Here is a 144,179-nt window from a genome sequence, read left to right as displayed (position 1 = left end):
ATATTTAACATTAAAATTCCATATGCCTTATATTTATGTATATGTATATTAGTAAATATATAATATCCTCTCAAATTTAAATTGTATGTTGCCTTATATTTATGTATATATATATTATATATATATAATATCCTGCCAAACTCAACATGTATATTGCCTTATATTTATGTATATATAAATATATTAGATATATATATAATGTCCTGTCAAATCCAACATGTATATATTCCTCTTTCTTTATTTTCTTTATTTTTCTTGCTTTTTTCTAATTTATTGTAATTTGCCTTGACCCTTATTAGACCCTCCAGAAAAACGCGGGCCAAAATCCTTAATTATGCGGGCTAAAATCCTTGATTATGCGATAAAAATGCGGGGTTTTTATGTGATTTTATGCGGGAAAATTGCGGGAAGTTGCGTAATATGCGAACAGTTGTGAAATATGCGGGAAGCGGAAAAAAGGTGATTATTCTCCCGCACCCTGTTACTAGGCTACTACTGAATGAAAGGGAGAACTTTTAAAGAGTTGCTATGATAAACAAGCATACTAGAAGCAAGCTACATCACAGAAAGACACACACACACACACACACACACACACACACACACACACACACACACACACACACACACACACACACACACACACACACACACACACACACACACACACACACACACACACACACACACACACACACACACACCCCTCCTCCTCATTCTGTTTTCATTTACTCGTTCGTTATCTGACCAGCTTCAATATTGTAGGCTACTCACCTCGTTTCTTGCAACCCTCGAAAGGGTTTTGGAGGTTGAAGCCTCTGTGAGCGTGAGTTGTTTGGCTTTCTTGTCCGCAGCAGAAACCATTTTTGAATGTTTGAGCGAATCGAAGTGGGTATTCACAGTCGATTTCCTTTTATGCTCCAACACACAGTTGCACGGGGTACAGAGCAGTTTCCCCCCACTTTCGTGCAAGACATTGGGGTACTGCTTTGCCCGCTCTTTAGCTGAAATGTTCGTGGGTAAATGTGATGGATTCGATTTGTTCATCTTGGTGTGTGAATTCCACACCTTCACACGACGGTGTTTGCCTTCTGTGATGCGCGGGCTGATGACGTTGCGTCATCATCATTACTCGTCAAGACGAGTTAACTTTTTTATTTTTTTTCTCAACTTTGTGTGGAAAAATGCGGGGATTATGCGGCCTTTTGATAAATATGCGGACTTTTAAAAATCTGCGGCATTTTGCTGATTATGCGGGAAATTCTGCGATCGCAGAATCGCGTTTTTCTGGAGGGTCTACCTTATGCTGCTGTAACTAAAAAAAAAATCCCAAATTGGGATCAATAAAGTACCATCTTATCTTATCTTAATTGCATGTGGAATGTCACTAACAAATGAGAGCATCATATGGCTTGTTGTCATATTAAATCCTTTATCTCTGTGGTACCCAGGAAGGTCTATGATGCACCGTGCTATGAAGTGGTTACGTATTTCAAAGGTTCTGGATTTGTTTACAAATCTAGAAACTAAATAGAGAGGCGAAGTCCCTCCCGTTCCGGGAGCCTCCATGGGACCCCGGAAGCGGAAAATTATACATTGAAGTTAATGGAGAGAGAAAAGTTACCTTTGATCCCGTTTGAATTGTGCCACGAATGACACATATGATGTTTGTCAATCTTAAACAATCATTTCCATGTAAAAAAAGTCACAGTTTGTCGTAAAACTGTTGAAATATAAGACTATGAAAAATACGCAACTAGAAAGACTACAAATCCCAAATGCATTCTGGGTCGCGTAAGTGATGTCATAGGCGATAATGCTCCAAGACTGGTTGCGACTCGCAAAGCAAAGAGGAAGAAGAAGACTGATTTATTCCCTCCAATAAATATAAGAGATTGCTCCAATAAATTCACTTTTACAAGATGCCTGTGTGCTTTGTACCAGGTTGTAATCACAAAAGAGATCATACCACTTGCTCGTTCTATCGCTTCCCGTCTTATGAAAGGACCAGGAGTCGTTGGACCAAACATATCAGGTAATATACATGTTTTGCATGGAACATAGTCAAGTTAGCTACCTAGCTAGTAGCGAGCATGTTAGTTAGCATTACATTACATTACTTAGCCTTGTTATTTGTATTAGCCTTAACATGAAGTAAACCAAAATGTTAAACAGTAAGAGTAGTCATGATGGTAAGTATTTTGTGAAACATTTGAAGAGTAGCCTATCCCCCCCTCCACCAGGTGCTAAGGGGGCGGGAGGTAGGCTAACGCCACATTAGCATATTTTCTACTTAATGCTATCTGCACAAATGGTTAACATTGAACATTAAAAGATTAGGCAGTTCAGGGAGAGTCGAAGGAAGGAAGGCAGGCAGCTTTGCATGACATTCTTCTGGACGTGTTTCATTGTGATGATAGTGAGAGTGAGTCAATCTGTTTGTTGGAAAGACAGTAGTTGAGTGATTACTGAGAGAAAATTATTAAAAGAGATAATTATTCAGTGTTGTTACTTTAAAGTGTTGTTACTGACCTTTTTCTCTTTTATTTTCTTTACCTCACCTGTAACTGCTGAGACCCTGAAGAACATGCACACTGGACTGACCTGCTCTGGCAACCTGATTTCCACTGTACGTAATAGTATTTGGTTATGGTATATTATTTATATACATCAAAGGCACAATGCACCCCCCAGAGACACACATGTATTGAGTGTGATATGTTGCATTGGTCATGTGAAATCATCTTCACATACTAGAAAACTGTAGGAGCGGCAACTTGTTTTGAAATTGAATTTTTAATATCCGATAATAAAGTTGATCTGTTTTCTTTATTCTTCTCTTTTCCCAGCTCCATCCATCACCATTCTCTGTTCCTGCAGGTCCTGCTTGCTAATCAATATTCATATTTTTTTACACAATTACAAATAAAGTCAATGTATTGGATGACATGAAGTTGTGCTTCATTCTGAGTCAATAATAAATTCATTCTGCCTTCAACTGCAAAATTATTGTGAACTGCACCGACATCCATGTAGCTGCCCCCCAGTAAGATGAAACAAGCAAAGTTGACACTCAACATACAGCTGTGCTCTTAAGTTTACATGAAGAATTTGTGAAATATTGGTAATAACAGGTTTAAAGGATTATTAGTAATTAATTATATAATTGTCTCATTGTAGATGAGCAGACAGGGAGCCAGACGAGAAAAGCAGAATATGCAGCTGCCATTTTCCACATGGAAAAGAGAAAGGGCCAAGTGTATTTGAGTGGACAAAAAAGAAATCCCAAATACGAAAAATAAAATTATACAATTTACAGATATGTATACAAATATATATATATATATATCCTATATACACCATGTATAATGATGGTGTATGATGTAGAAGGAAGTGTGGTAGATAACAAGTAAATATAGAGTTACATACAGATCCATGTTACAGCAAAAGATGGAATAACTAAGAAGCACGCAGTATAATAATAATTACACGCAACAATTAAATAACTGCTCAGCATCTCCACCACAATCCCAATCTGCTGTGTCCTGTTTTCCTCCCCTCTGCATAACACCCCATCACACATACGAAACACAACGCAGAGTTCGAGGGTGTTAAGAGTATGTTTATTTAAATGTCCTCCTCTCTACTGGCCAACACAGGGAGCATATGCTGGGTGTAGAATTGTTCCAGTAGGAGGAGATTTCCATGCCATGCAGGGTCTTTGGGGATGGGGAGGATGATCGCCTCCTTCGTGGTCCACAGTAGCAGAGACTCCGGTCTGTGATGTGCAGCTGTTATATAATATACAATACATTTTTGAAAAACATTTGATCAACAAAATAGGATTTGGTCAGGATCTAGAGTCAGTGTGTAGTTTATTAATTAATCAATGCTCTCTACATTAGGAAAACACATACCAGTGTACCAGAGGGAGTCACACACAGCTGTGCCTAGATAACCAAACAAATTGACAACAGGGATGCAAACTCATCAGGTATGAAAAAGGTGACAAGGATCCGAGCCCCCTGACCCCACAGAATATCGGCTTTAAAATTAGGAATAACAGAGGATTTTATCAGTCAGAACAACTAAAGCAGCAGTGTTAATAACAGAAACGCCATAGAGTCACATCTAATAGAAATATGTAAAAAGCATTTATTTTAATTGTGTAGCAGTCAGTTTATAATTTTGGCAGCACTGTTGAGCATTTTGAAAATGTATTTTCATGCCTCTGTGTAAGGCTTAGTCTTTCTATCTTTATAGCCACTGGTGTAAAGTAACTAAGTTCATAAACTCAACAAGTACTATAATTGGGCACAATTTTGAGATACTTGTACTTTACTTAAGTATTTCAATGTTTTGCTACTTTGTTCTTCTACTCCACTACAGTTCAGAGGTAAATGGTGTACTTTTATTCCACTACATGTATTTAATCCCTTTAGTTACTTTACAGATGTGGATGAATGATGTGAAATATAATCAAGTGTTAAATCAGACTTTAGTTCCACCTGGAGTAAATCCAAAAGCTACCCTGCAGTATACAAAGTCATTCAAACTAGCTGCACCTTTACCAGATTTGATAACACTTTAATGATCAATCATTATAAAACATATCATATCTATTATTCTGAAATGGACCAATCTGCACAATGACTACTTTTACTGTCGCTACTTTCACTATATTTTGATAATAATACTTTTCTACTTTTACTTGAGGAACATTTGGAATGCAGGACTTTTACTGTAATAGAGTATTCCTACACTCTGGTACTTCTACTTTTACTCAAGTACAAGATCTGAGTACTTCTACTTTTACTCAAGTAGCCTACACGATCTGAGTAGGCTACTTCTACTTTTAGTCAAGTACAAGAACTGAGTACTTCTACTTTTAATCAAGTACAAGATATATACTTATACCACCTCTGTTTATAGCCTATGAAAAAAACGATTAGAAAACGAAGTCTAAAGCTAACGTTAGCAGATAGTGACAATGTATGCTAGTTAGCTAGCTCAACGATAATATTGCGACGGGAAAAAAAAACTTTTCAGTGCATATCACGCTCTGCCGCTCCGACAGGGAGCTCTACTCTGAACACCTGAACGGCCCGTTCTAACAGCTGTTCACCAGCGGTCCAGTCTGTGCCACAGTCACTCCGGACGCACAGTTAATATTAACGAACGCACGTAGGTAATGTAGCTGCTGAAGCGCACGTAGGTAGCTGAAGCTAGACCATCATCGCCGAGCAGCAGAGGCTTATTATACATCATGAGCAGAGCCGACAGGCAGGAAGACTCGAGCACACAGCTCGCGCTTCATTATAATATATAAAAAAAGCTTGCGGCCACACATTAATCCGGGTCCCAGACCCCCTCCCATACCCCAAAATATTTTTATTGCAGATCTACATGAATCACACAAACGACCTATTTTGGATTCAAAACGGAGAATTTCGCCGAAAGGTGACAAGTTTGCAACGAGATGTAAAAAGGAGATCACACATATAGTCGATATAAAACTGGCCGCTTCAATCTGAAGAGCAACTAAAACAAAACACGGGAGTGTATCTTGTTCTTGTGAACACTAATGTTATCCACAGCATACACAGACACCACGAAGTTCTTCAGGAGAAAACTAGTTGCTAAAACAAAACACGTTAGTGTACTTTGTTAGCTAGCTGACATTAACCTTAAACATTGCACTCATATTATTCACTGAAACATTGTAAAGCCGGTCCCGCATGCTGGCTCTTACATAACCGCTCCCTTTCGTGTATACAGCTCTCAACATGCCCAGACTTGTAGTGATTTTCACCTCGTTTTATAGTTTTTCGCCTCATTCTGAAAGAAACAGGTGAAATTTACAAACGTGACAGCCATCTTTGTGATGGTGCCGCGTATTGTGCGAGACCAGAGTTCAGTAGTTCACTAGTACTAGTACCAGTAGTTCACTGAGCGGTTTCACACAAAAAAATAGTAACTTCACAGTTTTACGACACATTTTTATTTTTTTGACTTGCAACATGTTCTTTTAATTTGACAAACATCATATGTGTCATTCGTGGCACAATTCAAACGGGATCGAAAGATGACTTTTCTCTCTCCATTGACGTCAATGTATAATTTTCCGCTTCCGGGGTCCCTTGGGTCGGAAGTAGATGGGCGGGACTTCGCCTCTCTATACAAAACTAGGACGATATGAAGATCTCATGTCAAAATATTTGTGATAAATGAGACAGAACTGCACGGGACCTACTGTCTGTGAGATAATTTTATGTTGGTTTGGTTCTTCTGATAAAGGTGTGAATATCTAAATAATATACCACCATATGCTATTGTCATTAGTTGTGTCCCTGTTCTTCAAGCTAAGGCATTGCTAAATAATAATAATAATAATAATAGATTTAATTTGTTAGCGCTTTTACAGGTGCTCAAAGACGCTTTACAGATAATAGTGAAGAAAAAAAGAAAAGAGAAGAAAGGAACAACTCTTGGCTTACAGAGTGGTAACATGAGACCGATTTTTATATATAAAGGATAAATCTATTTTAATTTCATAATTTATTTTAAATATTAACAATATAATAAAATAAATGGAAATATATATATATACCGGTAAATATTTAATATAAATACCTTGTGTGTGTGTGTGTGTGTGTGTGTGTGTATAGCTATTGCTTTATCTGCTTAATGTTATTTTCATATGAAAGTCCATGATTATAAGTATGCAGTATCATAACTATATCTTTGATGTTTATAAAAAACCAAACCATTTGAAAATTGGTTGAAAATTGAGCAAGCTATGGTGATTTAAATAGTAAACCATAATGTTATGAATGAGAGCGCTACCTGTAGCAAGATGGCGGCCATGTGGCAACGTCGGTCTCCATTGGCCAGCAGCGCTGGTGAGTCATCTAGTGTTTATATATATCTATGGCACCTTAAAGTTGTTTGTAATCCGCCAAAAAACCGAGAGAAGAAGAAGAAGAAGAAGGCGAAGAAGGCGAAGAAGAAGAAGAAGAAGAAGAAGAAGAAGAAGAAGAAGAAGAAGCCGACTCGGAGCTGTCCGACTTCAGGCAAACTTTTTGAGACCTCCCCTGGCTGCGATCGGCTATTCTCGTCTACTTTCGAGGCGAGCCGCAACGCGTCTCAAACAAGCCTAATGTGTCCAGTTTGGAGGACGGCGCATATTGGCTTTTTTTTTATCAAAATGTGATTGGAGTTTGTTTTCAACCTTACCACGGTACTTAGGAGACGTACTTTGTGTCTGCACAACGTTTGTTCATGAATTATTGATCCGTGAAATCTGAATCTGCCAATATCGTTCCAACTTTACTCAACTTCATTTTGTATCTATAAAAAGAATCAAAATGACATCATACGTCATGAACCATTTTTGGATTCATCCTAAAGTGTCTTGAGACCGATTCAATACATTTTAAATGTAGCAGGGCTGCCAACACTCATGCATTGAGCGTGAGAGTCGCGCAATTAACCCATATCTCACGCACTGAAGGATTATTTGAATTATTTGAAGGATTAAAGTAACGTGTTATGGCAGGAAAGTTCAATCTGGTATATTCATTTTAATGTCACCTTATATAGAATGTGTGTTAAACTTGTGATTTCTGCATTGAGTGACTTCTGCCTAGCAGATACCAAGGAGAGGCCCACAGGGTCTCTCTGTTAATTATCAATAGTCCTTGCAATCAACAGGGGAATTCCCGGATACATTTTCAGATATAAGGCAGTTAAAGTCTTGTAGAATTAATGTTTATCTCCTACACATCCTGCAGGCCTTGAGACTTGGGTCACCCAGCAGTAAACGAGATAAAGGTCCTTTTGAGCTTATCAATAAAATGTATTCATTCCTAGTAGCTGACTTTGGGGTGAAGGGAAGTTCAGGGAAGCCATTAAGCCACAAGAACAATTAACTTCTGTTAAAGATACATGATACAATGTTTGTGTGTTAAAGATGTTTAGGGGGAATGAGTATGTGTCCTGTCAAAGAGTCCTCTGTCATGACTCCAAATCATTGATTGGGGGATCTGCCTAAGGGCAGAGGGACAGAAACACACACACACACACACACACACACACACACACACACACACACACACACACACACACACACACACACACACACACACACACACACACACACACACACACACACACACACACACACACACACACACACACACACACACATGCGCACAGAAGCAACAGATGGAATCAACAAACTGACTTACTACCTGGGATCCCGCCCAGAAGGGAAACCGACCAATGGAACACTGCCAACTCACTGTCTAGCTCCCTCAGAAGGGAACTCTGTGTATAAATGTTGTGATCATTTTGAAGATCGGCGCTCTTGTTTCTGACTGGCCGTTCCTGAGACGTGTCTCACACGGTGGTAGAACCTGAGCCCGGACTACTCTGCAGAGTGCTTCGTGATTCGGTGATGTATTTGTATGTTTGCACCATTAAAGCAGATTATTGTTTAACCCTTATCCTGGCTGCTTTGAATTTTTCCTTCTTTTGAGAACCCGCTCATATAAGAACGGCGCGGAGCAGAGATTCTGCCCCAACAGCACTCACGCTGTTAAGTGTTGCATACATCAAAGTGTGTCTAAAAGTATCTTAGTAACACAAGAAAAAGAGGAAAAAGCATTGATGTTAACAAAACTGGATTGATCAACTCAAATAGTGTTAAAATCTAAAAGTGCCCTTAAAGAAAATGTATTCAGACTAAAGTATTTTATTTTCAAAAATGTTTAAGGTTTTGCATACATAAATGAAATACATAATTAAAAAAAGCCATAATCTGCCTAGGCCATTAAAAAAAGAAACCGAAGGCTACTATTCAGACAAAAGTATTTTATTTTCAAAAATGTTTAAGGTTTTGCACACTGTTCGAAATGGGGGGGAGCCAGGGGGAGCTTGGCTCCCCAGAAGAGGGAGGGAGCTCCCCTGAAGGCCGACTTTGAGATAAATAGGGGGAGCCCAAAACAATCGTGCATATTTGTGTCACACAGATTAGAAATGTTGAGTTTCTGTAAATAAAAGTTCTTGAAATAAATAATAGTTATTGTTCATTACAGTTTCTGAATATTTGTTTTATATTTGTGAATATTTCTGGGTGTTGCCATCTGTACGTGGCGGCGCTGCATTCTTTACGCTACTTACGTTGCTATGGTTACGGTGGCGATACCGGCGCGGTATTTGAAATGTTCATATTGATATCTTTTTAACAATGGCTTTGTGATAAAAAATATGGCAAAACGAAAACAGCCATGCCTCGCAGCTTTTGGATTCACAAGCAAAGAAGCGAAGGAGTCTAAAAATGACAACGTGAACGGAAAACAACTTTTAGTTGGCCGGTTGTAAGCGGCGTTAGGGTCGAGTTTGACAGCTCCTCACCGAGTTGAGTAAAGTTGGGACGATATTGGCAGATTCAGATTTCACGGATCAATAACTCATGAACAAAACGTTGTTCAGACACAAAGTACGTCTCCTAAGTACCGTGGTAAGGTTGACAACGAACTACAATCGCATTTTGATTAAAAAAAAGCCAATACGTGCTGTCCTCCAAACTGGACACATTACATTGGTCTGGGGCCGTATTCACAAAGCATTTTATCTTACCGCTATAAGTGCTCCTAACTCGCGCTAAAACATTTTACGTAGGATTTTTTTCTTAAAAGTTATTCACAAAGCCGCTGAGACCTACTCATACTAAGGATAAATCACTAAGAGTGACGCGCCGTTGCTATGGATTACGTCGATTCTCGTGCATGAGTTTAGAAGCGGTCAGTACGGTGATTGGTTGTTCAGAGCAGGCGGTCTCGGTGAAACTCATCCGCAACATCCCACAAACGAGCCCACTAAAACAAGGAAATAGCCTAGGCAGTGGTGTAGTCTACGTGATACGCTGGTATATGCCGTATACCCACTAGAAAATGCCAGTGATTTCCGTATACCCTCTTAAAAATGAGCGATGATACGTAACAACATCATTTTGTGACTGCGCTTTCACGCTTTCGCCCCTTCTGTGTTAATACTTTTGGACGTCTGGGGCTTCCGTCGCCTGTGGTCTGTTGCTAGGCAAAAGCAACATACTCTATTCGGCTCTGACAAACCCCACGTTTCTCTAACATTATCAGAATTGGATCCGTCCACCATTCAAGTTTGCGGAGCGCTAAACAGGAAGCAAAAATGAAACGAAAACAGACGACAATATTTCAATGTTTTCCAAAGTTTTCCCCTATTACCACTACAGAAGAAGAGCCAGGTCAGGCGGCTGTCCTAAAGGTGACAGAGAACGAGCCCGGCGCTACCGCAAATGTACCCGGTAAGTGAAATTAGCATGGTTATCATTAACGTAACTGTAGCTAACTAGCTAACTTGCTAGCTAACTTGATCAACGTTAGTGTGGTGGATCAATGGAAGAGAAAGAGAGCGAGATACATACACCCACCCACACTATCCTCTCTGTATTATGTGTGTGTGTGTGTGTGTGTGTGTGTGTGTGTGTGTGTGTGTGTGTGTGTGTGTGTGTGTGTGTGTGTGTGTGTGTGTGTGTGTGTGTGTGTGTGTGTGTGTGTGTGTGTGTGTGTGTGTGTGTGTGTGTGTGTGTGTGTGTGTGTGTGTGTGTGTGTGTGTGTGTGTGTGTGTGTGTGTGTGTGTGTGTGTGTGTGTGTGTGTGTGTGTGCAGCTTTGTACAGAACACAATGTTTATATTATCTCCTTGTTTCGGACACAGATGAGAGCTCCTGGCCAGCCTTGTGGACTGAAAGTCAGGCTATGGAATTTAAGAACAGGCATCCTTGGTTAGAGTGGAGGGACAGAAAGTTAGGTAAATGTCAGCACACATGCAAAGGAAAGCTGATCTAAACAACAGAAATTCATAAAGTCAATGAGTATGCAAATGAGAGTTAATTCATGGTCATGTTAAAAGTGCATTTAAAACATTTGCACCATTACATTACTATATGTTAGTTATCAGTAGTTGTCAAATAATTAGCTATTGAAAACATTTTTCTCCTTTTATCTGCTTTTCATGCATTTGTTAGCCATGATGTAAATATTGTGAGCAGTTTATTAAATACTTTTGAGTAAATCTTGGATCTTTTCTGCAGATGTTATTGGTACAAACTTGTATCATGGTTTTGTTTATTTCCAGGTTGTGCTCTTTGCAGCGCTACAAAATCAACAGGTGTCCTCACAGAACAACGAGTGTCTATGTCTGAGGAGTGGGTGCACTTTAAGATCCAGTCCTCAGATTCAAGCAGATCAACATCTCTGGCCTCTTTGAGAAACAAGATTAGACGACATGAGACGTCCAGAGCACACAAAATAGCCCAGGAGCTCACGGAGAAGGGTGGACAGGATTTAGTGGGAAATTTGGTGAGAGCTGTGTCAGAGACTGTGTTTGCAGAGACAGATTCTGTATTCAGAACAGCATACTATCTTGCGAAGATGAACCGACCTTTTACTGACCATGATAGTCTCGTTGAGCTTCAGGAGAAAAATGGTGCCAACATGGGCACTAGTCTGCACTCAAGGTACAGTTCCACAAAAATTGTAGAACACATAGCAAAAGAGATGCAGAAAAAAATAGTTCACAGTATTGTGACGTCTTCAAGCAAGTTTTCTGTTCTCATTGACGAGGCTACATCTATCAGCCACAAATCTGCAATGATTGTCAACTTGAAAGCCTCAGTGGATGGAGCTACTCCTGAATTTTTGTTCCTGGAGCTGGTTGAGCTGGAGAGCCAAAGGGCAAAGGATATAGAAGAAGCTCTGCTGAACTGTTTGGACACTGCAGGCTTCACTGAAGAGTGGCTTCAAAATAACTGGGTCTCATTTGTTTCTGATGGAGCCAGTGTCATGTTAGGCAAGAACTCTGGTGTGGCAACCAGGCTGACAGCAAGGTACCCTAACCTCTTCACATGGCACTGCATGAACCACCGTTTGGAACTGGCTGTATCTGATGCTGTGGATGAGGTTCAGGCAGTCAACCACTTCAAAGTGTTCCTAGAGAAGATCCACAATCTCTACAGTCAGTCCAATAAAAATTCAAGAGAGCTTCTGGTAGCAGCACAAGAAGTGGGCTCGCAAGTCCTGAAAATTGGCAGAGTTTTAAGTACGCGATGGGTGGCCAGCAGTTTCCGTTCTGTAAAGGCTGTGTGGACATCATATGAAGCACTCAATAGACACTTTGAAAATGCTGCAGGCGACCAAACAAGAAGCAGCAAAGAGAGACAAACTTATAGAGGCCTGGCACGTCGAATGCAAAGCAAGGAATTCCTGTGTGACCTCGGACTCATGTTTGATGCACTGTCTGAACTTGCAAACCTGTCTCAGCAACTCCAGGCCCATTCTGTCACACTCTTGAGAGCAGACCATCTTCTAAAGCGCACCATCAGAGTGCTGGCATCATTCAAAGATACCCAAGGAGAGAAATTAGAGGAGGCACTGACTGCACAAGCGTTGGGACATTTAGGATCTGTTCCCTTGGAGTCAAATGCAAAGCTCACACCAATCAATGCAAAACAATTCCTACAAAGTCTGATCAACAACTTGGAGAAGCGCCTCTCATTTGATGGTGAAATGCTTCATGATCTCAGTGTTCTGGATACAGGCAACTGGCCATCAACCCCTGGCATACGGCATGGTGAGGCACAAGTGAAACGACTCTGTAGGCGGTTCAATCTTGGTGAAGAGCAAGCAGTTAATGGTATGAGACATTTCCTTGAGCACCCAGACAGTGAGCCTGAAAGCTTAAAGCCACTCATACAATGCATGAAGACCATCCCTTGCAGCACTGCTGAGTGTGAAAGGGGCTTCAGTCTCATGAACAATATATGCACAGACAAGAGATCGACACTGTTGTTGTCAAATGTAAGTCATTTGATGATGATCAGCATCAATGGGCCCCCTGTAACACTTTTTGAGCCAAGGAAGTACGTCATAACATGGCTGAGAAGCCATCGCTCTGCCACGCAAGCAAGGAGGCAATGCACACCTCAGATGCCTGAGTACAAACATATCTGGAAAGCTCTGTAGACTACCAGACTATGTCTAGAAGTGTTCCATCCTTTTTTCAGGGCTTGTGGACTAACACAGTGAACCCAGTATGGACATGTTAAGTGCTTTTTCAACCCTCATTTATTGAGGTGAAGCATATTTGTTAATTGGTTTCTTGTTTGAAGCTAATTTCTCTTGTAGCACTTCAAGGATGTTTGCTTGTTCATTTAAGCTGATAGAGTACATAGTTTGACAATGATTTATGGAAGATAATAGGGCTGAACAAGTTTGAATAAATATTTAATGCATTGAAAAATATGTTGAAAATGATTATTGTGTGATATTTGTGCAGATCTATGCGAAACAAAGATGTTTTTTTAAGTGTAGAATATTATGTGATGGTCGGGACATCTGTAGCATGACCATATTTATTGTATATTACTTGAAAATTGCAGTAGGCCATATTGAGATTTTGATGAATATTTCGATTAATTGTTCAACCCTAGAAGATAAGTGGGCTTTTTCCATCATTGTTCATTCTTTTATTTTTTTATTGTTAATGTCACTGGTAGTTCAAAGTCACATAAAAATGTTTTTAATACATTGACATGTTGATAACACAGTCTCAAGACTAGTCTATGCATTAGTGAGTGTGATGGTGTTCATGAAGTGTCGCTCCGCGATGCGTCGCTCTAGGATGGATGAATACAATTATTACAGTATACCCACTACAAAAAAGTAGACTACACCACTGAGCCTAGGCTAGAAATGTATTCCTATCAAATAGTTATGGACAGTGCAGTTAGCAGAATACACGCATGATGACAAGTTTGTGCAGACCACGATAATGACGTTGTATATGCACGTTAAAGAGAGAGAGCAAACAATAAAAATACGTAAATTGCATTAAATCAAGGAGGCAATTAAAAGCACCCCGCAAACTATTATCCAATGAGCATATTTCCAGCACTTAAACACTTTCAATAACAGCCCATACCGCCGTTAAAGCCCCCCTATCATGATGAATGAAAACAATCTGCGTGTTGATGGAATGTACTTTCTTTCTATTGACGAACATGTCTTCATCTTTTGATGGCGCAATTATTTTTATGTGCGTCCCGTCAATAGCACCGACCGCACTGGGCATACCTGCAATTGCCATGAAGTTGGCTTTGATCCTGTGTAGTTGTTGATTGTCCAAAGGAAACCGGGTAAACTGTTGGATGATATGTGGTCTAGAGAGCGCGTTGATTGTTTGGTTTATGGCACGGCTGACTGATGGTTGCGATATTCCTAAATCGTCGGCATTGCAAAGTTGCATTTTCCCTGTTGCTAAATATCGTAGTGTTGCCAAACATTTTATTTCCGGACTAATCGGGTTATTCCTGTTAGTCGGGGATGTTATTGCATCCCGCACTAATTCCACAACAAGTTTGATACCCTCACGATTTTGCCTATATCTCTTGATCAATTCACAGTCTTCCATTGTCTCCAAAACATTTCGTCTCGCAGCCATTTTCAGATTCTTTGTGAATAGGTCTTACTGAGTTAGGAGTCCTCTCGAGGACTTTTAAGCTCTCCTAAACTTAGGTGCTACTTTTAGGCGTAAAATACTTTGTGAATTGCTCTTAGTGAATACAATTAGGAGTCCTAAATTTAAGACTGACACGCCCATTATGTTTAGGAGTTTCTCCTAAATTCGCCAGTTAGGAGCTACTTTTAGCCCTAAGATCCTTTGTGAATACGGCCCTTGGTCTCTATCAGCAGCCGGAGAAGAAACGAGTGCTCAGGGAACGTCTGCAAAGTGCAACTCAGAAAAAAGAGAATACAATAATATTCAATCACTTCACATTTATATAGTATATTTCTACCAAACTCACTACACACATCAATAGTCTCCTGTTGGTCATACTACAGCAGAGAGTTTGGAAGCATGTGCTTTTTTAATAATTTTGGGGAATATTTATTATGTAAAATCTTCAATAAATATGGTATAATCTTCAATATCTTCACTATTATACAGTGGAGTGCTACCAAACTCACTACACACACCAATAGTCTCCTGTTGCTCATACTTCAACAGAGAGTTTGGAAGAATGGGCTTTTGAATAATTTTGGTGAATATTTCTAATGTAAAATCTTCAATAAACATGGCATCATCTTCAATAACGTTACTATTATACAGTATAAATATTCACCACAATTATTCCAAACCATATTCTTCCAAACTCTCTGCTCTAGTATGACCAACAGGAGACTATTGATGTGTGTGGTGAGTTTGGTAGAAATATAATAGTAACGTTATTGAAGATTATACCTGTTATAATACCTCAACCCTCACATCAAAGGATTAGACAACAAAAGCGCTACACAGAGGGTCATTTCACACCTACGTGTGATGACACCTCACCCCTCACATTAAAGGATCCCACCCAAAATAACAATAGCCCTTAATTAAGACTAATCATTTTAAAAACCTTAAATCTAAGTTAGAGAGGACAACTTAAAGTGTAAGGTGACTGTTTTAAACTAATTCCACCACACATATATCTTATTTTATATCTTATTTTACCCTTATAATGTATTTACTTTAAAGAGTCCTCTCCTGCTGATATTCAGGTATGTGTCTGCATATGGTATCTCTGCTTTAAAGAGTCCTTTGTCCAGGTGATTAACGATGCTTCTTTTGTCCCCCCACAGAGTGAAACTCTGCCCTTGCATTGATCTTCAGTAGACAAAGCCTTGTATGTTTGTAAATGAATATTTAAATGTACCCTCACACTGTTGATTCTATGTATTTTAAGTGTTTACAGCTTTTCTTTGTTCTGATCAACTACACTGGATCTGCATACTTTGTCTGAATACAGCAGAAAAAAATGTTTTTTTTTAAAACTTCTCCTTTTTTTGGCATACAGCAAATTCTAATACACCCCCAATACAACCTCACATAACTTCATATTGGGCTTCCTTATAGTTGTGTGAAGTAATTAAACAATAAAAAAAAGACAAGATCGTGGGGGCAATAGGATATTTTAAATTAGTATTACCCTCTTCAAAGAGACTTTCTTATAGTTAATAAAGTAATCACACACTAGTTCACAAGCCCTACAACTAAAAGAGAACATCCTTAGTTATCACCATTCATATAAAACCTAAATAAGATCTTTTTAAATTAATATGAATACCCTCTTTGCAAACAGAGACTTTCTTGTAGTTAACAGTCTCACAGAAACTTAAAAAGAAACATCCTTAGCAAGCACAAATCATTAAAAAAAATCCTAAATCAAATTTAGAGAGGACAATAACGTTTTTAGGTGTCTTATTGAGTGAAAATTAATGGCTGTTTATTTAGTTTGAGCGTATTTCTAACTCCACCCCCACTATCTTCGGGGCTCATATCATGTGACAGGAAGGGGTGGGGAAAGGGGGAGAGGCCGGGGCTGTGAGGGGACGGGGGCTAGACAATCTCACGCACAACTTCAACGAGACTGCATTAATCAACACCTAGATTAACATCACAGGCTTATAACACCCCGGTGTGAAATCACACCTACCTGTTATAACACCTCAACCCTCACATCAAAGGATTAGACAACAAAGGTGCTACACAGGGGGGCATTTCCCACCTACGTGTGATGACACCTCACCCCTCACATCAAAGGAACAAAGGAACAAACACCTCGAACAAAGGGAGGCGGGACTTAGCTCATTAGCATAAGTAGGGAGAGGTGAGACCTGTCACACCACCTGTCACTTTTTTGATTGAAGCGGGATGTGTACTACTACTCACCAGGTAGATGCATTTAACTTCAATATTTAAAAAAAGATCTTCCCGGGGGAACATGCCCTCGGACCCCCCTAGAGGAGGTGAGGACCCCCCCACTTGTAAAATAGGACTTTACCTCTGCTTACACCTATATGCCATTTTATATGCTGTGAGCTGATTATCGAGCCTTCATTGTAAGAGTCGCGGGTACACTGTGTATATGTGCGCATTCCACTGTAGTGCCCGGTACATTAATGGGAAACCCTAGTTTGTACATGTTCAATACATTTGTAACACTGTACACATGAACGCTTCTTTTTTCGGTTCACCATAAAAAAAATCTCAATCCAAGCTGAACTCAAATGTTGGCAGCCCTGAATGTAGTGCTGTCTCCCTCTCATACCTCATTCACACCAACGGTGTTTCAGGGCCGGTTCGGAGCTGGAGCTTGAAAAGCACCGGGTTTTCCTCTTCACACCGCAGCGGAGCAGCCTCTTAGCTCCGGAATCCGGTTCATTTCGAGCACCAAAAAATTGTCCGGCCAGAGCAAAAGCAACACATACATCACGCTTACGTCGAGGCGGGGGCAGGGGCAGGGGCGGGATCAACTCCTGAACAACAACAAAAAGCCGGCGTTTTATCCAGTTTGTACACAACGATGGAGAAACTTAACAAGCAGCAGTGGTCCACTGAAGAGACCAGCTACCTACTGGGAATCTGGTCTTCCGAAGAGGTACAGATGAAGCTAGAGCACAATCGGCCATTGTTGTTGTTGTTGTCTGTGTCACCTGTGAGGGGTTTCTGCGCGGTTTGGCTTTATGAAGCAGGCACGCAAACGGTTACGTCATGACGCAAACGATGACGCAATGACGCAGCACCAGTCGGACTCTGGGCTGTGTGAAAAGAGCCGGAGCTAAACCGAAGAACCGGTTCTGAACCTAAAAAGCTCTAGCACGGAGCTTGAACCGGAGTTGCGTTGGTGTGAATGAGGTACCAGTGGTACTTTGTACTTCTACTCCACCTCAATTCAGAGGTAAATATGGTACTTTTACTCCACTACATGTATTTAATATCTCTAGTTACTTTGCTGATTTGGATTGATAATGTAAAATATAATCAATACTGAAATAAGTTTTAACAGAATATTCCTACCCTTTTTTTATTTCTACTTTTACAAAAGTACACCAACTGAGTTCCTCTTCCACCACTGCTCCCTCCGAACTACTATTTCATTAGGACAAAGCAATAGGTTTTTTTTGCCCTCTTTTTTAATTATTGTATGTTTGGTTGAATACAATATTGCCATAGTAAATTCTTAAACCAAGTATTCTAAATAAACTGTTCTTAATAGTTAATAGCTTACATCTGGTTTTACTTTTTGGGCAGTTTCCATTGTTGAACCTCTTACAGCATCAATAACACATTGAGTCAAATACCAGAACATAATACTCATCTTTGAATTTTCATCATGACGGAAGTTGTCTTTGAGCATACTGTAAGACCTATCATCTCTTGTGGTTTCTGTGTTTAATGACGCTCGCTGGTTCTTTTATATTGGCTTGGAAATTATATGCTTTTAAGTATTTTGGTCTTCTGTTTTTCTTCTGATGTTTCACTTAAAGAGATGACTTACCTTCTCAGAAATGTTAATTACTTATGTTTCATTTCCTGCCTTTACTGATCACACACTATAGAGTTACATGGAGGAAGAGACTCTCGAACGCCCTCCTGTGTTGAGGTGGCAGTGTTGTTTCAAATTAAACTAAGCCTAGACTTTTTTTAAACCGTTCATTTGACAATATTACTATAGACACTACTGTGCAATGTTACAAACTGTATTGAGTACATTTATATTTAATTGTAGAAGAGTCTTTCAACATGCTTGAATGGTGATCTAAATTAAAGTTGTTTTTGTAGGGGCTTTCTTGATAAGATATTGTCCTGTTTCCGAAACCTCTGGTGGTCATAACTGTAACTCGTCCTTATGGTGAAGGCAAGATTTCATCAAAACCAATTTATTATGGATTCAAGTTCTTTACATATATGTATGAACAACAATTATGAAGTTGTTGGCCATTACAATCTTGTATCTCAGTATCCCCCCAACAATGCTCATTAAATAAGTATTTTAAATATGATTTATGATATAAATATATGGACAGTATTGCAAATAAATTAACTGAATACTGAATTATAAACAAACACAGAGATGTAAACTGTTTGTAAAACAATAAGTAAAGTATAACATAACAGTAGAGTGGATAAGAAATGACTATTGATAATCAGAATGGTATTATGTAGACTATAACCATTTTGCTTTGTTGCATGTTATAGGCTATCTTTTAGAGTTATGAACACTCACCGCCATGAATCTTGTAATTCTGATATCTGTTCATGATTCTGCAGGCTGCACCATCAGTCATTGCTGCATTTCATACTAATTGAGTAAGCTGTGAGGAAGGTGACTTAGCAGGAACCTCTTCAGCAGCAGACCGTCTTCAGGGCCTGAAGCTACCAAGGTCAGCCATATCAGGAGAGAGAGCTGCCAATCATCTGCTAAATCCTCGAGGAGGATATTTCCATCTCAAGCTTGTGAGTGGAGACGGGGGAGACCACAGGGCCACAGGGGGGTGTCATTCCTAACAACAGCTCTGTATCATCCAGCCTGACAAAATACTTAGACAATCAATTTCTGCCCTGCAGTGGACAAGAGGCATGTGGGCTGCTAATCAGTTTAAGCTGAGAGGTTTCAATTACTCCAACGTTATGCAGATGTCTAAAGCTGAATGTGTGGTCTAGTAATGATTGTAGCCATTACTTCTGAATGTGCAAGCCTTAGGACCTCATACTTAATCTTGACCATATCTTTATTTTGTTGTTATAAATGTCTCCATTAGATCATATTGAGTAATAGCTGTAAACGTGTTAATTGTGTTGTTGTAGAATCGATGCAAGGCATAATTAAAAATGTTTTATTTCCTGTAGTTTAAAGGTACCTCTCTTTGAGCAATGTATAATTATTTGATTTCCCACTGATTCAATTGATAGAGCAAAAAAAGAGAATGACATCAAGATTCAATGTTAAACAATTCAACGTGCTTTTAATACATTTACTGCAAAAAATCTATGTGCATTGTCGCCCTCTTTTGGATTTGACACATCACTACATCAACAATGAACGGCTTTTCAAGGACAAAGATAAACCCCGCCTCTTTGAATTTGATTGGTTTGGATTAGAATTCTGGCAGGTTCATTGGACACTCAAAATTACGTATAGGGAAGTGTGAAGGACGAAAACGTAGCCGGTGAGAAACGTGGGTTAACTCTTCTACATTTGTAGCTTATGTCGCTGTTATATACCGTTATAAATGTGTTATTAGTTTTATGTCTGCGTTTAGAAACAAGATGAAGTGTTCTGCCTAAATTCACTGCCTTTGAATGCGCTCTGTTGGCAGTTTATAGACCAAGAAGCTAACATTAGCTGCTATGCTATCCACTGTGTCTCAAGAGTCACACAGCTCAGCCAGCTGTCAACACGGGTGAAAAGTTACTGGCTCCAGTTTGAGGTCGTTTCAATGCATCATTATTGGTTATTGTAGGTTGCTGTATTGCTCCGTTAATGGTATTGATGTGCAGTGATGTCCACATTATATTGTAATATTATTGGCCGTTTAATTGTTAGACTACAATGTGTTTTCTATTTGTTGAGTGAAAGAATATTAAGTGTTCTTGATGCACAATATTCTTTGTTCTAATTGTGCATCCCTTCCGTTAAGATGATGTTTCCCATAGCGTCCCTCTCCATGATTAGAGTTAGGGTAATGTTAGGGTCCGGTAAAGCATTTCATAAACACAGTAGTTGAGGATAGGGATATGGTTTTTGGTTCAGATTTAGTCGGTTAACACAACAGTCTATGATATGGACAGGGTAACAGTTTTCATAAAGCATCTGATTTTGTGTTTTTAGGTTGGTCTGTTATAACACCACTAGGTGGTGCACGAGATCTTATAATAAGACACGCTAAAGTTCAACACACATTCAACCTTTAAGCACTGACACCTCAGCTTAAGTCTAGACATTGTTATCAATGCCATTACCTGATAAAGAAGTAATTGGAATTGATCATTTAAAGTATGTAGGCGTTCAGGAAAACCATAATGGACCAGGAAGTGTTCCCCACAAGGTTTTAGCAACGGTGCTTGCTTTCTGGTCTCTGGTAGGAATAGCGACAGCATATTTGGTAAAGTAATCTGTAATGACAAGTATATCTTTTGTGTTTCGACTGTCTGGTTCTAATGATAGAAAATCCATACAGACCAACTCCATTGTTCTAGTGGTCTGGATGTTCACTAATGGAGCAGCCTTTTCCGGCTGGGTCTTCCTTCGAAAACATCGCTCACATGTTTTCACTTTTCTCTCAACATCAGCAGCCATCTTCGGCCAGTAGAATCGTGATCGGGTAAGTTCCAGGGTACGTTCGATTCCTAAATGTCCCATGTTGTCATGGAAATTTTTGAGAACCGTAGTTCTTAGAAATTTGGGAAGTACAAGCTGAAATTGTGTTTCTCTCTCAGATTCACATGTCCGATACAAAAGGCCTGATTTCATTTGAAACCTTTTCCACTCTCTGAGAATCAGACACATTTCAGGGAATTCTGCTGTGTAATTTGCAGGTAAGATGTTGCTGCATTCCACCAAGCTTAGGACCTTACTGATGACAGGGTCTTCTCTCTGAAGTTTTGTAAGGTCAGACTCGCTGTATTTTGGCACTGTAAAGACTCCCTCATTCCACTCATTCTCATCAAAGATAGCAAGACTTTCTTCAGCATTAATGACAAGTGATTATACATAGCCAAAGGAAGTGGAGTGCTCCTGACTGAGTCCAACAATGTGTCTTTGGCAAGTAGCTTTAACAATGTCTGGGGTCAAGAGCTCAAATTCTTTCTTGGATGCCAACAGCTGGGAGGTGAACCTGCCAATCCTTTGGCTTTCCTCTTCTGAAATGGCATCATTTTCCAGTGCACCATGGGGTCGTCTAGGCAGACCATCCGCATCCATATTCTGCTTACCAGCCCGATATTTGATGTCAAAGGTGAATGTGGATAATGCAGCTAGCCAACGGTAGCTTGCAGCATCAAGCTTGGCTGTGGTAAGTAGGTAAGTCAACGGATTGTTGTCTGTAACAACAGTAAAGGAGTTTGCCGTACAGATAGTCGTGAAACTTTACTGTAACTGCCCACTTAAGGGCTAAGAACTCGAGCTTGTGCGCTGGATACCTCGCCTCGCTGCGAGAGAGTCCTCTACTAGGATAAGAAATCGCACGCATTTCTCCGTTCTGCTCTTGATACAAGGCAGCTCCCAATCCTGTTGTGCTGGCAACGGTGTGGAGCACATAGGGACGTTTTGGGTCTGCATAGCCAAGGACAGGGGAAGATGTTAGTTTGTGTACTTTGTCCTCAAAGGCCTGCTGACACTCTTCATTCCAGCGATCACCAAATGATTCTTTCGGGTTGAGGTATTTACCATCACCAACGCTGACTTTGACCCCTTTTCGTCAAGGTAGGTAACCTGCAGTGAGGTCGTTTAAGGGTTTGACTATCTTGGAACAATCTTCAACAAACCTTCGGTAATAACCGGTAAATCCAAGGAAAGATTGGAGTTCTTTTAAGTTCTGCGGTCTCGGCCAAGTTTTTAAGGCTTCAGCCTTTTCAGGATCCGTTTTAACTCCATCGCTGGAAACAATATGCCCCAGATAACGGACGGAATTCTGGAAGAACTTACATTTATCAGGGGAAAGCTTCAAACCATACTCCCTGAGACGGCTGAGTACATGACTGAGCCTTCTCTCATGCTCTTCCAATGTGTCTGAAAAGACAATTATGTCATCCAGGAAAACCAGAACTTCCTTAAGGTTGATGTCACTCATGCACTTCTTCATTAGCCGTTGGAACGTGCTTGGAGCATTGGTGATCCCTTGGGGCATCCGGTTAAACTCCCAGAAACCAAAGGGACACACAAAGGCAGTTTTTTGCTTGTCACTTTCGTTCATCTCGATCTGATAATATCCAGCCTTCAAGTCCATTACTGAGAACCACTTGGAACCTGTGAGAGCAGAAAATGACTCCTCAAGGTTTGGCAATGCGTATGCGTCTTTGATCGTCTGCAGGTTCAGTTTCCTATAGTCAATACATAAACGTATATCACCATTTTTTTTTCTTACCACAACTATTGGTGATGAAAATGGGGATTTTTCACTGCCTCAATCTGCCATCAATCATGTGGATGAATTGGGCGTGCTCTGTTTGAATGTTGTCTCATCCTTCAGTTTGATGTGGTGTTGAACTTTGTTTGTATGGCCAAAGTCAAGATCGTGCTGAGCGAAGACATCAGAAAATGTGCTCAGCTTCTGAGTGACTCTTTCTTTCCACTCCTCAGGAAGATAAGGGCCAAAGGAAAATGCCTCTTTCGTATTTTTGTCTTGTGTTTGATGACTAGAGCAGTCAACATGAGTTTTCTGACTATCTTTTTCAATTGATTGCTGACCCTCCAGGACAGAATCTACAACTGTTAATTCTGCAATAACACAGTTGGTGGGTAGAATTATGTCATGTTCAGTGTCGTTTCTCAAGAGAACAGGTAATTTCTTTGCTCCATGCTTTGGTAAAGAAATGAAAGCACATTCCACAAAAATGCCACCTGGCAAGGTTGAGTTGGATGGTTGCTCTACCAGTGCATACTTTTCTGTGCTGATTGAATCAACACACATGTGACCTTCAAGAAGAACTTTTTGCCTTGCAGGAAGGACTACTTGCTTTCCTCCCTTCAGTTTCACAAAACCAATTTCTCCACTTGTTGCTTGGTTTCTCCTCAGTTGCAGTGTGTGAAGAACCTGTTGGTAGCCATAGCAAGGTGAGGTAAGTGAATGATCTGTACAATACTTTTCATACAGTGGGTCCAAAATGTTGGTGCCAATTAACAATGGAACACCTTGGTTTGACCGCCTATCAAGGACAACTAAAGCCAAGGTTGATATTTCAGGCTCTGATTCAAGAAAGGCTTTAGGAAACTTCAAGTCGATTTCTACATAGCCCAAGTAAGGAACTTGTTGTCCATTAGCTCCTTCTACCTCAAGTATGTCACTTATTGGTTTGACAGGATGCTCAGATAAATGAGCTTGATAAAAGGACTTGGTTACAGTGGTGACCTGTGATCCTGTGTCTAGTAAACAACTACAGTCCACCCCACCCACATTAACTTCGCCTGTACATTTGCTTCCTACTAGACGTTTTGGCAATTTACTGTTCTTTGTGACTCCGTGGTTGTGAATCATTATTTTGCCTGTAGATGGGGAACATGTTGTTTTCTTGGCTTCCATTTGCCCCTCAACAGAAGCCTGTTCTAGTTTAAAGGAGTTGTGGCAGGACGGTCTTGGCTGTCCCAGGCACGCTGCTTCTCTCGAAGTACTGTTTTCTTGGTTTCTACAAGGGGGGGATTTGGCAAGTTACTGCACACGGATAGTATGTGGCCATCCTCACCACATTTGAAGCAATACCATGGCCTCGGCCTCAACCTTGTAGTAACTTGCTGCAGTTGATTTTCTGCTTGTTTGTCTTTATCATTGCATTTCTCTTTTGCACTCACCGTTTTTTTCTTCACAGGCTTCTCTGAACTGCATGGCCTGAGTGTCGCCATCTGAACCTGAAGTTCAGCAATTTGCTTCTTTAAGTCTGTGGTTATGTCTAAGAATACGTCATCAGTTTCTTTTGACACGCTTTCGACATCATCCGTCCAGGGCAAGTTTACAGCTTGCATGTTTGAGAAGGCTTTAGACTTTGTGAAGCCGAAATGTTGTTTCATTCTACTGGCTTTGTTAACCTGTTTATCTTCCTTAGTATGCAGTATGAGAAGAATCTCTGCAAATGGTGGTGGATTACTCTTGCGCTGTTCAAGCTGAAGACTAGTGATCAGTGTGCTGTCCCAACACCCACGGCAGAACTGCTTGAGAAGCTGTTTATCAGAATCGTTTGCCGTGATACCTCCGCTGTTGACCACGTGACTCAATGCTGTATGCAGGCGCTGCAAATAATAGACCCTCCAGAAAAACGCGGGCAAAAATCCTTGATTATAAGGGCTAAAATCCTTGATTATGCGGGCTAAAATCCTTGATTATGCGATTAAACATGCTGGGTTTTTATGTGATTTTATGCGGTGAAATTGCGGGAAGTTGCGAAATATGCGGAAAGTTGCAAAAATATACTAAATATGCGGGGAAAAAGAATAACAATTTTTTTAAATATTGGGCTGTCTTATTTATTCTCTCTCACACACAACCTGCCACTAACGTTAAACCCCTTTACTATTCAATTAAACACATTCAATGTTTATTTATTGTAAAAGCAATTGGGCTATTTTAATCTCACACCCCCCCCCCCCCACACACACACACACACACTTCTCCGCCTCATTCTGTTTTCATTTACTCGTTCGTTATCTGACCAGCTTCAATCTTGTAGGCTACTCATTTAGTTTCTTGTAGCCCTCGAAAGGGTTTTGGAGGTTGATGCCTCGGTGAACGTGAGTTGTTTGGCTTTCTTGTCCGCAGCAGCAGAAAGCATTTTCGAATGTTTGAATGAATCAAAGTGGGTCGTCACCGTCGATTTTCTCTTATGCTCCAACACACAGTTGCATGGGGTGCATAATAGTTTCCCCCCACTTTTTGCCCGGTGTTTAGTAGAAATGTCGATGGCTGCAGTTGCTAATGGAGGAGGCGTTGCAGCAGGAAGTCTGGTGGCAATCTTGCAGTCAATTGGTAAACTGAACAATTTATATATATTTTTTCTCTTAATAAACATCTATCTCCAGCCAGTAAAAATAGTAAATATCTGATTTTAAAAGGTAACTGAAAGGCTCGTATATATTTATGTTCAAATGCCAAAGATAGTGAATGCTCTTGTTAGACATCCCTGTATAAAAAAAGTACTTTCAATTAACAAACTAGAACTTGTGTTGTTCTACAACCGACAGAGGAAGCATTAGGAGCATATTCAAATGTCAGTCCCGGAGGACAATTTGCATCTAAATAGAGAAAATAAGTCATTTTAGACTGCGGAATAAAAGCTTTCCTTTTGGAAAGGCCAGAGCTGTTATGAATCTCAAGTATAATGTACTCTCACTGCTGGTATGTCAGGGGCTACAACTGGAGCTGTGACTGGAGCTGCGACTGTAGTTGCGACAGCGACTGGAGCTGGGGCTGGAGTAGCTGTGACTGGAGCTGGAGAAACTGTTGCATGGATGCTGTCAACCATTTGTCACCAGATCTAATAAAGATTTAGAGCATGGATATGAGACACATTTAATCTTCACCTAATGGAGACACAATGGAGTCATTTTGTGTATCTGTACTGTGATGAATGTCAAATACCAACATTAAACTCTGTATTCCATGGCTTAAATATTTGAGCATCAATCCAGAAGCAATTATATTGTTATGATGAAATTAAAAGTAACATATCCAATTTTCATCTTGTAATCTATTATTTGTATAAGCCAAAAGTGTGTTTTATAATGTGGGAGATGATGCCTGCATAGTGTCATTTGCAGGATGTGAATTAGCTCTAATTAATCTTTGTTTAAAGATTTAACATTATAACTTATCTGAAGGCATTCACATGATGCTTCTGTGCTCTGTGAATAGTTTTATCTTATTGTGCGGGCAATTCTAAAACCAAATAAAATGCATAAAAAATAAAGCAAATATTTATTTTATTTACCATTTCATTGACACAATTTCAATTATTTTACTGGAGTTTATGTAAAAGACTAAAAGTGAACATGGTGCTTTGAGCTGCACGACAGCATACTAACAATGAAAATGCTGTGTGCTGATATTTGGCAGATATATTATTTGCCTTTTTTCCCCTTGCAGCATGCTAACTTTAGCTAATTAGCATTAAGTATAGCTCTGGCTGTTCAGACTGTGATGTAGCAGATTTCATCGCCATTCATATAATAGTAATCATAGTCATAGTAAAACATTTCTCTGAAAACAAAACTGTGAACTTCATGTTGGCCCTTGGCACAGGATCCCTGTTGGGCCCTCTGGCCGCACGATAGGGACCTACAAAGAAAACTAAAAAAGCAAACTAAGAAAAAAAGAATGTCACCCTTAAAGGAGACCTATCATGCTATATTTGAATAATATATTGTAGGGCCATACCTATATAAGGTATATTTATACGTTTTCTTTTTCAAAATACCAAACAGATCATGCATTTTAGCCATGCCTCATTTCGCTCTATGTTGCTCTCCTCCACCCCTGTCTTTGCATTGAGCTGCAGCTGACCACGGGGTCATATATGGGGTGAAGCCTGCGAGCTAGTTCAGGCAGACAACTCGAGCACCAATGATACATTAACACGTGACGCACCTCGTCCCTCTTAAAACCAACCAAACAGATTCTCCTTAACCTGCCGCTCCATTTAAGCTGCCAGATCTGCTGCCTCTGCCTCTGCCTCACTATGCTGCTGCTGCTGCTGCTGCTGCTGCTGCGTTCACATTACTGCTGGTCACCGGCTCTCAGGTCTTCTGGGACAGGTCTGCTTTCTGTCCCCAGAGTAGGAACTAAACATGGCGAAGCAGCATTCAGTTATTATGCTCCAAACATCTGGAACAAACTCCCAGAAACATGCAGGTCCGCTGCAAGTCTTACTACTTTTAAATCCAGGCAGAAGACTTTTCTTTTTGTCGCTAATTGAACTATTAATATCTTACACTGCACTGTAACTTTTATTCATGTATTTTATACCTGTGTTATTTTATATTAGCTTGTTTTATGTTTATTTGATCATCTTTGCTTTTTTAAATGCCATTTTATAACGTGTTTCTGCTGCACTATTTCTAGGTAATTGTTTTTGTAGACAAGTCAGAGCTCAGCTTCATTAGGCAATGTTCAAAACAACAGAAGAAGCCAGAACTCTAGGTGTAGTCATGGACTCTGACTTGCATTTAAATAGTTGCATTAAAACTATTACTAAGTCGGCCTACTATCACTTTAAGAATATATGGATTAAAAGACTAATGTCACAGCAGGATTTGGAAAATGCGTCCATGCTTTTATCTTCGGTAGAGTCGACTACTGTAATGGTGTCTTTATATGTCTCACTATTAAAAAAAATATTAAAAAGCTGCAGCTAATTCAGAACGCTGCTGCTCGAGTCCTCCCTAACACTAAGAAAGTGGATCACATCACTCCAATTCTGAGGTCTTTACACTATAAAAACCTCCTGTCTGTCAAAGAATCAATTAAGAAATACTGCTGCTGGTTTATAAAGCATTGAATGGTTTAGGGCCAAAATACATTTCTGATCTGCTGCTAAATTATGAACCATCCAGAACTCTCAGGTCTTCTGGGACTGGTCAACTTTCTGTCCCCAGAGTCAGAACATGGAGAAGCGGCATTCAGTTATTATGCCATTTTAAAATGTGTTTCTATTGTAATGTCTTTAATTATTTGTAAAGCACTTTGAATTGCCTTGTGTTGAAAGGTGCGATATAAATAATAATAATAATAAAAATAATAATAACACATGTTAAACTATATTAAACAAAACATTTTGTATGAGATGACAAGAGTTCTGTTTAGCCAGTGAAAGTGTTGTCAATTGTACTTTCCTCCTTCATTTGGCAAAGTACACATATTCATCCTGTTCCTTCATGGTTTCTCAGACGAGGGCTGAAGTTACGTATCCAACGGCTGCTCCGACGCCAGCCACACCTGCAGCGGCAGCTGCTGGCAGACCGGCTGCACCTACAGCAAGGATCAAAGGTTTAATATATCAACTATGCAGACACTGAGAACTGGTATTACCATATTATCATTAGTTTAACCAAAAGATGAACATGCAAAACATAAAAGTGACGATCTTTACCTGCTGCCTGCAAAACAGCCACTATACTTCCGGCTGCCACTGCTCCCCCGTTAGCCACTGCCGCTGCTGACATGCCGGTGTCGGTACCAGATGTGTTCGGGGTACCATATGTGTTCGGGGGCCGTCTCTTACCAATGACGTCACGCATTGTACGCATTGTGATTGGCTGTACGGTAATTTACCCTGGGGTGCTCGGGGGCAAATCACATCTACAGATCATGACGAACCGAATTGAATTATTCCTATGCTCCTAGCGTGTGAAAATGTTTGTGAAAAACATGTTAAAAAAACATGAAAACGGAGCAATGGCTGTACGCCATTGGCTGTACGGCAACTCAAGAGGACCATCATACACGGTCAAATTCCGAACATTTAAACATAGCCTACACTTCATTCTTTACTTTGTCCGTTATTATATGTAGAAGATGAACTACCTCTCTGAAAGGTCCCAATGTGTTAATTTAGATGGGCTGTCTTTTGAGTGGTTAAACATCACTAAAGATTTTCTAACTTCTGACTGCTTTGGATATATAATTACACCACAATAAGGTTTTACTATCACAGTGCACTGAGATTTGTGACAAACTGTAAAGCACTTACACATCACTGTACACTGTAAACCAAGGCGGTTGCCATCACTTACTGTACTGAGGCTCAGTCACTGGTACATTTTCATTTACAAAGCCATGTTGGATAAAGTACCATCTTATATCTGCTCCCTGATCTCTCGGCAAATTGAAAGTACTTATTGCCGGAGATCTCATGCTGTGGTTTTATTAAATGTGCCAAGTGCTAGGACTGTCTTAGGGAAGAAAGCTTTTAGATGTGCAGCTCCACTAACTTGGAACAGTCTGCAAAAAGAATGTAAAATTACCAAGCTGGTACCACTACATGTTTTTAAAGCTCGGTTGGATGCTCCACAGTCAGATGCTGTTGGTAGCCTACCTGTACATGTGGATAGATATGTAAATTGTAATCCCTGTATTTTTTGCTGTATGATGTCCTTTTGTTGTTCTGTTGTTTAAGTTTTTATGTCTTCATGTGGAACCTACTGCTGCAGGTCTCCCTTGAAAAATAGATCATTGATCTCAATGGGATTTTACCTGGATAAATAAAGGTTTTGAATTGAATGTCGAGCATTAACTGCAAGTCACTCAAATGCATAAACTGGAGAATAATTATGCTACAAGTGTTACAGAAAACATATCCAAGTGTAACAAACATCCAGTATTAACCTTACTGTTTTTTTACTAACAGTAACCAACTAATAATTTTCATGAAGTGCGTATTTATTCCAAACTCACAATATATATATATATATATATTGTGAGTTTGGAATTGTGAGTTTGGAAAATATTGTGAGAAATATTGTGAAAATAATATTGTGAGTTTGGAAAAACGTTGCAGAGATCAAATGTTTCCTTGTCTGAAAGGAGAAACCTAATTTTAAAACAACATTTTCAGTGTGTGACTTGAAAGATAAGTTCTGATCAATAATAAAACCTAGATATGTGTATGTAGTGACCCTTTCAATGTCAATGTCAGTCCCTTGAACAGTACAAATGTTGGAGAGAAAATAAGTTAACTTTTTGAGATTTGAGAATATCATGAGTTTGGAGTTGTCTGCATTTAATACTAACTTGAGTTGAGATAAATGGGATGGAATAACATCAAAGGCAGACTGGAGGAAATCAAGACTTGCTCTATAGATGAGGATGAACAATAAATAACAGTATCATCTGCATAGAAATAGAAAGCAGCATTTGAAAGATTATTAGAGATTATTTACATACAGTATATGGAGAAATTATTGGTCCTAATATGGAACCTTGGCGCACACCCTTTCAAATCAAATCAATCAAATCAAGTTTTATTTATATTCCACATTTATAAACGATTTTTGGTCGAGCCAAAGTGCTGTACAAATAATAAAAATACCCTACAGTAAAGACATTTTACAGCTAATACAACAGCAGTTTGTTCAGAATATCAGTATGAGAAGAAAACGACACCCTTTGTCCTTAGACCCTCACATCGTACAAGGAAAAACTTCAAGAGAAAACCCACAGTTTAAAGGGAAAAATGGGAGAAACCTTGGGGAGAGCAACAGAGGAGGGATCCCTCTCCCAGGACGGACAGACGTGCAATAGATGCCGTGGGTAAATCGAAGAGATAATACATTTGCAACATAGGTAGACCGTATGTTAGGAAATGCATGCTTCTATAATAATAGGATGAATCCACGAAGATGTCAACAATCCTGTGGGAGCCTTCAGGGAGGCAGCACGACGAGACCCAGGCAGGACCGCAGAGACAGGTTCAGCCACGACCCGAAATCCACGACTTAATCCAGAGCTCAGGATAGAGGATCCAGGATGCGGGACCACAGCAAGAGGATCAGCCTCGACTCAAGATCACATCAAGACACAAAAGAAGAAAAATTTGGCTGGGTTAATCGGAACATGAGAATACACAGATTCAGACAGACAGAAGGAAGAACAAGCACTCCCTTTGGAGTGATTTTTTTTAAATATTGAAGTTAATTGCATCAATCTGGTGCACTTTGAGAGCAAAATGAAGAGATAGGATACCTCTCAACATCCATATGAAACAACTGTAAACAGATTTACTTTGTCTTTATGGATTCGATTGTGGACTTGATTGTGACTCCTGCACATTATCCCTTACTTAATAAATACTTTTTTTGATAATTTATTATATAGAAAAGTATATCATATTGATATATAATATATAATTTATTGATAATATATAATATAATCAAATATAACAATCAAAACGAAATAAGTAGTATTAAGTATTAGGGCTAAGAAAATATTGTACATGTGAAATAGTTGTATGTATTGATTTAAATTGACATGCATACGCTCAGAAAAATAGTCCGTTGTTACTGTTTGAACTAACGTACCAACGGCACTGAACATATTACATATTACCTACCATATTACGTTATATACTTCTTACCTTCGATTTCTCTTGTTCTTCTCCTCATTCGTCTTTGTTTTTCTTCAAGTTTTATTGTATTTCTTCAAGTTTTTATCTTGTTGGTCGAATGCACTTAAGCGTCAGCTAAATACAATGTAATGTAATGATCAAAAAACCCCTCTATACTAGTCTAGACAGCGTGGGTAAATTACCGTACAGCCAATCACAATGCGTGACGTCATTACGTCGTGACGTCACTGGTAAGAGACGGACCCCGAACACATATGGTACCCCGAACACATCTGGTACCGACACCGGCAGCATAGGAACCTGCAACGATGCCGGCGGAGGTGAACCCTACAGCGGCCAGAACAACAGGAGCAGTGACGACAGCTCCAAATGCAGAGGAAACGTTGTTAACGTCGTTAATTTGTTTGGCCACTCCAAAATGAATAGTGAGTCAGAAATAGTAAACATTCCCAAATTGGGCGCAATAAAGAGTATCTAATCTAAAGTGTGTTTAAAATCAGTTGAAAAAGTTTTACCTGCTCCAGCGCCAACTAAAGCTGCATTAACTGAAACATAAGATGAATATCGAAATCAACATTCACATCGGGCTTAATCAATACCTTTGCTAAAGTAACTATCATTATTTTTTTTGTGATTCAAAATACTTAGTAAAAACTCCTTTAAATGCAAAGTGATACTCACACAGCTCCATAACTTGATTTAGTGTGTCGTGTAACAACTGAGCCTTGAGCTGCACCGGGCCTGTCTAGCTTTCATTTACTGAGAAGTAAAACTCTGCTGTATAAGGCTTAGGTTTCTCTTCTTGGGAAATGAAACTTGTGAATTTTGTACGGCAGAGGGCGTCACACATTCCTTGTCGTTAATTAATAAAATAACATTTATTCTCACTGTATTTAGAGCACCAGGAGGAAAACAAAAGACAGGCACCGTTGAGGAATTCTGCAGTTTAGGTCTGCCTGCTTTGTGGATCAAAGGTCTTCACCGTTTATTTACACATCAATAGTTTAATGCAATTAAAAAGGGAGTCTAATTACATTTTATATTTAAGTCGAGGCACACCAAATACACCATTCTTTATGTGACCACCATCGCCTTATTTGTATTATAAGACAATAAGCAATAACGACAATAATTCACTTTGATGTGATACTGACCTCTCACCTGTGGAGGGCGCTTTTTACCAGCAGCAGCAAAGCTTCCTCAGTTAAAAAATCCCTTTATGTTGTGTTTGTGGAAAATACGTTGTTTATGATTACCAGAGGAAGTAACTAAGTACATTTAATCAAGTACTTTACTTAAGTACAACTTTGAGATACTTTTACTTTATTTGAGTATTTCCAACTTATGCTACTTTGTACTATACTCAACAACGATTCAGATGTAGTTACCTAGTTACTTCTCGAGTAAATTCACAAGCTACCCTGCAGTATACAAAGTGACTAAAACTAGGTGCACACTTTAATGCATCAATAATTATAATCAAAAGATATAATATAAATGATTCTGAAATGTCCAATTTACATACTGAGTATTTTTACATTCTGTACTTTAAGTATTTTGATGCTAATACTTTTGTACTTTTATTTGAGTAACATTTTGAATGCAGGGGCCTCATTTACTGTATAAAGGGTGCGTACGATCAAAAGGTGGCGTACGCCAGTTTCTAAGCAATGTTTGCGATTTATAAAAAACAAACTTGACGGGAAAATGTGCGGTCCTCCACGCAAACTCTGACAGATGCGTACGCACTAAGCACAAAAACGGGAGAGACGAGAAACTGTGACACCGTTAGCAGAAGGAAGAATGGAGAGAAATATGTGGAAAAATAATACCATAAATAAAATGTTACCTCTCATTTATCATATATGAAGAATTCATTTGCAAACATTGATTAAAGCCAATCTTAAAATGATTAAACAAAGGCCTGTTTGAGACTCCTCAGCAGGGCCGGCTCTAGACAATTTGCTGCCCTAGGCAAGATTTTAGCTGGCGGCTGGCGCCCCCGCCCCAAGCCAGAGAATCGTACAGTAGAAAAGATAAAGATCAATAGAGTATCCAAGGAATACACAATGGAATGGGGGATGTCCCCGGCACAAACACACTGACTGGGGAAGGTTATGTGTATTTTGTCATTAACTTTTTTCGGACCACTTATTTATTTATTTTGGTGACGATCCGACCTTCATGCTGCTACTCTGGTTGAAACTGCATCCACCAAACAATGTGATTTGTCTCCACCTTCCCAAAATAACCTAAATCTGACACGGTGTGAAATGTCTTTTTTAGCTGTTCTGTCGTCATTTCCTGCGATCTTCTTCATGCAGTCAGTCAAAATGAATATTAATACGGGGCGTTTCTTTGACTATTTATAGACAAATATGGGTTATGTATATATTACGTGAAGCATTTCGAGTTGATTGTGATTTATAAAGGGAAACCGGCGTTGGACGTGCCGCACGCAACAGGTGTTGTCTGGCCTGTGGATGAGTACTGACTTTGGTGATCTCATGAACCACAAGGATGACATTTTACTTCACTTTAATGGCCATTGTTTATATACAATTGGCTCCCTCCTGAGACCCAGAAAGAAAAAGGTTTCAAATTTCCTTTTTTTCCCTTTAGGGTGGTAAACATAATGACTAACAAAAACTAAATTTGTGTGTCCTTTGTAGAGGACATCGGGTGTTAGTTATGCAAAGTATAGTATACAAACAACATTAGAGCACAACAACTCAATGCAACAAATATATATATTTTTTTAAACACTTGTATTCACATGAAAAAAGTGTAACAGTACATTACAGCAATTAAGGCATTTTCATTGTACTCCATTCTTTTTTTAAATTCAAAGCCAATGCTGAAGCATGTATAACCTCAAAGTAATGGACCTTAACCCAATGTGCTCCACAGAGGACAAAAATGAATGGGTGGGTCTCTTGAGGTTAAACTGGCAAACCCCGTTTAGGATCATCCACGGAATTTGTAGGCCAGCCATCCCACTGCTGCTCCAGCACCAGACATAGCTGCAGTAGTGAAAGCTGATAGTCCAGTTACACCTACAGCAAGAAAAAACAAGTGACATAAATGCATGGAGCTACCCTGAAGTTAAGAGTCTTTCAACATATAGTTAATGAACCAGTGGCACTTTTGCCATCACAGTGTATTAGTAAGATAATATTGTAACCCACATAAATACTGTATTTTGTTGAACCCTACACTACATGCAAATGATTCACCCCCCTTTTTTAAATTGTTCAATCTCTACACATTATTAGATTAGATTAGATTCAACTTTATTGTCATTGGACAGAGTACGAAGACAACGAAATGCAGTAAGCATCTATAACCAGAAGTGCAAAACAAGCTGAGTGGTTCATGGTATAATATAGCCTACATCTGGCCCAGGGGGGGATTTAGGATTGTAGAAGATCCGGGGCTTAGCCCAGGAGTTGTTGGGGGGTGCAGGTGTAAAGTGCTATTTTTTTACAAGTGGGGGGTGGACCGAACATCCTTTAGGGGGGTCGTCGCCTCCTTTAGGGCGGTCCGGGGGCATGCTCCCCCGGGAAGATCTTTTTTAAAATATTGAAGTTAAAAGCATCAATCTGGTGCACTTTGAGAGCAACATTAACCCTACCTTAATAATACCTTAAAGCGGACAAAAGGCACTGGAGAACAATTATTCATTAACATCCTTTAATGAAGCAAACTAATACCTTAACTCACTCAAATACAGTCGTTTCTTATTTCGGTGAAACGAATGTGCGTAGAGATTTAAAGGATGCGGATAGTCTCACCTTGATTCTGGCATATTGCTTATGATTTTATAGATCTATTCTCATCCACCATCTTTGTTTGTGACGAAAAAGAGTAGCTGTGTCCCAATTCAGCTTGGGTCCTCCGCGGACTGCGAAATGAGACGGTCTACGGAGCATGTCCTTGTACGTCACCGGCAGTTACCCCTACATTTTGCCGCCCCCGTCACCTAGCAACCGGCTGCAGTCACAAGTGCCGGTAATAATTTCTGACACTAGGCAAAATATTTTCAAACTTTTTTCAAAACTGTTTTCAAAACTGTTCAATATTGAGTCTGATCGAGCTGTTCTTATTTTGGTATTATATAATATGTTTAAATTATTTTCCCGAGGTCGCAACAGGCCCCCGTGAAGAGGGCTTCATTCTCCCCGCGCATCTGGATAAATTGCGCAGTCTGCTCCTTGCTCCCTATCAAAACAAAATTGTTGCAGTAAGATTTGTATAACAAAAGCAGTTAAATAAATAAATCAGCTTTATAATGAATCCCAACAATATGAAAACCAAACAGGGTTTAGAAATATTTTCACTTCATATTATTTTATGTATGTAATATAAAAAAGACATCCCGTATATTTAAATACACAAATTAAATAGGTTTACTTTTCTTTCATGTCGTTTACTATTTGGGTGAGTACATTTAAAAACTAATCCAGCTGAAACGGTTGTAGCCGTTGATGGGACGTTACAAGCCATATATATTTTTTAAAACTCATTCGTCACAGTCACCCGTTGCATCCTGGGATATGGTACACCGCGGAGTGTACATCAGATGTATCCTCTAAATCTGGGGAAAGAAGGCTGCATTTGCGGGCCGCATTCGGAGGATTCTTGTCTTTTTTTAAAATTGGGACAGCCTTCGTTTGGCGGAAGTGACGTATGCGGACTCCGAATGCACACTCTGTACACATACTAACATATAAGGGTATAATTAGTGTGGTTACTCCATGTTTACTAGCTATAATATTAACATTACATCACTCTTTTTCACTTCTTACTCAGTCAACCAGACTGCAGATATCACCATTAGATTGACAAACCTGAAACATCATCAATTTCTTCACTACTGGTGATGACATTGTTGTCAGCTGCTGATACTACTGCTGCTGCTGCAGCTTGTGGCGCCTTTTTCAATGAAAATAACTTTCTAATATCCATAACTTTATAGGCTATTAGCTTTAAACTCGTCAGGCACTAGCAGAGCCATATGGCGCTGGGCACTAGGAAGGATCACTTCTTCTTCAGGGCAGGGAAGGCTACGCAGTACGCAGGCTACTGTCCCGCAGAGGCTGCCTCTCTGGTGGACTCCGCTACTGCACATTACTCCCGAGACGTTTTTAAAAAAAAAAAAAAAAAAAAAAAATTTTTTATTTTTTTTAAGTGAAACATCCGGGGCTTTTCAGAAAAGATCCGGGGCTTGAGCCCAACTAGCCACCCCCTAGCGCCGCCACTTATTCTGGCCGATATAAACTGCAGTACACTATGAACAGTGTAAGGAAGTATGCACATTATAAGCAGCAGTATAGTCAGGGGTGCACACAACTTTCTCAGTGAGGTACTCAGATGAGTACCTGGAGTCAGTGTTTGGTACTCCAACTTCCGGCTCCCCTCAAAGTTCCCATGAAGCCCTCTGTATCGCGAATGTCAGCGGGTGGGGGTGCTAGTGGAGTATGATGAAGCCCTCTGTATGGGGGGGGGGGGGGTAGTAGTAGAGTGCAGAGCTTCGTGACCACAGAGCGTGTGAACGTTGTGATCAGCTGTTTTAGCGCAGTGCTGCTGTACAGGCCGACGTTAACAGCAGCCCTGTCTGTGCACACGGAGACCAACTCCGTCGTCCGATGATCTAACCGCCTTCTGGAAAAGCTTCACATATACATTGGTACGCAAATGCGCTTTGTGACACAAGTGACGGTACGCATTTCAGATTGTTGCCGCGCATGCGTACCTGCGTACCACTTATGTGCACCCCTGAGTATAGTATTTAAATACACTATAGATCAGATAACATTGACAGTATAATACAATATGACATAATTAATATGAATGTACTACAGGCCATGAATGAATGTGAGTTTGATAAAGAAAAATGTTATGTGTGTGTTAATGAAATCATGCTGTTTACCTGCTGCCTGCAAAACAGCCACTGTACTTCCGGCTGCCACTGCGCCCCCATTAGCGATTGCAACCGAAGACATCATGCCGGCAGCATAGGAGCCTGCTGCGATCCCGGCTGAGGTGAACCCTATGCCGACCAGAGCAATAGGAACACCTACCGCACCAACCACTGCAGAAAAACCAGCAGAGACAAGCTCAGTTTAGCACGTCACTGGGTATTAATTTTCCACATTAGAAAGTCAACAATGGTGACATCAGGGTACAAACATGCTCCTGTTGCTGCTCCTACTCCAATTACGACAGCCTTGACTGAAACACAATGTAAAGAATCAGAATCAAACATTTCATCGGGCTTACTCACAGTCTCACACACACATTACCTTGGTTATTTATATTATTATAGCTCTAGTAAAAGGAAACGTACAATTAAACATACTTACTCGCAAACATGTTGTTCTAAACTGACGACAGTGCTGATACTGCGGTCAAGGCAGTTTCTACTTCGGAAAACACAGCCAAGCCAGCCAGCAAATTGTATTGAAGTGCGCGAATATGCATTACGGTAGAGGCCTGGAAAAACTGCCTTCAAAATAAAAGCGCTTACTCGGTCAATAACAAATATACCTACAAAACATACCAAACATATTCATATATACTGGAGCTTAAATTAAGAAATATGTAGGCTACTATATAATGTTATCAATAATTATTTAAAACAAACTACATATAACTACCACATTATAACTGAGTGAATGTAAAACTTTTCAGTTTCAAAAATAAAATACTTTTTAAATCTCATATATGGGCTATCGTCCATCTGTTTTTAGATAAGAATAAAACAAAAACTGTCAATTATCAAAGACTTATTTCACTCCAGGGTGATAGCAGCACACCCCAACTAGTCACTCAGAGAAAATTAGGACAATCTGATCTAGAGTTTCAAAATAAAAGACATTTGAAGTCTCATATGAGCTATCATCCCTTTGTTTTTAAATAAAAATAAAACAAAAACTCCAGTATGAAATACTTATTTCACCTCAGGGTGATAGCAGGACACCCATCTAGTCACTCAGAGAAAATCAGGACAATCTGATGTAGTTTCAGCCTGAAGTGATGAGGGTGTCCTGCTATCACCCTGGAGTGATATTAGTCTTTGATACTGGAGAGTTTTTGTTTTACTCTTATCTAAAAACAGCGGGACAATAGCTTACATATGAGACTTCAATGGTCTTTTATTTTGAAACTCTTCCTCAGATTGTCCTGATATTCTCTGATTGACTAGTTGGGGTGTCCTGCTATCACCCTGGAGGGATATTAGTCTTTGATACTGGAGAGTTTTTATTTTTATTCTTATCTAAAAACAGATGGACGATAGCCCACATATGAGATTTTAAAAGTATTTTATTTGTAAACTCCTTAAGTTTTACATTCACTCAGTTATAATGTGGTAGTTATATGTAGTTTGTTTTAAATAATTATTGATAACATTATATAGTAGCCTACATATTTCTTAATTTAAGCTCCAGTATATATGAATATGTTTGGTATGTTTTGTAGGTATATTTGTTATTGACCGAGTAAGCGCTTTTATTTTGAAGGCAGTTTTTCCAGGCCTCTACCGTAATGCATATTCGCGCACTTCAATACAATTTGCTGGCTGGCTTGGCTGTGTTTTCCGAAGTAGAAACTGCCTTGACCGCAGTATCAGCACTGTCGTCAGTTTAGAACAACATGTTTGCGAGTAAGTATGTTTAATTGTACGTTTCCTTTTACTAGAGCTATAATAATATAAATAACCAAGGTAATGTGTGTGTGAGACTGTGAGTAAGCCCGATGAAATGTTTGATTCTGATTCTTTACATTGTGTTTCAGTCAAGGCTGTCGTAATTGGAGTAGGAGCAGCAACAGGAGCATGTTTGTACCCTGATGTCACCATTGTTGACTTTCTAATGTGGAAAATTAATACCCAGTGACGTGCTAAACTGAGCTTGTCTCTGCTGGTTTTTCTGCAGTGGTTGGTGCGGTAGGTGTTCCTATTGCTCTGGTCGGCATAGGGTTCACCTCAGCCGGGATCGCAGCAGGCTCCTATGCTGCCGGCATGATGTCTTCGGTTGCAATCGCTAATGGGGGCGCAGTGGCAGCCGGAAGTACAGTGGCTGTTTTGCAGGCAGCAGGTAAACAGCATGATTTCATTAACACACACATAACATTTTTCTTTATCAAACTCACATTCATTCATGGCCTGTAGTACATTCATATTAATTATGTCATATTGTATTATACTGTCAATGTTATCTGATCTATAGTGTATTTAAATACTATACTCAGGGGTGCACATAAGTGGTACGCAGGTACGCATGCGCGGCAACAATCTGAAATGCGTACCGTCACTTGTGTCACAAAGCGCATTTGCGTACCAATGTATATGTGAAGCTTTTCCAGAAGGCGGTTAGATCATCGGACGACGGAGTTGGTCTCCGTGTGCACAGACAGGGCTGCTGTTAACGTCGGCCTGTACAGCAGCACTGCGCTAAAACAGCTGATCACAACGTTCACACGCTCTGTGGTCACGAAGCTCTGCACTCTACTACTACCCCCCCCCCCCCATACAGAGGGCTTCATCATACTCCACTAGCACCCCCACCCGCTGACATTCGCGATACAGAGGGCTTCATGGGAACTTTGAGGGGAGCCGGAAGTTGGAGTACCAAACACTGACTCCAGGTACTCATCTGAGTACCTCACTGAGAAAGTTGTGTGCACCCCTGACTATACTGCTGCTTATAATGTGCATACTTCCTTACACTGTTCATAGTGTACTGCAGTTTATATCGGCCAGAATAAGTGGCGGCGCTAGGGGGTGGCTAGTTGGGCTCAAGCCCCGGATCTTTTCTGAAAAGCCCCGGATGTTTCACTTAAAAAAAATAAAAAAAATTTTTTTTTTTTTTTTTTTTTTAAAAACGTCTCGGGAGTAATGTGCAGTAGCGGAGTCCACCAGAGAGGCAGCCTCTGCGGGACAGTAGCCTGCGTACTGCGTAGCCTTCCCTGCCCTGAAGAAGAAGTGATCCTTCCTAGTGCCCAGCGCCATATGGCTCTGCTAGTGCCTGACGAGTTTAAAGCTAATAGCCTATAAAGTTATGGATATTAGAAAGTTATTTTCATTGAAAAAGGCGCCACAAGCTGCAGCAGCAGCAGTAGTATCAGCAGCTGACAACAATGTCATCACCAGTAGTGAAGAAATTGATGATGTTTCAGGTTTGTCAATCTAATGGTGATATCTGCAGTCTGGTTGACTGAGTAAGAAGTGAAAAAGAGTGATGTAATGTTAATATTATAGCTAGTAAACATGGAGTAACCACACTAATTATACCCTTATATGTTAGTATGTGTACAGAGTGTGCATTCGGAGTCCGCATACGTCACTTCCGCCAAACGAAGGCTGTCCCAATTTTAAAAAAAGACAAGAATCCTCCGAATGCGGCCCGCAAATGCAGCCTTCTTTCCCCAGATTTAGAGGATACATCTGATGTACACTCCGCGGTGTACCATATCCCAGGATGCAACGGGTGACTGTGACGAATGAGTTTTAAAAAATATATATGGCTTGTAACGTCCCATCAACGGCTACAACCGTTTCAGCTGGATTAGTTTTTAAATGTACTCACCCAAATAGTAAACGACATGAAAGAAAAGTAAACCTATTTAATTTGTGTATTTAAATATACGGGATGTCTTTTTTATATTACATACATAAAATAATATGAAGTGAAAATATTTCTAAACCCTGTTTGGTTTTCATATTGTTGGGATTCATTATAAAGCTGATTTATTTATTTAACTGCTTTTGTTATACAAATCTTACTGCAACAATTTTGTTTTGATAGGGAGCAAGGAGCAGACTGCGCAATTTATCCAGATGCGCGGGGAGAATGAAGCCCTCTTCACGGGGGCCTGTTGCGACCTCGGGAAAATAATTTAAACATATTATATAATACCAAAATAAGAACAGCTCGATCAGACTCAATATTGAACAGTTTTGAAAACAGTTTTGAAAAAAGTTTGAAAATATTTTGCCTAGTGTCAGAAATTATTACCGGCACTTGTGACTGCAGCCGGTTGCTAGGTGACGGGGGCGGCAAAATGTAGGGGTAACTGCCGGTGACGTACAAGGACATGCTCCGTAGACCGTCTCATTTCGCAGTCCGCGGAGGACCCAAGCTGAATTGGGACACAGCTACTCTTTTTCGTCACAAACAAAGATGGTGGATGAGAATAGATCTATAAAATCATAAGCAATATGCCAGAATCAAGGTGAGACTATCCGCATCCTTTAAATCTCTACGCACATTCGTTTCACCGAAATAAGAAACGACTGTATTTGAGTGAGTTAAGGTATTAGTTTGCTTCATTAAAGGATGTTAATGAATAATTGTTCTCCAGTGCCTTTTGTCCGCTTTAAGGTATTATTAAGGTAGGGTTAATGTTGCTCTCAAAGTGCACCAGATTGATGCTTTTAACTTCAATATTTTAAAAAAGATCTTCCCGGGGGAGCATGCCCCCGGACCGCCCTAAAGGAGGCGACGACCCCCCTAAAGGATGTTCGGTCCACCCCCCACTTGTAAAAAAATAGCACTTTACACCTGCACCCCCCAACAACTCCTGGGCTAAGCCCCGGATCTTCTACAATCCTAAATCCCCCCCTGGGCCAGATGTAGGCTATATTATACCATGAACCACTCAGCTTGTTTTGCACTTCTGGTTATAGATGCTTACTGCATTTCGTTGTCTTCGTACTCTGTCCAATGACAATAAAGTTGAATCTAATCTAATCTAATAATGTGTAGAGATTGAACAATTTAAAAAAGGGGGGTGAATCATTTGCATGTAGTGTAGGGTTCAACAAAATACAGTATTTATGTGGGTTACAATATTATCTTACTAATACACTGTGATGGCAAAAGTGCCACTGGTTCATTAACTATATGTTGAAAGACTCTTAACTTCAGGGTAGCTCCATGCATTTATGTCACTTGTTTTTTCTTGCTGTAGGTGTAACTGGACTATCAGCTTTCACTACTGCAGCTATGTCTGGTGCTGGAGCAGCAGTGGGATGGCTGGCCTACAAATTCCGTGGATGATCCTAAACGGGGTTTGCCAGTTTAACCTCAAGAGACCCACCCATTCATTTTTGTCCTCTGTGGAGCACATTGGGTTAAGGTCCATTACTTTGAGGTTATACATGCTTCAGCATTGGCTTTGAATTTAAAAAAAGAATGGAGTACAATGAAAATGCCTTAATTGCTGTAATGTACTGTTACACTTTTTTCATGTGAATACAAGTGTTTAAAAAAATATATATATTTGTTGCATTGAGTTGTTGTGCTCTAATGTTGTTTGTATACTATACTTTGCATAACTAACACCCGATGTCCTCTACAAAGGACACACAAATTTAGTTTTTGTTAGTCATTATGTTTACCACCCTAAAGGGAAAAAAAGGAAATTTGAAACCTTTTTCTTTCTGGGTCTCAGGAGGGAGCCAATTGTATATAAACAATGGCCATTAAAGTGAAGTAAAATGTCATCCTTGTGGTTCATGAGATCACCAAAGTCAGTACTCATCCACAGGCCAGACAACACCTGTTGCGTGCGGCACGTCCAACGCCGGTTTCCCTTTATAAATCACAATCAACTCGAAATGCTTCACGTAATATATACATAACCCATATTTGTCTATAAATAGTCAAAGAAACGCCCCGTATTAATATTCATTTTGACTGACTGCATGAAGAAGATCGCAGGAAATGACGACAGAACAGCTAAAAAAGACATTTCACACCGTGTCAGATTTAGGTTATTTTGGGAAGGTGGAGACAAATCACATTGTTTGGTGGATGCAGTTTCAACCAGAGTAGCAGCATGAAGGTCGGATCGTCACCAAAATAAATAAATAAGTGGTCCGAAAAAAGTTAATGACAAAATACACATAACCTTCCCCAGTCAGTGTGTTTGTGCCGGGGACATCCCCCATTCCATTGTGTATTCCTTGGATACTCTATTGATCTTTATCTTTTCTACTGTACGATTCTCTGGCTTGGGGCGGGGGCGCCAGCCGCCAGCTAAAATCTTGCCTAGGGCAGCAAATTGTCTAGAGCCGGCCCTGCTGAGGAGTCTCAAACAGGCCTTTGTTTAATCATTTTAAGATTGGCTTTAATCAATGTTTGCAAATGAATTCTTCATATATGATAAATGAGAGGTAACATTTTATTTATGGTATTATTTTTCCACATATTTCTCTCCATTCTTCCTTCTGCTAACGGTGTCACAGTTTCTCGTCTCTCCCGTTTTTGTGCTTAGTGCGTACGCATCTGTCAGAGTTTGCGTGGAGGACCGCACATTTTCCCGTCAAGTTTGTTTTTTATAAATCGCAAACATTGCTTAGAAACTGGCGTACGCCACCTTTTGATCGTACGCACCCTTTATACAGTAAATGAGGCCCCTGCATTCAAAATGTTACTCAAATAAAAGTACAAAAGTATTAGCATCAAAATACTTAAAGTACAGAATGTAAAAATACTCAGTATGTAAATTGGACATTTCAGAATCATTTATATTATATCTTTTGATTATAATTATTGATGCATTAAAGTGTGCACCTAGTTTTAGTCACTTTGTATACTGCAGGGTAGCTTGTGAATTTACTCGAGAAGTAACTAGGTAACTACATCTGAATCGTTGTTGAGTATAGTACAGAGTAGCATAAGTTGGAAATACTCAAATAAAGTAAAAGTATCTCAAAGTTGTACTTAAGTAAAGTACTTGATTAAATGTACTTAGTTACTTCCTCTGGTAATCATAAACAACGTATTTTCCACAAACACAACATAAAGGGATTTTTTAACTGAGGAAGCTTTGCTGCTGCTGGTAAAAAGCGCCCTCCACAGGTGAGAGGTCAGTATCACATCAAAGTGAATTATTGTCGTTATTGCTTATTGTCTTATAATACAAATAAGGCGATGGTGGTCACATAAAGAATGGTGTATTTGGTGTGCCTCGACTTAAATATAAAATGTAATTAGACTCCCTTTTTAATTGCATTAAACTATTGATGTGTAAATAAACGGTGAAGACCTTTGATCCACAAAGCAGGCAGACCTAAACTGCAGAATTCCTCAACGGTGCCTGTCTTTTGTTTTCCTCCTGGTGCTCTAAATACAGTGAGAATAAATGTTATTTTATTAATTAACGACAAGGAATGTGTGACGCCCTCTGCCGTACAAAATTCACAAGTTTCATTTCCCAAGAAGAGAAACCTAAGCCTTATACAGCAGAGTTTTACTTCTCAGTAAATGAAAGCTAGACAGGCCCGGTGCAGCTCAAGGCTCAGTTGTTACACGACACACTAAATCAAGTTATGGAGCTGTGTGAGTATCACTTTGCATTTAAAGGAGTTTTTACTAAGTATTTTGAATCACAAAAAAAATAATGATAGTTACTTTAGCAAAGGTATTGATTAAGCCCGATGTGAATGTTGATTTCGATATTCATCTTATGTTTCAGTTAATGCAGCTTTAGTTGGCGCTGGAGCAGGTAAAACTTTTTCAACTGATTTTAAACACACTTTAGATTAGATACTCTTTATTGCGCCCAATTTGGGAATGTTTACTATTTCTGACTCACTATTCATTTTGGAGTGGCCAAACAAATTAACGACGTTAACAACGTTTCCTCTGCATTTGGAGCTGTCGTCACTGCTCCTGTTGTTCTGGCCGCTGTAGGGTTCACCTCCGCCGGCATCGTTGCAGGTTCCTATGCTGCCGGTGTCGGTACCAGATGTGTTCGGGGTACCATATGTGTTCGGGGTCCGTCTCTTACCAGTGACGTCACGACGTAATGACGTCACGCATTGTGATTGGCTGTACGGTAATTTACCCACGCTGTCTAGACTAGTATAGAGGGGTTTTTTGATCATTACATTACATTGTATTTAGCTGACGCTTAAGTGCATTCGACCAACAAGATAAAAACTTGAAGAAATACAATAAAACTTGAAGAAAAACAAAGACGAATGAGGAGAAGAACAAGAGAAATCGAAGGTAAGAAGTATATAACGTAATATGGTAGGTAATATGTAATATGTTCAGTGCCGTTGGTACGTTAGTTCAAACAGTAACAACGGACTATTTTTCTGAGCGTATGCATGTCAATTTAAATCAATACATACAACTATTTCACATGTACAATATTTTCTTAGCCCTAATACTTAATACTACTTATTTCGTTTTGATTGTTATATATATATATATTGTTATTATATAGTACATATTTCTTAATTTAAGCTCCAGTATGAATATGTTTGGTATGTTTTTTAGGTATATTTGTTATTGACCGAGTAAGCGCTTTTATTTTGAAGGCAGTTTTCCAGGCTTCTACCGTAATGCATTGGATATTCGCGCACCGCAATACAACGTGCTTGACTGTGTTTTCCGAAGTGGAGGCTGGCTTAATGCAGTGTGCTGACCCGGGTACTTCTTCTCAGTTTTTGGAAACGAAACCTAAATAATTGTGAAGACCAGATGGCACCAGAGAGTCAATTTGCTGTATAAAGAGAAGTTATAACCGTGGTTTAAGTTTTTTTTAATTGCAAAGATACGACATGTCATTGAATAAAAGAAAATTCAACTTAAGTCATTAAAATGTCTTGAATTTTTTTTTTCATCCATACCTTTTTCTTTTCTTTTTAAAAATATGTATGGATTTATTTTTAACAAGATTCAAGTCACCCTATGTCATGCTATGTTTTGAGTGTTATCATCATATTCATTGTGATGCCTTATGATTGTTCTGCATGTCTAACACATTCCTTCCATCCATCTTCTCCCGCTTATCCGTGGTCGGGTATCGGAGGTAGCAGTTCCAGCAGTGAGCCCCAAACTTTCTTTTCCCTGGCCACATCAACCAGCTCTGACTGGGGGATCCCAAGGCGCTCCCAGGCCAGCGAAGAGATATAATCCCTCCACCTGGTCCTAGGTCTACCCCTTGGTCTCTTCCCAGCTGGACGTGCCTGGAACACCTCCCTAGGGAGGCGCCAAGGTGGCATCCTAACTAGGTGCCCGAACCACCTCAACTGGCTCATTTCGACGCGAAGGAGGAGCGGTTAAACTCCAAGTCCCTCCCGGATGACCGAGCTTCTCACCTTATCCCTAAGGGAGACACCAGCCACCCTTCGGAGGAAACCCATCTCGGCCGCTTGTACCCGCATTCACATCCCAACGCTTTTCATTTCAGTGGCATTTTATTATTTTAACATGTTGACAACCAGCTATTCTTCAATTAAATAAATAATGTATTTAAATGAATGCAACATTGACTCTTTTTAATCAAAACAGATCATATGTGAGATAAAAGTCACATATTTTGACATAATTAAAACACAGAGGTGGGAAGTAGTGGAGTACAAATAGTTTGTTACTGTACTTAAGTACATTTTTCTGGTATCAGTACTTTACTCCACTACTTATTTTTCTGACGACTTTTTACTTTTACTTCTTACATTTTTAACACAAATACCTATACTTTCTACTTCTTACATTTTCAAAACAGGTTTGTTACTTGTTTTAATCTGCATTTGGTGGCGTGATCATTATTATTAGAGTCAATGCGTGTCTATTGATTTTAACACGATCAGTGTATCCATCATTTCCTGGTCTTCTATTTGTTTGGTTTTCAAAGGCAATCCTGTCATCACTGGCTGTCTCTATCATTCTACACACACACACACACACACGCACACACACACACACACACACACACACACACACACACACACACACACACACACACACACACACACACACACACACACACACACACACACACACACACACACACACACACACACACACACACACACACACACATCATGTATACATCACTTCAGGGGACATTACATTGACTTACATGCATTTCCTGGAGACTTATCCTGACCTTAACCATAACCAACACATGCCTAACCCTAACCCTTACCCTTAACCTTACCCTTACCCTGACCCTAATCCTAACCAAGTCTTCACCCTACACTTAATGATTCCCCTCAAGGGGACCTCCAATTGTCCCCATAAGGGAAGCGAGTCCCCACACGTGACTGTGTAAACAGATTTATGTCCCCACAAGTATAACAATGCTAGGCCACACACACACACACACACACACACACACACACACACACACACACACACACACACACACACACACACACACACACACACACACACACACACACACACACACACAAACACAATTATTGAGTTGGGTTGTTCATTAATTGATCCCACAATTATAAATAAAGTTCACCATATAACTCACTTAAATTCAGTTTTTTTTAAAGCATTACCATAATAATTGTTGTGGTGTTTCCAAGGAAGAGGTAGTCACCCTAGAATCTACAATGTAGGAGATTATTTCCCCACTTTGTTTTTCTTTGCATGTGTTCTAAATGGTTGTTGTTCAGTGTTGAAACATTCATTAGCTAACAATGACATCATTAGAATTTGAAATAGAAGATCTTTAATGTTCTATTAATATAAAGTGAGGTCTAGTTACAAGTAGGCTACTCTATGAAACAGCTGGTAGTTATGAGTAATAAAGTACATTTCGAAGCCCATACCTTTTTACTTTTATTTGAGTAAAGAAGTTTAGTCAATAGGCTAGGACTTCTACTTTTACCAGAGTATTTTTAAACAGGAGTATCTGTACTTCTACTTGAGGAGGTGTGTACTTTTGCCATCTCTTTTAAAACATTGTAGTTGCCTGAGAGAAGACGGCATATTTATAATACATTTTATTGAGTGAAATAAAGGTTTTACTAAGTTTAAGAGTTAACGCAGTCACACCGTGGATGTATAATAGAGTAACACAGTGGGCCTGATCACATGGTAGGTTCTGCGCATGCGCGTACTGTTCCGGGCAGATTGAGACAAGATGCCCACTGCCATCACCCCCGTTTAGTGGTTCTTATTATACATCAATGGTGTAGTGCAGGAGAGCTACAGACCGCAGACAGCACACACACTACTCGTTCATCTGCATGTTAGTCTGACTCAAGAGGCTCGATGTCTGTGGCAAACGCGAAACACACTGTCCTGAATCCGGTAAGGGGATTATTGTTGTTATTATTATTCTTATTAATATTGTCCACACCAGGCAGCCCTAATGCCATCATGCACTGGTCAATAGAGCCTTATGTAGACTAATATATAAACTGTGCAGCAGCTGTGTGTAAACGGCCTGCACACTGGACGTAAACTGATCGGAGATATCTGACGGCTAATGCTAACTATCACAGTGGCTCCGCTCTATTAAGCAGTATGTGCTAAGTGCAGTTATCCAGCGATGTAACGCCAATTCTCCACCTCAGGTGATCCCATACACGGGGCCCATACCTGGAGGCCTGCACCCTGGGGAGATCATCATCATCCAGGGCACTGTGCCCCCAGAGGCTGACAGGTAAGGTGTAATTCAATAAGAAAAACACAGAGAAGTGCCACCTTCATGGATATGTCTGAGATGTGTTAAGTCGAAGCAAGTGATTTTAAATTAATCTGGAAAAATATTTTATTCAGTGGTCCTCATACTTTTTTAAACCATAGCACATAACTCTTTTCATGGCACCCCACAAACCATAAACACTGTCAAATGTAAATTGAATTCAAGTCCTCAAACAAATACAACCTTTGTATCTTCAATATTAACTCACTTGTTGATTCTCAATCACATCAACAAAAAAAAACCACATCAATTGTGTGCAGTTTTGCAGATAGATAAGTACACACTTGGTTACATGTTTAATGTTAATGTGTGCTTGTTTTTTAGTCAGTGAAAAATAATGTAGTATAAAAGATTGTAATGAAAAAATCTAGCGGCTTTTTTTATTTCATTTATTGTGATAACTAATGATATAGGCTAAGGGTTAAGTTTAGCTGACATGACACCTGTATAGGTCAGAGGTCAAGTTAGGCTATAGAATGGCGTAGTCATAGTTTGGATATTTTGAGGTGGGATTTTATATGGAATTTAACTATAGTCCGAGCACAGCAGATGGCGGTCTGCACAACCCATGTTTTGAGAAACAGACACAAGCAGATAAGAAATGTGCTGCATTACAAACTAAGGGGCAGGGGTGTCCAATCTAATTCAAAAAGCATAAGGGAATATGCCCCACACCAGAAATGTGTGCTTTTCTTCTATGGTACTTCTTCTATTATACATATATCACAGTGCTAATAATGTGTTAATAAGCCCACTTTTCAAATACATTCAGTCAGTTAAAGTTGGAAACATTTTCTAACAGATTTTAGTTGATAAATAAGAACTTATTAACATAAAAAACTTGAAATAGACCCTTCAGATTTCCCCTTATTATAAGCAATCTGATCTTTTTTCTTTTTATAAATGAATGAGCTGACAACAAAATAAACGAAACACTATGGAAAGCTGTGATGTCGGCAGTTTTTTTCTCTAAAAAGCATATTTAAGTATCAAGCATAATTGACATACATTTGATTGATTTTTGAGGCAATATAGAGTTGTGGTCAAAAGTTTACATACACTTGTAAAGAACATGTATTTCATGACAGTCTTGACTTTTCAATAATTTCTACAACTCTTATTTTTCTGTGATAGAGTGATTGGAGCACATACTACTTTGTCACAAAACAAAAATCATGAAGTTTGGTTCTTTTATGAATTTATAATGGTCTTCTGGAAATGTGATCAAATCTGCTGGGTCAAACATATACATACAGCAATGATACAAATTGGTAACATGTCCCTTGGCCATTTTCACCTCAATTAGACGCTTTTGGTAGCCATCTACAAGCTCCTGGCAAGCTTCTGGTTGAATCTTTGACCACTCCTCTTGACAGAATTGGTGCATTTCACTTGTTAGCAGTAGTTTTTGTTGACTGTTTTACAGAATGTCTAAGTCCCTAAAGTACATTTGTAGGTAAAAAAGCTTTTGACAGTGGCTTTTAAACCTTACCTGCCGTTGTTGATAAAGTCCAGACTGCCTTACACTGACATGAGGTGGACTTGTAGGCCCCGGCTAATAACCCAGCCTCGCTGTGCACTCTGCAGGTTTCAGGTGGACCTGTCGAGCGGCTGCAGCACCAAGCCGCGCTCTGATGTAGCCCTACACTTCAGCCCCCGCTTCATAGGCCCGCCCTGTGTGGTGTGTAACTCCCTGCTGCGGGAGAGCTGGGGCAAAGAGGAAACGCTCCATCAGTTGCCCTACAAACGCGGAGCCCCCTTCGAGACCATCATCCTGGTGCACAAAGACGCCTTCAAGGCCAGTGAACCCACGCTAATAAGGATGGAGGCATCGATAAACCTGTGTAGTACCTATACATTTGGGCAATTTGATTATTAGAAAAATAGGGTACTAAAATACCTGTTTTCTCCCATAGGTGGCAGTAAATGGCACTCACCTGCTGGAGTACAAGCACAAAATCCCCCTGAACAGGGTCGACACATTTTCTATTTCTGGGAATGTGAGGGTTCACGCTATTGGCTACATCCCAAACTCAGTGAGTGTATTCTGCTCTCTGTTTGCTTAATTTTGTCCTCACAAGCTGGTCAGATGTGTGTCTTTCAAAAATACATCTGATTAATGATTTCCAAAGACTTCTAAATCGTTTCTCTTCTTTCTCACAGGCAATATTTTCCGAATCAGGTGACTTGGTAAGTTCTTTCCGCTCATGAAACCTCCATGTGCTCAGTATCTTGTGATGCCATGAACACTGGATGACATTTCCTAAATGATTATTTTGTTTGTGCACTGTATACTGTTCATTTTAGTATGTAGCCCTCAGACCTTTAAAGGAAAGTCCTGGTTTATTAAACTTATTTTTTAGATATGGACGCCCGCCCACATTGCTACACCAAGTTCAGTGTGCTAGGAATAAAAGCGAGCCCTCAGGGAGTGCGACACGTTGTACACAAATGATCTAAACCCCTTTATTTGGAAGAAGTAAAAGTAAAGCGTTTTTTTGTTGTTGGTGATAATCTGACTACTTGTGTTTCTTTCCTAGATCTAAGATATTAATTTGAGTACAATTTTATTATAATAAGTAGGAAGGATGGCAACAACTCTGAAAATAACCACAAAAGTGTAAGGAATTGGAAATATTGCCCCTTTCTCCCTAAACATAATACAGTATGATGCTCAACTGAATGTCTTTTGGTTTTGGACAGATGTTCTGACGACTAAGGCAATTGAAGAGGTCACCTGAAATGGGGGACACATATATATTCATAGTGAAAAACGCTGAGAAAATAATCTGCAGATTAATCGATAATGAAAATAACTGCATACATTTTTTTATCAACTGTAATGTAATTTATTTCAGAGCCTCCCTTACAAAGGCAGCATCCTGAAAGGACTGAGCCCCGGGCAGCACATCACCATCAAAGGCCAGGTCAGCATGTACCCTCACAGGTAAAGTCATACAGGCAATCTGATGCATGTCTCACTATTCACTAATATGTTCACACTACTAAGGCACATTTCAGGTAACAAACACATACATACAAAATAAAGAAATAAAAAGATTTACCTTTGATCCACCGTTTCTCCCAGTTTCACAGTGAACCTCCGCAGCAGCCGGACGGAGAACATCGCTCTGCATCTGAACCCTCGCATGAAGTCGGGTGCATTCATCAGGAACTCGTATCTGAGTGAGTCCTGGGGTCAGGAGGAGCGGGAGCTGCCATACTTCCCCTTCTTGTCAGGGGAATACTTTGAGGTATGAACCAGGGTTATTATATAAAAAAAAGAAAGAATAAATCAGTGAAAAATATGGAAAATCTAAAACCAAATTGCCCGGTTTTAAAAATGGGATTAAATATAGGGGGACATATTTTCTTCACAGTAAAATAAAACTTTAGTTGACTACTCAATCAAAACATTTAAACATTATAGCTTTTCCTACACAAACATGTATTTCGGATGTATATTAAGCTTATGTTACAAAACTAAAAACCTAAACGTACTGATAAAATAACTAAAGTTAGACTGGAATTGAACAGTCTAAACTATTATTACCTTGGGGGTAAACTGCCTACAACTCATACAGTTTAATTGTATTTGGCTTCTGTATTGGACGTCAGACCCGGCGCCAGAACAAATCTACAGGGAGGGCATATGATTTTCATGGGAGGGCACACAAAACCGGAATATGCCGTGGCCAGTATCAGCGCCAGAGATTTTCTTTTGGGGGTGCTGTGGGGTAGCTTGACGTTTCATAGAGGGTGCTCAAACATGTAGGGTTTCCCATTAATGTACCGGGCGCTTACAGTGGAATGATCGACTGCAACAATCCCCACGCACACACACACACACACACACAGTGTACCCGCGACTGTTACAACGAAGGCTTGATAATCAGCTCACGGCATATAGGTTTAAGCAGGGGTAAAGCGCTATTTTGTTGTGGGGGGTGGACCTAACCTCCTCTAGGGGGGTCCGGGGGGGATGATTTTTTTTTAAATATTGAAGTTAAAAGCATCAATCTGGTGCACTCAACATTAAGAGATCTATGGATACATCTCTCAACACCCATATGAAACAGAACTGTAAGCAGATTTACTATTTCTTTATGCATATTTTACAAATCACTCCCCTTTTAAACTCTATTCTTGTTTTACTGTCATATAGTATTTCATACTTGTTTTTCATGTATTACTCTTATATTACTATCTGACATCACATACATCGTAGCATTAAAGTTCACAGTTTATTTATAATTAAACAAATTAAAATAATTTGGGGTCAGGAATGTAAAATGGGAGGGCCCTCCCACGGCGCCAGGTCTGTTGGACGTTAACGCAAACAGAAGTCTATCAGTGATAATTTCTCACTATGTCTGTGTGCTCTGTAATAACGCCTCAGTGTTTGGTTTGGTCAGATTCTCATCCTCTGTCAGCCTCACCAGTTCAAGCTGGCAGTGAACGGCTCACACTTGTTTGAGTTCAGACATCGGGTGCAGGACCTGGGCAGCATCGACCAGCTGGAGATCATGGGCGACCTGGAGCTCGATGATGTGAAACTGTGGTGACTCCGACTCGGGACTCTAGACTCACTCTGAAGCCAGCGTTACGGACACCATTCTGGTTATCAATGCTAAATTAGCTTAGCCACAATGACCCATACAATGTGGCTGGAAACTGCAAACCCTGGTCTGATTCACGTCGGGAAAGTCTTGCAGCAACCACAGGTCACTGGTTTTAAGCTAGTCTAGCATTTTTAGGTGACCAAGGACCATAAAGACAGGCCCTGCCATGGAGTATTGATGGTCCATGTTTCCAGCCCTGGCTAGACGTCTGATGCATGAGAGTTAGCTGTGCTGGAGCGTCGGCCTGAGCCATGACTGTTTACAGCTACAAGTTAGGTTTGCCTTGGTTCATTTCTTATACCGTCTCTAGTGCATCTCTGCTGTGATAGTGCACTGTATATCTAAAACAGGAAATATGTGAATGTTTATAAGCACTTGGCTTCAAATGCTAAGACTGTCAGCAAAAACAAAACATGAATAAAATGGAAGTGCTCCATTCTTCTGGAGCCAGGCCCAATAAAAACGGATTTATTGTACACAAAAGCTTTGTAACAATTCTCATTACCTTTTTAAAAAAAAATGTTAAATAGTTTTCATTAGTATTTTCTTTTTTAATTTAATAGGACATGCCTACTCAGGGCATTGTTTATTTTCTAATTCAGTCTGCTATAAAGGTTTTAATCTTCAGGACTTGTGATAGGGTCCCATGCACTGGAAATTTAAATCAATTTAACATGTCAATGGTGTAGCAGAACTCAAGCACAGAACAGTACAGGGTCCGTTATAATATAACTATTTCAATAACCAAACAAATGTCCATCGCAATCTTTATGCAAGCTGTAGAATAAAGTAGAATCTGTGTCCATCTCTCCGTCACTGCTCAACTCAGTGCTACAATGAGCAATGTTTAAAAAACTGTATATTTTATTTCCAATGTCAATGTTTTTTTGCATTGTCTGTTGTAATTGTTGTAAAATATGTATGAATAATAACCCCTATGTATCATAAATTATTTATCAACGAATAAATGTGTTACTATTACCATTTGTATCCACTGTTTAAAGTCTAAATGGTTCGAGTTAAAACTCCTTTTATGAATATGACTGGCCCCTAGGGAACGCAACAGGCTGTAAACACAACACTAAGATTCTTTTCACATTGACAGACCCTGCATCATTCGGCTTCAATCACATGCACTCACGTGACCACCGTACTTTCTTGAGCCAGGTGCACGAGATAAAGATGCAAATGCGGGAAACACTCAGACAGTGAAACCAAGCAACCTACTAATCTTAAATAAAAAAATATAGGAACTTCTATTCTTGCAGATGAATACGATTTCAATATCTATTTTGTAGAGTGTTAAGGCTTTGATATATTTGAAGGAGCTTTTCTCTCCTCACTTTTTGACTTTAATCAGCCACCTGTTGCATTTAAAACTAGTTGGCTGAGGGGAGACAGGAAGTTAAGTTACAGGCTGGGAAAAAAGAGCTGAAAGGGAGGTGTTCACATAACTGTTGATCAACTTTTTAAAGTTTACATGAATATTGATTATTACTGCTTAAAGTTCCATTCGTCTGAATGTAAGGGTCTGCACTTGATGACTGACATGTCTGATAGTTATGTAAAATGTTGCTTAATGTTAAAAATAACTAGACTTTTAACTGCAGTACTTGTACTTAACCACAAGGTGGTGGAAGATAAATAATTAAGTATTGATTAACTGACTTTAACTATCCAAGCACCTTCACCAACCACTGCCATTTACTGAGCTCTTGATTGAGTCCTTGTTTTCATCTTAATCTTTCTTTAAAGGATGGAGACATTGAAGACTTCAGTCAGAAAAAAAGGAGACAAAAGTCTAAAAAAAACATTGTTTTAAAATAATAAATGTTTAGCAGTATTCATCCAACAAGCTTGTGTTTTAATCTTTCTCATTGACACCTTATGACCAGAGGCATTGGTCACAAGATTCACTTTAGAGGAATTGTTAGGATCACATTCACACACATTATACCTTCTAAACCTTAATATCAATGCATTCACATCTGATAAAAAGTTGGTGTTTTATTAATGTCCACAGGAAATATAATTTGTAAGATTTGTAATAACCATGGTACAGTACAACAGTCTCTTTTTTTAACATAGAAAAAGCAGGATGATATGCAACATGATGACATCAACCATTGCACTGCTGAGAAAAAAGGCAAAATACACTGTCCATCAGCAACAGGCAAATAGGTTAGAGTCAGTATTACAACAACAAAAAATGTCACAAAAACGTGATGCATTGACAGATATTCATAATTTTGACCAAAAATGTCATGTACTGTTCTTTTTTTGCTCAACGTGGCTCACAGACATACGCCGCTTTGAAGAAGGAACACCCCCGTCCAGTTTCCAGGAGCTGATGGAATATGCTTCCCTTTTAGTAAAAAAAAAAAAAGCATTTTTCTGTCACAGGTCACCAGAGCCACATTTGAAAACATCTCTCCATGTTTCATCGGAGAGCTTTGGCAAGACACTGGTTTCACTTCAGTTAAATTCCACAGTTTCTAGCAGCTGAATTTAAACCACAGCCTTTCTCCGTTATCAAGTCCCGCTGAGGAGAGAAAGGAAAAATAGTGAGAGAGCAGGTCCAGATGTGGCACAGTAGAATTTCATGGTTCTGAGGAGTTAGGAGGAGTTAGGAGGGGGGGGGGGGGGGGGGGGTAACATCCCGGTGTCAGACAGAGCTGAGTTTCACCAATCCTCTCACAGAGTCCTCGTGCAGTGAGTCCTGGCTGGCTGGGTTGTAGAAGCCGGCCTGCATAGTGTGGCTGTGACCCATGGGGCTGCCGCAGGGAAGAGGGGGCGAGGGCACCTCCTCGGGGGTGAGGAAGTGGTGGTGGGCCATTGGCTCCTGCAGGGTGTGGCCGTGGTTGTGTGCGTGGCTGTGTCCGTGGATTGGTAATATGTCTGAGGCCTCGTGGCAGCTGAGGCTGGGGGTGGACGTCGGAGGAGTGGGCTGGCCGAGTGGGAGCGAGGTGCACGGGCCGCCCAGGTTGAGGGAGGTGCGGCCGGGTAGAGGGCCCCCGTTTTCCGTCGAGGCCGTCAGCATGACTGGATCGCTGCTCTGCTGTAGGAGAGGGGTGGCGGCAGCCTGCAAAACAAATTTGGTGTTCTGAATGCACTGGTCTTGGTCACACTGAGAGGAAGCAGTGAGCAGAGCAGAGTACAGGAGGGGATGTGAAGTCAGAGAGACATGCAGGAGGTGAAAGACAGAAATAGAAAAGGAATAACAGAGCAGGCGGTGTTGGAAATTAGATGGATGAGGCAAGAAGAAATGACACACCGGAGGGACAGCAGAGGAGGGGGGAGGTGATTGGATAAGAGAGAGAGAGAGAAAATAAAAGTTGTAAGTAGCCTGGTTAGAATACGGAGCAATACTAAGAACCTGCAACAACTCGTGCATCTGTGCCGGTTAAAAAACAGGGTAAAAAACACTGGACAATGAAGTCAGAGCCTCATGACCTATCGCTCTCCACCGCCTTGCTTTAGTGGAAATTGCACGTCTAAAACTGGAGCAGAGTAACTGGGTTAGGACGCGGCCAATCATCAATACCACACATTAGCCGAGGGGAGAATCGCTTCAACCCTGTAAGTCATTTATCCCTGCATGCCATACAAGCCAGACAATTCATCATTTCTTTAACGCCTCCTTTCCTCACACGCCATTCCCAAAGTCTGACTGACAAGACATGTCAAGCACAAACATCGGCCCTGGACCTCTCACCTTTCTGTCTCAATCTCTGTGGCCTAAGAGCAGATTGCAGCTGTGATTTAAACAGAAGTTGAGCTACCTTTGACAGTAGAGGAGATGTTATTTTAAGTGTTATCAATCCTATTATCAGCTACACGTATCAACTGCTCTTGACTTATCGCTTTTACGAGCTTGGCCTCCATCCCGGTTGATGATCAGGCTAATTTGAGCGAGAGTTATTGGACTGAGATGACACGGAAACCTCGCTCAAAGCCACGTTAGCGCAGAGCTACATCATCAGTGTGGAAACAGCGCGTGGTCCCTTTTTTTTCTACTTTCAGGCCCACTCGTGTTTTATAAACAGTCAAAGCTGCTCTGACTCAGCACTGTGTGACACACACACACACACACACACACACACACACACACACACACACACACACACACACACACACACACACACACACACACACACACACACACACACACACACACACACACACACACACACACACACACACACACACACACACACACACACACACACACACACACACACACACACACACACACACACACACACACACACACACACACACACACACACACACACACAAACCTTGGATAGCAGATAGCAAGTGAAGCAGCTCAGGACGTGTTTTGGTATGCTTTCACACATGGTGGTGATGACACAACAAGGATAAGAGAGCTCTTTTTATCCTATATGTTAGAACTGGATTTGATGACAGAACTGTGCATAGGTGGGGACATGTCAAAAATATAATATGGAAGAATCACCTTTTTCCAACTTAATGTAGAGGCTCTGATATCTTTATGTGTGGGAGGGGCGCCTTTGCATTTTTTTTTACAATTTTCTCTCTCACACAACATAATTAATAAAAATGATATGTTGTAGTACTTTTTTCCAGTCAGTTTGTCCAATGTTTCAAACTTAATGAGGCGTTTGTGAAAGGATCAATTACAGTTTTATTGAATATTTGTCATATCATGAGGAAAATGATCCCAACCTTGAAACAAATAAAGGATAACTGTCCCCAAAAGGACACCATTTATGTTCCATGTTTGAACACGTCTCGAGATGGGAGATTGCGGCCGTCTGTGTTCTACCTAACAACACATTGTGTTCTGTGACTGATGACATATTGTCCATGTGGCTGGCACTTAATTGGTGCATTTGTATTATTTCATCTTTGGTAAACTGACAAATACAAAACGTATCAAACTCCTATGGGAACAAATAAACCAAGTTTGGTACCCGCATTAATTCAGCTGACAGCAGAGGTGAAACTGAAATTGAGACTGTGGGTTGTCAGTCCCCAGGCAGTCACAGAGAAAGAAGAAAAGGAAGGAAGACAAGGCTAAATATAGAGATATTTACAAGGCCAAAGCAGTTTGTGTAGCATGAGTTTAAAAGTCGAGTTCACCTAAATTATTGCAGCACCAGTGTTGGGTGTTAAGGCCCTGACACACCAGGCCGAAATCGGCGTTTTCGTTAGTAGGACGACGAAGCGTGCCCTGTCGCCCAAACTCAAAACGGAGTTACAGTAATGTATTACTTTTTGCTGTAACGCAGTAATGTAAACGCATTACTGATGACATTTGGGTAACATAATAACTGTTACAATAGCTCACTAATGTACGTTACAACAAATTTTACCCCGAAATTAAGTGCCGTTTAAAAAAAAAAAAAAAAAAAAGGTATTCACCAGCATCGCGGGACATTACGACACCAGAGAAAAATTGTGCGGGTAGATTAGTAAGACTGGTGTTTACGTAAGAGATCATGTGCAGCGAGGCGGTCGGCAGTTGTTATGCTATACCACATTGCCCTTCACTGGATATATAATGAGCTGCACTAAACTACACTTTAGCATTTAAAATACCTAGCCGTTATTTTGCTGAAAGTAACTCAAAAGTAATATAAAAGTAGTGTAACTCATTACATTTCAGAGACAGTAATATTGTAATGTAACTTATTACTTTAAAAAGATAGTAATAAGTCATATGTATTGTATTACATTTTGGAAGTAACTTGCCCAACACTGTGCCGCACACATTTTCTCACAAGCTTTCATTCAGATCTACCAATGCAGATTTAGGCAGGTTTATTTCAAATAGAAAATATTTCTGACATATTTGAAATATTACACTTGCAAAATAAACTCCTCTTTCCTAAAGCAATATTCTTGTAACTCCTAATTACCTCCTGTAACCCAAGATGCAACAGAAATGACCATTTCCTTTTAATCAGTCAAATAATCCTTGTGTCTAAAGAATACTGTTCTATAAAAATACATAATTTATGTTTGACAGGCACAAGTCAACAATATAATAGGTAGGGCTGGGAATCCGTATTGATATTTTCTTATAAAAAAGGGACTTACCAAAATCACCCAGAAGCATTGAAACACTCACCCAATCACTGCACGCATTCTTCAACTTAACGCAACGTGTGATTGGCCTAATACCACCGCAGCTACAGCCCATTGAGTCTTTGGTATGTTAAAGTTAAGCGTGCTATACACACACTCCATGAACATTCACACACTTTTATTGCAGTTTGAATGATTTCACTAAATCAGCAGGCTCTCTAAAATCTACTTGATGCCACAATATAATGCTGCCCTGAAATGAGCAGCTGGTTTTTCAAGAGAGATATTTCATAGCAATAAAGTGAGTAGCATCAATAGTCAGTCCTTATGTGTTACAAGTAGCATTTTAAAGGCTTAACAAATGGATATTAAGGAAACAGCTGTATCAGGGAGCAGATAAATGGCCAGCAGCCGGCACAATAGGACCACTCTGGCTGCTCATCCGCTAGAAAAAGCAGAAGGCAGCTATTTCTGAATGTGCTAACGTAAGGGAACGTCCCTATGGTTTTCAGCCCATTACAGGTAGTCCGCACGTGGCTCAGGACCTGGGGACGGATGACAGTTGAGTATGGATGAGAACAACGAGATGACTGTGGGCACCCGTGAGAGAAGTTTTAGTACCCGTGTGTGTATAAGCTTAAATCTAGCATGTAATGTGTGCGGCAAACCGCTGAGCTGAACAAAGGTAGACTTGTTGCTCCTCTTCAGGCACCAGAGGGAAACTGGTCAGTGAGGTCACAGCAATGTCCTCTTCACGACAATGGCTATTCTCTCTGACACCGCACACGACAGTTTCACAGGACATGTCTGTTTACTCACTGTGGTGAGATTGTGAGTTTGTACAAAATGGTCTGATGCATTAAACACGATGTCCCTCAGATTCTTGCTCATTGTTTTGTGGGCCTGTACAAAGACTTGATATGGAAAGCCTTAATCTTACAAGCAGTATTCTGACTGATAAACTGTAAGACAGGGTAGGGGCTGAAATCAGGGAGAGTTCAATCATCAAACACACACCCCCTTCGCTAAAACTGCTGACCTAATTTTACAGACGACATGGAGCGTGCAAAATTGAAAACATAACTGGCACACTCTTTTGCAATTGCATCACTTTCAATCTGGATGGGTGAGAATGACTATCTGTGTTTGCTTTCCCGGTCTGGATAGAGAAAGAAAAAGGTGCTGCGTTTCTGATTCTGCGGCTTGTTGAGGTTTAAGTGAGGCCGTTTTTTGTAATGTAAAACATCATTTGGCCTTTAGCCTCTTTGCCTAGGCCACGTTATCAAGGCCAGGCCTTAAACCAATAGCCAATGTTTACCAGGACGATCAGATACTTAATGAAATGAGCCATTGTGTCCGTACTGTACTTTGAATTCCTCAAACTGACTCTTGGGCTTAGTTCACGGGCCTCAATTTGTTAGAGTTGATTTTCTGCTGTTGGAAAATTAACAAAGACAACAGCTGGAGATCCACCAAGCCACTAAGGACTACTAAAAGTGTTTCTTAGCTATTCAACTCCTCGGCACATCTGTTGCTCCTCTGTTGTATTTTCGACAAATAAAAGTAAAGGTAGCAGTCTTCTTCGATTCGGTGACCCATGTGTTTTCGCCAAATCAACCAGAACTGAAATCTTCAGGGTTATTGCTAAACTAAAATGTTAATAAGTCTGAAATCAAAGTTTCCAATCACTTTAATAAACAACTTTTCTATTCCTTAAACTTCATCCAGCAAGTGACCCGCCCACCTCTGCTCTCTAAACACAACTATGAACCTCCGACTCGTAATAACTCAGTCTTTTTACTTTTATACCGTACCTTATAGTAATATCTTAGAGATCAGAGTCAGGTCAGTGTCTTACCATGTGGCTCTGCTGAGACTGGGTGGCGCCATACATGGTGATGCCATTGGTTGGTGGTGCCAGCTGCGGCATGCCTGATTGGATAAAGCCCCGTCTGTCAATGAGGCTAGTGAGAGAGAAACAAAGAGGGGAGAAAGGTGTGGTTAAACACAGTAGAGCACTGTCACCACTGTAACAGACGAAACAGTATGACAATGACTGACTGCAGGCTCAGGTCCACTCAGTGTTAGGTGAGAAGGTTAGGAGGAGTGCTTGTGTGTCAGTGGTACCACATGGAACATAGCATGCGAGTGGATGTGTGTTGTACTGTTGTGTGCAAGCCTCTGCAAAATCTAATAGTCCACTTACATAGACACACATAAGATGAGCACTAGGTAATAAATCACAGAGGTCCTGCAGTGGAGCGAATAGTGTTTGTCCCGTCATTAAAGCTGCAGAACTCTGACACAGCTGGTTAGAGAAAGACTTGCTGGACCCTTGCTTTGCAGATGTGTGTGTTCATGGGCCAAATGTATGTGATAATACTGGCAATTTATCAGCCGGATAAAGGTTGATGTGACACAGTGCAGTCTCTTCCTCACCCATACACACAGAGCCCGCTGAGGTGTTAACCAGTGCACGCACACAGGGTAATCATTTAACAGGAAATGTGTTGACAGTGAGTTCCAGTGGGACTGAGCTGGGTTCTGGTGAAAATGCTCTGCTGGAATCACAGAGACAAACTCAGGGAACCTACAGCAGCGGTTTGTGTTGCTGGTGATGAATACTGGAACATCTGCAAATGCGGCTTAGAGGAATTGAGACTCAAAACATGTGGGCTGGGTGCATTAGAAAACATGAGTCAAGGTCTCAGCAGGGAATCAAACGCAAGAGGCTTTTGTCTCTGTGCACGTTTGTGTGTGCGAGAGGCGGAATTCCCTGCATACTCCGAAGCTTAGGTGAAACATTCCTTTCTTAGTGGCGGACCCAGCTGTGCAGTGCCTCTGGCTGGCCACACACACACACACACACACACACACACACAAAATGTTGCCAAAAGGCTCCATCACTGCTCTTCTTATACTTCAGATATATATATATATGCGTTTGTTCAAGAAGATACTGTATGTACGCTAAACTATATGTGACCTGCTCCATCGAAATCAGTCGCATTGACCCAAAGACACATTTTGAGTTGTATACACTGTTGGAAAGAGGAGATTCATAGCTTTCTAATGATATCAGGATTGCTTTTGTATTCCTGATATCAAGCAAAATGTCACATTATATAATGACTGTTACAGAGTCATCATTTTGAGAGAAAGGCCTTCAAAGTATCCTCTTCTCTGGAATCCATCGATCTGATTGATTATAAGCGGCGCAAACGATCAAAACACTACGGAGGGAAGATATTTCCGCTTCAAAAATGTATTTATCGTGTGATTTTGGAAATAGAAATGTCATATTCTGAAAACCAAGACTTTGTTTATTTAAAATAAAAATAAAACACCCGAACGCAAATTTACGCAAATCCACATTTATTTTTTAAATGAGCTGTTGCGACTTCCGACTGATTTCGATAGAGCGGGTCACATATATTATGTGTTTCTCTAATTTCCCATTTGTACGTGTGCAAAGCAAAGTTAAAGGCCACAAGTTCCAAAGGCCTTGAGATGTTTGTAACGTCTTGACAGGGTCACTGCGAGTGTTCTGCGAAGTGGGTACAGTGGACAGTAAAGATAAGAGCAGATAGGAGGTATCTCTGTCCAGTAGGTAAGCAGGAAGATGTGTCTAACTAGGATGACATAAAAGAAAGAGCAGTTTCTCTTGCAAGAATCAAAAAACACTGTTTCATACATGAGTAATGAGAAATGCTGTAGTGAAAGAAGCTGGGAGGGAATGTGCGAATGTTTACTGACATTTCCAATCACATGGACATGAGAATGTAGCTGTGACAGTTGGCCTGTCTTTTTGACAAATCACATGAACAGCAGCAGTGTGAAATTGAATATATCAAGCCAACTTTGATCTTTGATTTGAAATGGGCTTGAAATCCTTTCCACTGTTGCTGTATCTTAGTGGCTATGAATAGAGAAAAAGGCTGCAGGCAGGCTCGTTTCAAAGTAGCTCGGCACATCAAAAAGGTGCTTTGACTAACAGATCTAATTTTGCCTTTCGACAAAACACAAAATGAAAATGGGTGGTGGCGATGAGAGGTATAACAGGTGCTGTGACCTATCACACATGAAGGTAAAAAGGAATTAATGGGTTTTCTTAGAGCTGTGAATGAAAGGGCATATACGTCATCATATTGGCATCTGGGAAGGCATAGATCAACTCTTAAAAACTCATTCACACGTCTCATACCTTGGTGGCAAGGGTCCACACAGCGCTGCACAGCAGTTGGTGAATATGTTGCCATGGCTGTAGGGGTTATAGTTATCCTTCCCTCTTTTAGAAGACCATGAACCTTTTATCTGGAAGACACCACACAACATAGATAAATATCTCATGAGTCACTTGAAGGAATCAAATCAAGACCCTATTGTGTCTAGTCTTTAAACTGTTTATGCCCATAATGGGGTCAAACTCATGACCTCCAAGATATTATCACCGTTATTTAACCAGCCCCCGTAATACAACTCTGTCTCTCAGGTGACTTTAGTATCTGTTTAGCAATGTTCCCCTTTTTATTCTGCTTATATAACACAATATTTGTTCGGGAAAAGCTATGAAATGCAGCTTTAAGAATACTTTGAGAACAACAATGCTAATTCTAGGAAAAGTAATTTATAGTGGACTGTAAATGGAATACATATTTCAAATGAATACCTTTAACCCAAAAAGAAACCTGCAACAACAACATAGCAATGCTTCATGCTTCACTTGGGTCTAACTGGAGGGGATGTATTTGTCTTACTCACATCTTCATTTGTGGTCTGGTTGGAGCTGATCAGGTAGGTATGGAAGCCTGAGAGGCCCACTATGGACCAGACAGAGAAGAAGCACACCACCACCTCCAGCACAGTGAAACAATTCAGTCAAGGAACGATCGTGCCACTAAATGTCAGAATGGATTAAATAAAGACTGCGGCAGACAATGTGAAAGCCCATAAACACATTAGACCCATATGGAGCCAACATGGACAGCTAGCATATTGACCTACAGCCTCGGGGCTGTCCCCCTCTCGCCAACAGTTCCTAGTTACCAGTTCATTTGACTGGGACTGCAGAACACTGCTCATTTTCTCTGCTCCGAATAAAGCGCACAAACTAGATGAATGCTTCTGCCTTTATGAGGAAAAAGGAAATGGCTCTTTAGTACATCGTAGGACACACTCTCTCTACAAATACCCAGTCACTAAAATAAATCCTAATAATTCCCTGTGGTCATATTATAAAGTCAGTATAATATAACATACTCAAAGACCATCCGTAAGTATGTAAAATGGCGCTGTAAAAATCTACTAAATCTCCTTTCTCTCCACCTTTTCTCGCTCTTAATCCTCCCCTTCACAATCTCTTCCTCCTTAGCAAGGACAAAACATGTCATCATTCACCGAGTACAAAGGACGGTGACGATACCATCGACTGCAAGTCCACTTTATTAAAGTCCTGTAGGACGCAGGCTGTTATCAGCTTGGCCTCGCACACATTTCTCTGCCAGAGGAACAGCTATCTCACTCAGCCATAGAGAGAAGAGCAGAGAGAGAGAGAGAGAGAAAGTGGCATAGCTCTGTGCTCTCCACTTGATTTGTGGCTTGGAAGTAGTGTTGAGTATCATTTATTTTTCCATCATTTCTGATTATCAAACTTGCTTTTTAGTTCCTGTATTTAATCCTGATTCAGAATCAAAAGAGTTCAGAAATCCCTTTGCATTCAGTCATTAACAGTCAAATGGTGTTGGTTAAAAGGAAAAGTGAATTTCCCTTTCAGCTCTGGATTGTGTGTTGGGAAGGGGTTAATACATTTGGAGTCTGGCATTAGGTGACTGCTTTCAACCTTCAGCTGTAAATCCAGGCATTACAAATCGTAGGTCAAATGATGTGAAGCCAAACTTGACTGCAATGTCAAAATAAAGCATTTGAATTGCTTGGATTTACCACAGTCCACATTATGCCGTGCTGAGACAATAAGCTGATTTACAGGGCATTTGTAACAGCTGTAGCTTAAAGCGTCTCGCACACACTTGGCACCTATCACTCTGACAGACCCGCCCTCATATCAAATCACTCTCACGACATCTCAGTGGAGGGAGAGGGGGCACGTTAGAGTCAGAGGAAATCAAAGACCCACCGCATCAATAGACAAAGACAGAGTGAGGATCTGCCTTGCGAGCTGTGTTACCCTGATGGAACATGACTAATCAGACAAACACCCGTTATGTAAGTACTATAACTGCAAAAGATGGCAGGAGCGGTTAATGGGAATGCTTTGAAAAGGCACGTTATGCAAATTAATTCTGACCTACTGAATGACCTGTAAAGGCCCTCACTGGGCACTTAATTCTAGCCACTGTGGAAAGAGAGGATATCATGGACAGACAGCAGCTAAAATCAGACAATCACACTTGACACACAAATATTCCAGCGTAAATGCCAAAAGGCCAAGTGAAAGGATATCTAGCAGGACTATCTTTGAGTGCTTTGAGAAACCCGCTTCGATGGGAGCCTGTGAAGAGAGAGAGAGAGAGAGACAGAGTTTACATTAGACCACTACAATGTATTTAGCCATTACACACACACACACCTGCTAACACTACAGACTGTTGCGGGAATAAGTCAACAATTCAGTAAATGAGTCAGTATGCTGTTTTATCTCAACTACAATGATAAATAACCCCTTTATTAATTTTGAAGAAAAAGACAATCACTAGCTAGTGGCCAATGAGACTACAGAGGCTGTTGGGGACATCAAACATCACGACACCAAACACAGTAAACCTCATCTACTTAGTTGTGGTCACGTGATATAATGCGACCCACGGTGTAGTTCGTTTAGAGCGGCCCGCCAACTTTTGATTTCTGGTGTGAAGATGAAGGAGGAGGCAGGGGACAAAGCAAAAATTAAGTGAAGGCCTATTATAGCATGTGGCTGTAGGATTTACCTTCACTTCAACACAACTTGTCTGTCTGTCTGTCTGTCTGTCTGTCTGTCTGTCTACTGTAATCTTACAACAAGAACTGATTATGTAGTCACTGTGATATGTGCTACTTGGTCTGAGCCCCAATGGGAAAAACATATAAAAATAAACAATTGAAATTGCTGCAATGTAGTTTTAGCCAAATCTGACAGCACTAACTGACTGAACACAGCATGGTTACAATCAAAGACGCACTAAAAGAAGACTAATCAGCAGTCCAACATTGATCCAATGACTATCATTTATAATACACAAGCGCACACACACACCAACACGATGGGGAGCCCAACAGTCCACCGCCTGCTCCCAGCTGGAAAGATGGTAACAAGCCAAGAGCTGCAGCTTTTCACAACGCCCACTTACAACCTGCTGGCTTGTAACACACCCAGAGCAGAGCCAGGAGGAGTGTGTGTGTCTGTACCAGCACATATCCTGTACGCCTTACCCTCAGATAACTTACGCAAAATGATGTGTGTGATGACGAAGGAGAAGATGAAGATGGTGAGGAAGGAGAGCGAGAGGATGAACATGTAGAAGAAACGGTAGTTCCTCCTTCCCACGCAGTTCCCCACCCAGGGACAGTGGTGGTCAAAACGCTCTGCATGGACGGAGAGAGACACACAGACGGAGGGTAAGAAACGTTTATTTTGGATTCAAGAACACACACATACAAGTCTTTCCCTTTTTACAAAGAACTGTCAACAGTGACATTTGTCCAGTCTGAAGACTTTGTCATGTACATGCACTGGAGTCAGAGCCCTGCCACAAACCGGTTTTACATATGGCTTACAAATCTGGGTTATCCATAAAACCTAAATACCTAATTAATAAAACCAGGATTCTCATTAGGGAGACATTTAAAAAAAAATAATATAGAAACAGGTTTACTTCAGTGCATGTAAACACAAACGATGAGTACGGACCTCTGAGAAATCAGGGTCCCTCTGGGTCTTGGCACAAAAATATACACATTCTTCACATAGTTGATATAAATAGCCAGTTTTCACAAACTAATAAAAGTCACAGGCCAAACATGACTGTGTATGGCTGAAAACTCTGCAAGGTTACGTAGGTAAAGGAGCACTTGTCTTCGGTAAGACCTACATTTAGAAATAGCAAAAATGAAGTAAAAAAAGGTCAAATAAAAGTGTTGTTCAGACTGCCTTCAATAAAGATCAGGCAGACAGGGAGGGATACGTTGACACTGATGCGCTGTCAGCCCCCTTGGTACAGACTGTGCAGCTGAACAGGCTGGTATTGTTTTGAACAGAGGAGCCTCTTCATCTGAATGTATCCCAGTTGTTTAGGTAAATAAATGAATGTTTGGAATTTAGAAATACTTGCTGCAAAGTACCTGAAAAACGTATTTGAATACAGCCTGAAGTGCATTAAGTAAATGTAATCTGAAATGCTTTCAGGTGATAATAAATGGTATTTCAATCAAAGAAACAGAGCTCCAGCACACTTATCTTTCACTGATTGTAAAAGCGTAGAGGGCTTATTGTGAGCGCTGTTATTCAATCAGTCCACAATCCTATCTCTGACAGTGACATCCTATCTCTGACAGTGACGACTAGCTGTGCAAGGCGGTAGCTACTTAACTAATTAATTAAGACTCATTATTTGTTTAGTGAAGTGAAATTACCTGCTTTTGTCTTCATTAATCAAAGCCTGGTAGAGGTGTGACTGTGAGACTCAGCCTTCAGCCCAACAGGATGAAAGGGGACAAAACTAACTCTGGTCAAATGGGATTATCACGGCCTGCAGCTATGGTGATACATATTAAGTGACCAACCCTCCGAGGAGATGTTCTTCTGTATGTGTTTATAATAATTAATGCATTTAGTGCTCAAAGCCCTTTATATTACATATTTCATATATCAGATATGTAATACATCAATACTGTGGACAATACCCACGGGAGCAATTGAGGGGGGTCAGGGCGGGATGGAGCTGGTGTTCCCCTGATCTGATGATGAGCGCACTATGCCACTACCCTGCTTATCTCCATGTGTCAATGATAGGATTTCTAAAGAATAAGTCCATGATTTTCAAGAAATATAAGATTAAAACAACTCTAAAAAATGACAGAAGCAGGTTTGTTCTAAGTTTCATTTTTAACAATGCTAAGAAAGACAACCAATGGATAACAGGTGTGGCAGCTGAAGGCTTATTAGCATCATCCCATCGGTGATGGCTTCAAAGCAAAACCAAAAGCTTGCACAACAACTCTAAAAGTTTCATAAGGATCTAATATATTCTTAATTATGGGCCAATTTTCTTTTGTTGTATTTTATTGTTTGCTTAAATAGCACTATATTTCCCCAAGAGTGCCATTAAATCTTCATCTAATGTCTTTAATTAGGCAAATCAGGGGCAAAAGCAGCAGCAGACAGACCTTAAATCCCTCTAAAAATCAATCACTAAAATCCCAACCCTCTGCCCACACAACCACTAATATTTATCAACAACTGGAATTCAAAACCCTAACAGTGAGACCATGTAAGACATTAATACAGTATATACTGTGAGGAGAAACTAAGAGGAGGGCAAAGCGAAGATGTGTGTGTCATAATTCTACACTCTTATAAGCTTCTTCTAGCACTCCCACGGGGATAACCCTTTTAAAAGAGGAAGAGCCTCCACCATATTCGTATGCTGCACTTCCACAAGGGAGGCCCTATCCATCCTGCCTGCTAACTTATGTAAGAGCTTGATAGGCCCCTGGCATGTGGCCCCTGGGGTAGACACAGAGAGACACACAAGTAAAAGGGACAGGGGATGCACTCGTACCACTTTTTCACTGCCAATGTGAGCCACATGTCCAGGTAAAGAGCAAGTGTCAAGTTCTTTTGTTGCTACTGATTATCACAAAGTTAAAATAAAAACATGAATAGGATTTCCCTTGCTTTACAGTCTTTGGAAAGGGCCAGAACACTTTGAGAGCTGAGGGGATAAAAGTCTTACTAAAAGAGACAATAGTCCAACTATGTGTGTCTATTTCTCCTTCTTCATTTCCCTCCCATCTGTGGTTCTCAACTTCCATAACCCAAAAAACTATTTATACCTCATCTCCAAGGATTTTGGATTCATTTTATCCCACCGTTCAGTATCCATGATTGTTCTGAAAAAGTCTAAAAAGATAGTTGCTGTAATTATACCGGCTTATACGTGTCACTCGTTTATTTTACTCTGTTTTAATGTTTTAATGCAGGATGTCTTGAGTTTGAATACGATTTAAATTAAAAAGTCAGCTCTACCAGTTTCCTCTTGGAATCTAACAACCCACCTCAAATGTGCACAACAACTCTTTGTTTGTAAAATGACTGCCCTCCCATCTTTTTGTTCAGCTGCCAATCTGTCTTCCTTCCTGCCAGCGTGCCTCTGCTGCCTCTGATTACCACCTCTGCATCTTGTTTCCTGTGTTTCCTACTTCCTCATCATCTTATTCTCCCTGGCTTTCTGTCAGCCCCACTTCTGACAGGAGAACAGACATTCAGAGAAGGAGAACAAAACCCCTGATGAGAAAGATACAGACCTGTGTGTCTGTATCTTTTCATACATTGCCGAGCTATGCTCTTCACGTTGTCTCCAGAGATGGGGCATGTGGTTGTGAAGAGCAGCAAAACTCAGCTATTATGTTGCCGTTTTCTTTCTGTTGTTGTCTTTGTAACTATTCCCTCCCTCTCCTCAGTTTGGATGAGGATGCCTCCAAGCATGTGTGCTGTATATTCCCGGTGGATTTGCATCATAAACTAAACATTTGTCTTGCCTTGTGTTCTCATCTCAGTTTTTGTTAAATCGGGTTAAGCGCGATATTTCCGACTTGTCTGAATTGTGTGGATTTTAAATGTATGTTTATGTGCATTAACTGGATATAACTATGGCTTGGTGATTGTCTGCTTCTTGGCTGGTGTATGCCAGGGCTGGAATCAATGATTTGGGAAAACACATCTTTACTTTTCCCCCTGTCTCTAACCAACAGTGCTGCTATTGGCCGTGGAAGAAGAAGTAGGCTACTCAAAACTTGTTTTTCTAAGTAGATACAGTACAAAGTACGTTCCTCTGAAGAAGCAGAACCCTGTAGTAAAGCCTCGTTTAGTATATTGTAATAATGGTAAAATGGTCTGCACTTGTTCTAGTAAGTTCTCTAAACAAATGCAGTACAAATGCAGTGACGGAAAGGGTGCCAAGCATCTCAGCCAAGCATGCAAGCTGCAGCCAGTGAATATCACTTTCACTCACCCACACAGTTGTCACAGAGGCTGCAGTGAGAGGCACGTGGTGGTCTGAAGATTTTGCAGGTGAAGCAATACTTCAGCTTGATTGTCTGGCCGTTGATTACCACCTCCTTCGTCCTGGGAGGAGGCCTGTAGCCCGTACTGCCATTAGCCACATCTTGGGAAGAGCAAAGAGGGAGAAAAACAAGAGAATCTTAGGAATAAAACAAATGACTGTACAGTGTCTCACTCTAGCCACTTACTTCAGTATAGTACTCTGCATGTGACATTGATGATGCCGGTGTGTTATGAATATGCCAAGTTCATGTTGACTGTTGGCGTTAAAGACTTAAATGCAATAAAATATAGTAGGATAGGTGTCAGTATGAAATCCAACATGGACACCACACGAAGAAAATAACCCAATCTTACAGGTGATAAGCTAGAAAATAAAGTAGTAGTATAAAGTTAGGGCTACGTTTGAAAAACCTACTGGAAATAATTAAATGCTGAATGACTGAAAATGGATTTAAACCATAAACAATGTTATAGTTGGAGATATGTGACGCTGTTAATTGATGTTACACTTGCCTGTACTACTGTCAAACCGCGCGCTGCTGCCCGGCTATCTCGTATCATTAACACTTGTTTAATGTTTAATCATGAAAGCTGTGTTATCCATGAGCCTATGTCAAACACTACGGAGGAGCTTAGCTTATGGTTTCACTCCACATGTAAAGCTGCTATGGACACTGTGGCTCCATTAAAAACAAGGCAACCCAAAACTAAATCCGAGCCTTGGCTAAATGCCACAACTCGAGCTGCCCGACGTGAATGCCGTAGAGCTGAAAAAATATGGAATAAGGACAAACTACAAGTCCCGCCCTACCTCTCTGAGCTGTTACACAGCTACACGCCGCACTCACAAGTCAGCTGATCAGTTGCTCCTGAGGGTGCCAAAAACAAAGTCTAAGCGCAGAGGGGACCGTGCTTTCTCTGCTGCCGCCCCTAAACTGTGGAACGACCTGCCCTTGCTAATCAGACAGGCTCCCACACTGTCTGTTTTTAAATCTCGTCCTAAAACCCACCTTTTCTCCTTAGCATTCGTAAACAAGTAGATTGTTGCTTTTATATGCTTTCAGTGGTCTATTGTTTTTATTATATGGCTGTTTTTTTAATCGTTACGTTTATTCTGGTTTGTTTTGTGTCTTTTATTTTTAAATGTATTTATTTTATGTTTTGTGAGTTGAGCTGTGTGATTTTATATTTGATATATCTCTGTACAACACTTTGGTCTGGAGGTTTTAAAGTGCTTTATAAATAAAGTTGGATTGGATTGGATAGTTCATAATGCTTTTACTCTTTATTAGGCGTAGCAATGCTCAGCTACCCCTTCATTTCATACTGCATGGATAATGCAGCCCAAACAGTCAAGAGCAGCACACTAAAAGGCCACGAGCTACTAATGGCTAGCAATTTACATTTGTAATGTAATGCAGTCTCGCTAGAATAAATGTCTGCCTACAAAACTCTAAAAAATAACAATCTATAAAGAATTCCATGCTTGAATCATTATTTATTTAGCATAATCAAATGGTATTTGTAAAATCAGCCACTTGAGGAACGATAAAAAGGTGTGGATAAATAAAGGTCTTTATGGATTTTACTGTCGAGGTGCAGTGGGTTCAGGTTGTCTGCTTTAATTTGTCTCGAGACTCATGAATCTCAACCAGGCTTTGGTGAAACAAGATCTTTACTGATCTGCAATTATCTTTAGCTCTGATAAAAGCCACATGTCATGATAACAGTAGCACTGACAACCCACACGGCTCATTATATTTAATTGGCACCACCATTGTAGCTCTTTTGTAGGAGCTATACGAATACAGTGTCAAACGTGCTAACCGGAACCAACCCTTTGTGCCGCAGATAAAACACTACCTCTTCTTTTCTGAATCACAGTCAGCTGCTACAGGGACTTGTAGTTCAGGTAGTCTAGAATTCAACCTGCACTTAACACCACAATCCTCAGACTGTCATACACAAAGAGAAAATGGTTGTTAAGCCCTCTGAATGGCTCTTGGTGGAGTAAGACAGCAGTGATGACAGGCTTAATGGTAAGGATGAGAGCAATGATAGTGATTTGGAAAAAAGGTAGAAGCTGCATCCTGTTATGTCAGCCTGCTTTGAGCACTCTCACGCACCCTGACAGTAGGACAAAGTGTGTGTAGGAAGATCATTTACACAGAAGCCTGTAGCATTGCTAACAGAGTGGTATATGTTTGATAGTGGGGAGGGGGGTGTATAGGGCCTGAGAGGCTTGTGTGGGTGTTTGACATTTCTAAAGGGGAGCAGAGGAAATGCAGTTCTGCTGCATTGGATTTGTCTCTAATGTGGTCCATGCCTACAGAGCACTCTCCCTTCTTCTCTCCGGCAGTGGCTCAGTCAGTAGGGGCTTGGACTGTGAGCCGTAGGTTTGCCGGTTCAAGTCCCCGACCAGACTTAAATATGGAGTGTGGACTGCTACTTGGAGAGGTCCCAGTTCACCTCCTGGGCCCTGCCGTGGTGCCCTTGAGCAAGTCACCGGACAACCCCAACTCCCATTGCTCCCCGGGCGTTGACAATAGCTGCACACTGCTCCTAGTACTAGACTCCTGGTACTAGGGTGGGTACACATTTCACTGTGTGACAACTAAAGAGGTGTTTCATCCCTCCGATTCTATTCTATAAACTCTCTGTATCTGTATCCTCTCTGCAGGCTCCACTGAGGGAGACAACACATGAGGTGTACACATTTCAAAGCAGATTCCAACTAACAAAGTGTTAAAATACTAGGAAAAAGTTCCATTGTTTTTGGTATTGAGAGAGAAGTAAAACATCTTGGTATATTAACTTCTATCAGCTGAAATAAAAGGGCCATAACATTGAACTGTAGGTTCCTTCTCAAGCAATATAGAATTAAAAAGTATTCCAACAAATATGTTAAATTAACAGTAATTGGAAGCTATATTATCCATTTGAGAGTCAAATCAACAGGAAGTCAAAAATAATTGCTGCAAAAACAAAATGCCATTGCTAGTTACATCTATATCAAACACTCAGTACACTGGTTCAAGATGCCTGCACTAAAGTAGTGTGTGAGTGGGGGGTGTCAAAGTAGTTTTACTGCTGAACAAAACCGTTAATTCACTGCCATCCAAAGATTAGCCTTACATCAGTGTCTAGTGGGAGATCTCTCAGAGAGATAGACCTACCCAAAGAGCTTCAAGCTTCAAGAAAATAAGGCCAGGAAGTAAACTAGGAGGTGATGTAATGGATACAGACTAGGGATGGGAATTTGAAGGCAAATGTATATTCAAATATTAAACCCCCAAAAAACCGGTTAACCGATTAACCAAAATGTACATATCCTATAAAAAAAATGTTTTGGTGGGAAATGTTTGCAGAATGCAGATATTCAATACCTGAATAATTTTTGAATATTCGATTAATCATTCCCATCCTTAGTACAGACAGACTCGGTACTAAGGCTGTCACAAGAAGGGATTCTTCTGTGCTAGGTCGCTGCCAGCCAACGTTAGGTTAGGGACGCACCCCATTTTATCCCTGATAATTGTGCACTGCAAACAGCAAATCGGTGTTGAAATCAATTAAAGCTTGTTAACCTCAGCTGATACGGTCCATAGAGATGCATCATGGTGTGTTAAAGCTCTATACTGTAAACATTATAATTGGGTGAAGGTATTTGTGCAATATACATATACATGCCGTTAATAACTGTGCAATATATACCCGGCTGCTATATCCTCAGAACAGGATGTGTATTTTGTAAAAAATTGTGTAACTTTTTTAAAATTATAATTTTGTTATCTTTAATACTTTTTTATGCAAGCTTCTTAGATAACATTAAGCTGTCTTTGGCTCTTTTCTGTTGTAACACATTTCCCCTCTGTGGGGCTAATAAAGGTATTCCGATTCATGTAAATGGGATTTATTGTTGTCGTTTCTTTTAACCATGGTATCGATCGAGAATAATGACCTTTTACTGCTACTGGTATTGACTAATACTTTTCTGGTATCAGGACACCCTACTCAATGCCCACTAACACCCTCATGCAAAAAGCTATACAAGGATTACATGTCAGCTAACCTGTGGTAGGTGTTACACGTTCAGAAATAAATACTAAAAAATAAAATAACTGATATCTTGCTTGTATGTGGAGGAGTGAAACTGCACATTCACAGATAGTAGAAAATATGATGATAGGTGACATACAGAATAACTGACCTCCACCCGCCTGCTAAGATGTAGGACTAAAACCAGAGAGACACAAGCTAGTTCTGTTCAGACGAGCAACAATATCAATACAGCTGACTAGACAAAAACAGTTTGAACACAATATGAGAAAGTCTAACATTTAAAAACGTATCTACTCAAATATCATACAGGATTTTAAATAGAAAGACCATCTTTTTCTAAACACCAAAAGAGTGTGGTTCAGCATCAAACAGTATCTGATGCTGGTGTTAGGGTTTCTCAAACACTGAGATGGAACATATGGCCTTGTGAAGTCTCTTGAAAGCCACAGTAGAAAGTTAAAGGTGAGTTTTCTAAACCTAACCATTCTCAACATGATGGGCCACAAAATGTGTTTAATCTGATAACCAAACCAGTTGTATACTTTAGTTTGCATATGGAATTTGCATATTAATGAAAAGCCAAAAGCCAAGTCAAAAGCAGAGCAAGAAAAACCCCCTGCAATCAATTTATCCAAAATATCAGATTTACACGTGGCTTTTAGAGTAGTGCTTTTTATTCACCTTAATAAATAACAGAAAAATAATGTCTAAAACGTGCTCCAAAAAATAACCAACGGCTTTTATTTCAGGGTGTTTTGCAGAGTGTGAATGCTGGGTTAACTGCTGCAATTAAATGGTCAATATATCACTAGCTGTCGGCTCCATTTCTTTCACCTGTGCTTCTTATCTCATAGTCTTGCTTAGTGTGGTTCTAATCTCTAAAGTGAGAGTAATATTAATTGTATGTAAGCCATGAAGGACAACCTTTAACCCACTCCAAATTGTATTCATGTCATTCTAACTTCTAAGGATTATCTGATGGTGAAATGGATGCTAATCATTGGTCAACTTGATATGCATATTTTTCAAGGGATTATTTAGTCTAACACAAGAGTATCATTCAAAATTGCATATACATACATCGTTCCACAATAGGTTATATCTCTTCACCGACAAATGTATGTGGATGGTAATTGTCCTTTTGAGTGCATTGCCCTGCTAGTGTATAGACTATAGAGTAAGGCATGAGGGGAAGTGGTAAAGAACTGTGTGGGAAAAGTGGTTACAGCTCAAAACAACCACTAGTTTTTCTGATATTGTTTTATTTACATGTGAAGTAAATCAGATCAGTTTTTTATAAATGCACTATGCTGTGTTTTGAGCAGGTAATTGACTTCATCAAGCGATAGAAAACATCCTTAACTGGATTTTATTAACCTTCAACAAGTGTTGTTTTTAGTGGATTTATCTGAACAGAACACTTTGGCTCAGGAAATACACTGAAGAGGAGTTTCCTATCTGACCTTGCTCTGAAACAAGCCAAGAAAAGTAACACCTGGCACGCAGTGGAGTGAATCCTTTTCAAGTTAAAGCTATTCAAACACGACTCATCGAGAAGTGTCACAGAAAAAGGTTGAATGGTCAGCCTTGAACATATACTTCCGAGGATTTTTAAAAAATATACGTTTGTTGGAAGCCATTTGAATAGTGCCAGTGATTTTTCAGAGGAACATAAGATTTCTGATTGGTTTCTCTGAAAACCTGGTATTTGGAGCATCATTTAGATTTTAGAATGTGGCCAGAGCACAAAACAGCAGCATTAGTGTGGGCCAACCAAACAATTCTACGACTACTGGGGCTGTTTCTGTGAGCTTTGCCAATAACCTCAACACAGTGTTATGTATGAGGCGTACCCAACAGCCACCACTGACCTTGAGGGCAGATAAAAAGATCAAAACTCAAAACAAAGTGAAATGAACACATAGCTGAACTGCACACTTTGGCAGCTGTAAGGACATATTACTCACACAAAGCTTATCCAGACATCTTTCATAAAATATATAACACGACACCATTTTCTTTTGTGCTCCTTTGTTTGAAAAAAACTGAGCACATGAAATTAAAATGCTCAACATCTCTCCGCTGTACGCAATCTTTGGTTAATGGTCACCCACTTCAGATGTTGTCACTGCGAGCTGAACTGACAAAGGCCTTGGCAAAGACCATGAGGGATGGGTTCAATAGTCTGGATCAGTGAGGTGGGTCTGTCTGAGTGAAGGATGACAGGTGAGGGCATGGTCAGGTATTGGACGAGCCCAGAATATGTCAGCAGAGAGCACAGAAGCACAAAACAGCTGATGCAAAGGCAAATGGACAAATTCAAAGAAAATGATGACTAAAAGGCATTTCTCGTCATGTGGTAGTCTTTACTGTGACCTTATCTGATCCTGTGTAGTGTTAGCTTTCCTGCACAGTGTCATTGAAGTGCATTAAACTAAAAGGTGTTTGTTTGGGATTAAGAAAGATGGCTTAATGCAGGCATAATGGATAAGGCAAGAGAGTGAATAATCAGCATATTGGGTCAACCCAGGCCAATGTAATTACTCCACAACATGTTTGTTTTCATCGTCTCCAATAAAATAGATCTAGAGTGACTATTCTTGTACATCCAGCAGCTCTGTCAACCACTCTATTTGCCTCCATCTTTTTCCTGTCCATGTCACTGTAAGCCTGGGGAAAACCTAAGAGTGAGGGAGGACTGATAGGAAAGATAAGAAAGAGACTTATTTTGCCCAAGGCACCCCAAAGAGTGGGAAATGACTCTTTACAGCACACATGATTGGTAGGTGTAGGAGAGGCTTCACGTTGTATAAAGTGTGGATAAACATACGACTATGTTACACAACTCTGTCCTGGATGTTTGGGGGGCTGGCAAGCAGATGTTAAAGGTCACATGTCCACTGATCATAATACCATTGTTGAGGTATACTAAAATAGAAAAATACTGTGCAATTTTCCAAACTCACATTGGTTTCGCATACAGCATCTCTGTAAAGTATGTGTATTCAGCAGTATTCACTTTCTCCACTAAACGGCTCGCTGCAGCTCCTCCTCCCCCCCTCCGTGATTTCCTTGTTTAGCGATACACAGCCAAACACAGCCAAACACAGCCAAACTCAACCTGAACATTCACAAAGTCACAGCCGAAATAAAAACAATAAGTGTGGCTTGATATTGAGTAAGAAAAAGGTTTATAGGTTGATAAACGCCGTGAGAATGGGTCTGCAGAGAGAATTTCGAGCGATCCCAACTGTCTGTTATCAGCCTGCAGCAGGGAGCAGAAATCAGCAGAGCTGCATGCACTGATTGTGTGTGTGGATTGGTCAATTTGGACCAATCAGCGGGGGCTTAACGTAACGGCTCCGCGGACGTAACATAATGGCTCCACGGATTGGCCCATTTAGTTCCGGGTACGTGCTTTCGTAAGCACGTACCCGGAAGAATCAAATGGATGATGACGTCATGATGACGTTTCACCAACGAGGCGTTTTGGGGAGGTATTTTCTGTTTTAGAGTTTTACTCGCGACAGGGTGTACTTTGAGGGTTTTGACTCTGCACACCGTTTACATGCAGAAAAACCTTCATAACACAAAAGGGGACGGGTAATAACCGGAAAAGCATGACATGTGACCTTTAAATGATGAAAGCTTCACTTCAGTACGGAAGCCCAAGATAAAAAAGTTATCCATTAATGAACACAAGCCACACCTGGCACATTTACTTGCACGTTGAAATTAAAGCATTAAAGCAACATTATGTACATTTGATACGTTAAAAAAAAATGGTGCCTTGTCTGTGAGTCACTTTGGATCAGGGGAATGCTTGCAGGTGTTGGCGACTTGGCGTCTGTCGTGCCAGAACCAGAGCCAGTTGAGAGGGAAACAGACCCAGGTTCAGCGGCCTCTTCAGTCTAGTAAGTAAATCCACTGGCTTGCCATCGCTTCTGCTTTTTTCCACATGCTTGATGTTTGGCTAGTTTTAATTATTCAATAGTAATGTCCGCTAAACTATTCGAGCCTTGCAGACATGCCACCTTTGTCAGTCAAAAATAAGAGGATAAGCTGAGGTCCATATACAATCTATTCACAAATGTAAAAGTTGAGATGTCAAGTGGCTTAGTTTTAGAGCCTCTTTCAACTGACTGCACACCTATTTCCTAATCAGCCAATTGAATAACAATGAAGTCAAATATGAATGTGACCTAGGGGAGACTGAGGGGAGACGAGGGAGAAAGAGGGTCACGGCAGGGATTTCAGTACCAGCGTGATTTATGACTGGACTGTCATTCAAAGCAAGGTATTAATTCATTATTTACTGCAACAAGGCCAACTTCTCAGCACTATGTCAAACAGACATGCGGTATATCGTCTTAGCAAGGGCAAAAGGGGCTGTCAGTCGAGTTAAAGGGACTGCACCTCTGATATTCACCAGCACTGTGCAAAACCACATCTTTGCATTCTGGCTATTATATTTAAGTGTTTTAAATGTCTAGGTTTGGAGGCCAAAAGGATGTAAGAATCAATACAATCGAGTGGACTGCACCATCTTTGACCATAAATTCAAATTGGTGAAATCTTTTTGATGTTTAGTGGCATTTTACAGAACAATGGTCAGCATTTAGGTTATACAAACGCCAAGGAAATAAGAAGCCACCCCTTACGTCTTGTGATGTTGAAGACATCAACTCCTAATAACAGTTAACGTTTATGTATTCATGATTGAGGCTCACATTTTCCTCCAGGCACAGAAAGCTTCAACAAACCAACAAGGTGCTAAACTCCGACAAGCATGTTTACAGCGTCCTATGGCCACAGGGAGAGGAAGCTGAAGCTAATGTGATTAGGATAGACCTAATTTTAATGGCTTGCGCTCGTCTCTCTGTTGATGGCAGTGTATTAGAGTTTGGCATCTCAAATAAGATTCTGGCAAGCACACTGACAAAAGCAGTCCAAACAAAAGATTTCACAACAAACTATAAAACACATCATTAAAACAGGATGCAACTCAAATGATGATGCAGGTTTAATGATTTGCTTTGTCAATTAAAGGATAAGGTATAGGAACACTTTTATAACAAAAAGACAAATAAATGTCTGAGATTTGCCAATACTTGGTCAAACCTTAATATGTTGACTATGCAACTTGGTATGAAAAAAATCACATTTAATTTCCCCATATTGCTCTAATGACAGCGTCGCCACTAGAACTTTTAAAGAGTCTAAAAAGTGTATAATCCAAACACAATGCGTATATCTGATGGCAATAGCAACAGCGTGTCTGGCTTTTACAGCTTCCACAAGCCAAAACAAAAGCAGTGGGTCGCACTCCCAGCCCCAAGGGAAAAAAACGACTACCATTCTGCACATACCTGGGTAAATCCTGTGCTATACTTCGCCTACAGAAGCTTCAGGTTTGGGGAACATACACAAAAATATATACAGAAAAAATTAATTACAAGTCCCCACCTTCAACCACTCCATATTGACAGCTCCTTCAGTCAGGAAATGCCTTAATGTCATTGCACCCTCTGATGTGCACATTCTTCCTGCAGCAGCTTGAGCTCTAAGCCTCCAAAATCTCTTCCCTCTGCTGGCAGCTTTGGAAAAACCAAGTGGCTGCCTTGACATTCAAAAGCCATCTTGGACCATATTAGGTGGAAGGAAACAGGCAGCTCGGACCATCTCTCACTCCGATTAATGCTTAAGAGAGCATTTTGGATTTGGCGTGTGCGGTAGCTGAATTGATGCCAGCCTGTCTAATCCTGACATATTGGGCATCAAAATGCAGCACACTGAAGAGAAATCAACCCTCGTCTCCATCTCAAGCAGAGATAAACAACAAGCTGTGCTAGCTTTCCTGAACCCACACCCTTTTCCCCAGTCCTTTTTAGGTGCAAACAGTATTTCTGCAGCATTAGGATTGGCAAGCTACTGAGAAAGATACATACCATACTATGTTTTATATGATGCAAACATGCCGTATTTGATATTGTTTACAGTAGGCTGTGCTTGAGATCACCCACTCTAACCTCATTTCCACAGAGATTTGGCAGACTATAGAGCTATCTGTTTAAAATGATGAGTTACCTCATTCACACCAACGGTGTTTCAGGGCCGGTTCAGAACTGGAGCTTGAAAAGCACTGGGTTTTCCTCTTCACACCGCAGCGGAGCAGCCTCTTAGCTCCGGAATCCGGTTAATTTCGGGCACCAAAAAAATTGTCCGGCCAGAGCAAAAGCACCACATACATCAACTCCTGAACAACAACAAAAAGCCAGCGTTTTATCCAGTTTATAAACAACGATGGAGAAACTTAACAAGCAGCAGTGGTCCACTGAAGAGACCAGCTACCTACTGGGAATCTGGTCTTCCGAAGAGGTACAGAGGAAGCTGGAGCACAATCGGCCATTGTTATTGTTGTCGGTGTCAGCTGTGAGGGGTTTCCTCACGGTTTGGCTTAATGAAGCAGGCACGCAAACGGTTACGTCATGACGCAAACGATGACGCAATGAAGCAGCACCAGTCGGACTCTGGGCAGTGTGAAAAGAGCCGGAGCTAAACCGAAGAACCGGTTCTGAACCTGAAAAGCTCTAGCACGGAGCTTGAACCAGAGTTGCGTTGGTGTGAATGAGGTAAGTGGAGGCTTAGCTATCAGCTTTTACTCCTAAAGTGAAGGGAGCACGAGAGACCTTGATGTACAGATATCATGTCCCCTGATGTTTAGTCAACAGATCAATAGGAGCAGTGTTGAACTTGAGCCTTGTAGTACTTGAAAACATCATCATGTATTTATGAGGCTAATGGTGAAATGCAAAACATCTTAGTCTACTGGTGGCTCAAGTATTTAAGGAACCTGAAGAGCCTTCACCTCAGCCTCAAACTTGTTTTAATTCAAAGGGCAACACAAATACAGAGAAAACATATGCAGAAGAGGCATAGAAAATAAACAAAGACTGAAGTGGTAAAGAGCCATAACATTATTGCAGCACTGACATGTGAAAAAACTACTGATGCTCACTAAGTCTGTCAGCTGCTCCCTTGAAACATCTGAAGTGAAAAGGAAGGTTTCAGTCGAATGAGAAAGAAAATGCGGGAGTGAGTCCTGACAGTTAAGCAGAGACACTACTTTAAAAAGACTGACAGAAAGAAAAAGAGTAATAAGCAACTTTAGGAATAAAACATGTCTACATACTTTTCGAAAATGCAGTAACAATTACCAGTAGCCTAATTCTGATATTCCTAAGGACACAAACCATCTGAAGTATTTATGTTTGTGTGTGTATAAAACGATCACGCCATTACAAGCCAAGCTCTTTCAAATGGAAGATAATGGGAACTGTAATGGCACCGACAATAAAGCAGTCTATTAGTCTACTGGCAGCCATGGGGTGGCTTTGGATGTTTCAGGGAAAGGCAACAAATACTTTAGGGCATCGCAACTAAAGGCCATTCTCCAATTTAATTGTTTCTATCTGTATTTCCGTCTGAATGCGTGGGTTAGTGGGTCCCTGGGTACCATTGCAAAGCTGTGTCGAGGCCCTGCAAACACACATGGCCGCCATTAAACAAGGGAGACAAATGTTACAATAAAGAACCAACTAATTCCCCTTAGTGAAATCTTTTCTAGCATTTCACCACCCGTGAACACACAGATTTGGCTTCAGGCAACCAACAACAACAAGACAACAGTGTGTGTCTGTGAACAATAGATCCTGGTCGAGAAACAGTCGATTGCTGTGCATGGAAACGCAGAGCACCGAAGCCAATTGGGAGGAAGTGATGGCAGAGAGGGTGGCAGAATGTGGTATTTAGGTCAACATTGTTTATGTCTCCAGCTCTTAATTTGTTTATCCTCTGAAAAAAAGATGCTTGCCAATATAGCATGGTACGTTTGCACAGTGCCGTTTCGGCCCACTGCTCTGAGCTCTCTGTACTTTACCTTCCCTCCAAAAGCTTTTAAGTCTCCTAATGAGATTAATTAAGACAGTCCGGAGTTTGTTTAATGAGGCCCCGATGGCCTGAAGCACGGAAAGGAACATCGCAGAGAAATAGAAGCTTCACTTTCCAAAATAAAGAACAAAACTTTAAAGGAGGGTTTATAAAGTTAAGCCTTTGAGTAAATTGATGATAATCCATTAAGCTACAGGGCAGCAGGGCACTTCTGAAGACTGATGAATCAAGTTACTAAACTGACATCATCTCCAGGGCCAGTTCCGGTCGAATGTGCCCTTCATTGTCTCCTTACCTCCTCTGGAAGAGGCTTTATGTAGCGTACTATACTCTCACCAGAGTATTGCACTTGTAGCATCCTCTATTATGGCTGGTAGTTGCTTGTATGCAGTGACCTCATACACATTTTGAGGTACATTTGTTTTCACTGCTTTCATATCGTGGTCCTGAACTTTTGCTATGATTAATTCAGTAGCAAGAACTTCAATTCAATAGCTCCAGATTTAAAATTCAAAAAGACTTCACAACTAAATTATAATACTTTACAGACTACTCTGATGCTGAAGGCAACACATCTCCATTCTCTTCTCTCCATAATATGTGTGATTAGAGTAAAAAGAAAAAAGTCTTGAATGTCCATCGGAGAACTTCTAATTCGTAATGGTTCACTAGTTACACAATCGCATTGGTAATAAATCAATCAGCTGAACGGAGGCTGCATCCAGATACTGGGTTTCTTGCATTGAGGCTTTTCACTTAAAATAGATTATTGAATTATCTTTTTATGGCGTAATTCATTTAAAGAGGCAGCTATGAATCCTATGAACAGAGTAAATCAGCTGACTCAGTGCTGTGATGCTGGTAATTCAGTTACACCATATCAAGTGGTTTCTAATGTACCAACACTTTTACCTTTTAGATCACAAATGAGATTCCGAAGTGATCCGGACAAAAACTACGAGTCAGGAAATACATCATGTGGACCCTTGAAGAAGGTGGGGGGTATAACCTAAATGCAGGGTTCTAGTTAGTGTTAATTTCGTTGACTAAAACTATGACGAAATATGTTCGTCAACGACCTTTTTTTCCATTACGAAAACGAGACGATGACGAGACGGCACCAACGGCAGTAAACAATAACTGTAACGAAATCATCATGCAATATCGTTGACAAAAAGTGACGAGACGAAAATGTAGTTTACTAAATAAAAACTATGCCAAAATCTTTCTTTACTTTCGTTGACGAAAATTTAGGAGATGAAATATGATCAAAGATAACGTTACATCTCTGATAGTCAGTTTTTCTCCCAGCAGTTCCATTTCCGGTGCTGCGGCAGGGCAGCAGCTGTGTGTCTGTGCTGCGCGCGGCAGTACATTTGAATTACAACGGGCAGCGGCACACTGTGAACTGTCAGGAAGACTCGGGTCTAACTCATGGTCTAACTAAACTTATTCAACAGAATGTAAAATGGTAATAACAGGGCTTGGGAGCAGTGGTCGCCGAATACCCCCCCCCCGTCAGCGCGAGTAAGTGACGAGTTGTGTACAGACTCGACGGGTAATAATGGATTATGACGTTACGATCCTGTCCGTCAAAATGACTGACAACGAAAAAGTCTAAAGCCACCACTGCCTGGAAGAAAGAAACAATGTGATATTTGGGCCCATTTTCATTAAAATGAGGCGGAGGAAAAAAGTGAATGCATTGTTTTATCAGAAGGAAAGCAATGTGGCCATAACACAGCTGATAAAAACACCATAAACCTGACCAGATACTCTCTGCAAAGCTGCATTCTTAAATCATTCAACCTGTGTTTTTCATCAAATAAGGACAAGATATAATCTTATTGTGAAATAAGTTTGACTAAAATGACAAATTATTGGTTTTGGCTAGACTAGTTTGACTGAAATGTTCTATATAATCTGATGACTAAAAAAGACTAAGACATTGACAAAAAGTAGACTAAAATATTTAGTTTTCTTAGATTAAAATAAGACTAAAATGCTCAGACTTTTAGTCGAATAAAACCTGACTATATAAAAACAGGAAGAAGGTGACTAAATATGACTAAAAAGGAAATTTAACACAGGACTAAGACTAAATAAAAAAATAGCAGACGAAATTAACACTAGTTCTAGTCAAATCAGTGGAAGATGTATTCCCATTATCTGGATACACAATAAAACTCCAGACATGAGCCTGATGGTCTGGCTGTCTTTATTGCAGGTGTAAAGGCAAACACAAGCTCCTGTAGATTTGTATAATCCATGGAGGCTTATTCAAACACAAATACAGAATCTAAGATAAAAAAGTAACTGCAGGTTTGGACAGGGAGGAAGAGACTGGAGATACAACAGTTGGTAAAGAATAAATATGGATGATCAGAGAGTAGAGTTATAGAGAGAAGATAGGAGAACAGGAAAATGCTGATGCAAAGAACTTAAACATCCACAATGGGTTTTCAGGCCCATTTTTTTTATATATATATATATATATATATATATATACACACACACCATTTAAAATATAAAATATTTAAATTTAGAGTCTTACCTATTTGCCTCTCCAAGTCAGCTGCTTCGTCCGGGGTGGCCCTGGGCAGGACCCCTGGGTCACTGAAGCTGGTTCTGAGAAGTGTCCCCAACACAAACATAAACAGCACACCTCCTATGACTGGGATGACTGGGGTCAGCTCCAGCGCCAGGAACGGACAACTGGAAGCACAGGAAGAAGAGCAGAGAGAAAGAAAATGAGCAAATAGTAGACACAGGGTTCTGTCTGCGCAGTAATGCTTAGCTAAGTCATAAAATCCTGAAATAGCAGGGTCTCAGGAAGATTACTGGACCAAAATCAGCTGATGGTCCCAGTGGCAAGAATATTTGCTCTTCTTAACATCATATGTGTTCACAAGGAGCCTGTACAAAACAGTGACCTGAACTCTACAGGCCTTGAAGTTCAGGAAGTGTTAAAACCAGCGACTTGTTGCTTAATTCACGGCAAGTGGATATACAGATGGGCACACGCATAAATCCCCGTGTTGTAATCTGCTCTATTGAGACAATTTAGTTTAGGCTAATCCCATTAAATGTCCAACGATGTAGGTGGTTATTACAGCAATCACATTCAGTCCCACAGAGGCGGGGCACAGGCTGCCGCAGCCCATTTCATTTGTTAGTCTCCGCCTGGTCTATTGGATCGGGCCTTTGGTCAGCAAAGAGGAGCCATTCCTCACAAGAGAAGCTAAACGAACATGCGGTTACCACATGTTCTCAGAGACGGTGTGAAGGAATGCTAAATCGTACTGCGAGTTGAGCCAAGGTACACAACAGTGTTTACATAAAGGCTGTTGTTCATACACTAAATTCTTAAAATATTGAGCACATGCAGAACATACTTGTTTTATCACAATTCTTAGTATAAATTGTTTCTATTGTTGTTTCCGAGAAAAAACACCTTTTCATGGCAGATAGGTGGTTAGGAAAGAAAGTTGGAGCTGGTTGGTGGGATCGGTATAAACGCTCTGCATAAGTCTGCACTGCATGATTGACTGCCATTTAAAAATCAATGCGGGGAAAAGGATGATACATATCATAAACAAACTGACGACTCTCAAAGTGACACTGATAGCTATAATAAGCGACTGCGGTGCACCATTGTGGTTACAGAGATTTTTCCAATATATTAGGCATGGCGGCCAACCTAAAGTGACTTAAATAAGTTCCAGTTCCTTGCCAGCAACCTGCTTATTAAAGTGAAAGGGGTTAGTCCAGAAATTATAAATAAAACTGTCTCAGGTTCACTAACAGTGGGCTGACTTTTATGTCATTTGTTCAACCCCATTTTCTAAATAATGTTACTGTCCTGCCACATTTAAACTTTGTACAACCCCTTCTAAAAATGTATGAAGCAGTATGAGTTTTTACACCATTTACCACACCCTTTCACTATCGCACTATCTAACCCGCCTCAGATGGCAACACCTTGGGAGGGCAGTTACATCCGCTGATCTATGCCAACAGCAGTTATTCTGATAAACCAAGCCAGACTTTATTTAGGCTTGCCATGTTGGATTCCATCAATGATAAGGAGAAGGTTGTAAAACGCACCTAGAGCATGTGCTCAGATTTGCTGATCTCTGCTAATTGGTGTTTCAGCATCATATGCTCACGCTGCCTGCCGCTACCTGAACTGCTGGAGATGATAAAGGACAAGGTCAGCCAACATACGAGATCCAAGCAAAGACCACCAGAAGTTTCTCACTTCATAAACATGATGGGCTGGCATTGCACTATATTGTTAGGTGATTTCAAGATACAGCTAGGTCTAGGATAAGTAAGCCAGTTCACTTTTTTAATACAAAATGAAAAAATTGAGACAGACGTACAGAGTACTTGTGCCGTTGAGGAGTGTTTATGCTGTGACAAACAAACCCCCTATAACTCATGCTATTATCCCATCTAAGTGGACTCTGGCCAGTCCTGCTGCTTCTCACATCTGGAGTGAGACTGAGCTAAGCAAACAGCGCTGGGTAGTCTGGGACATCAGCAGGGAGCTGCAGGCAGGACAAGACTGTGCGACACAAACATTTCTCCAGTCAAAAGCTGGCCTGGAGGTTTACAAGGTCATTGTGCTGGACACCGACTGTGTCAATGTACAATATACACAACGAATGTCAGACACTTGCTAACAGGGCAACCATTTTACAGCCCTCTGTGAGTTAGTGATTCTCAGTCTTCTGACCCAGGCTGGGAGGAGACACATTATCCAGAACTGTGTCCTGATTTTAATCTGATACAGGGTACATTTAAATCTCTGTCTGTGGTTGTGCTACAGACTATCCTTCTGCTTATAATCTTCCAAATCTGGCTGTCATTGTAGAGATAAAAAAGCAGCTCTGCGGCTCCTGCAGATCACAATACTTTGACTGCAAACACTGTATGTCCAATTTGCACGTATTCCTTTGCTTCCAAGTCCATACCTCACGGCCGACATGATTATCAGGTAAGGGTATATTATGTCATACTATAACTCTTCATATCACTGTTGCAACTGAAATGTTTCAGGTAGTGTTAGACAAACAACACACATAAGGCTTTAGTGTTTCATAACAGATTTGTTCAAAACTGCTCAAAAAGCTAAATGAGCAGCACGCGATGGCTGTATACCTGCAAAGAGCGAGTCAAACCAAAATAACAAACTGTACCTTCTTGCTTTACTGCAAAAGGGAGAAACATATGTTTTCCGAACGACCACTTTACTTCGGCTGTCATAAAGTGAACAAATAACTAGAGAATGGCAGCAGATTTCTGGCCATGTAGGAAGTGCTGAGAGGACAATTCTTAAGAAATGCTGAAAAGAGATGACGACTACGGGCTTGCAGGGAAATAACTCAGTTCTTTGTTTCCTGTCTGGGCTGTTAAGTGCATGAAAAATAAATCCTCATCATTATATAGTAAACATCCTACACTGCTGCCAGTTGAACACACAATCCACATTGAAGTCCAGGACATTTTATGAAAATGATGGACCGTTGGAGTTTCTGATTGTCAAAATATCTGAATATCATACATACATTTGAATTGAACCAATCAAAGTTTAGAGCATAAGGGTTTAGTATGCTGCTTGGCGCTGTCTTTCTGCATCTGCCACACAATATCTATTCATCCGTCCTTTCAATCTGTCCTCTATTTTGTCTGATTGGTCACACATCACAAAAATGAATCCACCAATTAGAGGTGCTGATGGTAAATCACTGCCGTTGTAAAAGGCTTGGCAGGACTTGAGTGAGGGTGCTGCATTTGTTACAATTAACCCAATGCCAAGATTTCAAGAATTTCTAAGAAACCAATGAGGACATCAAGCATTTATATACCCAAATAATGCAAAGGGTTATTTCGAGCTACATATCCGTGGAAGAGCGCGAATTAGCTGCATGTTCCCGCTTTCTGGAAGGAAACTATAACGGGAAGATTTGTGCTCTCTTCCGTGAAAACATTGTATTTCAAAACGTGTCATCTGGCAAGTGGTGATGGAGATGACTGAGAGAGCAGCAAAAAACGCTGCTTCCGTCCTCAAAGCCTCGTGTCAATGTGTCGGACCTCACGAACATAATGGAAAGGCAGTCATGTGTGACAGAAAGTGACAGATTAAACACTGAAGCTATTAAAGAGGGACGACAGACGAAAACCTCTTCTAGATATGAATCAATAGAGATGAATGACACACTGCAGGTGTAGGGAACATCATGCCTTGTTTAAGATCCCACTAAAGACAGGAATCGATTTTGATCATTCACCAAACATGAATGGAGGTGACAACAAGCAATCCCAGCATCCCTTTTTGCTTTTAGGAGACGAGCGGATATGGACAAGGAACTGGACAGTACCAAAGGTAAGTCGTTATTTTCCTTTTAGTGACTAAATCTTATGTTTAACTGGGGCTCTAGGGGCTTTGTTGCTATGGAGACGGACAGTATCTAATGTCAGACATGATACATTTCGAAAAAGGGAATGTGGTTGCCCTGGAAACAGCTACACGACTGCTGCTGAAGCCTCCAAGAAGAGAAAATAAGACGATGAACAAGATCGACACAGCATGCTGTCAGTCTTTATAATCATTTGAAATGTCTCAACAAACAATTTGGTTGGAGAGAGTGGAGGCTGAATTTGAATTTTAGGATTAACTCCGAAATGGTGGCATCGTCATGCAGAAGGTATCAGAGTTGAGGAGTGGTGCAGGAGTCTTACTGAGGTCTATTGGTCTTAGGTTAACAGTTCTTTGTTTTCAGGAAAGTAACTGTGGGTTAGGAATTATATAAAGCAAGTGTAAACACATTTATAAGGCAATACTAAATCCCTGCAGCTAATTGTGAACCAAAATAGCCTTGTTTGTAAAGAAAGCTGAAGATGTGAACTATGATAGTCGGTTTGGAAAAAGTCCATTTTCTGAACATTGACTGTAAGCCAAGGTCTTAAGCGATTGAGAGCTTAGTTCATAATTAATCAATAAAAAAAGGGTTAGGGAAACACAAATAAGCCTGATGCACAGAAAAGTAAGCAGATCAAATGATATAATGCACTACTACTTGGTGTTGAGTCCCATGGTTCCCATAGTTTTCAGTGTAAAATGTGAATAAGAGATTTTCATAATTAAAAAAATACAGCTTTTTTAAAACATATTATATACAAACTAATTTAGTCATTAAACCAAGGATATATTGTCTCCATTAGGATTTAATACAATTGCTTTAAAGGCTCATCAAATTGGCCAGGTCATCATGTACCCTTCAATAAACATATTTAGTTTTCCGTTCATTCATTTTTAATGATGTCGGATGCAGATAAGAGCGTGTACTTACGTTAACACACTAGTACTTTAATGTATCTTTCAGCATGACTCTTAATGTAAGCATGAATATTTAATAATAATGCACCACGGTTCCTTGTACAATTTACAGCCTTAATTTTATTATAATCTCTTTCACGTCCAATCTAAAATGGTGTTGCAACTGAAATATCCATAGTCAAATCTGGACTTGTGAATCAGATTCAAATTGATTAAGGAAATACGTTACAATGCCCAGCACAGCTAAGCCGAAAGTCCATTTTTACCATAATATGTGATGTTTAAAAAGTAAGATCCAGGCATAATCCAATAAAAACAATATATCAAATAAATTGTTATAGATGAACATGGAGTCTCTGCTCTAAAGAGCCATTTGCCATTTTACTTAAACCAAAGGTTAAAGATTCAACAAATACAGGTGGGCATCCCCTCAGCCAATGTCCATTAAAATGTTGTTTCACTCGGAGCAGGAAGCATTTAAATGAACAAACAGGAAATGGAGGAGGCATGGCAAAGTCAATCAATGTTCAGCATGGACATATTTAAATAAGGCCAATATGCATAAACCAACAAATATGACGGAGACATGTTTTATGACACAAATGTCAATCTAACATCAAATCTGCTAGTCCTGGCACCCTGCTTAATGATGGTACAGTAGATAGTTTTCCCTTTGTGTGGAACATACTCAGCATATCTACAGATTATTAAAGGTAAACCTCAAAGGGTCTTCCGAGATTTCCCTACTCATTAGCCTCACAAAGGGTGCACTAATCTCAACAATAATCCAATCCAGATTATGGTTATCACATTTCCCACTAAATCCTCTCATGATGCCGAGCAGTTTTTCAAAACTCAGCTGGGAGGTAAGCTCGGGGGACTTTCATCTCCGCTTGATGCCGCCATGAAGCTCACTGCGCTGTTTACTGTCCTTTCAGAGTCACCTGGGATAAACTGCAGCCTCCCTTTCACTTTGTTCCTCAGCCATACAGCGTGGAAGGCAATCAATATGCTGTGATTTGCAGAAAACGGTCTGTCACACATAGATCAACCATCCTCCAACATACACAGCATCTGGGCCCGCAATTCTCCTCGGTACTTGTTTGAGAAGAGATCTGGATTACCAAGAGATATAACTCAACAGTGCTGCAGAAGCATTCAAATACGTGAACGTGTTTAAAAAGTGCTTAACATTGAGATAAAAATGCATTTGAAGCACTTGGCTTTGTGGCCTTTCACTCTAAAGCCTCATTACTCATCTTGGCTGCATGGATACAAGGCTTTGTCAGCTTTGCCTTTTATTACATTTTGATTGCTTTGGATGGCAAGCAAGGGCAGAACATGAACCTCCGCTCAGCTGTAGGGCAAGTCATTTGTCAATGAAACAACTGAACATGACATGCTTTTGCAAACGGTTACACATTTTGCCCAGACGACTTCATGCAATAAAGATTTCCAACCACCTTTCAAACAGCTGTCACTAGTGCATTTGAGAATCCTCTTCCAACATGTGCCATACCCCCAGTTAGTCCCAGCACAGGGAGTGGATGAGCGAGCACAGGGCAGCTGTGTGACAGACCAGGGGCTGCTGGGTCGAGTGAAGGCTCGGAGCTAGTCAGGGAGAGGAATCGCAATACTAAAAGCAAAGCAGCTGGGCATGATTTCTGGTTTCAATGAGCCTAGGTGACAGATCTGCCATTTGATTCTACAGCAAAACAGACAGCGGCAATAACGTCTGTAGCAAAATGTCCTGGGAGGAATTACATTAGCATCCAAAACATATTTGCTTCAAAATGACCTAGATCTGGCTGGCTGATTTATGTGATTAAAGAGTCAAGTATGGTTAGTCATTGTTATGGTGAAAAAGGAGTATATTAAACAAAAAGATCAGAGCATTTCGTGTTTTTATGTTGTGGTTTCTTTGACTCATTGAAGTGTATCGAGTGGGAATAAATCAGGAATGGCACACTACTCTAAATTCTCACTTGACAGCTCGATTTGAGAGGAATGTTTCTCTTGTCTTGGGTAACCGCGTCTACCATGGGTGTGACTGTTCAAATGATGTGGACAAAGACTCTTTCGCAATAGTTCGCCTTGTGACTCTCCAAAAGCTGACTTATTATGTTGCCCCAGCATGTAGAAAACACAGTTACAATTCTTCCGTGGAACTGTGCATCACTAAAATTGGACAACAAAGAAAGAGTCACCACTTCAAAGGTTTCACCGCATAAAATATGTAATAAGAGGACAGCAGAAATATGGCATGCTTTCTCGCGGGTGTTGAGTTATACTATGAGTGAAGCAGAAATACAAAAAGAGGGTTTTCTTTCCATTTAACAGAAATGACTAAAGACGACCGCTAAATAAATGAAACCTTCGCCTACATTATGAGTGTTCTTAAGTGGAAACTTTATTAAAGCTGTGGGGGAATAAATTGTTCATTTATATACCTTAAACTCATCTGATCTGTCAGGATTACCTGCTGCTGCAAAATACTTAAAGAAAAGATCAGACAGCATTTTGTGGAATGATCATCATGGTAGTTGTTGAACTGGCACAAATACACGTTTACCTTTATTTAGAAAGGTACCTTATTGTGTCGATTTAAACGAGCTGGTGAAATTGAGATCCTCAGTTTTTGGTAATGTTTAAATGTCTTGGCTTTTAGTTGATCTTAATCATGTATTCAGGAGGTTTTTATAGAATGCATACATTCAGTTATTATCTCTTTCCTTTCAGAATAATAACTAATTCCCATCTGCTTTTGTCCTAGTCAGGTGCAAAAAGGGAGTGAGCAGAGAGCACCCAACACATTCAGTCATTAAAGTACATATTCATCAAAGCAGTAGGTACAGAGTGAACACTAGAAGTGAATTACTCGTCAGACATCTCTAGAAATATCCATTTTAAGTAGGTCTGTCCCGAATGCCATTTTTCGGGCTCCGGATATTCGGTAGTAATCAGTAATTCGGATATTCGAAAAATACGAATAACGAAATTGAAACCCGAATAGTACTCCAACAAACGAATATTCGGGTACAGCCCTAATGTTAAGTGGATTCTAGTTTGCAAAGTGGGAACCTGTCAGTCTTCTTTAAGAGTTAAAGTATTTGATGACTATGACGACGGGATCTCTCCAGCAGCCAGTCTGCCAGTTCCAGTTTTCCTGAAATGAGTCAGGCTTTCTTCTAATCAATCCTCAGACAGCCAGAACAAGTGGGTTTCACAGCTTCTAATAAATCAGTTTTAATTCAAGTATTCTTTGCAGTTGCTTTTAAAAGCTTTAGGATTTAACTGAAAACCTTTTTTGTGGAAAATGTGTGAGTATTTTAAAAACCTTGATGCGAGTAAAAAATGTTTATACAATTATTTACCAGCAGATGTATTATTTTTGAAAATAAACGTGGATGGATGCTGAGCAATGTTGTTGTGATCTGTGCAGAGGAAGACTTTAACCCTGAATTAAGCCTTTCAGGCACCATACACTACAAGGCAGCTTTACAAAAAGGACATAAATAAGATGTGGCTAAACATGCAGAGTTAATCAAAGCTTATTCTTGTTACACTGAGACAGTGTATGTGCTGCCCTGATCTCCTGACAAGACTTTAATGTTTGTGTTTTTTTAATCAAATGATATGAGCAACAGGTCTTCAGGGTAACAATGACACTTAAAAGTACTTTTCCTGTTGTGTGACAGACAGTAAAGTCAAATGTGACAAAGAAAATAAGCAAACCTTGACATTTAAGAGGCTGTTCAACTGTAATTGAGAAAAAGTTATAATTTCTCTCTGCTCAAATGTTTGGTTCTTGAAATCACATCAAACAACGCAGCATATCAGAAGACCACACTGTTCAAACATCTGGCTGAACTTTCACAAGACATAAGGGAGACCAGGCAACATGTGCAACAACAGCACGCATGGACGTCTGCAGGGATCCAGCATCAGAATAATAAACAGGGCTAAGTCTGCCGGCCACTAACAGAGTTTATTGTGCATGTCTGAGCACCTCTCAGACAGACCAAGAAAACAATCTCAAGGAAACATGGAGATGTAGAAACGACATCTCTGTGCCCGTCTCCATCCCCAAATACTGGCCATCTGTTGACTCCTGCTGCACAGATTAGAGCGCCACCTCTAAAACCGCTATGGAACAGAGTTCATCACACCACAGCCTAATTTGAAATACCATAATAAGATGTAAAGGCAATTCAACAGCTGTACTCTACTACGCTGACAACTGGAGGGTAAGAAAAACACATCTAATCGAAATGCAGTTAATGGCAACAGAAGCTAATGTGCAGGTCTGCTGACTATCGCCCTGTCTGATAAATGTCTCCTTTCAGCTGATGGGAGTATAGAGGGGTGGGGGGGGAGAGGAGAGCCAGGAGGACTCGGTCAGCCTCAGGGCACGGACAGTTGAACAGGGAGGACAGGGCTAAGCTGAAAAGTGGCTTTGTGTCCTCTGTAGTCTCAACAAACAGTGCAGTGGGCCCAGCTCAGTTGACGGGACAAAGTGTCGGATATTCATCTGGGAGGCAGGAGGTATCACCAGGAAGCATCTGGCATCCTCCGTGTGGGTGCTGGGGAACATCCAGGTTCAAATAGACACTGCAGTACATTTCCCACTATTACAATGTGTCAACTGTTTAATAGCAAAGTGAGTTGGAAGATTTAGCCTGAGATGCACTCTGTCCTGCTGTCTCCCCTTTGGTCATGGGTTATGTCTGTATCTGTGCTGAGTTGACGATGTATTGAAAGATGAAGTGGTCCAGAGGTCACTGCTGATAGACATGTAGCAGTGTGTCTGTGGAGAATGTCACACAAACTGGTGCTGGTTTGGAATAAGACATAAGGAATCTCTAAGTGTGCTTTTGACAGACTAACAATCCAAAGGATATTTAATTCACAAGGGAAAAAAGCAAAAGTTCTTCATATCGGAGGATCTGAAACCAAAGAATGCTTCTTGTTTAAGTAGAAACAATGCTGATTATCAATATTATTGGGATTCTTTTTCCGTCATTGAATGGATTGATTGCCAGATATTGTTTTAGCAATAACTAATCAAGCTTGAGAAATAAAAAATCAAATCATGGCATCACGAGTGACTTAAAATGTGTGGTTATCCTCGGAGAGAAGTAAAAAATAGGGCCTTGTTTAAAAATAATACAGGAATTAACATATAAGGAACCGACTCCAAATGTACATTTTCAATCCTTCATTTATTCAATGGGATTACCTTATTGAAGGTTTTTTTTTTTTCTTTCCAGTATTTTTTGATGTTCACATGGATGATTACTCGGATGACATTGCAAGTCTTTAGTCAGGATGATTGTGATATGAAATGTACATATCACCCCCTCCCCTCCCTAATGAGGGCACTGTGTTTTTGCACACAATCACAATAAGGAATGCTTTTGTTTACAAAAAAGTGCTTCTGTGCGTACTATTTGATTTACTCCTGGATCATTAAGTATTGGCTATCTTTACAGTCCAGATACTGAACAGCAGCCATCAACCACAGCACATATTTTGCCTGTTAAGCTTTCCCTGGCTCTGAAGCACTTTAGCCTGATAAAGACTGTCGATTGAGCAACAAATCTCATGATGGAGCAGGATTCTTATCCAGTATAGATGGGGTTTCTTAAGATGATAGATGACACAGAGTGATTAGTCAGGATTAATGAGCAGAGACAACACTCTCTCTCTCATGGTGCGGCTCATGTCAGTCTCTACACGGTGCACCTCACAGTGGGCCAATCTGGGACATCCTGAGTGAGGTGGAGATAAAGGGCATGAAGAGACAGTGTGGTGAAGAACATTCTGTCTGTTGATTACAGGAAGTTTTACCAGTGAGGAAAAGACAGAGGGCTCCTCTGGGGATGGTGGCGCTGTGATTAGCGGAGTGCAAACGGCACACGTCGACAGACTGACACTGTGTGTTTACTCCATATGTCACAGGTGACTGATTTGATATCGATGAGAAACAAAAAGTGTAGAGTGACCCTCTTCTAAATTACCATGTTGTCACTATAAAGATCAAATTACCCAACAATATACTTTAATTCCTGGACATCCAAATTATCTTCAGTAAAGCAGCCCAGCAACTTCTCAAAATCTGGCTCGGGGACAAAGTTAATGCAGCCAACGGTGGTCGTAAGACAAGAATTTCTACTAACCAGACTAACTGCACGGCCAGCATGCCAAGACAACAATGATATGTTGGGGATGGGAAGAAAAATCTAACGATGAAAGAATCATGATTCTTATCTTATCAGATGCTGAATTGATATACAACTTCCAAAAAGTATTTGGTAGACAGTAACCCTAACGCCAAGTCAAAGTTGTGTCAAGCATTATTTGATCATTTGTTCAGATCTAACCCAAAATACCAGTAACAGTGCTATGTTGTGTACAATGATTTTTTTTAAATGTTTGCATGAATAAATCTGACTTTTTGTCTTAGGTTTGCCTTTTTGCGTTAACATTATATCAATAAGTTGTACTTATTTAAAAATAACAATTCTATACTTCTACTCACCAAACATTCTTTCTATGAAAACAGCTGAATGGAGTAAATCTTTAAAAAAAAAAAAAGCACTCCTTGGAGTTGAATCATGAATCGATTTCAGATATAATTGTGATATTTACAAAGATTTGCCAATTCTTAAAACAGAGACGTCTCTGCCTAATCCCCAACCAGTTTGTTCTGGCATCTCCCTGAGCCCTGGGGAGATCATGGGAAATAAACCCGCTCCAGAGTGATGTGAATGACATAACTGACCCAAACTTTTTCCTCTGACAGCTGAGCCCGTGAAATGAAATCCCTAATCCACAATGTCAATGTGCACATGTAAGTAGCAGATGGGAGCACAGGATGTCTGAACATATTCTTCAACAATACTTACTCAAAAGTGAAGAAAAGTCCACAAGTCACTATAATGAGTACAAGGGTGAGGTAGAACACCCCTGTCTGCTTGGCCATCATAAGCCTCCCATTGCAGTAAAACTTATTCCGACCTGGGAAAGACTCCCACTTCCTCCTCTTTGGGGTCTTTTTCTTGTATGGGGTCTCCATTGGCGTGGAGTTCCGAGTGCTTATTTGGCTGTACTCGCACTCTCTCATGGACTCAGACACCCCGAGATGCATCAATTGCTGATTCAAATCTCCACAGCTGAATAAATCCCGGGGCAGATGTGCCTCTGTGGAGAAAATAAACCAGTTCAGTGTACATGCTAAGGTCACAAATGATCAGACAGAGGCCTGGGGTGAATGGGGGTGGATAAAGTGACAATTCCCACTTCCTGTTTGTAATCATAACTTGCCAACATCTATAGCAGTGTGTGGCTGACACCACATCTGATTTGTAAGACCCATTTAACCTCAAGTGATGTGTAGAAGTGTTTAAAGTATTCAGATCATTTGCTTAAGTAAAAGTAATATTGTCTTAAAATACTACATTACAAATAAAAGTCCTGATTCGAAATGTCAAGTATAAGCATCAAAATGTACTTAAAGCACAAAAATAACTCGTTTTGCAGAATGGAACTTATTATGGTTGTTATTTTGATCTTGTTTTTTTTTAACATGTAAGTTAATTTGAGTGTTGTGGTTGGTCAATGTGGACCACTGTGAAGATAAGTAGTACAGTACTTCATTATACCATATCAGCATATCATGTGTTTTTTTATGTAAAGTAAGCAGTAACTGTAAGTGTTACTCGGTCGGTACAGCAAGTTTAGCTAATGTAACGTTAGCTTACTTAGCAATAACTTCACATGCCGCTCCCTCATAACTTAGCTTAAAGCGCCCTGTTAGCAGGCAACATGTTAGCATTTCATAGCAAATCAATCTAAAGTGTTGCTATGCTAACACAGCTAGCAAGTTAATGAAATGACTGGTTATGCTGGCACCAACTTTACAATTAAAAGCTAGCTTGTTGGCCAAACACTCCGCCGACATAACTAAACCCCCCCCCCACTTGTTTAAATCGACTCTCCCACCTTAAGAGTGGCTAAAATGAAATGTTTAATGTGCTTTTCCACATGACACTACACACCGCGGCTTCACATCGTCTCTCTGCCCACTGAAGCCGCAGCTGAAGCGCTGCTCACCGAAGGAAAGTACCGCTGGTCGTCGTGCTGGGTGTTGTCACGTAGCTACTCCTTTCGTTATCCAGGTTTGTTGCGAGGCGAGAACAAGATGAAGAACGACATCTTTAGAAGTTTAAGGATAAAGAAGGAGTCAAAGATTGAGAGCTACGTTTAATAAAAAAAAAAAAGGGAAAATCCAGAGAAAGACGGCTCGGCGGGGTGCTCTCAGACGAGCATCCTGAGCGAGTCTTTGCGCACAGCACGAAGCGACCTCACAGCCATATGTCCCTGTGTCTCACAGCGACACACGGCAAAAAATCACCGGAAATATTCACCATTCAGCTGCGTTTTCGGAGGGAAAGTTAAAGCGTTGCCCAAGAAGCATGGAGGCAGAACAGTCAGTCGTTTACATTGTGTCGCTCTCCCCACAGTGCTGCCTCCCTCGCACACAACAAACACCAACATGGAGCAGCGCCTCGCAGCCTGCTCCTCCCCCTTCAAGCGAGGCTGTACTCACTGCTGAGGAGGTGCAGGGACGACGGGCTGATAAAGGGGTTCCCAAACCCTGGTCCAGGACCTCCGGGCGTCCGTGAGGGGGTCCCTACTAGCAGGGGCGTGTCCAGGGAGAGGTCAGGGGGGACCTCAGGGTGAACTGTAGACAGAGCGCCAGTGTGATGTACTGCACTTATTCAAGTTAACAGAGCTTTTTTATTCTTTTTAAAAGTGTAGGACTGCTTGTTTTGTTAGCTGACATTTCAGGCTGACATGCTCCCTCTTAAACAAGAGTTAATATAAATGTTATTTATTTAATCACTGTCAATACATCTTGTGAAAAGACAACAAAGATAGATCATTGAAATAGACAGTTGACTGGAAATGGCTAGATGCACACAGGGGAGGCCGTGGTCTCAGTGCCCCAATTCCTAGGCCACAAGGTCGCCTACCTTAGTACACCTGTTTGAGTAACCTCGAACCTACAGTGCCCAGCTGTGAGCTGTGAAAATAAAGAAATGATATACCCCAGTGGCAAACTAATGTACTGTACTGCAGGACTAAAAGGATTCTCCCATGGACAACTATTTCATTTCATTTCATTTCAAACCTTTATTTAATCAGATTGGTCCCATTGAGGTCATAGATCTCTTTTTCAAGGGAGACCTGCAGCATATAGGTTCCAGATGAAACATAAAACAATAAAAGGACATCACACATTATATTTACAGGATACATTTATATAGTTATAGACATTTACAAGTACCCATAGTATCAACGAGCATTTCATTTAGCCTAGCTTTAAAAACATGCAGAGGAATGAGATTGCTCAGTTTCAATTCTTGCTGAAGATTGTTCCAAGCAAGTAGAACTGTGCACATAAAAGCTGTCTTACCTAAGACAGTCCTTGCTCTTGGCACATCTAACAATACTACATCATGCGATCTCAGACAATAGCTGCTTGCAACTCTCTGTGTTATCAGAGAGCAGATATAATACGGGAGTTTACCCAACAAAGCTTTATAAATAAACATGTACCAATGACTGAGCCGCCGTACAGTAAGTGATGGCAAACCTGCCTTGGCATAAAGGGTACAGTGATGTTTAAGTGCTTTACAATTTGTGACAAATCTCAGTGCGCTGTGATAGGCGGCATCTAACTTGTTCAGGTAATAGGCAGGTGCATTCATATAGATCAAATCACCATAGTCCAGCACAGATAAAAAGGTCACAGTGACTAGCCTTTTCCTGGCGAGAAACAGGACTTGTTTCTGAAAAAGAAACCTAGTCTAACCCTCAGCTTTTTAAGCAGGTTATTGACATGAAGTTTAAAAGAGAGACAATCATCATGCCAGATACCAAGGTATTTATAACAGGTAACCACTTCAAGTACTTGTCCTTGCATAGTAACAATATCTAAAACAGGCTCTGGTGTCTTTTTAGCTTTTGAAAATAGCATTACCTTGGTTTTATCAACATTTAAAAGATGCTTAAGCTCAGCGAGCTGAGTCTGAATAATGTTAAAAACAGCCTGTAATTTAACACCAGCCTCCTTAATGGAGGGACCTGCACAGTACATCCCGGTATCGTCCGCATAAAAATGTAAAGTAGCTTCGTTCACATTTTCACCTAAACTGTTGATATATATGGAGAATAAAAGTGGACCTAAAACAGAACCTTGAGGAACACCATTAGCAATGTTTAACCACTCAGAAGACAGCCCATCACAGTGAACACATTGGGACCTTTCAGAGAGGTAGTTCATAAACCACCCCACTGCAAGGCTGGATATGCCAATACTGAGTAGCCTCTGCTTTAAGATGCGATGATCGACGGTATCAAACGCTTTGGACAGGTCAATAAATAGAGCTGCACAACTCTGCTTATTATCTAAAATACTCGCCACATCATTCACCGCTTTCATTGTGGCAGTGTTGATGCAATGTTGCTTTCTGAAGCCTGACTGATTTTTAGACAGGATATTATTTTGACATAAGAACTCCTTTACTTGTTCACTCACTAGGCGTTCGAGCACCTTCGCCAGAACTGACAATTTAGAGATCGGCCTATAGTTATTTAAAATAGTTGCCTCCCCTCCTTTTAGCAAAGGCAAGACATAAGCTGACTTCCATATTTCTGGATTGGTGTTTGAGCTGAGGGAGAGGTTAAAAAGAGTAGTGAGAGGAGGAGCAATCAAATCTGCAGCTATCTTTAAAAAGAAAGGTTCTACGTTGTCCGGGCCGGCCGGTTTCTTAGGATCTAACTTGGTTAATGCTTCATGAACAACATTAACAGTAAAAGGAGTAAAACTGAAAGGGTTTTCCAGACCACATTGTTCAGATTCACAGATTGGGGTGTTCACAGAAGCAGAGTTAGAAACAGAATCAAACATAGAACCGCAGGACACAAAATGCTCATTAAAGCAATTTAACATAGTGGCCCCGTCCGATATAGTGCCAGATGCTGTGGTAAGGCAAGGAGGTAGCTCATTACGGATCTCACCGGTGGATATCGATTTTATGGCTTTCCAAAATTTCCTAGGATTATTTAGGCTTTCTGTGGTAACTGACAAATAGTACTTCGACTTAGCACTTTTGACATGTGAAGTGAAGCTATTTCTTAGCTGCCTAAAACGCAGCCATTCTACCTCTGAGCCTGATTGCCTAGCCTTTGCCCAGGCCTTGTTTCTCTCATGAAGGAGACTAGACAGTTCAGCAGAAAACCAAGGATTGTCTCGTCCCTTTACTCTAAATTTACACAGGGGTGCATGTATATCAATGATCTCCATAAAACCAAGATAAAAATAAGACCATGCAGTTTCTACATCAGCACACAGATCGATTCTTCCCCAATCAAACCCAAACAGATCTTGAACAAAACCCTGCTCCACAAAATGTTTTATGTCTCTCTAAATGATAATACGAGGTTTAACCTTTTGGACCTTAGCGTCCCTAATTGTGGCTACAGCACAGTGGCCACTCACACCATTCGCAAATACTCCCACAGATGAGTATTTATGGGGAACATTAGTTAAAATTAGATCAACTGGGGAGGATTTATTAGGGGACTTAATGTTAGGGCGAGTAGGACTGTCAACAATCTGAGTAACATTCAAAGAGATACAAAGGTTTTTAAAATCCTCTGATACTGCAGTTAACCAGTCCCAGTTAAAATCTCCAAGCACTATTTCCTTGTAGTCTAGCTGCAATAAAAGATTTGCTAGCGAAGACAAGGAGTCCTTGACAGCTGAGGGGGGTCTGTAACAGCCCACCCACCACCATGACCTGTTGCCCCTTTGCCACTTATATATTTAAGGCTAAAAATTAGAATTGCTTACTGATAGATTTGGAAACTAATGTGGATACACTGAACTTATTCTTAACATAAATGGCAACGCCACCACCTTTATTAGGCCGGTCGGAACGATACACATTATAACCATTTAAGGCAATGTCAGAGGCCAGAAGAAGAAACAGTCCTGAAGAACCATCAACGCAGGAAAACAAAAAAGAGAAACATATTTTGTCGAGCAGATTGTCTGTGACAAGGCAACCGGTAATTGTTTGTGTAACACAGGGCCGTATTCATGGAGTCAACATTGGGGGGGACCAAAAATTCAATAAAAATTGGAATACTAATTTCCTCCCATTCTAAAGGAAAATACATAAAAAAATCACGAACACATTGGATACTTTAAAACCTGTTAAACCCCATGCCCCTGCCCGTGGGGGCAAAACACAACAATGGTCACGAAACTGTGTCTCAGGCATGGATGTAGGAAGCATCCTCAATGTGGGTGGGACAATTTGACGGGGGGTGTGGGTGGGCGGGGGACCTAACCTCCTCTAGGGGGGTCCGGGGGCATGTTCCCCCGGGAAGATTTTTTTTTAAATGTTGAAGTTAAAAGCATCAATCTGGTGCACTTTGAGAGCAACATTAGGGACTAAATCTATGGATACATCTCATCAACACCCATGTGAAACAGAACTGAACAGATTTACTTTTTCTTTTTGCATATTTTACAAATCACTCCCTTTTTAAACTGTAGTATGAGTTGGAATGATTTCATACCTGTTATTCTGTTATTTTCTTATTTTGTATAACTATAATGAACATATAAAGGTGTGCCTTGGAAATACTTGTTTTGCATCAATCTTGATACAGGGTACTTATTATATGTTATAGTTTGGATTATAGTTTTACTATCCCATCATTCAAGGGTGGTTTTCACAATAAGTAATGGTTTATTTTTTGCACGGACACTATCATTTAATTTTTTTTACTATGTTCAATCTGAATTTACTTTAAAAACATCTATATTTATTCTGATTTTTTCTACATCCAACGCACAGGTTTATCATTGCTTTGAGAAAAAAGATTATTAATTTAACCATTTTTAGAAGTGAAGATATAGTAAATTGTTCTGGGAATGTCATTTTCAAACCTGAGACCTGAAAAACAGGCTTGGGGCTTCACTGGTTAAAATGTTTTACCATAATGTCTAATTGTGCATTGTATTACATCGCCCTATTTTATCTAGTTTAGCTTTTCTTGTTTTGTTGTTTGTAATGGCAGAGATTAGGGATGAATAAAGTACAACTATAACCATAATCACATTAAAGCATTTCAATCCATAGAAAGGTCTGTGCCACACAATTTCAGTAGAAACAGGAACATTTTATTGCCCTTTTGTTTTACAGCCACGACTCGCACTAGCTGCTTGCCGCTCATTCAAAATCAAAAAGACCCCCAACTTCCTCCCAGGCACCCGCCCAAAAAGCCCAACCCTCAAGTAAAGGACCCAAAAGCCTTTTTGCGCTTATCGTTGGCACTGATAAAAGACTGGCATATTCCTTCAAGGTCCAGTCTGTCCAGTTTCTTCTGGTGCACATGACATGGCCACATTATTCAGCCTCGTTTGACTCATCGATGATCTAAGCCATGTCTTAAGCCTCCTCAGGGCACTAAAACTCCTCTCAGTCTCTGCAGAAGAGGCAGGGACGACCAACAGAAGCCTTACTAAAGCTTCCACCTGACCGAAGAGACCTATCACCTCTGGCACCATTTCCCGAATAATGCTAGCAACATCTGAGCTTGTTTCATAGGTGTAATTAGCCCCAAACATGACCAGCTGCACCTGCAGTAGTCTTGAATTCAATTCAGGATACTCTTCTACCACCTTGTCCATGTCTCCGTGTAGCAGCACATTTTCAAGCTACTGCAGCTTGTGGAATCCAGCTTGTTCAAACCTCTCTATGAATTGAGTATTCACTGTGTCCAAGGCATTGTAGAATTGGACTCTGTACAAGGACTGGGCATCGGGAGGGATATGGGCTGCAGCCTGACCGGTGTAACGCTTTGTAGGTTTGCGGACATGAGGGATCTGAATTGGTTTGTATGTCCAACTTTGTTGCCACAGCAGTTGCTTTCGAGAACAATACATCAAAATGCTCCTCCGTTCGTTTGACCTGCATGCTTGTTTTGACATGGTCTACAGCCTCCAACATGCCTGAAACGGTCTGTTTCCTAAGCTGCAGGGAGGTGTTCAGGCACTCCAAATCCCCAATCAGGTCTTCAGCCATTAAAAGGCCGAGCACAGTGTTCCCTTTAAGAAATGTTCCATGAAGACCATTGGCGTTGGCTGAAGTTTCAGGTGAGCTGCATGATGCAATTTTTTCAAGGGCCATCAGCACTGACTCATACTGCTTGAGAACTGAGCGGATGGCAGGGGTACGTACAGTCCACCTGGTGGGACAGAGAGGCTTCAATGAGGTGAAAGTTGAACCATGCTCTGATTTTGCAATATTCTGGAAAATCAACTTGAACCTCCCAGATTGATTAAAGAAGCCCCCCAATTCATGGACAAGACCCATTGCATCTCTTACTAGTGGAGAGGCTCCACAGGCAGCCTGCGTAATTAAGTTCACGCAGTGGGGACCACAGTGACAATACACAGCCAGCGGTTGTTCTTTCCTTAAAATGGCTTGTACTCCCTGCAATCGTCCAGCCATGTTTGCGGCACCATCATAAGTTTGTCCTCGGAGTCGAGACAGAGGAAGCTGTAGGCGCGTCATCACATCACATGCCATCTTGGCTATATTTTGCCCTGTTGTCGATGACACTTGGTAGATTCCCAGTAATTCTTCCTTTGGTTGTAGATCTGCATCTACAGAGCGCACACATATTGACTCCTGCTCAACTCCTGATATATCTTGGGTGCCATCAATGATAATTGCGAACTGGACCACTGGCATTGATGTTATTTCCGACACAATTTCTTTGATGATTGTATTGGCCATCACCTTCAACAGTTCGTTCTGCAATTCCGGACTGGTGAAATCGAGGGGACCTTTTAGCCAGGAGGTCAGCTCTGCATCGCCCGTTGCCTTGTACTTTAGAAGCTGGCTTAAATTCCCACTCTCCTTCTGATCGCCTCGAAAAGCCAGACCTTGCCGCGCCAAGTACCTCACACCCTCAACAATCTTCATCAGATTTCTTCTTGCTTGTTGCTGCCGTCTTTCAAGCTCACGTGAAAGTTGCACATTAACAGGCTCTGGCTCCTGAATCCTAGTCATCACAGCTAATTTGTGACACTGGCTGTGTTTATGCACACTAAATTTCTCCAGTGCCTTCTTCCAATTGTTAAAACCAGTCTTGACAAACGCTGAATCTGCTTTTGACGCAAGCTTAGACTTTTGTGCTGCAAAGTATTTAGCACAATAGAAACAGAGGACCCCTTTTACAGAGGGGCTGTAATGGAGCCATGTATGATCTTCAAACCACTTCTCCTGAAAGTAGAGTATTCTATTTGATAGGGTTTGACTGGGTATGACTTTGACATTTGGATGATTTGGGCAAAGTCCAAGCTCCTCCCCTTCCTTTCCTGTACATGTACCTTCATTTTCGCCGGCCTGGCTGCTCTCTCTCTAATTGTCAAACTCACTCTCCCTGCTTGATGGTATTATCTGAAATACATATGAGGATGATCTCATCTTAAATTAACATTAACATTAGACTGCTATGTTGTCATTATTCTGTCTTAACCATCAATATAGCTCCTTTCTGGCTTACCTCCATGTCACCAGCGCACACTCTCCCTGTCTGGTCGCCATGCTCACATTCTCTCTCTCCCTCTCTCTCTTTACTCTGAACACACCAGAGTGAACATGGGAGAAATATCAGTAAACTATTGACTAGAAAGACTGTTGATACACATTATACATATGGGGGGACACAGGAGTCTGTACATTAACATTAGACTTCTATGTTGTCATTATTCTGTCTTAACCATCAATATAGCTCCTTTCTGGCTTACCTCCATGTCACCAGCGCACACTCTTCCTGTCCGGTCGCCATGCTCACATTCTCTCTCTCCCTCTCTCTCTTTACTCTGAACACACCAGAGTGAACATGGAAGAAATATTATCAGTAAACAAGCTATCTGACTGGTAACAATACTCACTTTCTCACTGCTCTTAACTTGAGGCTGCCCAAAAAACTGTCTAATGTCACTGCCACCCTTCCTCTTGCTCATGCTTACAGCTTGACCTCGGCGATCTGCAGTTGCTGATGTGATTAATACGGGTCAGCAGCGCTGGATATAAGATAATTAAACATGTTTATTAGCAATTCTGAGCATTCTAAACCCAGCACAAGCTATGATGCACACTGCAAACCTCCTGCGTGTGAGTATCTTTTAAATGCTTCTGACGATTATGAAATACTATTTCATAATAATTGTAGAGTATTCATTATTTAATTAATTCTGGCACCTTTGGTATTCCATAGGTGTCACACATCACAGTTTTAAATCTTTCCACACCCTACAAATTACAAAATAAAATAGAAATAATCCACATGAATAAATATCTATTGGATTACATCCAAAACGACACCGTCATTTTCCACATAGCTGACACTAGCCCGCCAAACCCTGGCTAACAACTGAAACCAGCTAGCCCACAGCTAGTTAGCTACTATTCCTGAAAAGTTCGGTTTTAAAGTCAGAACTACAAGTTACTTACACAAAGAAGCTAAACCGGAGGGTTCATTAACATTACCATTACGAAATAAAAATAATATAGATTACTTTAGGGCTAACTAGAAAAGATACCAGAACTGATGGAGGGCAAATTAAAACATGACTGACCTGCTTGGAGCATCAAGCTAACTGAAGGTGGACTCAGACGTGCAACAGCGAAATACACCCCCGGGTACAAAATAAGCAACCAATTTACATTTGAAAAGAAATATCATTTTGGTGAAGTTCACAATAACAGAACATATAGATTTTCAAGTATACAAATAACCAAAATAAAGAAGTCATAGAATAGCAATATTATTTTAATAAAAAAATTAATAATAAAAAAATTAAAACTTTTTTTTTTTGTGCTATTTATTGGGGGGAACATTTTGAGTGTATCTGAATATTGGGGGGGATGTGTCCCCAATGTATATGGTGAATACGGCCCTGGTGTAACACATCCGAACCTTTGCAGGGGATGCCCACTGCGGGTGGTTTGATTGATTAATTGAAAAGTTTATTAACAGCTTGTATATTGGGTACAGTACAGTACAGCTCAAAACATACAATTGTTAAGGGGATGCAGACCAGAGAAAGACTTTCGTCTTGTTTACATCAGGGTCCCCCATTTCCAATTCATCATATCATTTAAGACATACAAGACATATTTGACATACAGATGGCTTATTTACAATTTACATACAGGTGTTTTTTTACATACAGATGGCTTACTTACAAATTTCATTTTAGATTTCGTTCTAATACATCCTAACCGGACATTTAAGACATACCAAGTCTACAGATAGAGTATACATAGATGGGGGGGGAAGCTGTCCATTGTACGACAGGTTGAGATTTGTACCATTACCGGAGCCAGTTTTGCAATGCTCTCCCCCGAAGGTGCTCTTTAAGAGAGGTTTTGAAGGTAAGTATAGTTGTACTTTCCTTTACAGTAGTGGGAAGAGCGTTCCACCTTGATGTGGCATAATTGCGAAACGTGTATTCCCCTTTTTTTGTGCCAAATCTGGGTTTTACATGATTTGTGGAGCTCCCTCTGGTGTTATGATCATGATATTCCTTGACCTTTGGGAAGAATTTTGACATGTACATGGGTACCATAGAGGTGTATTGGATCTTGTAGACCAGGCCCATTGCAAGTAGCTGTACTCTGTCGTCTACTCTAAGCCATCCTAGGTTGTCAAAGTGGGCAGAGGTGAGGTGGGTTCTAGATGAAAGGTCAAGCAGTAGTCTGACCAGTTTATTTTGTGATGTTTGAAGTTTTATTTTTAGCGCCTTGGAGGTGCTATGGTACCATGACGTGCAAGCATAGTCATAGTACCCTTGAATGAGTGCTCCTGCCAGAGTTTTCAGGGTGTTTTTGTTTACCAGAGAGGAGATCCGGTATAGGAATCTAGTTCTTTGATTGACTTTTTTTATTACATTGGATGCCATTTTGTCACAGGAGAGGTTTGCCTCAAGAATAGATCCTAGGTATGTAATTTCCTTCTTACTTGTGACAATAATGTCACCCACTGCAACTGAGACGTCGTCGGATTTGCTGAGATTATGTTTCGAACCGAAGAGAATGGACTCTGTTTTACCCAGGTGTAATGATAATTTATTATCGGCGAGCCAGGTGCAGATTCTGCCGAGCTCGGAGCTGAGGGTTTTTTCAACCTGCAATCTGCTCCTGTCAGAGACCAGCAGGGCTGAGTCGTCCGCGAACAGGAACAAGTTGCAGTCACATGTCATTTGCATAAATTAGGAACAGTAACGGACCTAATATTCTTCCTTGTGGAACACCACAGCTCACTGGGAGGGGGGGGGGACAGAGTACCGTTTACCTCCACCATCTGTTCTCTCCCCTCCAGGTAGGATTGCATCCAGCTCACCGATAGTTTATCAAAACCAATTGCTTTTAGCTTGTCAATCAGAATGGGGTGATTGACAGTGTCGAAAGCCTTTTGCAGGTCCAGCATCACCATGCCGCAGTATTTGCCCTCGTCCACCTCTTGTTTGATGTGGTCGTTTAAATAAAGAAGGCATGTGTCAGTGGAGTGGGATGTTCTAAAGCCAGATTGAAATTCATAGATTAGTTTCTTGTCCGCGAGGTACTTTTCGACCTGTTCATATACTATTTTTTCCATGACTTTCGAGATGGAGGTAAGTATAGAAACAGGGCGGTAGTTGCCTGGGTCCAATTTGCTGCCCTTTTTGTGCAGGGGGGTTACTCTTGCAATTTTGAAGTCTTTGGGTATTTTTCCCTGTTTTATGGAGAGGTTAATTATGTGAGCTATGACTGGTGAGCAGAACAGACCTGAATCCATTAGACTTCTCAGAATGACTAGAGATCTTCTCATAGTCCAAAACAGTTAACAGGCACAGCAGAATCCCGATATGGGCCATTTCCCCAGACCAGCACACAGTATCCCCGATGTTCCTGGAGCAAATCAGCACAGCAGCAAAGGACAGGCGAAAGCAGCAGCGTGGAAGCGCTCCGGTCCTTCCGTGATATCCCCGGGGTGAAAGCAGGCCTCTGCAACAGCAGAACCAGGACAGGTGGAAAGCAGGCCCCAGCCGTGGTAAAATCCTCCTCCGCACAGCAGAGCACGCCCGGTGGAAGCAGGCCAAGCCCGAAGCGTGGATCCACTCCGTCTTTCCGCGACGACACCGGGGTAAAAACCTCTCCAGTACAGCCGTACTCTACAGGTGGGAGCAGGCCTCCGTAGATCACAGATCGCAGGCAGTAACAGGTGGAGCCGCTCCTTCTCTACGCGACGAGCAGCCCTCCGTAGATCGCAGATCGCGGGCAGCAACAGGTGGAGCCGCTCCGTCTCTTCGCGACGTTTCCGGGGGAAAGCACAGCCGTACTCGACAGGTGGGAGTAGGCCTCCGCAGATTGCAGACAACTAAAACTACTACTATTATATCTGTAAACATGTTGACAGCACACCTGAAAGTGCAAACAAGTTTTATTAATATTCCTTGTGTTATGGTATGTTATTTTATTAGTGCGGAACATAGGTGCGGAACTGCCCTTGAAAAGGGTGTCCCCAAACACATAAAGTTGGGTCATGATTATAATACGAGGATTAGTCAGAGCTGTGAAAATAAATATAATATGTTTACAGTAAATAAACAATGTGTTTGCTACAATTATCTCTAACCACCCCCCAGATAAAAACAACAACATATATTTGAATGCAGTGTTATTTCAGACTGGAATATGAATATGAGATTTGGTAAAGGTTGGATGCCCCTTTATTGACCTGTGTATTGTTTCCTAGAACTTCCTAGAACAGGAAGCACATCCTTCACATGATTTAACATTATTCAGGGGTACAATAAAATGACTGTATACTTACAGAACAAATATTACCATTGACCGTAAATTCTTCAATAAATGTGGGCACGATTATTCATATGAACCTTGTTTCAACTCAAAACAGGGTAATGATGTCCCCACATCTACACCTCCCTGATGATGCAATTTCCTGTTCAGCCTGCATTACTACAAGTGATTTCATCAACACACACACACACACACACACACACACACACACACACACACACACACACACACACACACACACACACACACACACACACACACACACACACACACACACACACACACCTCCTCATGTTAGCTCTGAAGTTACCCGAGCAGTTTGGCTCATTCCCTCCCACAGTTAACAATTAATATAAGCTCTTCCACTTTCATTACCGTGTAAAGTGAGAGAGCTTAACTGTTCTTATGAAGGGCTGTGTAGGCCAAAATTCAAACTCACCTCACCCACACATTATTGAAATCCTCTCATATTCACTACTGAACACCTCACACACACACAACTGAAAATTAACCTCGCACACACACTATTGAAATACTTTCACATTCACTAGTGAACACCTCGCATACACAACTGAAAATTAAACCTCACACATGCAACTATAAATTAACCCCACGAGAAGAGAGAGGGTGATGGAAGAGTGAATGTGATCAAGAGAAGAGAGAGGGCGATCAAGAGAAGAGAGAGGACGATCAAGAGAAGAGAGAGGGCGATCAACAGAAGAGAGAGAGTGCGAGCAAGACAAGAGAGAGAGAAGAGAGAGAGGGCGATCAAGAGAAGAGAAGGCGATAGAAGATTGAGAGGGCGATCAAGAGAAGTGAGAAGGCGATCAAGAGAAGAGAGAGAGTAATGTAACCTCCTAATGTAATGTATAACTCCTATGAATATGTTCAAAAAGTGCTCAAACTTCACGTGTGCTAACAGTCCAGCCGTGAAGACATCTACGGGAAAGTTTTGAGATTTCTTCGAATGCCGTTGCCATGGCAACACAATGCTCACCATGAAACATGGTTTACTCATAACTTCGGGGAAAATGCTCCAAACGGCACAAAACTTCACAGGTTTGGTAACGATGCAGCCATCAACGCATCTAAATGCATTATGGGATGTCATCAAATGCCGTTGGCATGGCGACAGATCATTCGCCATCAAGTTAGTTCAAAAGTTTGCAGTTCAAATATTGCTGCTGCTTTTCCAAGCCTTTTTACTTTATTTTCTTCTTTCATCACACATTCACAGTCATTCATGTATCATTTCAATCTAAATTCTTCACTTTCTTCTTACACATTACATTTCAGCATAGCAATTCAGCATCAGCTTTTCAGCATAAAGCATTCCCACTAGCAATTTCTTCAGGAATTGCATTCTCTAATTCAGAAGTGATCCTTGATGTGGTTTAAACAGGATGGCGTTTTATCACAGCAGAATTTAACTTTATCTCCGGTAGAATTCTGCTCAGGCATTAGCTCCGCCACCTCTTCTTTATTTTTTTTCAAGCTAAGGACCCAAGATCCGCGTTTCTCTAACAGGGCTTCAAGAGAGGGGTTTGAGCAGTATGAGGAATGGCTAGAAGGTGAACTGTTTGGTATTTTGAAAAAACAACTTCACAGACATGTTTTGTATAGTTATGGACCTACAATATATGTTTCAAATATAGCATGATAGGTCCACTTTAATGCCTGCATTTAAGGACGAAAAATAGCATAGTCAATGCTTTAGGGACAAGGAAATAATTTGTTTAAATATTAAATATGACATTATGTGTGCTTCTGTGACAATTAAGCTTATTCATTGCATTACATTTGTTAAAGATGTTTGTCTTTTGCCCTTACGTGTGTGTTAGAAATGAATGTGAATATGGCATAGGACAAATATTTAAATTGACTGTCTCATGAAAAACGATTCCAAAATTACAGTAAAATAAAAAGGACCCCAACAAGACAATAATACACAATCCCACTGATAAGATACAGTAAGGGCTGTGATATCCAGCACTTTTTTTAAGGATAACAAAAAGATTATTACATGACGTTTGCATGTTAAAAAGTCTGTGACCAACACATTGTTACTTACATATAGAGTTGCAAGAAAAAGTATGTGAACCCTTTGGAACTACCTGGATTTCTGCATAAATTGGTCATAAAATGTGTTCTGATCTTCATCTAAGTCACAACAATAGACAAGCACAGTCTGCTTAAGCTAAAACCACACAAACAATTATATGTGTTTATGTTTTTATTGAACACACCATGTAAACATTCACAGTGCAGGGTGGAAAAAGTATGTGAACCCTTGGATTTAATAACTGGTTGACCCTCCTTTGGCAGCAATAACCTCAACCAAACGTTTCCTATAGTTGCATATCAGACCTGCACAACGGTCAGGAGGAATTTTGGACCATTCCTCTTTACAAAACTGTTTCAGTTCAGCAATATTCTTGGGATGTCTGGTGTGAATCACTCTCTTGAGGTCATGCCACAACATCTCAATTGGGTTGAGGTCAGGACTCTGACTGGGCCACTCCAGAAGGCGTATTTTCTTCTGTTGAAGCCATTCTGTTGTTGATTTACTTCTGTGCTTTGGGTCGTTGTCCTGTTGCATCACCCATCTTCTGTTGAGCTTCAATTGGTGGAAAGATGGCCTAAAGTTCTCCAGCAAAATGTCTTGATAAACTTGAGAATTCATTTTTCCGTCGCTGATGGCAATCTGTCCAGGCCCTGAGGAAGCAAAGCAGCCCCAAACCATGATGCTCCCTCCACCATACATCCCAGTTGGGATGAGGTTTTGATGTTGGTGTGCTGTGCCTTTTTTTCTCCACACATAGCGTTGTGTGTTCCTTCCAAACAACTCAACTTTGGTTTCATCTGTCCACAGAATATTTTGCCAGTAGTGCTGTGGAACATCCAGGTGCTCTTTTGCAAACTTCAAACGTGCAACAATGTTTTTTCTGGACGACAGTGGCTTCCTCCATTTTATGACCAACTTATGCAGAGATCCAGGTAATTCCAAAGGGTTCACATACTTTTTCTTGCAACTGTATATATCTGTTTGTTTAAAGTTTCCAGGTGATGCAGACAGACCAGAGGATGCTGAACACGAGAGACAGACCGAGATTCCTGACATCAGTGAACTTCAGCATGGAGTGAAATGTACAAAGATTCCTTTCATACTGTACAAAGAATCGAGAAACGTTCTGGTTTAAATAGATAAAGTAACAACTGTAATACACTGATATACATTACATGCCAATAAACATGACTAAATACTGACATCAGGGAAGTTGACTGTTCCTTCCTTGCAAAAAGTTACATTTCGATTTGACCAAGGAACATGTTTTTTGTCAGCTTTCACATTTCAATGTATTTAAGGCAATTATTTTTTTACATTGTGAGAATTGCTAGCATTTGTCTCTACATATTATTGTAAATGACGTGGTAAAAGTGGTTCTTGCAGTGAGACAACCGAACAGCATGATTCTACATTTACACTAAGTTCTGATAACAGTTGAATATTATTTAATAACATATATTTTAATGTTGATAAACTGCAGACTGTTCATTCATAATCTAATTATCTTTGTGATGAATTTAAAAAACATATATATTATTTCTACAGCCGCTTAATAAACAAACAAAACTCTTTCATAAATAACACACTTGCTCTGCAATAATGTCGTATGTTTGATGTTTATTGTCATTTCTGTTAGGAAAGGACATGCCTGAAGGACACAACTGCCTCACCGTTTTCTCAGAGGGGCCAGAAAATAATGAAAAGCTGAAATGACATTAAAGACCAATACAGGATATTCACTAAGAAACTACACTTTTATTGTGAACATAAAGATCCGCACACTGAATAGTGTGTATTCAAACAGGACTATCATATGTTTGTGACAGCTGTGCCCAGTATGGGCTCACAGATGCAGTTAGCTGGTTTCTTCATCAGGCCTGGTCCTCCTCCCAGGGAAAGACCACTCCATCTCAGTCCTCTCCAGCCAAACCAACAGACAGGACATCCTTCACACTGAGGTTTCTCCCAAAGTCTCTGCAGCTCTCTGGACACCACGCTTTCTCAATAGAGAACCGCAGTGACGCGTCCTATAACCCGGAAGCAAGTTAGCATTTTTACCACGTCCGGTTCCTTCGACACAAATTTAAGAGACAGATCACGTTTTGTTCTACGACATTAAATACATCAGCAGTGACCCCGCTGGTGATTTAAGAGTTTACGTGTCTGAAAACGATGGTTGTTAATATGTGGCTAGGTAGGACTACAGAAGTTGTCCAGGCCGTTTTACGTCATTACACCGAACACGTAAAACACTCCCGCTAAGTTTGTTTGCCCTGTTCTGCTTGAAAGCAAGTACCTGCCTCCTGCAAACTGTTCAAACAAACGCTTCAACTTGTACCATTTAGAATCAGTATGTATGAATATGGATCTTAAGTTGGCGTTACGTTGAAGCCGCGACACTGCTGTAGTTCGTTTTTAGCATAATGTTAGCATTTTGCTTATGGCGACTAGATTTATGATTCGAAAATTATAAAAGTAGGGTAGACATGTGAATATTATCCGGCTGAACAAAACGTGATCCGTCTCTTAAAGAGCCTGTGACAGCATCCCAATAACTGTTGTGCAATGAAATATTGGGCTACTAGTCATCTCGAACCGTCAGTTTAAAAAAGAAGGTGCGATACCGTTCCGATAAATATCAATAATTTCGAACATCGCGGGGAAATTCCTTCGACTCATTTTGAAGTTTTGGGGGAAGCCGGAAGTGACGTCAATGCGGGAACGCTTCACTGTGCGGCGAGAGAACCAAACACGGACAAAGTTTGTTGTCATGCGTAGAAATGGTGAATTACTGAGTGTAGGCACGTTAATAACGTTTTAATGAAGTTGACTACAGTATATTCATATTTGTCAGTGCTTTCATGTGAATTCGGCGAACATAAACATAAATGATCGTGGTGAAAATGATGATTAAATTAGGATTACAAATCGGTAGTGAGAGCTGCTGAATTTCCTCCCCAGTTGGATGTGATATAAAAACAAATCAATTATTTTTGTAGTTGTAAACTCAAGTGGATGAAACTACATTTATTAGTGCTTTCATCTCAATTCGGCGAACATATGATACATTAAATGATCGTGAGGATGATGATTTAAAAATCGAGCCGGTCTGCATTTCCTGATGAGAAAACAAACCGATGCTTTTTGTAGTTGTAGTACACCAACGTGGATTAAACGTGTGGTTTTTTTACCACAATGTTGGGGAAATGAATGGACAAAATGCAAGGATTATTATTATTATTATTATTATTATTCCCACTCCGATCGGGACACTAGGTCCACCGTTTCCCCGCAGCGAGGCTCCCCCCGTTGACAGTTTATGTGGGCTGGGCTGGGTGCAGTGGCGGACTGGCCATCGGGACGAATCCCGATGGGCCGGTACCGAAGTGGGCCGGTCGGATAAGTCACTAGCACATCCCCCACTCGTCCCGTTGACAATTTACTAGCGGTACCGAAGTGGGCCGGTCGAGAGTCCCGGGATGATCTTTAGTCCCAGTCCACCACCGGCTACATGACCGTATTATCGCCCATATTGACGCACCTAATTCCTAAACTTCTAACAGATACAACATAAACCGATCCTTCAGCCTCATATGAGCTCTCAGACACGTTCAAAATTAAGCTGTCATCGCTGTCTGAGCTTGCTGCTGTGTGCGCCATCGTGCGTTTACATGCAGATGCTGGGATCCTGAACGGTGCAGCTGGAGCGCTGTGCCCGCCATGACGTCACACATAATTTGGTGGGACTTGAAGAATCCCCAAGAAGATCCGGAAAATGGTCAACATTGAAGGGCAAATTAATGGTTATCAAAGTACAAATATCCAAAATCAGTTCAGTAACGGTTTTCAAGGGGACAATATTTACTCAAATTGATGGGTTTGGATGATGGGCGAAACTCGTGTCACAGGCTCTTTAAATGTGTGTCAACCACAGACCTTATTTCGAGCTATTTTCCAAAATCCTATGGAGAAATTGCATTGCGTTTTTGACGAAGGAACCGGAAGGAGTTTACTTCCGGGTTTTAGGACGCGTCACTGCGGCGAAGTCCTTCCCCTTCCAGTGGACCTCCATGGGAACTTATTTCGGAAAAATTATGTATTGAAGTCAATGGAGAGAGAAAGATTATCTTTCGATCCCGTTTGAATTGTGCCACAAATTACACATGTGATGTTTGTCAATTTAAAAGATAATTTTGCAAGTAAAAAAAAAAGAAATGTGTCGTAAAACTGTGAAGTAACACATTTGTTTGTGTGAAACACTCAATGAACTACATCTCTGGTCTCCCACAACAACACACGTCACCAAGATGGACGTCACTACTGTCTTGTCAACAAAACGATTGACTACCCTCACTATCACCAATATGAAACACGTCCTGAAGAATGTCATGCAAAGCTGCCTGCCTGCCTTCCTTTGATTCTCTCTGAACTGCCTGGTCTTTTTAATGTCAACCATTTGTGCAGATAGCATGAAGTACAAAAGATTGGCGATCGCCGATGCTAGTGTTAGCATTAACATTTCTCCCCCAGGCTTAAATTGTGTATTATAGAATGATCACACCGGTGACAGTACTCTTCAAAGAGTACACGAAATATGACTACTACTCTTACTGTTTAACATGTTGGGTTACTTGATGTTACTTCATATTAAGGCTAATAAAAAGTACAAGGCTGTAATGCTAACTAAAGTGCTAGCTACTAGCTAGGTAGCTAACTTGATCCAGCCACTCCTGGTCCTTTCATCCGACGGGAAGCGAAAGAACGAGCAAGACCCATTGCTGATATGATAACAACCTGCTACTAAGCACACAGGCATCTTGTTAAAGTTATCTTAGCCATATAGACAGATTATATCTATATGGCGCTGATCTTAGCTATCTCTTTGTGGTGGAAATCACTTACACGACTCTGGAATTTGTAGTCTTTCTAGTTGCGTATTTTTCATAGTCTTATATTTCAACAGTTTTACGACAAACTGTGACTTTTTTGACATGGAAATTATTATTTAAGATTGAAAAACATCATATGTGTAATTCGTGGCACAATTCAAACGGGATCGAAGATAAGTTCTGTCTCCATTAACTTACATTATTTTTCCGAAATAAGGTCCCATCAGCGCCGTATAGACTGATCTATCTATCTATATGATCTATCTATATGGCGCTGGGTCCCATGGGGTGGAAGTAGATGGGCGTGACTTTGCCATCACGCCCATCTCTCTTAATAGGCTTGTTTGAGACGCGTTGCGGCTCGCCTCGAAAGTAGACGAGAATAGCCGATCGCAGCCGGGGGAGGTCTCAAAAAGCTCGCCTGAAGTCGCACAGCTCCGAGTTGGCTTCTTCTTCTTCTTCTTCTTCTTCTTCTACTTCTTCTTCTTCTCTCGGTTTTTTGGCGGATTGCAAACCACTTTAAGGTGCATACCGCCACCTCCGGAGTCGGCTTGACTCGGTTTGCATTTATAAAGAATGCACACATGTGTTTTGTTAAGCTTGGGTGCACATGAATCGCGTATGAACAATAAGTAAATCAGACTCGGTATTCTCTTCAGCATGTCTCCGGTAAGTTTATTCACAGACTGACAACAGTCAACATAGTGACGTCACATTAGGACGTACCTTCATACAAGAACAGAATAATAGTGCGACTGCTACCGTAGTACACAGACTAAGGGCGTCATCAAATAATAATACTTAACACCCCCACTCGCTCTTAGCTTACTGGGTTACCTGAGAACAAAACAAAATAAGGCTTCTTTTTCTTTTACCTTAACTATGTTAACTCTTTGCCCTTCTAGGTGCCAAACATATCCTGAGCAAACCTCTTTAGCTTTATTTTGGTGGCTGGTTTTGTCATCACATCAGCGATCATTTGCTCAGTAGGACAGTATTCCAAAATTACCTTTCCACTATTTACAGTCTCCCTTATGAAATGGTACTTAATATCAATGTGCTTGCACCTTTGCCTGTTTACTGGGTTTCTGGCTAGTGCTATAGTACCTTGGTTGTCTTCGTACACCTTTGTTTGTGCATATTTGTATTTGTCTATACCTCTGAGTAATTGTTCTAAGTAGATGTATTCCTGTATGGCTGATGCTAAGGCCATGTACTCTGCCTCGCAGGTAGATAGTGCAACCGTAGGTTGTTTCCTTGCCTTCCATGAGATCAAGGAGCTTCCTTCACTGAGACTGGCACAATATCCTGATGTACTACGTCTGTCTGTTACGTCTGATGCCCAGTCAGCATCACTGTACACTCTCAGACCTAGTCTATCTGTGTCATTTCTCTTAAAGCATAACCCCTGTTCTGCTGTACCTTTAAGGTATCTGAACACATGTTTTACTGTGTTCCAGTGCTCTTCAGTTGGTTCAGCAAAGTGCTGAGATAGTTTACTGACCACAAAACATATATCTGGTCGAGTGCATGTGGACAAGTAGATTAAACTTCCTACTGCCTCCCTGTACTTTCTTGGCTCTTTAATGTTTTCAGCGTCTGCTGTGTATTCTAGTTTTGGCTCACATGGTGTGTCTCTGGACTTGCAATCCTGCATTTCAAATCTCTCCAGTATTTTGCTCACATATCTCTTTTGAGACATTTTGACTTGACCTTCTGTTTGCTCAAAATCTATACCTAAGAAATATTTCAACTTTCCCAGGTTTTTCATTTTGAACCTTTCAGTGAGCATCCCCTTTACACTTTCCAATACACCCTCGTTGCTGGCTGCTATAATGAGATCGTCAACCCATATTATTAGGATTACCTTTTCGCTGTGCTTTTCTCTTGTATACACACAGTGATCAGCGGGGTTTTGTACAAAACCATTTTCAGTCAAACATGTATGTAACATAGCATTCCAGTTTCTGCCTGACTGCTTTAAACCATAGAGAGATTTGTGCAACTTGCATACTAACTCTTCACCTGTTTTTGACTGTTTCTCATAACCTTCTGGTTGTGTCATATATATTTCACAATCAATGGGTGCATGTAAATAGGCTGTTTTAACATCCATTTGGTGTAAGATTAAGTTCTCCTGTGCTGCCTTTTGCATGAGTACTCTTACACTTGTCATATCAGCTGTGGGTGAGAATGTCTCATCATAGTCGATTCCTGGTTTCTGACTGTAGCCTTTAGCTACAAATCGCGCCTTGTACTTGTCTGACCCATCAATGTCACTCTTGAGTGCGTAGACCCATCTACCCCCCACTGCCCGTTTGCCTGGTGGCAATTGGGTGAGGTTGAAGGTCTCGTTCTCCTCCAGTGATCTCATCTCCTCGTTCATGGCATTTTTCCACTGCCTTGATTTGGGTGACGCTATGGCGTCCTGGAAGGTTTGAGGAATGTCGCATACTGCTCTGTAACAAAAATCCATGCATGTTTGAAGTTTGTCCTCCGTATCGTCAGTCTCAAACTCCTGTAGGTGAGCTGGTCTCCTCCTGGTTCTGGGTGGGTTTTTTCTGTTTGGAGTCTCGGTGACTTTACCCGGCTGTGTACGTTCAGTCTGTTCAGGTAAAGTCCCAGAAGCACCACTTTGAGTATCTTGACCTGGCACATTTCCCACATCACATTCATCAACAACATTTTCATCGCTGTCCTTGACCCTGGGATGTACATCACTATCACCATATTCATTGTATGACTCTGGTGTTTGTGTTTCCTTTTCTTTATCCCCCTTTGTTGTGAATTTTACCAATCTGTGCTTTTGGACCCTCTCTGTGTCTGGATAATACACCAGGTAAGCTGGGCTATGTTTATCATAGCCTATGAAAACACCTTGCTCACACCTAGGGTCGAGCTTTCCCTTCTCTTGTTTGTAAGCAAAACACACTGACCCAAATTTCTGAAGTTTGGATATATTTGGTTCTTTGCCTGTGAACAGCTCGTATGGCGTTTTCTTTGTGCGCCTACTGTAACACCTGTTCCTTACATAAGCTGCTGTCTGTATGGCGTAGTTCCATAGTTTATTTGGTAACTTGCTTTCTATCAGTAAGCATCTGCCCATATCATAGAGAATTCGCCAACCTCTCTCTGCTGTACCATTTTGGTGGGGTGAATAGGGTGCAGACGTCTCGTGTCTAATCCTATTTTTGGTTAACAGTGCCTGGAAGTCTCGGCTTGTAAACTCAGTGCCGTTATCTGAACGGATACACTTAACTTCTCCGTAAGGTGCTATGTCTGCTAAGAACCTTTCTGTGGCCTGCACTGTATCACTCTTGGACCTTAGAAAATACACAAAAATAGTACCAGAGTAGTCGTCTGTAAAAGACTGTGTATATCTGTGCCCTTCTATGCTTGGTGTTGACATGGGACCGGCTAAGTCTGTGTGGACTAGTTCTAAGGGCATCTTAGCCTTTTTGTCTGGCTCCCTATTTCTCGTTTGGGTGAACTTGCCCTGTGTACACACTTCACACAACTGAGCTGGTTTGACTGCACTTCCTCTTATCTCCATGCCTTTCACTACACCTTGTAAATTTTGTACATCTTCGTAATTGCAATGACCCAAAATTTCATGCCAAGTTTGCATGTCGTGACACCCTTTACATTGGTCAACATTCCCCTCAACAGTTGGTAAGTAATACAAATTTACACTTTCATGGATGTCAAACCTGCTGCCGTCTTTGGTAACCATGTGACTGTCCCCTTTCTTGAAGGTGATTGTCGTCCCTCCGTTTGTTGCTCTTGCCACCGAAAAGATGTCATGTGGGTATGAGGGCATGTACAGTGCATCCCGTAGCTGTGCTCTGTGTTGTCGTCCGGCGTCGTCTAATAGACATATCACCGCCGTTCCTCTTCTCTGTGCTGTTCCATTGCACTTGGTCCCGTCAGCTAACTCCACTGAATGAGACTCGGGCTGGAATGAATCGTCGAAGCTTTTAAACTTTCCGATGTCGTTCACGATGTGGGATGTCGCTCCTGCGTCCACCATGATGCCTTTCATCTTCACGTTGTCTGGTGGTTTCCCGCTCTTTGTGTGCTTGGCCTTGAAGAGATGGTCTTGGTCGCCATTCTGTTCCTCTGCGACTTTTCTGGCACCATCTTCTCCCCCCTTGTTCTTACAGAGTGATTCATCGTGTGTATTCCTTTTGCAGTAACCGCACCACACTTTTCGAAAACATTTTCTTGATATGTGTCCTTTTATTCCACACTTGTAGCATGTCACATTGGCATCTTCATCTCTTCTGTTGCTAGCGTGCGTCTTGGTGCCTCGGCCTTGCCTTGCACATGTTTTCATCACATTATCTGTGGATTCTGCTGTGTTCATTTTCTCCGACTCTTCATAGACCCTTAATCTTCTTCTAAAGTCTGTGAACGTAACGTTATCTTCGTTCTGTGTTACATGGACGGCGAATGGCTTGAAGGAGTCTGGTAACCCATTTAGTATCATGGCTATGGTCAGTCCATCACTCATGGTCTCGCCTGCATCTCTCAGGGCTGTAATCACGTTCTCTGCCCTTATCATGTAGTCGGTAACACTCTCGTTGTCTGCCATGTGCAGCCTCGTTAACGACGTGTATAAGTTTATTATCCTCGGCTTGCTTTTCCCTGAATAATGTTCTTTCAGTATTTTCAGAGCCTTCCTGCCGTCATCTGCGGCCTCATGTCTTATTAGCGACAGGCTCTTATCATCTATCAGCCTTATTAGCTCAGCATAGCAATCAGCATTCTTCCTTCTATCTGCATCTAGCTGTTCTTGATCAGCACCGGTGGGCTCATGTAAGATAGTCTCTTTTAGCCTCAGAGTATGTAAGCAGCCTAGGAATCTTGTTTCCCAAAGGTCATACTTATCTTCACATCCTTTGAATAAGAGCTGCGGTGCCAGGAGACCTGTTGCTCTGCTTGCCATTTTTGCGCGCCAACTTTACCGCGAGGGCTACTAGCTTGCTAATATACTTCACTTGCTAAGCTAGCTTGTTAGCTTAATTGGCTAACGCGTAATACGTCGCGTAACACTTCTTCCGATAATCTAACTCACTTATCTCCAAGTCGGTTTGTGTCCAACTCTGCCTGGGCCCATAACCTGTTAAGCTTGGGTGCACATGAATCGCGTATGAACAATAAGTAAATCAGACTCGGTATTCTCTTCAGCATGTCTCCGGTAAGTTTATTCACAGACTGACAACAGTCAACGTAGTGACGTCACATTAGGACGTACCTTCATACAAGAACAGAATAATAGTGCGACTGCTACCGTAGTACACAGACTAAGGGCGTCATCAAATAATAATACTTAACATGTTTAATCGTTAATGTCAGATATGTACTAAGTAAATACATTTCAAGATTAGATTCAACTTTATTGTTATTGCACATATTACAGGTACTGAGACAACGAAATGCAGTTTAGCTTCCAACCAGGAGTGCAACCAGCAGTAAAGTGAAAAGTAATGTACACAATCTACAGGATAAAATATAGAATGAATTGAATGATGAATAAACAGTGAGGGGCAGTGTTGGGACTAACGCGTTACAAAGTAACGCGTTACTGTAATGCCGTTATTTTTGGCAGTAACTAGTACTCTAACGCGTTATTTTTTAAATTCAGTAACTCAGTTACCGTTACTACATGGTGCGTTACTCCATTATTTTTTTTATATAGTCTCGGCTCCCAGACGTTGGTGACCGGCGCCAACAGCGAGGCGAACAGAGATGAGAACTGTACTTAAGTACAGTACTTGAGTAAATGTACTTAGATACTTCCTGTGTCAGGGCGTGTTTGTGTTTAGTTAGCCTACTAACAATACTATCATGGCGACGGCGGAGCACAAGTCGAGTTTCTCCGCATGGAGATGTGCTCACTATTTTACTTTTCTCGAGCATAAAGAAAAGAATGTGTTAGTTAAGTGTAAGTTGTGTCTTGGCGGGTCAAAGATCCTATCCACTGCTCAAAACAGCAATTCCAATCCGTTCAAACATCTGCAAAAACAACATGCTGGGACGAAGCTATTGACCACAGACCCAGAGCCATCCGACGCCACCCCACCTCCACCTCCACCCAAGCAACAGCGGCTGGATTTCAACCGAGGGACTGCTAGTCAGGTGAAAGTGGATAAAGCCATTGCACGGTATGTTGTTGAACACGTGCAGGCTATTTCTACAGTGGAGTCACCCGCTTTCAGGGAGCTAGTAAGCATGATACCATGTCCGGGCGGCACACGGCATATGGGACGCAAAACGTTTTCCAACTACCTGGAGAAAGAATATACCAAAATGGATAGCAAGCTAAAGAAAACATTTGAGGGGCTGGAATACATCTCGACCACCGCAGAAATTTGGTCTGTCCACAACAGAAGCTTCCTCTGGATAACATCTCACTGGATAAACCCAAACACTTTACAACGCCAGAAAGCTGCGTTGGCCTGTAAAAGGATAAAGGGTAGGCACACTTACGATCTTATTGCTAGTGAGATTGACCACATTCACTCTTTGTATGGAGTGTCATCAAAAGTTACCTCCACGGTTACTGATGACGGCTCTAACTTTGTGAAAGCCTTTGCCATGTATCAACCGGAATCGCTCTCTGACGACGATAAATTGGCACTTTGAAACATATCTTTGTTTTTGTATAGACCACATTGCTTAGCAGAGTTCAGTGATGCAAATGCATGTCAAGTTGATCAACAGATTGTATTATTCTCCAATGCAATAACAGTACTTAAATGAAGGCTATAAAGGCATTAATGGGAGGTTTTTCTTTTTGGGAGCCCTTTTTTAAAGTAACTAAAACGTTAGTTTGGGTGTAAGTAATCATTAAAGTAACTGAGTTACTTTTGAAATGAAGTAACTAGTAATGTAACTAGTTACTGGTTTTCAGTAACTAGCACAACACTGGTGAGGGGTATGAATACACTAGATATACACAGCAGCCTGTGAGCAGTATGAACAGTGTGTATGAATATGCTAAGATATATAAAGTATGAAAACGGTAAGCAGTGCAAGTATAGTATAACATATATAGATATTAATTTCATGATGATAAACATTGTGGAACAATGATGAAAAATGTGAATGGAAGTGGCGACGTAAAACTGACACAAAACAACAACAAACTTTTGCCGAGCCAATGGAGAGCTTCATCAGCAGCACGGGGTAAAAATCACCAATGAGCGCTCAGCTCGAGATACCAGCGAGTCGTTTCCCATCAAGCATTTCGCCTCCGCAGCCCGTGGAGAGGAACTGTGGCGCCTCGCCGCGCCTCGCTCTCAAGGCTGAGGGCGTCTTTGTCCCGCGAGATTTCAACGTCTCATGTGAGCGAGCCTCCAGAGCAAGTCGAACAAAATGACTAACCATCATGCAACGCACGAGCAAGACGTTGATCAAAATTGCGCAGGTCTGCGCAGGTCTCGCTTGTCTCAAACAAGCCTACTGTATAGAGAGGCGAAGTCCCTCAACTTCCGGTGGGACTCATGGGTTCTTATTTCGGAAAAAGTTTGTATTGAAGTCAATGGAGAGAGAAAGATTATCTTTCGATCCCGTTTGAATTGTGCCACGAATTACACATATGATGTTTGTCAATCTTAAATAATAATTTCCATGTCAAAAAAGGCGATAAAACTGTTGAAATATAAGATTATGAAAAATATGCAACTGGAAAGACTACAAATCCCAGAATCCCGGTCCCGCATGCTAGCTCTTACGGAACCGACTATTACGCCCAGATCTAGGGGAACCCAGGCGCAACACAAAGTTGCACTCCCCACTTTTTCCACTCCCAAGAACATGGATGCCAAGACAGAGAAAGCGTTTGGTAAATGTAATTACCCAAAATATACACAGACAGGAGTAATAAAACCACGAAACAAAGAAACCTTTTAACACAAAAATCTTACCTACCGAATGAGAAAAATAAACGTACAGGCTTCTTACCTACTCTAACATTAAACAGGAGAAAACAAATTAATCAAAGAAAAAGGGTTTTGCACTCCTGACTAAAAAAAAACAGCGTGCCTGCAAAGACAGGTAAAGTGGCTTACTTTCTTAAGTCTCCCCGCAAAAAGAGAATGACAAGGTACACGGTCAAAGTGCGAACACAGCACAACAGGACAGATACAAATTGTGACATCACTTACGCGACTCTGGGATTTGTAGTCTTTCTAGTTGCGTATTTTTCATAGTCTTATATTTCAACAGTTTTACGACAAACTGTGACATTTTTTACATGGAAATTATTATTTAAGATTGACAAAAATCATATGTGTAATTCGTGGCACAATTCAAACTCCATTGACTTAGACTTAGATCACTGGACGACAGAGTCGGTTTCCGTGTGCACAGACAGGGCTGCTGTTAACGTCGGTCTGTACAGCTCACTGCGCGCTAAAACAGCTGATCACAACGTTCAGACGCTCTATGGTCACGAAGCTCTGCACTCCACTACCACCCCCCGTTGACATTTGCGATACAGAGGGCTTCATACTCCACTAGAGTGCGGAAAACTTAAAGGTGGGGTCATTTGAAAATACACAGCCGGAAAAAATCTGCCACTTCCTTACCGCTAGATTCCAACGGGTCCGTCTTCGGGCGCGTTGCGGCTGCGCCGCGGCGTCCGCAAGGCCCGCGGCCATACTTGTCAACCCTCCCGATTTCATTGCCCTCTCCTGGTTTCCTCCCCGGGTCATATTTCTCCCGCATTTCTCCCGATTTCTGACAAAATCAGATTTACACACGACTGTTTCCACTCGGACTTTAATACAGCTACACCATTGTTTGGTTTCCATGGTAACACGTCTCTTTAGTAGGGCGCGCAACTCAAACTCTGAGAGAGTGAGGCAGATATTCACAGAAAACAGAACAAGAATCGACAACTACTCTACTCTCTGCTCACTCCTTTCTGTAAAATACAGGTCCAGCCCACACATATGCTCCATCAAGGACGGTGCTACAGGCCGCAAGGCAGTGCACTTACAACTACAATAAGCATGTTAATGTTAATCAAACAGCTCCGGCGATACACTAGCACCCCCCGCCCCCCCCAATTTTGCATTTTGAAATGCTCCCGATTTCTGAGGTCTAAAGGTTGGCAAGTATGCCTGCGGCCACTCTAGTCAATCGGTGCTATTCCACCAGACGTGCCGCGTTACGGCTCAGAAGCGTCCCAGAAGCATCTCGCCGATGGGCTCCTCTAGAAATATGATTGAAGTCTATTTTTCTACGCGACGCAGCCGTAAGGTAATGTCGGGCAGACAGGAAGTGGAACGTTCAGAGCATACATAGCATATAATATATCCTACACACACACACAAACTAATTTTTGCAGACCCTATGATAGGGTCCCTATCCCTCCGTAGTCTTTCAAGTAGAAATGCCAGCGTTCTCTTCCGGTTTACAGGCACTGTGTCAATTATATATATAGAATAATTATCATGATGAATGCATTTTTTTACCACTAAAATACAGCAACACATATTTGATTCATGTCGTTTATAACTGGGATATTAAAATTATTATTAACTTTGTCTGTACATAGTCTGTCCAGGAAATATGTCAAAATCAACAAAAACTGCGAGCCGGCAGGCAAGATGCTCGGCTTCTGAAATGCTTCTGAAACGCAACCGGTAGGGTATGACGCCGGAGGAGGCCAGACCAAAACCGTGGAGCAGCCGTAACACGCCGCAGACGGACCCGGTGGAATCTCGGGGTTACAGAGCCCCTCCTCCAACACACACGAACGCGCACATGGCCAATGAGGGCACGAGATAAGTTTGTGCACAGATGGAAGGCTGACAGGCAGGTAGGCCATCCAGTTATTTTAGCCGGGCCGGCTAAAATGATTGGTCGTGCTTTTTACAGTACTGCTTCCACAGATGCATTTTTTTAATGGATTTTTTGTCAAAGCACTTAAGATATGCATTGCTATCAGGATGTTAAGAGCATTCCATGGAATATAACAAAAAGTGTATCTCGAGCCGGTTTCTCAAACTTACCTACCCCACCTTTAAATTAATTAATTAATTTCAAATGTGAAATGTTACCAATATACTCACGGACCACTAGGAGGCGCTCACGGACCACCAGTGGTCCGCGGACCACACTTTGAGAAGCACTGAAAGGTAGCAGCCTTGACAGGCCACTAGATGTTGCTGTTGCGCAGCAAATTGTTGTTTTTTGTCCATTGTGGGACACAGCAATTCGGCCTACTTGTGCTAAAATCAGAGTAATTATTTAGAATTTTGAATATCCTGGGTAAATAACATTGTTGTTTTATGGTAGAGGTGGATAAACATTTAAAACCAAGCTTTTAAAAAATAAGCATTAGACCTTTTAAATACAAAATATATGGTATAATGTGTTGGGGACCTAAATGGCACAGAATGCTAGGAATTACATTTTTATGTTTTGTCTGTTAATTTGGATGTTTTATTGGTTAGCATGTAAATGTAGCATTTACATTCACTCCATAAAAGGTGTTTCAGAAGAGCTGCCATTGGAATAAATAAATCACCGCTCAGCGTCTCCACTACAATCCGATCTACTGTGTCCTGTTTTCCTCCTCTCTGCATAACATCCCATCACCCATAATAAACACAACGCAGAGTCCCAGGGTGTTCAGAGAGTCTACAGGACATTTGGGTTACATGAACAAGAACACCTCCATAGACCAGACCTTCTCAGTTTGTAGACTGCTCCAGCCAACGGCTGCGGTGCTGTTTCTCTATAAATCAATGCTGAATTGGACCTTCTGTTTCATTCTTTTTCTTTATTGGCGACTTCCAAACAGAGTAGACGAGAATTATCGCCACCTACTGTATCACTGCAGCATTGTTCTTTGTTACTTCCGTTTCATTACAATGACTTCCGTTTCATTACAATGACTTCCGTTACAGCAATAATCTCCCTCACACACACAGGTGAAACACATGCACATTCCCTACTGAGAACCTTTCAGTAACATGTTTTCAGTTGTGAGAGTTTGAGGTTAATTTTCAGTAGTGTGTGTGCGAGGTGTTCAGTAGTGAATGTGAGAGTTTTCAGTAGTGTGTGTGCAAGGCCAGATGTTTTCAGTAGTGTTTGTGTGAGGTGTTCAGTAGTGAGGGTGAGAGTATTTCAGTAGTGTGTGTGCAAGGCCAGATGTTTTCAGTAGTGTGTGTGCGAGGTTAGTTTGAATTTTGGCCTACACGGCCCCTCATAGATCTAGCATTCAGGGATATTGAGCATCTCTGATAAAACAATGCAACACCCTCACACAATCTTGTACACAAACTACTGCACTGTACCCAGAGCTGACTGACAATGTTTATAATGAAGTGGTGAGGTTTGGTGCTGGGAGTTGTCCCCCATTAAAGCTTGTGTCGTGCGTCTGCAAACTGGCTGAGAGCATGACTGGCTGCCACTGCCGCCGGGCGTGTGAAGCTATCAAGTGGCACATGTTTTGCTTAATCTGTTGGAAAGCTGTGGATGTTTTGAATGGCTGCTAATGACCTGTAAGCCCTCCAGACTAATTCCTTAAATGTGGGGCTCATTAAGCGATGCAATGACATATGGCTGAAGCTGTGTTTGTGTTGGAAAGTAAGTGGACGCGATTGGGCCTTTGAGCCCCTATCCAAGAACAACACAGGCCTGAATCAAATTCTGCCAAGGCCTCATCCAGGCAAAACTGTTTGGATTAGAAACCTGGACAGCATGAAGGCACATGCACATCAAAGCTTCATCAATACTCTTTAGCCACAATTATTGCACGTGGCTTGAACTGGTAAGCACACACACAGTTCACACCACACATAAAACACTTCCTCTGAAAGGTTAGAGCACTGTCTTTTGTCTTCACCTGATGCTCATTCATCTACCTACGTTAGCGGTGAGAAGCGGCAGGGCTGGGCACCCAGGCCCGGCGGTTGCCAATGACAGGCCTGGCTTCCACTCTGCCACCACATCCATCCTGTCTGAGCTCGATGACTCAGCTTCTCAGAGGCCCAGGAGTGTGGGAGGTATTCTCCTGCGCTTGGCTGCCTACGTGAAAGCAAACCCACTTATCAATCTCTAAATGGAAATTGGAAACGCTCAAAGGTGTGTGAGCTATGTTTCAGTTTGTGATCTGCAGGTGCATACATGTACAGCCTTAGTTAAGATGCCAAGACATTCCCTTTCTTTTTCCACAGAAACTTTTACTGAAAAAAATCGATCAAGCTGTTAATCAGTTCATGCTGCTGTCATTCGTTTTGAGGTGTCAGTAAGGTTTGAATAAGATGAATGTGAGTGATTGTCATTCTCTGCAGCAAAGCGACAATCATTATTTGAGACCCAACCAGTTCTTTGCCCATGTTGTCAACGACAGGAATGCTATTATTAAATGCAGCTTAAAATAGGACTTGATATTATGCCCACATTTCCCATGGCAAAGGAAAGGAGGGAGAAAGGCGTGAAATTCCAATTAAAGAAGAAGGAAGAATTCTGAGCACTTCATTTAAAGACAAGAAGAGAAAGTAGAAGAGTATCTGGTGCTATCACTCTCAGTATGATCCACAGTTAACTTCACCTGTGATGAGTTACAGTAGAAGATAATACAACCAGGTGTTAGCAGAAGTGTCTTCATTCAACTATTCTTCTTTAAATTGAGGCTGTAAAATGTACTCAAGTCATAGGGAGATTATGTCTGCTCTTGAAAGATTTCTATTTCATGCCTAACCCTAACCCTTTAATAAACGGAATTAAAGACGTGCAGAAATGTACACACAAACTGGTCCCTGGATACAGCAACACAAAGCTGTAACACATGGGGCAAGATGTATCCTACTTTTCTATTAAGAACCATAACCAAAGCTGGGAGGAGAAGCGAGAATCATTCCTTATGAACCCTAGGAGTTTTTCCTAAAACAATATTTCTATATGTCAGAAAAGCAATAGGTGTACAACAATACAATTCATGACGGCTGAATTCCATTTAGCTTTCATTCATGCTGATTAAAGACAGCTGTGTTCTATTGCAGTGTCATGACAGTGTGACATTAATGTTATTATTAACCCCTGTACTTTTCATAGCATGACAAGTCAAAAATATCTTGTGTGAAGGCCTACAGTATAATGCATGACACTTCAATTGAAACGGGTCAAAAGCTTTTTTCACAAGAGCCTTCTTGCAAATTGTAGGTGGCGTCCTTCCTGAAGAGCTCAAGGGCTCTAGAAATTAAAGTGGTATGAGGTTTTGAGAAGGGAATCACTGTATGTTGGAGAATAGAGGTCAAAAGGTCGTGGACCTTTGGGAAGATAATGCAAGCTAATGATCTGAGAGGAGCCGTTTAAATTGAGTGTGGGGTCCCAAGAGTACAATAAGTATTCACGACACTTTATCAGACCCAGACTTCAACGCCAATACAGCATGCAACTGGAAATGTACATAAACCTATTCTATGATGTATCTGCCTAGTCTCAGTTTGCTGCAAAGAGAACTTTTTTATCTGAAATGTTGAAGCGATCCTATTGACTGTTTTCTTCTCTCTTTATTTTTTGGTTATTTTGTTCTCGTCTAATGAGTGTTATTACTGCTATTTTATTTTCTTATTTAACTTTTTTGGGATATGGAAATCTTCTCTAACCTACATTGTTGTTGTGTCCTTGTTTGTGTCTCCTACCTGTACAAAAAAACCCCACATGACCTTTAACTTTTTTACTCTACACTATATTAACATTTTTGATGGAGAGATAAAGGCATTCAATCCAGAACTTTGTGATATTCATTGATGGGAAACATTCAAAAATGAGTAGCAGCCATGTTTATCTGTCGGCTTGAATATTTGAACTCTGTCAGGAAGACTATCAGGTCCTCTTATCACGCGTCCTCTGGACCTTCGCAGCGTTGTATAATTTCGCCTTAAGGCTGCAGGATTCAGCTGTGACCGTGATGAAATAATGGTGAATGACATCAATAAAAGGCAGTCCGTGTAAGCAGTTGATGTTTGTTTTATTGGCCTAAGATTGTCTGGACATAATGCAACGTCTCCGGTGCTTAACAATGTTTAGTACATTTATTTGTGACATGTGCGGCACAGAGTATAAATGTGTATACTGAATAAAAGAGAGACATGGAGTCATACGAAAAAAAGGCAAATTTTACAATGAGCTCTCAGGACATTTTCTTTTCACACGTTTTTTTTAGAGCATTATCTCGTTTTAAAAATATGCCCCTTGACATGAATGGAGGACAGTAAACAAACAGAAACGTGTTATCTTATGTGACCTCTCACCCTGGCACTTTCACATTTGATTACCAAAGCGATTGTTTTCTCAGCTATAATACAATGCATACAGGATTTTTTTTACATTGAAACACCAGTTACATCTGCCATGTTCAAATATTTGACCCCATTAACAAAATATGTATAATAACAATAACAAATTTACCAACGATAAAAGCATTTGTATAATAGTCGGAGAGTCTCTTGCTATGCTTGATTGAGACTGAAAGAATCATGTGCGTCCAACAGTTTATATACACAGTGATGAAAAAATACAGACATGACACAAGTGCTTGGGAAACACAAAAGTTATTCTGTGAGAGTGGTTGAGGCTATGATTGATAAATTAGGCTTTTCTGACAGACGCTCATCTCTCATGTTGATTGGCTGGTGCAATGCTGCCTCCTCATGGCCTAAAGCACACACTGCAGACTGTGTCTTTAAAGATTCTTCAAAAAGGGACAACTTGCTCTGGAGTCCTATTGCACAATTTATCTTCCAGCGATGGAGAAATATACATTTCAATTTGAAAAGTCAGTGTTTTTTCCCCCCTCTCCCACGACTGTTGGCAAAAAAGTTCAAACTACTGTACAGTGTCACATTTTAAATAAATACTCTCCGTTAACAAAATGTTGATGAGTATATTTAGCATTTATAAAACTGAAAAACATCTCCATCGACTCAAAAGGAACCACGTAATTCAGCACCAACATCTGGTGGCAGCTTTGGCTGAAAAAAAGTAAACAAGCGAAAAACAAATGCCGAACAAAAGTAGCAATCGCCAGCAGGTATTAAATATTTTGTATTAAAAGGGGGTTTTCAAATCCCAAACCCACTTTTTTTTTTTTAAACGGGGGCTTTACATATATAGATATTTTTGTTTATGTGGATATTTCTTTTTTAGAAAAACAAACATTTTCTGTCATTTTGATAAATAAAAATAGAAAACCACAGGAGTGTGTTAGCATCTGCCGGGTGAGTCCTGCCTCTCCTCTTGTCACAATTTCCCTAAGTGGAAGAGAACTTGGCAAATGATAGCCACCACCCCTGCGTTGAGCACGGAGGAAATGGACATGTCTAATAATCGGCTCTCGTACAGCACAAACTCTGTCTTGTTCTCCGCCACTTTGGCCATGGCCAGCAGGCCCTTAGCCGCTCGGCACATCATGTTGATGCTGGGCGGGTCCATGGGGGGCTGCCCCATGTGCAGCAGGCTGTGAGGGTTCTGTTGGTACTGCACCATGCTGACGCCGTCCTCCAAGAAGCCTACAAAATTACCCACGCTGCCTTTCTGCATGGTGATGGCGCACGCTGCCGTGGGGTCTCCCTGTGCCAGGTGGGAGAGCAAAGCCACGGCCATCTCCCGGTACACCTGCGCCTTCCTCTGAGCAATGTAGCGCAGCAGCACGGTGAAGAGTTTCTCTTGGCGGCTGAAAGGGGGCGTGGCCAGCAGGAGGTCGATGTTCCCGCCCTGGATGCTGAGCTTGCAGAGGCACTCCAGCACCAGCCTCTGGGAGGTGAGCTGGGAGTGGGCTGTTGCTGAAGGGAAGGGGTCCTGGGCTTCTGCCGAGGGGCACACCATCCAGTGGAGTAGGCCGTCCAGGATGGGGAGGCAGATGGTGTCCGGGTAGGTGGAGAGATCCAGCTGGCCCGAGATGTTGGCCAGAGTGACCATGGCGTTCTCCCTGAGCAGACCCAGACACTCCCACCACCACTCTCCCTCGCTGCTGGAGGACCCCTGCTCCTGCAGCTCGTCCCTCCGGTAGCCGGGTGGCGACCTGTTCCTCTCCGGGTGCTGGTGGTGCAGCAGGAGCAGCTTGCCCAGGAGGAGGACCAGCGCGGGGTGGCGGGACATGTCCAAATCATTCCCGGGGATGAAGGACAGGCTGCGCACAATGTTGGAGACACAGAGGCAACGCTTGGCCAGCGCATCCTGCCCGGCGGAGGAGGTGGAGAGCGGAGCCTCGTCCCGGCAGCGCGGCTCATCCTCCAGCAGGGTGATGTGGTCCTGCTCGCCGTCCTCGTGCACCCTGAAAGGGTAGGAAGGCAGGGAGCGGGCGGGGTGGGCGTAGGAGAGGGCGTCGACCCGAGCACACAGAACATCGTCAATTGTCGCGGTGAAATGTTTCTTTCCATCATCCTCTCTGTTTTCTTCCTCTTTGTTTGTCTTTCCCTCCGCCCGGGCAGGTGGTTCGCTCCGGGGTTCAAATTGTGTTTGAATGTGTGCTGTGGAATCCCCCCCGCCTGCCTGCCAGTGGAGCAACCCGCTGGTGAACTCTGTGACGTAGCCTAAGTGCTCCATCATGTCCTCCGTCAGCTCCTCCTTGTGGACGATCTTGATGGGGAGCCGGTCGTATTTACTGGCTTGTTTGGGTTTAGGCTCCGTCTCTGCGCTCTCCTTTTTACTCTCTACTGCTTTTCCACTCTCTGTCTCCACCTCTTTCCCTCCGTCCTCTTCTTTCTTGACGCTAACCTCTGTCTCACCGTTCACCTCGGCTGGCTCTGCATTGTCTGGTGGAGTTTTTTCCACTATGGCCGCCGCTTTCTCCACCTCTGCTCCCGGAGCGTGAGGTTCAGGTTGAGCACTACACTCTGTTTCCTGGTCAGCGGGCGCTTCTTCTTTCTGGTCAGCAGCAGGGTCCAAAATTATTTTCTGAGCCACGGCCCCCACCTCAAACTCTTCCAGGATGCCAAAGATCTCGATCAGGTAACGGCGGAAGTACTCCACAATCAGCTCTAGGAATCCAGGCAGCTGTTCAGAAAAAATGTATGTCAGCAATTAGAGCAGAAGCAAATGTCATTCTAATTACTTTTTCATTTCAAATGGACATAATATCTCGAGTCCTTTGGCCTACATAATGATAAAATGGTCTAATGAATATGTCCTCCCAACTAAATGTTATGTCTCTTCACTATATCAGTTACAGCAGGCTCTGGCAGTATAAATGAGTGATTGCGTCCTGTCAGCAGTGAGGTGTATGCCTGTGTTTTACCTGGGAGAGGTTAAAGGAGCCCACAGTGCTGTCGTCGTACAGCAGGATGTTGATGGTGTCCAGTGCCCAGGTGCTCTCCGCCAGCAGGCCGGACTTTAGAGACATCATCACGCGCCAGGCCTCCGGTGTTCCTTCAATATAAACAGTAGGATGTTCAGACAATGTCCAAAAGATACAAAGGAAACGCTGAATAGAGTAGTTCTAAGTACTTTTATAAAATGTACATTAGGCTGTGATATGTCTAAAAAATTCACAACATGCACAACGAGAATAATTATCCTTACCAATCCACTCACTGTCACTGGTTGAATGTAACTGGATACTCTAGTATTGTATTTCAATATTTTCAAGTCAATATTGTATTTTTTGCTCTACTACGTTTATTTGACAATACTTGGATTCATAATATTAACACAACATGTGAATCAACTAACTAAGGATGATGTGTTATTATGAGCAGGCATACTATAGAATGGCAACAATATGCCCCACCTTTACTACATAATTAATTAACTGCACGTAATGAATAACTAATTATGATTACTCTATTCTGAAATGGGCTGCATATTTAATGCAGGACTTATATATTTAAATATATTACACTGTAGTATTGCTATTGCATCTGATCACCTCGGACAGAACAGTCATTAAATAAATAATCTCACCGGTGTCCTTGGAGGTGAGCCTGCGTCGGGGCTTGAGGAGGGGCATGGTGGCCTCCACTGATCCTGGGGGGTAGTTGAGGTCCCGCCTCAGGTTGGGGGGGTAGTGACCGAGGGGCCCCTGTGGGCCCATCATGCTCATCCCAGGCTTCGTCATCTTCATGGCTGACATGAACGGAGCCTTGCCCGGAGACATCCTGGGGTCCATGGAGCGCTGGAAGGCCCCCGGGCTGGGGGCCCTGGGCAGGTGGTTGAGCATGGAGGGAGAGTTAGAGTAAGAAGATGGCTGGCGTGAGGTCAGGGGCATCATGCCCCCCGATGATGACATGTAAGGGGACTGACGGTGCCACTGCTCCTGTCCCGGGCGCCCCTCCATGTCCTCTCTACCCATGTAGGGGGGCATTTGTGACGGTGGCCCCTGTCTGTTGGGGTAAGGATAGCCCAGGTCTGTTCTGGAGGGCCACATGTTGGGGCCATCGGCTGCATGGTTAGGAGGTGGCCCCCCACCCATCATGCTGTGCTGGCTCTGACCTGAGGGGCCCATGCGGTCGCGGGGGTAAGGGTAGGGGAACTGTCCCTGTAAGGGTCTGTGATCGGGGCCGGAGAACCCCCCGCCGTAGTGGTTGTACATGTCCGGCTGCTGGTTGGCGTACTGCATGGCGTACATGTCGCTCTCGTGTCTCTTGGGGGGGGGACCGTACATGCCATCCATTGGCCGTTTGTAGCCCTGCTGAAGCAAGGGGGGAGATGGTTAGTAAAAATAGGCATACTAATAGCTCCAGGAGAATCAGTGGTGGTCTATATGAGATTAAGAATGATATTATCTGAGCAGCATCTTTACATGTTTTCTCAACCCTAGGTATGGCAGATATTTATGGTTAGGATTACTTCTACAATTTCAATCGAATCCTCTATGTTCATTTCCAAGGATATTTTATTTGGCTCGGTTTTTCCGTCTGTTGGTTCTTTTCTCTATGAGCAGGATTACAAAAAAAGCTACTGGCATGCTTTTCATCAAACTTGTAGCGTGAGGATTTATGTATATGGTACACCATCTTTAGTGTGATCTTAGGGCATTTCCTGTCCCAAATGGGTTTAATGTTTTGCTGGTACGTCATATATAGTGCAAAGCTTCTGTATTAACATCTTAGAGATGAGCTCTCTCTCACCTGTTGCTGTGGGTACATCCCAGATGGATGCATCCCATATGGCATGCTGGGATACTGCTGACTGTAGCCATCGTGTCTGAAACACAACAGAGGATACATCACACGCTGGTTCAGAACATGAATCGTAAAGTTACATGATGACTCCACAGGTGCTGACCTCTGCTGTGAAGGGTATCTGCTGGGAGAGTACATGCTGCCCTCACTGTTGGAAGGTCCCATGTTGTTCTGACTCCCAGGGGGACCCATGTTCCCCTCCATCCCCATGACATGGTCCGGTCTGAGGATCGAACAGGGAAAATGTCAGAGAAATAATGACATGCTGCAGGTTCACCACCCTCATCTGCTGGTCTGCTCCTACCTCCTGTCGTAGCCCGGCCCGTACGGGTATTGCGAGCGCTGGCTCATGCTCAGCGCCGACGGGGGGCGACCATACATGTCCTGCATGCCTCCACTCGGCATCTGACCCGGAATGTAAGGGTCAGCTCCTGCCACTGAGAAGGAGGAGAGAACATTAGGTATTTCTGATTGTTGCATATTATCATGATTTTAGGCAATCACTGATAAACAGCAAACATGTTTATTTTTAAATGCATGGAATCTTTTTATCTGCCGACCACCAGGTGGCAGCATTCCTCTATGAATATTTTCCATTTCCCATGATTAAATCTATTGTTCTGAGGCTGCGACTGTTGTTATGCAGCTAACATCCACCATATTATTCATTCAGACTCCATTCTCTCCAGCCTTCAGAGGAGCCGCCATTCTTTCTGAAACTACTGTTTGTTCTGAGAACTAAACTGCATGAGTTGGTCAAAACAGGTGCTTCTCAGCAGGATGGAAAGGATGAAAGGTTGAGAATGAGGAGGATGAAAAGGACGTACAAAGTAAGGATGAGACGAAGGCTAAGCTACAAGAACATCAGACGGGCCGTTGTGTTTTCGATAAAAGGATGTGTGTGGCGTAAAAAATTGTTCTCATCTTCTTTCATAGTTCTGGTAGTAACACACACACACACACACACACACACACACACACACACACACACACACACACACACACACACACACACACACACACACACACACACACACACACACACACACACACACACACACACACACACACACACACACACACACACACACACACACACACACACACACACACACACACACACACCTTTCCTGACTAGACGATTAATTAGACCGACAAGACAAACCAACGAACAATGGCTTTGGGATGAATGAGGCATTTTAAAGAGTTAATTGATTTACATATACTCATTTAAAGTTTATTAACATAAGACTCAGAATATTGGGGGAAATTGTGGAGAACATGGTTTGGGTAAAAGGATGTCACAGCGTGTGGTTCACTCACTCTTCCTCATCCCGGCGAAGGGGTCCTTGGTGTCGTACTGCATCCTCATCATCATGTCAGGCATGCTGAGGCCCTGCTGGTAGGGAGCTGAGGGGGGCAGGGGGGTAACACGCTTCTGGAAGGCAGGGTCGCTCACCTCCGAGAAGGGATCCTGTACGCTCACACTGCTCCTGGACAAGGGAGGAGGGGGAGGGGGAGGGGGGAAGAAGAAGAAGCTGTGAGGGAGGTGGAGACAACTGAAACAGTGAACATATGGAATGTGTGCTTTGAAGACAAATTATTAAATGTTTTAATTGGCTATTAAGTTTACGCAATTTTTTGTCAAAGATGCTAGAGGGGTTTATCATAGGCCAGGGAAGAACATGTTTATTTTTTCGGAAAATCATCTTTATTTTTCCTTTTCTTTAAAACTGGGAGTTAGATATTATTTGATATAGTTACAGATGCAATACTGTAGACACGTATGCAGCACATTAAGTCACAAGTGAAGCTTATTTCAACAACGGTATATATTGTTAAGCACTGTAATCTTAAACAATGCTGATAATATAATTCAACCTTATCCTTCAAATATGTTGACTAGTTGAGTTTACTAAGTTACATTCAAACTGTTTATTTGTGTCATGCAATGTGCATACAGAAGGCACAAATTGTTCAGGTTTTTGTACATACTGCAAGTTCTTTTACAAAATAAAGTCAAATAATCATAGATAATAAAAACTACTATAGCGGCAGGGACTGGATGAACATAATGACCACCCTAAATTGCTCCTGTGGGTATTGTCCACAGTATTGATGTATTACGTGTCTGATATATGTAATATGTAATGTAAAGCGCTTCAAGCACTTGTAAAAGCGCTAAAATAAATGTAATTAATTATTATTATTATCATTAGAGCAGCGTTGGAGCATCAGCAGTACTGCATTAGTGCTGTTACTGTTACAGTGGGTCTGTGTGGTACCTGTTGGGGGGCAGAGGTGTGACTTGTCCCAGAGGGGTGGTGACAGGGGTGGGGGGTTTCAGATCTCCCGCTGCCTCCGCTGTAGAGCTGCTGCCGGAGGACTGAGGCGTCTGCGGGCCTTGGAGTGAGCCGCCTGAATTCGCTGGAAGACACAAATATCCGTTTAAATCATTATATGATTCACAGAACTCGCAAAAGCAAAAAGTGAAACACATCAGACCGCAAGGCTCTCAGGATATGATCTAGAGGCTTGTTTGAGTAAAGGCGGCCATGGTGGGCTTTTTCTCTGCAGCGAGGTGCTGTGTAAGGGAGATAACTTAGGATTTAGAGCCGAAGCACTAACAGTGGTACCCTACGTGAGAACTGATCTCGAAGCAAACAGCCGCCATGAGGGCAGAAAGATGAGGGACTGCTCGGAGAAGGGAAAGGAGGCAGGAGGAGAGGAGGGAGGAGGAAAGGAGGCAGGAGGAAAGAAGGCAGGAGGAGAGGACACAGCGAAGGCTTCCTCAGAGGGAATTGCAGCACAGCTCTCTATTTAGAAGCTGTTTGAAGATGGGTTAGCAGGCTAGTGTACCATGGACTTGATCATGGGTTCATGTGGAGGGCTATGCTGGGGGCACATATGCATTTAAAGAAAATATAGTGTATCTACCATTAGTGTATCAAAAATAAAGAAAAACATGCACACCCCTCAATTTAAGTGAGAAAGCATGTGCTTTCGGCATGCTAACAAATAAATCCCCTCACAAAGAGACTCCTACAGAGGTTAAAATTGGGTTAGTGTGCTCTCTTGTTATGACACCGTATTTCTGTGGAAGTTCAGGTGACTCGTAAAGTATGAGAGTGCCGACCAATAAGAGCCTAATACACACAAAGAGCCCCCTACCAGATAAACCAAGGGATACAAATTCCCAGAAGCAGGTTTAATGGAAATTGTGGAGCGTTTCAGCTAAAAGAGGACAAAGACGGTGGAAGAGAGAATATGAAAGCGTCCTAATGAGCATTTAGCGTAAGAAGGCTTTCTCTGGAACAGCCTCAGTGGCCTTTCACTGCACCGCACGTTTCCACGGGAAGAAAAAGAAAAAAGGGAAGAAAGACTTAAGCTTTAAAAATTCATGCTAATTCTGAATTATTCAATGATACCCCCTGCCTCTACACCATCAGAGAAAGAGAAACAGAGAGAGAAAGAGAGAGAGGGAGAGGTGGTTTTCCCCTGATGATGAGCCGGGGTAGAAGAGAGAGCAAGGAAGGGCCGGTGAGCATTAGGGATTCTCCACTTCCTGGGATATGCCCGCACACACTCACACACGAGAGAAGTGCAAACGGGTTAGCCAAGGTTAAGAGGTTTACTATTCCTCAAGAGCAGGCAAGCAGACAGACGGATACATAACACAGAGCCGTGGGGTTACAGAGCTGGAGGAGAGCGTGAACTCATGTGCCCTCTGCTCCACATTCACAGGGAAGAATGACAGAGGGGAAAAAGAGTGTGTACAAAAAAAGGAGACTGGCCTTTGATGTGTGTGCGCACGAGAGGCTGTGTGTGTATGTGTGCGGGTGACATAATAATCCAGAGGGCTGGTAATGGTTAAAGGGGGGGGGAGAAAAAAAAGTCAGTCAGCCGAGTGAGTTTTGTGAATGAAAGGTGACGGCGAGGTCGAGTTTGTTTACGTTCTACATTCCAGCTCTCATTAATCACTCCACACACACACACACACACACACACACACACACACACACACACACACACACACACACACACACACACACACACACACACACACACACACACACACACACACACACACACACACACACACACACACACACACACACACACACACACACACACACACACACACACACACACACACACACACACACACACACACACACACACACACACACACACTAACACACACACACTAACACACACACACTGGACAAGCTCCCTGTGTGACATCATTGGGCTGTCAGTCTATATATAGGCTGGCAGGGTGTCAGGGAGGCAGTTTGCACTTTGCAGCAGGAGAGCATGGATAGTAGATCAAGACAGAGGCGTGAAAAGGAAATGGATGGGACTTTTTCTAAAGGGGTATTCATAATTTCTCAAACAGACAATGTTTCCCTGTGTAATTTCTTTGGTCGCGTCTGAATCGAACCTCTAACTGCAATTGTTTGTGTGTTTGGTGACAGATGCACTGGCCCATAATAGGCAAACACATTAAAGACTTGTTGACATTCTATAAAAAGAGCTTCAACTGTCATTAATTTGATTCGATTGTTTGGGAAATGAAGTGTTATAATTTATTTAGGTTACACATATCTTTATTTATCTTATCAAAGTAATTGCTAATGTCCAGGAACCTGGCAACATTACGACACTGCATTCAGACAAGATTAACGCTTGTAAACAAGTGAACAGTAGCTGGATGAAGGGTGGATGCTTTCCTGTGATGTACAGTTTATTACTTCACAGCAATATAAATCGTTCTTTGCCCTGGTTTCCTGGGACATCCCAGCAAAAATAAGTTTGATTTAAAACTGCAAAAGCAGACAATTTGTCATACATTTGATTTTAATATTACATATTAATTGAATGATTGGAAGATAAACAATATCTGTTAAAACAATACTATCTATGAAGTCGGAAAAAAATCACAAAACTAGGAAATACAGAATAATTTGATTGTTTCAATCATAGTAATAATCCCTCATCGCACAGATTATTTTGTCTCAGCTACAGTAAGTACAATCACTGGGTGTTTAACTGTGATGGATATTTTTAAAACAGAAAAGTATGGTAAATAATTGTACTGCTTGCCTCGGTTTATTCTTTCGATGAAGTTTATCACCCCTGACCTCACATCTGTGGTGATTACAATATTAGCAGAGCTATGAAACATGAGCTAAGCAACACCAATATGTAACTACCCTTCACATTTTAAATGCACAGTGTAGAATTATGTTTTTTTTGGTTTTGTCTAACAGCTGTAGTACATAATTAGCTGCAGGGTTTTTAACTCTGATGATGATTTAAATGCAGGTGCCGTAAAAATGATGCAGCAGAACTTACTTCAATCATATGCTGCAACTAGTACTTTACAGTTTAATGCTGCATATCCAAAAGGTGGAACAAACATTGACCTTTTCATATTTCCCAATATAGACTCCATATCTGAGTTCCACGGTGCCATAAGCAGAGAACAGAGACTCTGTGAAATTGGTCTTGGTTAGGTCTCGTTCAATAGATGAGAGAGGGCCAAATTGTAGATTATAAAGTGTTATGAGCAAGAGGGAATATGAAATAATTCACATGTTTATATAGGTAGCTAATGTGTACTGTATGTATGTGTGTGTGTATGCAAATAAAAGTGAGATGCTCTTTCCCACCCACCAGGAAAAGCAATCTGCAGTGTCTCAGGCAGGTGAAGTGCTCTGATGTTCTATTTAAAAGCCAGGGTCACTTTTCTCATCTCCGCTGCAAATTAGAGACGTGACCTTACCGCTCCGCATGGCTCCAACTCTTTCCCTCTCCTCTGCTGATCCTCACGTCATAATTGTGCCGAGAGACAGACGTGGTGTGAACAGGTAATGTACACAAACAGAACGCAAACCCTTTGTACGGTGCTGTACTAAAACAGTATTACATTTCCTCGAAAGCACAGTGCTCGCATTGGAGCGTACCTTTATTAAACTAAGAATCATCTCATTAGGGCTAATGATCACCGTGGCGTGTTGGGCTTTAATCTGTGTTCATGTATTGATGTTGCATTCATGTAAGATATTATTATGAATAATAATGTAGCACACACTGGCTGGCCATGGCACTGTAAGCTGTTAAAGGGACAATTTGAAATTTTTGCCTCGGTTCTAGCGGTTGTACGTTTTAGAGACTTTTTAAAAAATTTTTTTTATAAAAAACGGATGTTAATTAGGTTAACTAACTCTATAACTGCCACTGCTCTATGAACTGTCTTTGCACTGTTGGAAATGGATAATTTATGTTTTTGGTTCATACTGAATCCCATCATTATTTATAGTCTGGTGATGTGTACAGTAGCCGAGAAAACTTTAATTTGTTCCTGCTTTATAAACATTTCTACACCCAACAATTACCTCCAAGATGCTAGCATGGCAGCTACATTCACTAAAAGGTGTCTGACTCATTTGTTGTGTCTATGATGTACACAACACATAGTCATGAATACAGATCACTGTTGCTCTGAAGATTCCTGACACCTGTAGTTTGATCAGCGGCACCTGTTGTTTGGCTACAGACAGATGGGGGATCTGAGTGGTGAAAAAAAAGGAAAAAGCAATTGAGTGTGTTTTCAGGCCTTACCAGGTGAGGGGGGCTGGATCTTGACGTGCTTCCTGCTGTCCCCCACGGCCATGGTGCTGCTGTCTGCCGGCGGCTCCTCCCCCCGCTCCATCTTACACTCGTAGGCAAACAGGAACTGGATGTACTGCTTCTTCAGAGAGCTGGCGGAGGTGCTGGATGTGCCCACGTTCAGGGTGGAGGACAGCTCGCGCCACTTCTTGTTCTTGTTTACCTGAGTGGATGAGGGTTTGAGGATGAGGAATTAAGACATAAATGAGTCAAATCATGTCCTATTTCTTCATCTTTATGTATCCCTGCAGCATCAGCCAGGCTCTTGTCATTTTGCCTGGAGTATGGTTGACCACACCCTGCTGAATTAAATCAAAAATAATGAAGTCCATGGCTGTACATTTCATGTTTTTGTACTTAATCTACATGTGTCTGCTACTCTTACCCATACTTTTCACATCGCTGTATGTAGACACCCATGAACACATATTTTTACTCTGGGGCTGTTATTTAAAGGTTCTCAGTTGCAACTAGCAGCAACAGCGTTTGGGAAGGTCATTTTCCTTTTCAGCACGACAAGGTCTGAGTACAACTTTTTTTCTAGGTGCAGTGTGGAATGGATTGACCAGCATGCACACAGCCCGGACCTGAACTGGAACCTTATTTCATAACACCAGTGGCTACCTCATTCATGTTATTGTGGCTGAAAGGGACACAATCCCTTCAAGTTGTGTGAAAAGCCTTCGTAGAAAAGAAGAGGCTACTGTAGCAAAATAAAATGCCCAAGGTTTTGAAATAAGATGTGTAATGTTTGCATATCTATATACTTTTGGGTTTGAAGTGCAATGCCGTTTCCTGCTACCATCGCAATGCATATGCCATGCTGGTTTAATACACAGCACATTGCTGATACACGTTGACTGAAGGCTTATCAACTGTTTAATCTGTCTGTTATCATCGCTATGGAGTTCATGTTTTTGCCCCCTCCCCCAAAAAATCAA

At 41.2% G+C, this 144,179-nt stretch overlaps 5 protein-coding genes and 1 long non-coding RNA gene across 25 annotated transcripts in view; 3 read left to right on the top strand and 3 right to left on the bottom strand.

Moving 5' to 3' along the window:
* The first annotated feature begins 1,694 nt into the window (after positions 1 to 1,694).
* Positions 1,695 to 2,953, top strand: LOC307013910. The gene is made up of 2 exons (XR_013801105.1): positions 1,695 to 2,629; positions 2,850 to 2,953. It is a non-coding gene; the product is annotated as an uncharacterized lncRNA (long non-coding RNA).
* Positions 2,954 to 30,569: 27,616 nt separating this feature from the next.
* Positions 30,570 to 38,191, bottom strand: LOC307013908 (interferon alpha-inducible protein 27-like protein 2A). 4 transcript variants are annotated; one of them, XR_013801104.1, is made up of 6 exons: positions 38,059 to 38,183; positions 37,886 to 37,927; positions 37,626 to 37,787; positions 32,375 to 34,749; positions 32,209 to 32,238; positions 30,570 to 31,993 (listed from the first exon to the last, which is right to left on the bottom strand). XR_013801104.1 is itself a non-coding variant. In XM_079641518.1 (4 exons), the coding sequence occupies exons 1-4, from the start codon at positions 38,066 to 38,068 to the stop codon at positions 34,661 to 34,663; spliced, it is 303 nt and encodes a 100-aa protein (XP_079497644.1). In that variant the 5' UTR covers positions 38,069 to 38,176; the 3' UTR covers positions 34,445 to 34,660. The 4 variants fall into 4 exon arrangements, 1 of the variants encoding a protein (XP_079497644.1); XR_013801102.1 differs by having other exon boundaries at positions 32,209 to 34,749; positions 38,059 to 38,191; XR_013801103.1 differs by having other exon boundaries at positions 30,570 to 32,238.
* Positions 38,192 to 39,241: 1,050 nt separating this feature from the next.
* On the top strand, positions 39,242 to 42,972 carry LOC307013677 (interferon alpha-inducible protein 27-like protein 2A). Its single transcript, XM_079641159.1, has 4 exons — positions 39,242 to 39,359; positions 39,491 to 39,532; positions 39,631 to 39,792; positions 42,668 to 42,972. Exons 1-4 carry the CDS (start codon positions 39,350 to 39,352, stop codon positions 42,754 to 42,756), a joined length of 303 nt encoding a protein of 100 aa, XP_079497285.1. The 5' UTR covers positions 39,242 to 39,349; the 3' UTR covers positions 42,757 to 42,972.
* Positions 42,973 to 44,402: 1,430 nt separating this feature from the next.
* Positions 44,403 to 54,771, top strand: LOC307013292 (galectin-8-like). Of its 6 annotated transcripts, none has more exons than XM_079640624.1 (10): positions 44,403 to 45,042; positions 45,179 to 45,208; positions 45,424 to 48,768; positions 49,035 to 49,123; positions 50,753 to 50,963; positions 51,082 to 51,201; positions 51,329 to 51,355; positions 52,024 to 52,112; positions 52,254 to 52,419; positions 53,581 to 54,771. In XM_079640624.1, exons 3-10 carry the CDS (start codon positions 48,730 to 48,732, stop codon positions 53,728 to 53,730), a joined length of 891 nt encoding a protein of 296 aa, XP_079496750.1. In that variant the 5' UTR covers positions 44,403 to 45,042; positions 45,179 to 45,208; positions 45,424 to 48,729; the 3' UTR covers positions 53,731 to 54,771. The 6 variants fall into 6 exon arrangements, with proteins under 6 accessions (XP_079496750.1, XP_079496755.1, XP_079496753.1 ...); XM_079640627.1 differs by lacking the exons at positions 44,403 to 45,042; positions 45,179 to 45,208 and having other exon boundaries at positions 45,490 to 45,714; positions 46,032 to 46,143; positions 46,530 to 48,768; XM_079640629.1 differs by lacking the exon at positions 45,179 to 45,208 and having other exon boundaries at positions 46,530 to 48,768.
* A 1,003-nt stretch (positions 54,772 to 55,774) lies between these two features.
* On the bottom strand, positions 55,775 to 99,167 carry zdhhc14 (zDHHC palmitoyltransferase 14). Of its 2 annotated transcripts, none has more exons than XM_079640623.1 (10): positions 98,558 to 99,167; positions 97,406 to 97,700; positions 85,707 to 85,867; positions 71,088 to 71,240; positions 67,303 to 67,440; positions 66,322 to 66,370; positions 64,624 to 64,726; positions 64,067 to 64,176; positions 61,721 to 61,826; positions 55,775 to 56,869 (listed from the first exon to the last, which is right to left on the bottom strand). In XM_079640623.1, exons 2-10 carry the CDS (start codon positions 97,645 to 97,647, stop codon positions 56,453 to 56,455), a joined length of 1,479 nt encoding a protein of 492 aa, XP_079496749.1. In that variant the 5' UTR covers positions 97,648 to 97,700; positions 98,558 to 99,167; the 3' UTR covers positions 55,775 to 56,452. The 2 variants fall into 2 exon arrangements, with proteins under 2 accessions (XP_079496749.1, XP_079496748.1); XM_079640622.1 differs by having other exon boundaries at positions 98,613 to 99,166.
* A 32,225-nt stretch (positions 99,168 to 131,392) lies between these two features.
* The window catches only part of arid1b (AT-rich interactive domain 1B), a 173,377-nt gene continuing 160,590 nt past the window's right edge, over positions 131,393 to 144,179 (bottom strand). For 8 of the 11 annotated variants that reach the window (XM_079693227.1, XM_079693231.1, XM_079693233.1 and 5 more), the window contains 9 exons: positions 143,191 to 143,401; positions 138,849 to 138,990; positions 137,887 to 138,056; positions 136,868 to 137,000; positions 136,667 to 136,786; positions 136,510 to 136,585; positions 135,344 to 136,070; positions 134,679 to 134,809; positions 131,393 to 134,437 (listed from right to left, as the gene is read on the bottom strand). In XM_079693227.1, the coding sequence (XP_079549353.1) occupies positions 132,683 to 134,437; positions 134,679 to 134,809; positions 135,344 to 136,070; positions 136,510 to 136,585; positions 136,667 to 136,786; positions 136,868 to 137,000; positions 137,887 to 138,056; positions 138,849 to 138,990; positions 143,191 to 143,401 (3,465 nt within the window). In that variant the 3' untranslated portion in view covers positions 131,393 to 132,682. The remainder of the gene's footprint in view (positions 134,438 to 134,678; positions 134,810 to 135,343; positions 136,071 to 136,509; positions 136,586 to 136,666; positions 136,787 to 136,867; positions 137,001 to 137,886; positions 138,057 to 138,848; positions 138,991 to 143,190; positions 143,402 to 144,179) is intronic. The other 3 variants (XM_079693230.1, XM_079693229.1, XM_079693228.1) reach the window with 1 other exon arrangement.

Source organism: Notothenia rossii, assembly GCF_949606895.1.
Source record: "Notothenia rossii genome assembly, chromosome: 7".
Taxonomy (NCBI): Eukaryota; Metazoa; Chordata; class Actinopteri; order Perciformes; family Nototheniidae; genus Notothenia; species Notothenia rossii.
Note: the sequence above shows the minus strand (reverse complement) of the source record. Positions and strands in the feature narration are given on the sequence as shown.

What these genes read in the sequence shown, in the direction of transcription:
- LOC307013677 (XM_079641159.1), top strand. An exon ending in AGGAGCAGCAACAGGAGCAT is followed by an intron (nt 39,533 to 39,630) that starts GTTTGTACCCTG and finishes GTTTTTCTGCAG; the next exon opens with TGGTTGGTGCGGTAGGTGTT. An exon ending in GGCTGTTTTGCAGGCAGCAG is followed by an intron (nt 39,793 to 42,667) that starts GTAAACAGCATG and finishes TTCTTGCTGTAG; the next exon opens with GTGTAACTGGACTATCAGCT.
- LOC307013908 (XM_079641518.1), bottom strand. An exon ending in AGGAGCAGCAACAGGAGCAT is followed by an intron (nt 37,788 to 37,885) that starts GTTTGTACCCTG and finishes GTTTTTCTGCAG; the next exon opens with TGGTTGGTGCGGTAGGTGTT. An exon ending in GGCTGTTTTGCAGGCAGCAG is followed by an intron (nt 34,750 to 37,625) that starts GTAAACAGCATG and finishes TTCTTGCTGTAG; the next exon opens with GTGTAACTGGACTATCAGCT.
- LOC307013292 (XM_079640629.1), top strand. Translation starts at nt 48,730, where the DNA reads ATGTCTGTGGCAAACGCGAAACACACTGTCCTGAATCCG. An exon ending in GTGCCCCCAGAGGCTGACAG is followed by an intron (nt 49,124 to 50,752) that starts GTAAGGTGTAAT and finishes TGCACTCTGCAG; the next exon opens with GTTTCAGGTGGACCTGTCGA. An exon ending in TTTCCGAATCAGGTGACTTG is followed by an intron (nt 51,356 to 52,023) that starts GTAAGTTCTTTC and finishes AATTTATTTCAG; the next exon opens with AGCCTCCCTTACAAAGGCAG.
- zdhhc14 (XM_079640623.1), bottom strand. Translation starts at nt 97,647, where the DNA reads ATGCATCTCGGGGTGTCTGAGTCCATGAGAGAGTGCGAGTACAGCCAA. An exon ending in CCTCTGTGACAACTGTGTGG is followed by an intron (nt 67,441 to 71,087) that starts GTGAGTGAAAGT and finishes CCGTCCATGCAG; the next exon opens with AGCGTTTTGACCACCACTGT. An exon ending in AGTCTCAGCAGAGCCACATG is followed by an intron (nt 56,870 to 61,720) that starts GTAAGACACTGA and finishes TTTGTTTTGCAG; the next exon opens with GCTGCCGCCACCCCTCTCCT.